Raw genomic sequence first — 108,944 nt, forward strand, 5'->3', positions numbered from 1 at the left:
GCATCACAATAGACCCATAGACATGAGAAAAACTCTGTACCACTGAGTGTATGTGGGCCCATGGCTGTATCAAGGACAAGGCAACAACAGGAAGTGGCTTAAGGCATCAGTGCCAGAAGCTGTCCGATTGAGCCCTGTAAGCAATAGATGTTGGACCATCCTTGAAGAGATTCTGAGGCTGATTTCAATGTTAACTTTACTGCTGATTTAAGGATTGCTGAACCTTCGACCCACGTCTAGTTTGCTCGGATAAGGCCTGGAAATCTTTTACAGCTTGTATTGGGGGGAGATGATGTGAGTTTATCAAGAGCAACGGGATATGAGGCATGTGTGCCACAAAAAGCAGGTCTAGGATTTTTTATAAGAAAGCCGCTTTAAGAAGAGAACTTTGGACAACCCTACTGAGAGCAAAAGTATTACACAAAAGGTAAGGGGGTCAGTGGGTCAACGGATAGCACATTTGACTGTGAGTCCGTCTTTTGTAAGTCCAAATACTACCTGGTTCGACATTTTCCAGGCTTTTTGTTTCATTTCTTAACAGATCCATTCCTATGTACCTCTGTGCTTTCAACAGAGTTTTCATTGTAAGGGAGGGACATACAATATGCCTTAAACATTCCTGGGCAGGGAAGACTCTATGTAAAAGAAAGAGTAGCAGACAGTTTAATAAATCATCAGCAGGACCCTCTAGATCTTCCCCAAAAAACATAACATTATTTCTCTGCATGTATGTGCATTGAGCAGCGCAAGTCGTTTGCTTAATGCCAGTGGTTAAATGTCACTTTCCCACAGCGCAGAATAAAATCACTTGTACAGGTCCCTTCTGCAAAAGCATTACCGCTGTAGAAAGCAGTGAAAAGGTGAGGCAGTGTGCAGTCACCCCGACCCTTCACGGCCCTGATCGGCCACGATCGGCCAAGGACCTCTCTATGAGAGCTGAGGGTGGAATTTTTCTGGACCTCGGTAACTTAGGGATACATGGCTAAAGGGTTCCTCAATCAACGGCCCAGCCTTTGCTTTGTGGCCTGTCCGAATATTTCTGTTCTCCAAATTATGTGCCGCTGCTCGGGTGTCATTTGGTGGGATGGAATGACCTCCCAGGAATGATCCTGGCAGATGATTTGCATAGGCACACCCCTTCTCCCTCTCTCTTAGCCCTGCTTTCTGCACAGTAGCAAGTATCTGGGGAAAATATAGTGGTCGAGGTGGGGTAGCAGTAACTAGCAACTCTGAGAAAGTAAATCTGGGGAGCTTGGCGACTTGTGGGGAACAACTGCAGAGCTCAGGTACTTTGTGGCACACGGAGGAGGTCTGTGGGATTGCAGTAAATTAGAGACATGCAACCTGGTCGGGAGTGCTTCAGGTCACCTTTGTTGCATGTTCCAAGCAACTCAACAAAGCATCAACAGGCTGAGATACCAGCCACAGAGCCTCTTTCCACTTGATTAAAAGCCTAAAATCTTTTCCATGTAAAAACATAGCCCCCCCGAATACCATATTTTCTTTGTTTTTTCTCTCTCTCTCTCTCTCTCTCTCTCTCTCTCTCTCTCTCTCTCTCTCACCCTCCCTCCTTAACCTTCCCCCCTCCCGCCCGCTCTCTTTCTCCCCCCGCCCCCTCCCTCCCCCTCTCCCTCTCACAACCATTTATTTTAAGTTTTCATGCACTGTAGCACATTCTGGCAACGGTATTTCACAATGGGACTCTTTGAAAGTTACAGAAATCAAAAAAGAAACCAACCAACTAAAAGCAGCCAAAGCCAGAGTACACTGCTCAGCCCCAATTAAAGATTAAGGCCTAGAAGCAAGTAAAGCTGTAGTTCAGAACAATGTTTGCAAATAGCACCTTAAAGCAGTTTACGCTGGAGTGCACAACAAGGTGGAAACTGATAAAACGGAGTTTGGTAAAATGGGATAAAAAAACAAAAGAAGCGTGCCACTTCTAAAAGTACAAGTCAAGAAATTGAAGGAGAGGGGGCTGTTCATTCAGTCAATAGGACTCACAAGTAAAAGGCTCCTGAGGCATGAGTGTTGAATTTGGCGCAAAATGTATTGTGTTGTCGTGTAATATGTATGAACATACAATTTCAATCTTCATTAAAAAAACATGTATTAAAAAATAAAGACTTGCAAATTAAGAAAGTTTCTGTCCTGTCATGTGCCAAAAATAGTGAATGCTTTACGAATGTGCGTGTCATCCTTTAGAGCAGGGGACAATTTAATGTTCACATTATCATTCCAATATTAGTACATGTGTTGCTGAAGCAAGTGCAAAGGGAGAGTCAATCAAACCATTGATTAGGACATCTAGTCAAAGGTTTGCCATACCAAATGTCCTTATGTCAGAGGGTAGAAAGTCCAAACACCATTTAAATATCGGGTGGTATGAAATGAAGAGGGAAACAACAATGAATAAGCATTCTTTGCTGCTGTATTGATCTGGTCCTAAAGGGTTTGGTTTAATGCCAATTATATTTGAAGATATACAGATTCATGCTCCAGGGTGCTTGCAAAATGACACCCCTCCCCATCACAATGGCTGGGTGATGCAAGCCTGAGAGCATCACAATAGACCCATAGACATGAGAAAAACTCTGTACCACTGAGTGTATGTGGGCCCATGGCTGTATCAAGGACAAGGCAACAACAGGAAGTGGCTTAAGGCATCAGTGCCAGAAGCTGTCCGATTGAGCCCTGTAAGCAATAGATGTTGGACCATCCTTGACGAGATTCTGAGGCTGATTTCAATGTTAACTTTACTGCTGATTTAAGGATTGCTGAACCTTCGACCCACGTCTAGTTTGCTCGGATAAGGCCTGGAAATCTTTTACAGCTTGTATTGGGGGGAGATGATGTGAGTTTATCAAGAGCAACGGGATATGAGGCATGTGTGCCACAAAAAGCAGGTCTAGGATTTTTTATAAGAAAGCCGCTTTAAGAAGAGAACTTTGGACAACCCTACTGAGAGCAAAAGTATTACACAAAAGGTAAGGGGGTCAGTGGGTCAACGGATAGCACATTTGACTGTGAGTCCGTCTTTTGTAAGTCCAAATACTACCTGGTTCGACATTTTCCAGGCTTTTTGTTTCATTTCTTAACAGATCCATTCCTATGTACCTCTGTGCTTTCAACAGAGTTTTCATTGTAAGGGAGGGACATACAATATGCCTTAAACATTCCTGGGCAGGGAAGACTCTATGTAAAAGAAAGAGTAGCAGACAGTTTAATAAATCATCAGCAGGACCCTCTAGATCTTCCCCAAAAAACATAACATTATTTCTCTGCATGTATGTGTGTTGAACAGCGCAAGTAGTTTGACATTTATCCACTGACATTAACCACTTTCCCACAGCGCAGAACAAAATCACTTGTACTGGCCCCTTCTGCAAAAGCATTACCACTGTAGAAAGCAGTGAAAAGGTGAGGCAGTGTGCAGTCACCCCCGACCCTTTACTCCCCTGATCGGCCACGATCGGCCAAGGACCTCTCTATGAGAGCTGAGGGTGGAATTTTTCTGGACCTCGGTAACTTAGGGAGGCATGGCTAAAGGGATCCTCAATCAACGGCCCAACCTTTGCTTTGTGGCCTGTCCGTATATGTCTGTTCTCCAAATTACCTGCCGCTGCCCAGGTGTCAGCTGGTAAGATGGAATGACCTGCCAGGTAGGATCCTGGCAGATGATTTGCATAGGCAAACCCCCTCTCCCTCTTTATTAGCCCTGCTTACTCCACAGTAGCAAGTATCTGGGGAAAATATAGTGGTCGAGGTGGGGTAGCAGTCACTAGCAACTTTGAGAAAGTAAATCTGGGGTGCTTTGCGACTTGTGGGGAACTACAGAGCTCAGTGCCCAGAACTTTGTGGCACAGGGAGGAGGTCTGTGGGATTTCAGTAACTTGGAGACATGCAACCTGGTTGGGAGTGCTTCAGGTCTCCTTCCTTGCATGTTCCAAGCAACTCAACAAAGCATCAACAGGCTGAGATACCAGCCACAGAGCCATTTCCACTTGATTAAAAGCCTAAAATCTTTTCCATGTAAAAACATAGCCCCCCAACCCCCGAATACCATATTTTCTTTGTTTCCTCTCTCTCTGTCTCTCTCTCTCTCTCCCTTCCTCCTTCCCTCCCTCCTTCCTCCCTCCCGCCCGCTCTCTTTCTCCCCCCGCCCCCTCCCTCCCCCTCTCCCTCTCCCTCTCACAACCATTTATTTTAAGTTTTCATGCACTGTAGCATATTCTGACAATGGTATTTCACAATGGGACTCTTTGAAGGTTACAGAAATCAAAAAAGAAATCAACCAACTAAAAGCAGCCAAATCCAGAGTACACTGCTCAGCCCCAATTAAAGATAAAGGCCTAGAAGCAAATAAAGCTGTAGTTCAGAGTGATGTTTGCAAATAGCACCTTAAAGCAGTTTACGCTGGCGTGCACAACAATGGGGAAAGTGATAATACTGAATTTGGTCGAATGGGAACCGTGCCACTTCTAAAAGTACAAGTCAAGAAATTGAAGGGGACGGGGCTGTTCATTCAGTCACTAGGACTCACAAGTAAAAGGCTCCTGAGGCATTAGTGTTGAATTTGGCGCAAAATGTATTGTGTTGTTGTTTAATATGTATGAATAATATTTCTGTTCTCCAAATTGCCTGCCGCTGCCCAGGCGTCAGCCCCTATGAACATACAATTTCAATCTTCATCAAAAAAGATGAATTAAAAAATAAAGACTTGCAAATTAACAAAGTTTCTGTCCCGTCATGTGCTAAAAATAGTGAATGCTTTACAAATGTACGTGTCATCCTTCAGAGCAGGGGCCAATTCAATGTTCCCATTATCATTCCAATATTAGTACATGTGTTGCTGAGCTACATAGGAATGGATCTGTTAAGAAATTAAACAAAAAGCCTGGAAAAATGTTGAAACGGGTAGGATTTGGACTAACAATAAACTGACTCACAGTCAGATGTGCTATCCCTTGACCCACTGACCCACTTATCTTTTGTGTAATCCTTTTGCTCTCAGCAGGGCTGTCCATCCAAAGTTCCCTACTTAAAGGGGCTTTCTGATTAAAAAAAAATCCCAGAGCTGTTTTTTATGGCCCACATGCCTCATATCCCGTTGCTCTCGATAAACTCACATCATCTCCCACCAATGCAAGCTGTAAAAGATGTCAAGGGCATAGCCAAGGAAACTAGACGTGGGTCGAAGGTTGAGCAATCGTTAAATCAGCAGCAAAAATAACATTGAAATCAGCCTCAGAATCTCTTAAAGGATGGCTCAACATTGGTTGCTTTCAGGGCGCAATCGGGCAGCCTCTGGTGCTGGCGCCTTAAGGCAAGCGCAAAGGGAGAGCCAACCAAACCATTGATTAGGACCTCTGAACTTTCTGCCTGTGACATAAGGACATTTGATATGGCAAATCATTGACCAAACACCATTTATATGTTGGATGGTATGAAATTAAGAGGCAAACAGCAATACATCAGCATTCTTTTTCTGCCGTATTGATCCGGTCCTAAAGGGTTTGGTTTAATGGCAATTATATTTAAAGATAAACAGATTCATGCTGCAGGGTGCTTGCAAATTGACACACCCTCCCCATCACGAAGGCTGGGTGATGCAAGCGTGAGAGCATCACGGCAGACCCATAGACACGAGAAACACTCTATTCCTCTGAGTGCATGTGGGCCCATGGCTGGATCAAGGACAAGGCAAGAACAGGAGCTGGCTTAAGCTGTCAGCACCCAGGCTGCCCCATTGCGTGCTGCAAGCAACAGATGTTGGACCATCCCTTAAGAGATTCTGAGGCTGATTTCAATGTTAACTCTGCTGCTGATTTAAGGATTGCTTAACCTTCGACCCAAGTCTAGTTTGCTTGGCTAAGCCCTGAAAATCTTTTACAGCTTGTATTGGTGGGAGATGATGTGAATTTATAAAGAGCAACGGGATATGAGGCTTGTGTGCCACAAAATGCAGGTCTATGATCTTTTATATGAAAGCCACTTTGGAAAATCCTATTGAGAGCAAAAGGATTACACAAAAGGAAAGGGGGTCAGTGGGTGAAGAGATACAATTAACTGACTCACAGTCAGATGTGCTAAGTCCAAATCCTACCCGTTTCGACATTTTGTCCAGGTTTTTCGTTTCATTTCTTAACAGATCCATTCCTATGTACCTCTGTGCTTTTAACAGAGTTTTCATTGTAAGGGAGGGATATACAGTATGCCTTAAACATTCCTGGGCAGGGAAGACTCTCTGTAAAAGCAAGAGTAGCGTACAGCTTCATAAATAATCAGCAGGACCCTCTAGACCTTCCCCAAAAAACATGAAATGATTTCTCTGCATGTATGTGCGTTGAGCAGCGCAAGTCGTTTGGTTAATGCCAGTGGTTAAATGTCACTTTCCCACAGCGCAGAATAAAATCACTTGTACAGGTCCCTTCTGCAAAAGCATTACCGCTGTAGAAAGCAGTGAAAAGGTGAGGCAGTGTGCAGTCACCCCGACCCTTCACGGCCCTGATCGGCCACGATCGGCCAAGGACCTCTCTATGAGAGCTGAGGGTGGAATTTTTCTGGACCTCGGTAACTTAGGGAGACATGGCTAAAGGGTTCCTCAATCAACGGCCCAGCCTTTGCTTTGTGGCCTGTCCGAATATTTCTGTTCTCCAAATTATGTGCCGCTGCTCGGGTGTCATTTGGTGGGATGGAATGACCTCCCAGGAATGATCCTGGCAGATGATTTGCATAGGCACACCCCTTCTCCCTCTCTCTTAGCCCTGCTTTCTGCACAGTAGCAAGTATCTGGGGAAAATATAGTGGTCGAGGTGGGGTAGCAGTAACTAGCAACTCTGAGAAAGTAAATCTGGGGAGCTTGGCGACTTGTGGGGAACAACTGCAGAGCTCAGGTACTTTGTGGCACACGGAGGAGGTCTGTGGGATTTCAGTAAATTAGAGACATGCAACCTGGTCGGGAGTGCTTCAGGTCACCTTTGTTGCATGTTCCAAGCAACTCAACAAAGCATCAACAGGCTGAGATACCAGCCACAGAGCCTCTTTCCACTTGATTAAAAGCCTAAAATCTTTTCCATGTAAAAACATAGCCCCCCCGAATACCATATTTTCTTTGTTTTTTCTCTCTCTCTCTCTCTCTCTCTCTCTCTCTCTCTCTCTCTCTCCCTCCCTCCTTAACCTTCCCCCTCCCGCCCGCTCTCTTTCTCCCCCCGCCCCCTCCCTCCCCCTCTCCCTCTCACAACCATTTATTTTAAGTTTTCATGCACTGTAGCACATTCTGACAACGGTATTTCACAATGGGACTCTTTGAAAGTTACAGAAATCAAAAAAGAAACCAACCAACTAAAAGCAGCCAAAGCCAGAGTACACTGCTCAGCCCCAATTAAAGATTAAGGCCTAGAAGCAAGTAAAGCTGTAGTTCAGAACAATGTTTGCAAATAGCACCTTAAAGCAGTTTACGCTGGAGTGCACAACAAGGTGGAAACTGATAAAACGGAGTTTGGTAAAATGGGATAAAAAAACAAAAGAAGCTTGCCACTTCTAAAAGTACAAGTCAAGAAATTGAAGGAGAGGGGGCTGTTCATTCAGTCAATAGGACTCACAAGTAAAAGGCTCCTGAGGCATGAGTGTTGAATTTGGCGCAAAATGTAGTGTGTTGTCGTGTAATATGTATGAACATACAATTTCAATCTTCATTAAAAAAACATGTATTAAAAAATAAAGACTTGCAAATTAAGAAAGTTTCTGTCCTGTCATGTGCCAAAAATAGTGAATGCTTTACGAATGTGCGTGTCATCCTTTAGAGCAGGGGACAATTTAATGTTCACATTATCATTCCAATATTAGTACATGTGTTGCTGAAGCAAGTGCAAAGGGAGAGTCAATCAAACCATTGATTAGGACATCTAGTCAAAGGTTTGCCATACCAAATGTCCTTATGTCAGAGGGTAGAAAGTCCAAACACCATTTAAATATCGGGTGGTATGAAATGAAGAGGGAAACAACAATGAATAAGCATTCTTTGCTGCTGTATTGATCTGGTCCTAAAGGGTTTGGTTTAATGCCAATTATATTTGAAGATATACAGATTCATGCTCCAGGGTGCTTGCAAAATGACACCCCTCCCCATCACAATGGCTGGGTGATGCAAGCCTGAGAGCATCACAATAGACCCATAGACATGAGAAAAACTCTGTACCACTGAGTGTATGTGGGCCCATGGCTGTATCAAGGACAAGGCAACAACAGGAAGTGGCTTAAGGCATCAGTGCCAGAAGCTGTCCGATTGAGCCCTGTAAGCAATAGATGTTGGACCATCCTTGAAGAGATTCTGAGGCTGATTTCAATGTTAACTTTACTGCTGATTTAAGGATTGCTGAACCTTCGACCCACGTCTAGTTTGCTCGGATAAGGCCTGGAAATCTTTTACAGCTTGTATTGGGGGGAGATGATGTGAGTTTATCAAGAGCAACGGGATATGAGGCATGTGTGCCACAAAAAGCAGGTCTAGGATTTTTTATAAGAAAGCCGCTTTAAGAAGAGAACTTTGGACAACCCTACTGAGAGCAAAAGTATTACACAAAAGGTAAGGGGGTCAGTGGGTCAACGGATAGCACATTTGACTGTGAGTCCGTCTTTTGTAAGTCCAAATACTACCTGGTTCGACATTTTCCAGGCTTTTTGTTTCATTTCTTAACAGATCCATTCCTATGTACCTCTGTGCTTTCAACAGAGTTTTCATTGTAAGGGAGGGACATACAATATGCCTTAAACATTCCTGGGCAGGGAAGACTCTATGTAAAAGAAAGAGTAGCAGACAGTTTAATAAATCATCAGCAGGACCCTCTAGATCTTCCCCAAAAAACATAACATTATTTCTCTGCATGTATGTGTGTTGAACAGCGCAAGTAGTTTGACATTTATCCACTGACATTAACCACTTTCCCACAGCGCAGAACAAAATCACTTGTACTGGCCCCTTCTGCAAAAGCATTACCACTGTAGAAAGCAGTGAAAAGGTGAGGCAGTGTGCAGTCACCCCCGACCCTTTACTCCCCTGATCGGCCACGATCGGCCAAGGACCTCTCTATGAGAGCTGAGGGTGGAATTTTTCTGGACCTCGGTAACTTAGGGAGGCATGGCTAAAGGGATCCTCAATCAACGGCCCAACCTTTGCTTTGTGGCCTGTCCGTATATGTCTGTTCTCCAAATTACCTGCCGCTGCCCAGGTGTCAGCTGGTAAGATGGAATGACCTGCCAGGTAGGATCCTGGCAGATGATTTGCATAGGCAAACCCCCTCTCCCTCTTTATTAGCCCTGCTTACTCCACAGTAGCAAGTATCTGGGGAAAATATAGTGGTCGAGGTGGGGTAGCAGTCACTAGCAACTTTGAGAAAGTAAATCTGGGGTGCTTTGCGACTTGTGGGGAACTACAGAGCTCAGTGCCCAGAACTTTGTGGCACAGGGAGGAGGTCTGTGGGATTTCAGTAACTTGGAGACATGCAACCTGGTTGGGAGTGCTTCAGGTCTCCTTCCTTGCATGTTCCAAGCAACTCAACAAAGCATCAACAGGCTGAGATACCAGCCACAGAGCCATTTCCACTTGATTAAAAGCCTAAAATCTTTTCCATGTAAAAACATAGCCCCCCAACCCCCGAATACCATATTTTCTTTGTTTCCTCTCTCTCTGTCTCTCTCTCTCTCTCCCTTCCTCCTTCCCTCCCTCCTTCCTCCCTCCCGCCCGCTCTCTTTCTCCCCCCGCCCCCTCCCTCCCCCTCTCCCTCTCCCTCTCACAACCATTTATTTTAAGTTTTCATGCACTGTAGCATATTCTGACAATGGTATTTCACAATGGGACTCTTTGAAGGTTACAGAAATCAAAAAAGAAATCAACCAACTAAAAGCAGCCAAATCCAGAGTACACTGCTCAGCCCCAATTAAAGATAAAGGCCTAGAAGCAAATAAAGCTGTAGTTCAGAGCGATGTTTGCAAATAGCACCTTAAAGCAGTTTACGCTGGCGTGCACAACAATGGGGAAAGTGATAATACTGAATTTGGTCGAATGGGAACCGTGCCACTTCTAAAAGTACAAGTCAAGAAATTGAAGGGGACGGGGCTGTTCATTCAGTCACTAGGACTCACAAGTAAAAGGCTCCTGAGGCATTAGGGTTGAATTTGGCGCAAAATGTATTGTGTTGTTGTTTAATATGTATGAATAATATTTCTGTTCTCCAAATTGCCTGCCGCTGCCCAGGCGTCAGCCCCTATGAACATACAATTTCAATCTTCATCAAAAAAGATGAATTAAAAAATAAAGACTTGCAAATTAACAAAGTTTCTGTCCCGTCATGTGCTAAAAATAGTGAATGCTTTACAAATGTACGTGTCATCCTTCAGAGCAGGGGCCAATTCAATGTTCCCATTATCATTCCAATATTAGTACATGTGTTGCTGAGCTACATAGGAATGGATCTGTTAAGAAATTAAACAAAAAGCCTGGAAAAATGTTGAAACGGGTAGGATTTGGACTAACAATAAACTGACTCACAGTCAGATGTGCTATCCCTTGACCCACTGACCCACTTATCTTTTGTGTAATCCTTTTGCTCTCAGCAGGGCTGTCCATCCAAAGTTCCCTACTTAAAGGGGCTTTCTGATTAAAAAAAAATCCCAGAGCTGTTTTTTATGGCCCACATGCCTCATATCCCGTTGCTCTCGATAAACTCACATCATCTCCCACCAATGCAAGCTGTAAAAGATGTCAAGGGCATAGCCAAGGAAACTAGACGTGGGTCGAAGGTTGAGCAATCGTTAAATCAGCAGCAAAAATAACATTGAAATCAGCCTCAGAATCTCTTAAAGGATGGCTCAACATTGGTTGCTTTCAGGGCGCAATCGGGCAGCCTCTGGTGCTGGCGCCTTAAGGCAAGCGCAAAGGGAGAGCCAACCAAACCATTGATTAGGACCTCTGAACTTTCTGCCTGTGACATAAGGACATTTGATATGGCAAATCATTGACCAAACACCATTTATATGTTGGATGGTATGAAATTAAGAGGCAAACAGCAATACATCAGCATTCTTTTTCTGCCGTATTGATCCGGTCCTAAAGGGTTTGGTTTAATGGCAATTATATTTAAAGATAAACAGATTCATGCTGCAGGGTGCTTGCAAATTGACACACCCTCCCCATCACGAAGGCTGGGTGATGCAAGCGTGAGAGCATCACGGCAGACCCATAGACACGAGAAACACTCTATTCCTCTGAGTGCATGTGGGCCCATGGCTGGATCAAGGACAAGGCAAGAACAGGAGCTGGCTTAAGCTGTCAGCACCCAGGCTGCCCCATTGCGTGCTGCAAGCAACAGATGTTGGACCATCCCTTAAGAGATTCTGAGGCTGATTTCAATGTTAACTCTGCTGCTGATTTAAGGATTGCTTAACCTTCGACCCAAGTCTAGTTTGCTTGGCTAAGCCCTGAAAATCTTTTACAGCTTGTATTGGTGGGAGATGATGTGAATTTATAAAGAGCAACGGGATATGAGGCTTGTGTGCCACAAAATGCAGGTCTATGATCTTTTATATGAAAGCCACTTTGGAAAATCCTATTGAGAGCAAAAGGATTACACAAAAGGAAAGGGGGTCAGTGGGTGAAGAGATACAATTAACTGACTCACAGTCAGATGTGCTAAGTCCAAATCCTACCCGTTTCGACATTTTGTCCAGGTTTTTCGTTTCATTTCTTAACAGATCCATTCCTATGTACCTCTGTGCTTTTAACAGAGTTTTCATTGTAAGGGAGGGATATACAGTATGCCTTAAACATTCCTGGGCAGGGAAGACTCTCTGTAAAAGCAAGAGTAGCGTACAGCTTCATAAATAATCAGCAGGACCCTCTAGACCTTCCCCAAAAAACATGAAATGATTTCTCTGCATGTATGTGCGTTGAGCAGCGCAAGTCGTTTGGTTAATGCCAGTGGTTAAATGTCACTTTCCCACAGCGCAGAATAAAATCACTTGTACAGGTCCCTTCTGCAAAAGCATTACCGCTGTAGAAAGCAGTGAAAAGGTGAGGCAGTGTGCAGTCACCCCGACCCTTCACGGCCCTGATCGGCCACGATCGGCCAAGGACCTCTCTATGAGAGCTGAGGGTGGAATTTTTCTGGACCTCGGTAACTTAGGGAGACATGGCTAAAGGGTTCCTCAATCAACGGCCCAGCCTTTGCTTTGTGGCCTGTCCGAATATTTCTGTTCTCCAAATTATGTGCCGCTGCTCGGGTGTCATTTGGTGGGATGGAATGACCTCCCAGGAATGATCCTGGCAGATGATTTGCATAGGCACACCCCTTCTCCCTCTCTCTTAGCCCTGCTTTCTGCACAGTAGCAAGTATCTGGGGAAAATATAGTGGTCGAGGTGGGGTAGCAGTAACTAGCAACTCTGAGAAAGTAAATCTGGGGAGCTTGGCGACTTGTGGGGAACAACTGCAGAGCTCAGGTACTTTGTGGCACACGGAGGAGGTCTGTGGGATTTCAGTAAATTAGAGACATGCAACCTGGTCGGGAGTGCTTCAGGTCACCTTTGTTGCATGTTCCAAGCAACTCAACAAAGCATCAACAGGCTGAGATACCAGCCACAGAGCCTCTTTCCACTTGATTAAAAGCCTAAAATCTTTTCCATGTAAAAACATAGCCCCCCCGAATACCATATTTTCTTTGTTTTTTCTCTCTCTCTCTCTCTCTCTCTCTCTCTCTCTCTCTCTCCCTCCCTCCTTAACCTTCCCCCTCCCGCCCGCTCTCTTTCTCCCCCCGCCCCCTCCCTCCCCCTCTCCCTCTCACAACCATTTATTTTAAGTTTTCATGCACTGTAGCACATTCTGACAACGGTATTTCACAATGGGACTCTTTGAAAGTTACAGAAATCAAAAAAGAAACCAACCAACTAAAAGCAGCCAAAGCCAGAGTACACTGCTCAGCCCCAATTAAAGATTAAGGCCTAGAAGCAAGTAAAGCTGTAGTTCAGAACAATGTTTGCAAATAGCACCTTAAAGCAGTTTACGCTGGAGTGCACAACAAGGTGGAAACTGATAAAACGGAGTTTGGTAAAATGGGATAAAAAAACAAAAGAAGCTTGCCACTTCTAAAAGTACAAGTCAAGAAATTGAAGGAGAGGGGGCTGTTCATTCAGTCAATAGGACTCACAAGTAAAAGGCTCCTGAGGCATGAGTGTTGAATTTGGCGCAAAATGTAGTGTGTTGTCGTGTAATATGTATGAACATACAATTTCAATCTTCATTAAAAAAACATGTATTAAAAAATAAAGACTTGCAAATTAAGAAAGTTTCTGTCCTGTCATGTGCCAAAAATAGTGAATGCTTTACGAATGTGCGTGTCATCCTTTAGAGCAGGGGACAATTTAATGTTCACATTATCATTCCAATATTAGTACATGTGTTGCTGAAGCAAGTGCAAAGGGAGAGTCAATCAAACCATTGATTAGGACATCTAGTCAAAGGTTTGCCATACCAAATGTCCTTATGTCAGAGGGTAGAAAGTCCAAACACCATTTAAATATCGGGTGGTATGAAATGAAGAGGGAAACAACAATGAATAAGCATTCTTTGCTGCTGTATTGATCTGGTCCTAAAGGGTTTGGTTTAATGCCAATTATATTTGAAGATATACAGATTCATGCTCCAGGGTGCTTGCAAAATGACACCCCTCCCCATCACAATGGCTGGGTGATGCAAGCCTGAGAGCATCACAATAGACCCATAGACATGAGAAAAACTCTGTACCACTGAGTGTATGTGGGCCCATGGCTGTATCAAGGACAAGGCAACAACAGGAAGTGGCTTAAGGCATCAGTGCCAGAAGCTGTCCGATTGAGCCCTGTAAGCAATAGATGTTGGACCATCCTTGAAGAGATTCTGAGGCTGATTTCAATGTTAACTTTACTGCTGATTTAAGGATTGCTGAACCTTCGACCCACGTCTAGTTTGCTCGGATAAGGCCTGGAAATCTTTTACAGCTTGTATTGGGGGGAGATGATGTGAGTTTATCAAGAGCAACGGGATATGAGGCATGTGTGCCACAAAAAGCAGGTCTAGGATTTTTTATAAGAAAGCCGCTTTAAGAAGAGAACTTTGGACAACCCTACTGAGAGCAAAAGTATTACACAAAAGGTAAGGGGGTCAGTGGGTCAACGGATAGCACATTTGACTGTGAGTCCGTCTTTTGTAAGTCCAAATACTACCTGGTTCGACATTTTCCAGGCTTTTTGTTTCATTTCTTAACAGATCCATTCCTATGTACCTCTGTGCTTTCAACAGAGTTTTCATTGTAAGGGAGGGACATACAATATGCCTTAAACATTCCTGGGCAGGGAAGACTCTATGTAAAAGAAAGAGTAGCAGACAGTTTAATAAATCATCAGCAGGACCCTCTAGATCTTCCCCAAAAAACATAACATTATTTCTCTGCATGTATGTGTGTTGAACAGCGCAAGTAGTTTGACATTTATCCACTGACATTAACCACTTTCCCACAGCGCAGAACAAAATCACTTGTACTGGCCCCTTCTGCAAAAGCATTACCACTGTAGAAAGCAGTGAAAAGGTGAGGCAGTGTGCAGTCACCCCCGACCCTTTACTCCCCTGATCGGCCACGATCGGCCAAGGACCTCTCTATGAGAGCTGAGGGTGGAATTTTTCTGGACCTCGGTAACTTAGGGAGGCATGGCTAAAGGGATCCTCAATCAACGGCCCAACCTTTGCTTTGTGGCCTGTCCGTATATGTCTGTTCTCCAAATTACCTGCCGCTGCCCAGGTGTCAGCTGGTAAGATGGAATGACCTGCCAGGTAGGATCCTGGCCGATGATTTGCATAGGCAAACCCCCTCTCCCTCTTTATTAGCCCTGCTTACTCCACAGTAGCAAGTATCTGGGGAAAATATAGTGGTCGAGGTGGGGTAGCAGTCACTAGCAACTTTGAGAAAGTAAATCTGGGGTGCTTTGCGACTTGTGGGGAACTACAGAGCTCAGTGCCCAGAACTTTGTGGCACAGGGAGGAGGTCTGTGGGATTTCAGTAACTTGGAGACATGCAATCTGGTTGGGAGTGCTTCAGGTCTCCTTCCTTGCATGTTCCAAGCAACTCAACAAAGCATCAACAGGCAGAGCCATTTCCACTTGATTAAAAGCCTAAAATCTTTTCCATGTAAAAACATAGCCCCCCAACCCCCGAATACCATATTTTCTTTGTTTCCTCTCTCTCTGTCTCTCTCTCTCCCTTCCTCCTTCCCTCCCTCCTTCCTCCCTCCCGCCCGCTCTCTTTCTCCCCCCGCCCCCTCCCTCCCCCTCTCCCTCTCCCTCTCACAACCATTTATTTTAAGTTTTCATGCACTGTAGCATATTCTGACAATGGTATTTCACAATGGGACTCTTTGAAGGTTACAGAAATCAAAAAAGAAATCAACCAACTAAAAGCAGCCAAATCCAGAGTACACTGCTCAGCCCCAATTAAAGATAAAGGCCTAGAAGCAAATAAAGCTGTAGTTCAGAGCGATGTTTGCAAATAGCACCTTAAAGCAGTTTACGCTGGCGTGCACAACAATGGGGAAAGTGATAATACTGAATTTGGTCGAATGGGAACCGTGCCACTTCTAAAAGTACAAGTCAAGAAATTGAAGGGGACGGGGCTGTTCATTCAGTCACTAGGACTCACAAGTAAAAGGCTCCTGAGGCATTAGTGTTGAATTTGGCGCAAAATGTATTGTGTTGTTGTTTAATATGTATGAATAATATTTCTGTTCTCCAAATTGCCTGCCGCTGCCCAGGCGTCAGCCCCTATGAACATACAATTTCAATCTTCATCAATAAAGATGAATTAAAAAATAAAGACTTGCAAATTAACAAAGTTTCTGTCCCGTCATGTGCTAAAAATAGTGAATGCTTTACAAATGTACGTGTCATCCTTCAGAGCAGGGGCCAATTCAATGTTCCCATTATCATTCCAATATTAGTACATGTGTTGCTGAGCTACATAGGAATGGATCTGTTAAGAAATTAAACAAAAAGCCTGGAAAAATGTTGAAACAGGTAGGATTTGGACTAACAATAAACTGACTCACAGTCAGATGTGCTATCCCTTGACCCACTGACCCCCTTATCTTTTGTGTAATCCTTTTGCTCTCAGCAGGGCTGTCCATCCAAAGTTCCCTACTTAAAGGGGCTTTCTTATTAAAAAAAAATCCCAGAGCTGTTTTTTATGGCCCACATGCCTCATATCCCGTTGCTCTCGATAAACTCACATCATCTCCCACCAATGCAAGCTGTAAAAGATGTCAAGGGCATAGCCAAGGAAACTAGACGTGGGTCGAAGGTTGAGCAATCGTTAAATCAGCAGCAAAAATAACATTGAAATCAGCCTCAGAATCTCTTAAAGGATGGGTCAACATTGGTTGCTTTCAGGGCGCAATCGGGCAGCCTCTGGTGCTGGCGCCTTAAGGCAAGCGCAAAGGGAGAGCCAACCAAACCATTGATTAGGACCTCTGAACTTTCTGCCTGTGACATAAGGACATTTGATATGGCAAATCATTGACCAAACACCATTTATATGTTGGATGGTATGAAATTAAGAGGCAAACAGCAATACATCAGCATTCTTTTTCTGCCGTATTGATCCGGTCCTAAAGGGTTTGGTTTAATGGCAATTATATTTAAAGATAAACAGATTCATGCTGCAGGGTGCTTGCAAATTGACACACCCTCCCCATCACGAAGGCTGGGTGATGCAAGCGTGAGAGCATCACGGCAGACCCATAGACACGAGAAACACTCTATTCCTCTGAGTGCATGTGGGCCCATGGCTGGATCAAGGACAAGGCAAGAACAGGAGCTGGCTTAAGCTGTCAGCACCCAGGCTGCCCCATTGCGTGCTGCAAGCAACAGATGTTGGACCATCCCTTAAGAGATTCTGAGGCTGATTTCAATGTTAACTCTGCTGCTGATTTAAGGATTGCTTAACCTTCGACCCAAGTCTAGTTTGCTTGGCTAAGCCCTGAAAATCTTTTACAGCTTGTATTGGTGGGAGATGATGTGAATTTATAAAGAGCAACGGGATATGAGGCTTGTGTGCCACAAAATGCAGGTCTATGATCTTTTATATGAAAGCCACTTTGGAAAATCCTATTGAGAGCAAAAGGATTACACAAAAGGAAAGGGGGTCAGTGGGTGAAGAGATACAATTAACTGACTCACAGTCAGATGTGCTAAGTCCAAATCCTACCCGTTTCGACATTTTGTCCAGGTTTTTCGTTTCATTTCTTAACAGATCCATTCCTATGTACCTCTGTGCTTTTAACAGAGTTTTCATTGTAAGGGAGGGATATACAGTATGCCTTAAACATTCCTGGGCAGGGAAGACTCTCTGTAAAAGCAAGAGTAGCGTACAGCTTCATAAATAATCAGCAGGACCCTCTAGACCTTCCCCAAAAAACATGAAATGATTTCTCTGCATGTATGTGCGTTGAGCAGCGCAAGTCGTTTGCTTAATGCCAGTGGTTAAATGTCACTTTCCCACAGCGCAGAATAAAATCACTTGTACAGGTCCCTTCTGCAAAAGCATTACCGCTGTAGAAAGCAGTGAAAAGGTGAGGCAGTGTGCAGTCACCCCGACCCTTCACGGCCCTGATCGGCCACGATCGGCCAAGGACCTCTCTATGAGAGCTGAGGGTGGAATTTTTCTGGACCTCGGTAACTTAGGGAGACATGGCTAAAGGGTTCCTCAATCAACGGCCCAGCCTTTGCTTTGTGGCCTGTCCGAATATTTCTGTTCTCCAAATTATGTGCCGCTGCTCGGGTGTCATTTGGTGGGATGGAATGACCTCCCAGGAATGATCCTGGCAGATGATTTGCATAGGCACACCCCTTCTCCCTCTCTCTTAGCCCTGCTTTCTGCACAGTAGCAAGTATCTGGGGAAAATATAGTGGTCGAGGTGGGGTAGCAGTAACTAGCAACTCTGAGAAAGTAAATCTGGGGAGCTTGGCGACTTGTGGGGAACAACTGCAGAGCTCAGGTACTTTGTGGCACACGGAGGAGGTCTGTGGGATTTCAGTAAATTAGAGACATGCAACCTGGTCGGGAGTGCTTCAGGTCACCTTTGTTGCATGTTCCAAGCAACTCAACAAAGCATCAACAGGCTGAGATACCAGCCACAGAGCCTCTTTCCACTTGATTAAAAGCCTAAAATCTTTTCCATGTAAAAACATAGCCCCCCCGAATACCATATTTTCTTTGTTTTTTCTCTCTCTCTCTCTCTCTCTCTCTCTCTCTCTCTCTCTCTCTCTCTCCCTCCCTCCTTAACCTTCCCCCTCCCGCCCGCTCTCTTTCTCCCCCCGCCCCCTCCCTCCCCCTCTCCCTCTCACAACCATTTATTTTAAGTTTTCATGCACTGTAGCACATTCTGACAACGGTATTTCACAATGGGACTCTTTGAAAGTTACAGAAATCAAAAAAGAAACCAACCAACTAAAAGCAGCCAAAGCCAGAGTACACTGCTCAGCCCCAATTAAAGATTAAGGCCTAGAAGCAAGTAAAGCTGTAGTTCAGAACAATGTTTGCAAATAGCACCTTAACGCAGTTTACGCTGGAGTGCACAACAAGGTGGAAACTGATAAAACGGAGTTTGGTAAAATGGGATAAAAAAACAAAAGAAGCTTGCCACTTCTAAAAGTACAAGTCAAGAAATTGAAGGAGAGGGGGCTGTTCATTCAGTCAATAGGACTCACAAGTAAAAGGCTCCTGAGGCATGAGTGTTGAATTTGGCGCAAAATGTATTGTGTTGTCGTGTAATATGTATGAACATACAATTTCAATCTTCATTAAAAAAACATGTATTAAAAAATAAAGACTTGCAAATTAAGAAAGTTTCTGTCCTGTCATGTGCCAAAAATAGTGAATGCTTTACGAATGTGCGTGTCATCCTTTAGAGCAGGGGACAATTTAATGTTCACATTATCATTCCAATATTAGTACATGTGTTGCTGAAGCAAGTGCAAAGGGAGAGTCAATCAAACCATTGATTAGGACATCTAGTCAAAGGTTTGCCATACCAAATGTCCTTATGTCAGAGGGTAGAAAGTCCAAACACCATTTAAATATCGGGTGGTATGAAATGAAGAGGGAAACAACAATGAATAAGCATTCTTTGCTGCTGTATTGATCTGGTCCTAAAGGGTTTGGTTTAATGCCAATTATATTTGAAGATATACAGATTCATGCTCCAGGGTGCTTGCAAAATGACACCCCTCCCCATCACAATGGCTGGGTGATGCAAGCCTGAGAGCATCACAATAGACCCATAGACATGAGAAAAACTCTGTACCACTGAGTGTATGTGGGCCCATGGCTGTATCAAGGACAAGGCAACAACAGGAAGTGGCTTAAGGCATCAGTGCCAGAAGCTGTCCGATTGAGCCCTGTAAGCAATAGATGTTGGACCATCCTTGAAGAGATTCTGAGGCTGATTTCAATGTTAACTTTACTGCTGATTTAAGGATTGCTGAACCTTCGACCCACGTCTAGTTTGCTCGGATAAGGCCTGGAAATCTTTTACAGCTTGTATTGGGGGGAGATGATGTGAGTTTATCAAGAGCAACGGGATATGAGGCATGTGTGCCACAAAAAGCAGGTCTAGGATTTTTTATAAGAAAGCCGCTTTAAGAAGAGAACTTTGGACAACCCTACTGAGAGCAAAAGTATTACACAAAAGGTAAGGGGGTCAGTGGGTCAACGGATAGCACATTTGACTGTGAGTCCGTCTTTTGTAAGTCCAAATACTACCTGGTTCGACATTTTCCAGGCTTTTTGTTTCATTTCTTAACAGATCCATTCCTATGTACCTCTGTGCTTTCAACAGAGTTTTCATTGTAAGGGAGGGACATACAATATGCCTTAAACATTCCTGGGCAGGGAAGACTCTATGTAAAAGAAAGAGTAGCAGACAGTTTAATAAATCATCAGCAGGACCCTCTAGATCTTCCCCAAAAAACATAACATTATTTCTCTGCATGTATGTGTGTTGAACAGCGCAAGTAGTTTGACATTTATCCACTGACATTAACCACTTTCCCACAGCGCAGAACAAAATCACTTGTACTGGCCCCTTCTGCAAAAGCATTACCACTGTAGAAAGCAGTGAAAAGGTGAGGCAGTGTGCAGTCACCCCCGACCCTTTACTCCCCTGATCGGCCACGATCGGCCAAGGACCTCTCTATGAGAGCTGAGGGTGGAATTTTTCTGGACCTCGGTAACTTAGGGAGGCATGGCTAAAGGGATCCTCAATCAACGGCCCAACCTTTGCTTTGTGGCCTGTCCGTATATGTCTGTTCTCCAAATTACCTGCCGCTGCCCAGGTGTCAGCTGGTAAGATGGAATGACCTGCCAGGTAGGATCCTGGCAGATGATTTGCATAGGCAAACCCCCTCTCCCTCTTTATTAGCCCTGCTTACTCCACAGTAGCAAGTATCTGGGGAAAATATAGTGGTCGAGGTGGGGTAGCAGTCACTAGCAACTTTGAGAAAGTAAATCTGGGGTGCTTTGCGACTTGTGGGGAACTACAGAGCTCAGTGCCCAGAACTTTGTGGCACAGGGAGGAGGTCTGTGGGATTTCAGTAACTTGGAGACATGCAACCTGGTTGGGAGTGCTTCAGGTCTCCTTCCTTGCATGTTCCAAGCAACTCAACAAAGCATCAACAGGCAGAGCCATTTCCACTTGATTAAAAGCCTAAAATCTTTTCCATGTAAAAACATAGCCCCCCAACCCCCGAATACCATATTTTCTTTGTTTCCTCTCTCTCTGTCTCTCTCTCTCCCTTCCTCCTTCCCTCCCTCCTTCCTCCCTCCCGCCCGCTCTCTTTCTCCCCCCGCCCCCTCCCTCCCCCTCTCCCTCTCCCTCTCACAACCATTTATTTTAAGTTTTCATGCACTGTAGCATATTCTGACAATGGTATTTCACAATGGGACTCTTTGAAGGTTACAGAAATCAAAAAAGAAATCAACCAACTAAAAGCAGCCAAATCCAGAGTACACTGCTCAGCCCCAATTAAAGATAAAGGCCTAGAAGCAAATAAAGCTGTAGTTCAGAGCGATGTTTGCAAATAGCACCTTAAAGCAGTTTACGCTGGCGTGCACAACAATGGGGAAAGTGATAATACTGAATTTGGTCGAATGGGAACCGTGCCACTTCTAAAAGTACAAGTCAAGAAATTGAAGGGGACGGGGCTGTTCATTCAGTCACTAGGACTCACAAGTAAAAGGCTCCTGAGGCATTAGTGTTGAATTTGGCGCAAAATGTATTGTGTTGTTGTTTAATATGTATGAATAATATTTCTGTTCTCCAAATTGCCTGCCGCTGCCCAGGCGTCAGCCCCTATGAACATACAATTTCAATCTTCATCAATAAAGATGAATTAAAAAATAAAGACTTGCAAATTAACAAAGTTTCTGTCCCGTCATGTGCTAAAAATAGTGAATGCTTTACAAATGTACGTGTCATCCTTCAGAGCAGGGGCCAATTCAATGTTCCCATTATCATTCCAATATTAGTACATGTGTTGCTGAGCTACATAGGAATGGATCTGTTAAGAAATTAAACAAAAAGCCTGGAAAAATGTTGAAACAGGTAGGATTTGGACTAACAATAAACTGACTCACAGTCAGATGTGCTATCCCTTGACCCACTGACCCCCTTATCTTTTGTGTAATCCTTTTGCTCTCAGCAGGGCTGTCCATCCAAAGTTCCCTACTTAAAGGGGCTTTCTTATTAAAAAAAAATCCCAGAGCTGTTTTTTATGGCCCACATGCCTCATATCCCGTTGCTCTCGATAAACTCACATCATCTCCCACCAATGCAAGCTGTAAAAGATGTCAAGGGCATAGCCAAGGAAACTAGACGTGGGTCGAAGGTTGAGCAATCGTTAAATCAGCAGCAAAAATAACATTGAAATCAGCCTCAGAATCTCTTAAAGGATGGGTCAACATTGGTTGCTTTCAGGGCGCAATCGGGCAGCCTCTGGTGCTGGCGCCTTAAGGCAAGCGCAAAGGGAGAGCCAACCAAACCATTGATTAGGACCTCTGAACTTTCTGCCTGTGACATAAGGACATTTGATATGGCAAATCATTGACCAAACACCATTTATATGTTGGATGGTATGAAATTAAGAGGCAAACAGCAATACATCAGCATTCTTTTTCTGCCGTATTGATCCGGTCCTAAAGGGTTTGGTTTAATGGCAATTATATTTAAAGATAAACAGATTCATGCTGCAGGGTGCTTGCAAATTGACACACCCTCCCCATCACGAAGGCTGGGTGATGCAAGCGTGAGAGCATCACGGCAGACCCATAGACACGAGAAACACTCTATTCCTCTGAGTGCATGTGGGCCCATGGCTGGATCAAGGACAAGGCAAGAACAGGAGCTGGCTTAAGCTGTCAGCACCCAGGCTGCCCCATTGCGTGCTGCAAGCAACAGATGTTGGACCATCCCTTAAGAGATTCTGAGGCTGATTTCAATGTTAACTCTGCTGCTGATTTAAGGATTGCTTAACCTTCGACCCAAGTCTAGTTTGCTTGGCTAAGCCCTGAAAATCTTTTACAGCTTGTATTGGTGGGAGATGATGTGAATTTATAAAGAGCAACGGGATATGAGGCTTGTGTGCCACAAAATGCAGGTCTATGATCTTTTATATGAAAGCCACTTTGGAAAATCCTATTGAGAGCAAAAGGATTACACAAAAGGAAAGGGGGTCAGTGGGTGAAGAGATACAATTAACTGACTCACAGTCAGATGTGCTAAGTCCAAATCCTACCCGTTTCGACATTTTGTCCAGGTTTTTCGTTTCATTTCTTAACAGATCCATTCCTATGTACCTCTGTGCTTTTAACAGAGTTTTCATTGTAAGGGAGGGATATACAGTATGCCTTAAACATTCCTGGGCAGGGAAGACTCTCTGTAAAAGCAAGAGTAGCGTACAGCTTCATAAATAATCAGCAGGACCCTCTAGACCTTCCCCAAAAAACATGAAATGATTTCTCTGCATGTATGTGCGTTGAGCAGCGCAAGTCGTTTGCTTAATGCCAGTGGTTAAATGTCACTTTCCCACAGCGCAGAATAAAATCACTTGTACAGGTCCCTTCTGCAAAAGCATTACCGCTGTAGAAAGCAGTGAAAAGGTGAGGCAGTGTGCAGTCACCCCGACCCTTCACGGCCCTGATCGGCCACGATCGGCCAAGGACCTCTCTATGAGAGCTGAGGGTGGAATTTTTCTGGACCTCGGTAACTTAGGGAGACATGGCTAAAGGGTTCCTCAATCAACGGCCCAGCCTTTGCTTTGTGGCCTGTCCGAATATTTCTGTTCTCCAAATTATGTGCCGCTGCTCGGGTGTCATTTGGTGGGATGGAATGACCTCCCAGGAATGATCCTGGCAGATGATTTGCATAGGCACACCCCTTCTCCCTCTCTCTTAGCCCTGCTTTCTGCACAGTAGCAAGTATCTGGGGAAAATATAGTGGTCGAGGTGGGGTAGCAGTAACTAGCAACTCTGAGAAAGTAAATCTGGGGAGCTTGGCGACTTGTGGGGAACAACTGCAGAGCTCAGGTACTTTGTGGCACACGGAGGAGGTCTGTGGGATTTCAGTAAATTAGAGACATGCAACCTGGTCGGGAGTGCTTCAGGTCACCTTTGTTGCATGTTCCAAGCAACTCAACAAAGCATCAACAGGCTGAGATACCAGCCACAGAGCCTCTTTCCACTTGATTAAAAGCCTAAAATCTTTTCCATGTAAAAACATAGCCCCCCCGAATACCATATTTTCTTTGTTTTTTCTCTCTCTCTCTCTCTCTCTCTCTCTCTCTCTCTCTCTCTCTCCCTCCCTCCTTAACCTTCCCCCTCCCGCCCGCTCTCTTTCTCCCCCCGCCCCCTCCCTCCCCCTCTCCCTCTCACAACCATTTATTTTAAGTTTTCATGCACTGTAGCACATTCTGACAACGGTATTTCACAATGGGACTCTTTGAAAGTTACAGAAATCAAAAAAGAAACCAACCAACTAAAAGCAGCCAAAGCCAGAGTACACTGCTCAGCCCCAATTAAAGATTAAGGCCTAGAAGCAAGTAAAGCTGTAGTTCAGAACAATGTTTGCAAATAGCACCTTAACGCAGTTTACGCTGGAGTGCACAACAAGGTGGAAACTGATAAAACGGAGTTTGGTAAAATGGGATAAAAAAACAAAAGAAGCTTGCCACTTCTAAAAGTACAAGTCAAGAAATTGAAGGAGAGGGGGCTGTTCATTCAGTCAATAGGACTCACAAGTAAAAGGCTCCTGAGGCATGAGTGTTGAATTTGGCGCAAAATGTATTGTGTTGTCGTGTAATATGTATGAACATACAATTTCAATCTTCATTAAAAAAACATGTATTAAAAAATAAAGACTTGCAAATTAAGAAAGTTTCTGTCCTGTCATGTGCCAAAAATAGTGAATGCTTTACGAATGTGCGTGTCATCCTTTAGAGCAGGGGACAATTTAATGTTCACATTATCATTCCAATATTAGTACATGTGTTGCTGAAGCAAGTGCAAAGGGAGAGTCAATCAAACCATTGATTAGGACATCTAGTCAAAGGTTTGCCATACCAAATGTCCTTATGTCAGAGGGTAGAAAGTCCAAACACCATTTAAATATCGGGTGGTATGAAATGAAGAGGGAAACAACAATGAATAAGCATTCTTTGCTGCTGTATTGATCTGGTCCTAAAGGGTTTGGTTTAATGCCAATTATATTTGAAGATATACAGATTCATGCTCCAGGGTGCTTGCAAAATGACACCCCTCCCCATCACAATGGCTGGGTGATGCAAGCCTGAGAGCATCACAATAGACCCATAGACATGAGAAAAACTCTGTACCACTGAGTGTATGTGGGCCCATGGCTGTATCAAGGACAAGGCAACAACAGGAAGTGGCTTAAGGCATCAGTGCCAGAAGCTGTCCGATTGAGCCCTGTAAGCAATAGATGTTGGACCATCCTTGAAGAGATTCTGAGGCTGATTTCAATGTTAACTTTACTGCTGATTTAAGGATTGCTGAACCTTCGACCCACGTCTAGTTTGCTCGGATAAGGCCTGGAAATCTTTTACAGCTTGTATTGGGGGGAGATGATGTGAGTTTATCAAGAGCAACGGGATATGAGGCATGTGTGCCACAAAAAGCAGGTCTAGGATTTTTTATAAGAAAGCCGCTTTAAGAAGAGAACTTTGGACAACCCTACTGAGAGCAAAAGTATTACACAAAAGGTAAGGGGGTCAGTGGGTCAACGGATAGCACATTTGACTGTGAGTCCGTCTTTTGTAAGTCCAAATACTACCTGGTTCGACATTTTCCAGGCTTTTTGTTTCATTTCTTAACAGATCCATTCCTATGTACCTCTGTGCTTTCAACAGAGTTTTCATTGTAAGGGAGGGACATACAATATGCCTTAAACATTCCTGGGCAGGGAAGACTCTATGTAAAAGAAAGAGTAGCAGACAGTTTAATAAATCATCAGCAGGACCCTCTAGATCTTCCCCAAAAAACATAACATTATTTCTCTGCATGTATGTGCGTTGAGCAGCGCAAGTCGTTTGCTTAATGCCAGTGGTTAAATGTCACTTTCCCACAGCGCAGAATAAAATCACTTGTACAGGTCCCTTCTGCAAAAGCATTACCGCTGTAGAAAGCAGTGAAAAGGTGAGGCAGTGTGCAGTCACCCCGACCCTTCACGGCCCTGATCGGCCACGATCGGCCAAGGACCTCTCTATGAGAGCTGAGGGTGGAATTTTTCTGGACCTCGGTAACTTAGGGATACATGGCTAAAGGGTTCCTCAATCAACGGCCCAGCCTTTGCTTTGTGGCCTGTCCGAATATTTCTGTTCTCCAAATTATGTGCCGCTGCTCGGGTGTCATTTGGTGGGATGGAATGACCTCCCAGGAATGATCCTGGCAGATGATTTGCATAGGCACACCCCTTCTCCCTCTCTCTTAGCCCTGCTTTCTGCACAGTAGCAAGTATCTGGGGAAAATATAGTGGTCGAGGTGGGGTAGCAGTAACTAGCAACTCTGAGAAAGTAAATCTGGGGAGCTTGGCGACTTGTGGGGAACAACTGCAGAGCTCAGGTACTTTGTGGCACACGGAGGAGGTCTGTGGGATTTCAGTAAATTAGAGACATGCAACCTGGTCGGGAGTGCTTCAGGTCACCTTTGTTGCATGTTCCAAGCAACTCAACAAAGCATCAACAGGCTGAGATACCAGCCACAGAGCCTCTTTCCACTTGATTAAAAGCCTAAAATCTTTTCCATGTAAAAACATAGCCCCCCCGAATACCATATTTTCTTTGTTTTTTCTCTCTCTCTCTCTCTCTCTCTCTCTCTCTCTCTCTCTCTCTCTCCCTCCCTCCTTAACCTTCCCCCTCCCGCCCGCTCTCTTTCTCCCCCCGCCCCCTCCCTCCCCCTCTCCCTCTCACAACCATTTATTTTAAGTTTTCATGCACTGTAGCACATTCTGACAACGGTATTTCACAATGGGACTCTTTGAAAGTTACAGAAATCAAAAAAGAAACCAACCAACTAAAAGCAGCCAAAGCCAGAGTACACTGCTCAGCCCCAATTAAAGATTAAGGCCTAGAAGCAAGTAAAGCTGTAGTTCAGAACAATGTTTGCAAATAGCACCTTAACGCAGTTTACGCTGGAGTGCACAACAAGGTGGAAACTGATAAAACGGAGTTTGGTAAAATGGGATAAAAAAACAAAAGAAGCTTGCCACTTCTAAAAGTACAAGTCAAGAAATTGAAGGAGAGGGGGCTGTTCATTCAGTCAATAGGACTCACAAGTAAAAGGCTCCTGAGGCATGAGTGTTGAATTTGGCGCAAAATGTATTGTGTTGTCGTGTAATATGTATGAACATACAATTTCAATCTTCATTAAAAAAACATGTATTAAAAAATAAAGACTTGCAAATTAAGAAAGTTTCTGTCCTGTCATGTGCCAAAAATAGTGAATGCTTTACGAATGTGCGTGTCATCCTTTAGAGCAGGGGACAATTTAATGTTCACATTATCATTCCAATATTAGTACATGTGTTGCTGAAGCAAGTGCAAAGGGAGAGTCAATCAAACCATTGATTAGGACATCTAGTCAAAGGTTTGCCATACCAAATGTCCTTATGTCAGAGGGTAGAAAGTCCAAACACCATTTAAATATCGGGTGGTATGAAATGAAGAGGGAAACAACAATGAATAAGCATTCTTTGCTGCTGTATTGATCTGGTCCTAAAGGGTTTGGTTTAATGCCAATTATATTTGAAGATATACAGATTCATGCTCCAGGGTGCTTGCAAAATGACACCCCTCCCCATCACAATGGCTGGGTGATGCAAGCCTGAGAGCATCACAATAGACCCATAGACATGAGAAAAACTCTGTACCACTGAGTGTATGTGGGCCCATGGCTGTATCAAGGACAAGGCAACAACAGGAAGTGGCTTAAGGCATCAGTGCCAGAAGCTGTCCGATTGAGCCCTGTAAGCAATAGATGTTGGACCATCCTTGAAGAGATTCTGAGGCTGATTTCAATGTTAACTTTACTGCTGATTTAAGGATTGCTGAACCTTCGACCCACGTCTAGTTTGCTCGGATAAGGCCTGGAAATCTTTTACAGCTTGTATTGGGGGGAGATGATGTGAGTTTATCAAGAGCAACGGGATATGAGGCATGTGTGCCACAAAAAGCAGGTCTAGGATTTTTTATAAGAAAGCCGCTTTAAGAAGAGAACTTTGGACAACCCTACTGAGAGCAAAAGTATTACACAAAAGGTAAGGGGGTCAGTGGGTCAACGGATAGCACATTTGACTGTGAGTCCGTCTTTTGTAAGTCCAAATACTACCTGGTTCGACATTTTCCAGGCTTTTTGTTTCATTTCTTAACAGATCCATTCCTATGTACCTCTGTGCTTTCAACAGAGTTTTCATTGTAAGGGAGGGACATACAATATGCCTTAAACATTCCTGGGCAGGGAAGACTCTATGTAAAAGAAAGAGTAGCAGACAGTTTAATAAATCATCAGCAGGACCCTCTAGATCTTCCCCAAAAAACATAACATTATTTCTCTGCATGTATGTGTGTTGAACAGCGCAAGTAGTTTGACATTTATCCACTGACATTAACCACTTTCCCACAGCGCAGAACAAAATCACTTGTACTGGCCCCTTCTGCAAAAGCATTACCACTGTAGAAAGCAGTGAAAAGGTGAGGCAGTGTGCAGTCACCCCCGACCCTTTACTCCCCTGATCGGCCACGATCGGCCAAGGACCTCTCTATGAGAGCTGAGGGTGGAATTTTTCTGGACCTCGGTAACTTAGGGAGGCATGGCTAAAGGGATCCTCAATCAACGGCCCAACCTTTGCTTTGTGGCCTGTCCGTATATGTCTGTTCTCCAAATTACCTGCCGCTGCCCAGGTGTCAGCTGGTAAGATGGAATGACCTGCCAGGTAGGATCCTGGCAGATGATTTGCATAGGCAAACCCCCTCTCCCTCTTTATTAGCCCTGCTTACTCCACAGTAGCAAGTATCTGGGGAAAATATAGTGGTCGAGGTGGGGTAGCAGTCACTAGCAACTTTGAGAAAGTAAATCTGGGGTGCTTTGCGACTTGTGGGGAACTACAGAGCTCAGTGCCCAGAACTTTGTGGCACAGGGAGGAGGTCTGTGGGATTTCAGTAACTTGGAGACATGCAACCTGGTTGGGAGTGCTTCAGGTCTCCTTCCTTGCATGTTCCAAGCAACTCAACAAAGCATCAACAGGCAGAGCCATTTCCACTTGATTAAAAGCCTAAAATCTTTTCCATGTAAAAACATAGCCCCCCAACCCCCGAATACCATATTTTCTTTGTTTCCTCTCTCTCTGTCTCTCTCTCTCCCTTCCTCCTTCCCTCCCTCCTTCCTCCCTCCCGCCCGCTCTCTTTCTCCCCCCGCCCCCTCCCTCCCCCTCTCCCTCTCCCTCTCACAACCATTTATTTTAAGTTTTCATGCACTGTAGCATATTCTGACAATGGTATTTCACAATGGGACTCTTTGAAGGTTACAGAAATCAAAAAAGAAATCAACCAACTAAAAGCAGCCAAATCCAGAGTACACTGCTCAGCCCCAATTAAAGATAAAGGCCTAGAAGCAAATAAAGCTGTAGTTCAGAGCGATGTTTGCAAATAGCACCTTAAAGCAGTTTACGCTGGCGTGCACAACAATGGGGAAAGTGATAATACTGAATTTGGTCGAATGGGAACCGTGCCACTTCTAAAAGTACAAGTCAAGAAATTGAAGGGGACGGGGCTGTTCATTCAGTCACTAGGACTCACAAGTAAAAGGCTCCTGAGGCATTAGTGTTGAATTTGGCGCAAAATGTATTGTGTTGTTGTTTAATATGTATGAATAATATTTCTGTTCTCCAAATTGCCTGCCGCTGCCCAGGCGTCAGCCCCTATGAACATACAATTTCAATCTTCATCAATAAAGATGAATTAAAAAATAAAGACTTGCAAATTAACAAAGTTTCTGTCCCGTCATGTGCTAAAAATAGTGAATGCTTTACAAATGTACGTGTCATCCTTCAGAGCAGGGGCCAATTCAATGTTCCCATTATCATTCCAATATTAGTACATGTGTTGCTGAGCTACATAGGAATGGATCTGTTAAGAAATTAAACAAAAAGCCTGGAAAAATGTTGAAACAGGTAGGATTTGGACTAACAATAAACTGACTCACAGTCAGATGTGCTATCCCTTGACCCACTGACCCCCTTATCTTTTGTGTAATCCTTTTGCTCTCAGCAGGGCTGTCCATCCAAAGTTCCCTACTTAAAGGGGCTTTCTTATTAAAAAAAAATCCCAGAGCTGTTTTTTATGGCCCACATGCCTCATATCCCGTTGCTCTCGATAAACTCACATCATCTCCCACCAATGCAAGCTGTAAAAGATGTCAAGGGCATAGCCAAGGAAACTAGACGTGGGTCGAAGGTTGAGCAATCGTTAAATCAGCAGCAAAAATAACATTGAAATCAGCCTCAGAATCTCTTAAAGGATGGGTCAACATTGGTTGCTTTCAGGGCGCAATCGGGCAGCCTCTGGTGCTGGCGCCTTAAGGCAAGCGCAAAGGGAGAGCCAACCAAACCATTGATTAGGACCTCTGAACTTTCTGCCTGTGACATAAGGACATTTGATATGGCAAATCATTGACCAAACACCATTTATATGTTGGATGGTATGAAATTAAGAGGCAAACAGCAATACATCAGCATTCTTTTTCTGCCGTATTGATCCGGTCCTAAAGGGTTTGGTTTAATGGCAATTATATTTAAAGATAAACAGATTCATGCTGCAGGGTGCTTGCAAATTGACACACCCTCCCCATCACGAAGGCTGGGTGATGCAAGCGTGAGAGCATCACGGCAGACCCATAGACACGAGAAACACTCTATTCCTCTGAGTGCATGTGGGCCCATGGCTGGATCAAGGACAAGGCAAGAACAGGAGCTGGCTTAAGCTGTCAGCACCCAGGCTGCCCCATTGCGTGCTGCAAGCAACAGATGTTGGACCATCCCTTAAGAGATTCTGAGGCTGATTTCAATGTTAACTCTGCTGCTGATTTAAGGATTGCTTAACCTTCGACCCAAGTCTAGTTTGCTTGGCTAAGCCCTGAAAATCTTTTACAGCTTGTATTGGTGGGAGATGATGTGAATTTATAAAGAGCAACGGGATATGAGGCTTGTGTGCCACAAAATGCAGGTCTATGATCTTTTATATGAAAGCCACTTTGGAAAATCCTATTGAGAGCAAAAGGATTACACAAAAGGAAAGGGGGTCAGTGGGTGAAGAGATACAATTAACTGACTCACAGTCAGATGTGCTAAGTCCAAATCCTACCCGTTTCGACATTTTGTCCAGGTTTTTCGTTTCATTTCTTAACAGATCCATTCCTATGTACCTCTGTGCTTTTAACAGAGTTTTCATTGTAAGGGAGGGATATACAGTATGCCTTAAACATTCCTGGGCAGGGAAGACTCTCTGTAAAAGCAAGAGTAGCGTACAGCTTCATAAATAATCAGCAGGACCCTCTAGACCTTCCCCAAAAAACATGAAATGATTTCTCTGCATGTATGTGCGTTGAGCAGCGCAAGTCGTTTGCTTAATGCCAGTGGTTAAATGTCACTTTCCCACAGCGCAGAATAAAATCACTTGTACAGGTCCCTTCTGCAAAAGCATTACCGCTGTAGAAAGCAGTGAAAAGGTGAGGCAGTGTGCAGTCACCCCGACCCTTCACGGCCCTGATCGGCCACGATCGGCCAAGGACCTCTCTATGAGAGCTGAGGGTGGAATTTTTCTGGACCTCGGTAACTTAGGGAGACATGGCTAAAGGGTTCCTCAATCAACGGCCCAGCCTTTGCTTTGTGGCCTGTCCGAATATTTCTGTTCTCCAAATTATGTGCCGCTGCTCGGGTGTCATTTGGTGGGATGGAATGACCTCCCAGGAATGATCCTGGCAGATGATTTGCATAGGCACACCCCTTCTCCCTCTCTCTTAGCCCTGCTTTCTGCACAGTAGCAAGTATCTGGGGAAAATATAGTGGTCGAGGTGGGGTAGCAGTAACTAGCAACTCTGAGAAAGTAAATCTGGGGAGCTTGGCGACTTGTGGGGAACAACTGCAGAGCTCAGGTACTTTGTGGCACACGGAGGAGGTCTGTGGGATTTCAGTAAATTAGAGACATGCAACCTGGTCGGGAGTGCTTCAGGTCACCTTTGTTGCATGTTCCAAGCAACTCAACAAAGCATCAACAGGCTGAGATACCAGCCACAGAGCCTCTTTCCACTTGATTAAAAGCCTAAAATCTTTTCCATGTAAAAACATAGCCCCCCCGAATACCATATTTTCTTTGTTTTTCTCTCTCTCTCTCTCTCTCTCTCTCTCTCTCTCTCTCTCTCTCTCTCTCTCTCCTCCCTCCTTAACCTTCCCCCTCCCGCCCGCTCTCTTTCTCCCCCCGCCCCCTCCCTCCCCCTCTCCCTCTCACAACCATTTATTTTAAGTTTTCATGCACTGTAGCACATTCTGACAACGGTATTTCACAATGGGACTCTTTGAAAGTTACAGAAATCAAAAAAGAAACCAACCAACTAAAAGCAGCCAAAGCCAGAGTACACTGCTCAGCCCCAATTAAAGATTAAGGCCTAGAAGCAAGTAAAGCTGTAGTTCAGAACAATGTTTGCAAATAGCACCTTAACGCAGTTTACGCTGGAGTGCACAACAAGGTGGAAACTGATAAAACGGAGTTTGGTAAAATGGGATAAAAAAACAAAAGAAGCTTGCCACTTCTAAAAGTACAAGTCAAGAAATTGAAGGAGAGGGGGCTGTTCATTCAGTCAATAGGACTCACAAGTAAAAGGCTCCTGAGGCATGAGTGTTGAATTTGGCGCAAAATGTATTGTGTTGTCGTGTAATATGTATGAACATACAATTTCAATCTTCATTAAAAAAACATGTATTAAAAAATAAAGACTTGCAAATTAAGAAAGTTTCTGTCCTGTCATGTGCCAAAAATAGTGAATGCTTTACGAATGTGCGTGTCATCCTTTAGAGCAGGGGACAATTTAATGTTCACATTATCATTCCAATATTAGTACATGTGTTGCTGAAGCAAGTGCAAAGGGAGAGTCAATCAAACCATTGATTAGGACATCTAGTCAAAGGTTTGCCATACCAAATGTCCTTATGTCAGAGGGTAGAAAGTCCAAACACCATTTAAATATCGGGTGGTATGAAATGAAGAGGGAAACAACAATGAATAAGCATTCTTTGCTGCTGTATTGATCTGGTCCTAAAGGGTTTGGTTTAATGCCAATTATATTTGAAGATATACAGATTCATGCTCCAGGGTGCTTGCAAAATGACACCCCTCCCCATCACAATGGCTGGGTGATGCAAGCCTGAGAGCATCACAATAGACCCATAGACATGAGAAAAACTCTGTACCACTGAGTGTATGTGGGCCCATGGCTGTATCAAGGACAAGGCAACAACAGGAAGTGGCTTAAGGCATCAGTGCCAGAAGCTGTCCGATTGAGCCCTGTAAGCAATAGATGTTGGACCATCCTTGAAGAGATTCTGAGGCTGATTTCAATGTTAACTTTACTGCTGATTTAAGGATTGCTGAACCTTCGACCCACGTCTAGTTTGCTCGGATAAGGCCTGGAAATCTTTTACAGCTTGTATTGGGGGGAGATGATGTGAGTTTATCAAGAGCAACGGGATATGAGGCATGTGTGCCACAAAAAGCAGGTCTAGGATTTTTTATAAGAAAGCCGCTTTAAGAAGAGAACTTTGGACAACCCTACTGAGAGCAAAAGTATTACACAAAAGGTAAGGGGGTCAGTGGGTCAACGGATAGCACATTTGACTGTGAGTCCGTCTTTTGTAAGTCCAAATACTACCTGGTTCGACATTTTCCAGGCTTTTTGTTTCATTTCTTAACAGATCCATTCCTATGTACCTCTGTGCTTTCAACAGAGTTTTCATTGTAAGGGAGGGACATACAATATGCCTTAAACATTCCTGGGCAGGGAAGACTCTATGTAAAAGAAAGAGTAGCAGACAGTTTAATAAATCATCAGCAGGACCCTCTAGATCTTCCCCAAAAAACATAACATTATTTCTCTGCATGTATGTGTGTTGAACAGCGCAAGTAGTTTGACATTTATCCACTGACATTAACCACTTTCCCACAGCGCAGAACAAAATCACTTGTACTGGCCCCTTCTGCAAAAGCATTACCACTGTAGAAAGCAGTGAAAAGGTGAGGCAGTGTGCAGTCACCCCCGACCCTTTACTCCCCTGATCGGCCACGATCGGCCAAGGACCTCTCTATGAGAGCTGAGGGTGGAATTTTTCTGGACCTCGGTAACTTAGGGAGGCATGGCTAAAGGGATCCTCAATCAACGGCCCAACCTTTGCTTTGTGGCCTGTCCGTATATGTCTGTTCTCCAAATTACCTGCCGCTGCCCAGGTGTCAGCTGGTAAGATGGAATGACCTGCCAGGTAGGATCCTGGCAGATGATTTGCATAGGCAAACCCCCTCTCCCTCTTTATTAGCCCTGCTTACTCCACAGTAGCAAGTATCTGGGGAAAATATAGTGGTCGAGGTGGGGTAGCAGTCACTAGCAACTTTGAGAAAGTAAATCTGGGGTGCTTTGCGACTTGTGGGGAACTACAGAGCTCAGTGCCCAGAACTTTGTGGCACAGGGAGGAGGTCTGTGGGATTTCAGTAACTTGGAGACATGCAACCTGGTTGGGAGTGCTTCAGGTCTCCTTCCTTGCATGTTCCAAGCAACTCAACAAAGCATCAACAGGCAGAGCCATTTCCACTTGATTAAAAGCCTAAAATCTTTTCCATGTAAAAACATAGCCCCCCAACCCCCGAATACCATATTTTCTTTGTTTCCTCTCTCTCTGTCTCTCTCTCTCCCTTCCTCCTTCCCTCCCTCCTTCCTCCCTCCCGCCCGCTCTCTTTCTCCCCCCGCCCCCTCCCTCCCCCTCTCCCTCTCCCTCTCACAACCATTTATTTTAAGTTTTCATGCACTGTAGCATATTCTGACAATGGTATTTCACAATGGGACTCTTTGAAGGTTACAGAAATCAAAAAAGAAATCAACCAACTAAAAGCAGCCAAATCCAGAGTACACTGCTCAGCCCCAATTAAAGATAAAGGCCTAGAAGCAAATAAAGCTGTAGTTCAGAGCGATGTTTGCAAATAGCACCTTAAAGCAGTTTACGCTGGCGTGCACAACAATGGGGAAAGTGATAATACTGAATTTGGTCGAATGGGAACCGTGCCACTTCTAAAAGTACAAGTCAAGAAATTGAAGGGGACGGGGCTGTTCATTCAGTCACTAGGACTCACAAGTAAAAGGCTCCTGAGGCATTAGTGTTGAATTTGGCGCAAAATGTATTGTGTTGTTGTTTAATATGTATGAATAATATTTCTGTTCTCCAAATTGCCTGCCGCTGCCCAGGCGTCAGCCCCTATGAACATACAATTTCAATCTTCATCAATAAAGATGAATTAAAAAATAAAGACTTGCAAATTAACAAAGTTTCTGTCCCGTCATGTGCTAAAAATAGTGAATGCTTTACAAATGTACGTGTCATCCTTCAGAGCAGGGGCCAATTCAATGTTCCCATTATCATTCCAATATTAGTACATGTGTTGCTGAGCTACATAGGAATGGATCTGTTAAGAAATTAAACAAAAAGCCTGGAAAAATGTTGAAACAGGTAGGATTTGGACTAACAATAAACTGACTCACAGTCAGATGTGCTATCCCTTGACCCACTGACCCCCTTATCTTTTGTGTAATCCTTTTGCTCTCAGCAGGGCTGTCCATCCAAAGTTCCCTACTTAAAGGGGCTTTCTTATTAAAAAAAAATCCCAGAGCTGTTTTTTATGGCCCACATGCCTCATATCCCGTTGCTCTCGATAAACTCACATCATCTCCCACCAATGCAAGCTGTAAAAGATGTCAAGGGCATAGCCAAGGAAACTAGACGTGGGTCGAAGGTTGAGCAATCGTTAAATCAGCAGCAAAAATAACATTGAAATCAGCCTCAGAATCTCTTAAAGGATGGGTCAACATTGGTTGCTTTCAGGGCGCAATCGGGCAGCCTCTGGTGCTGGCGCCTTAAGGCAAGCGCAAAGGGAGAGCCAACCAAACCATTGATTAGGACCTCTGAACTTTCTGCCTGTGACATAAGGACATTTGATATGGCAAATCATTGACCAAACACCATTTATATGTTGGATGGTATGAAATTAAGAGGCAAACAGCAATACATCAGCATTCTTTTTCTGCCGTATTGATCCGGTCCTAAAGGGTTTGGTTTAATGGCAATTATATTTAAAGATAAACAGATTCATGCTGCAGGGTGCTTGCAAATTGACACACCCTCCCCATCACGAAGGCTGGGTGATGCAAGCGTGAGAGCATCACGGCAGACCCATAGACACGAGAAACACTCTATTCCTCTGAGTGCATGTGGGCCCATGGCTGGATCAAGGACAAGGCAAGAACAGGAGCTGGCTTAAGCTGTCAGCACCCAGGCTGCCCCATTGCGTGCTGCAAGCAACAGATGTTGGACCATCCCTTAAGAGATTCTGAGGCTGATTTCAATGTTAACTCTGCTGCTGATTTAAGGATTGCTTAACCTTCGACCCAAGTCTAGTTTGCTTGGCTAAGCCCTGAAAATCTTTTACAGCTTGTATTGGTGGGAGATGATGTGAATTTATAAAGAGCAACGGGATATGAGGCTTGTGTGCCACAAAATGCAGGTCTATGATCTTTTATATGAAAGCCACTTTGGAAAATCCTATTGAGAGCAAAAGGATTACACAAAAGGAAAGGGGGTCAGTGGGTGAAGAGATACAATTAACTGACTCACAGTCAGATGTGCTAAGTCCAAATCCTACCCGTTTCGACATTTTGTCCAGGTTTTTCGTTTCATTTCTTAACAGATCCATTCCTATGTACCTCTGTGCTTTTAACAGAGTTTTCATTGTAAGGGAGGGATATACAGTATGCCTTAAACATTCCTGGGCAGGGAAGACTCTCTGTAAAAGCAAGAGTAGCGTACAGCTTCATAAATAATCAGCAGGACCCTCTAGACCTTCCCCAAAAAACATGAAATGATTTCTCTGCATGTATGTGCGTTGAGCAGCGCAAGTCGTTTGCTTAATGCCAGTGGTTAAATGTCACTTTCCCACAGCGCAGAATAAAATCACTTGTACAGGTCCCTTCTGCAAAAGCATTACCGCTGTAGAAAGCAGTGAAAAGGTGAGGCAGTGTGCAGTCACCCCGACCCTTCACGGCCCTGATCGGCCACGATCGGCCAAGGACCTCTCTATGAGAGCTGAGGGTGGAATTTTTCTGGACCTCGGTAACTTAGGGAGACATGGCTAAAGGGTTCCTCAATCAACGGCCCAGCCTTTGCTTTGTGGCCTGTCCGAATATTTCTGTTCTCCAAATTATGTGCCGCTGCTCGGGTGTCATTTGGTGGGATGGAATGACCTCCCAGGAATGATCCTGGCAGATGATTTGCATAGGCACACCCCTTCTCCCTCTCTCTTAGCCCTGCTTTCTGCACAGTAGCAAGTATCTGGGGAAAATATAGTGGTCGAGGTGGGGTAGCAGTAACTAGCAACTCTGAGAAAGTAAATCTGGGGAGCTTGGCGACTTGTGGGGAACAACTGCAGAGCTCAGGTACTTTGTGGCACACGGAGGAGGTCTGTGGGATTTCAGTAAATTAGAGACATGCAACCTGGTCGGGAGTGCTTCAGGTCACCTTTGTTGCATGTTCCAAGCAACTCAACAAAGCATCAACAGGCTGAGATACCAGCCACAGAGCCTCTTTCCACTTGATTAAAAGCCTAAAATCTTTTCCATGTAAAAACATAGCCCCCCCGAATACCATATTTTCTTTGTTTTTTCTCTCTCTCTCTCTCTCTCTCTCTCTCTCTCTCTCTCTCTCTCTCTCTCTCTCCCTCCCTCCTTAACCTTCCCCCTCCCGCCCGCTCTCTTTCTCCCCCCGCCCCCTCCCTCCCCCTCTCCCTCTCACAACCATTTATTTTAAGTTTTCATGCACTGTAGCACATTCTGACAACGGTATTTCACAATGGGACTCTTTGAAAGTTACAGAAATCAAAAAAGAAACCAACCAACTAAAAGCAGCCAAAGCCAGAGTACACTGCTCAGCCCCAATTAAAGATTAAGGCCTAGAAGCAAGTAAAGCTGTAGTTCAGAACAATGTTTGCAAATAGCACCTTAACGCAGTTTACGCTGGAGTGCACAACAAGGTGGAAACTGATAAAACGGAGTTTGGTAAAATGGGATAAAAAAACAAAAGAAGCTTGCCACTTCTAAAAGTACAAGTCAAGAAATTGAAGGAGAGGGGGCTGTTCATTCAGTCAATAGGACTCACAAGTAAAAGGCTCCTGAGGCATGAGTGTTGAATTTGGCGCAAAATGTATTGTGTTGTCGTGTAATATGTATGAACATACAATTTCAATCTTCATTAAAAAAACATGTATTAAAAAATAAAGACTTGCAAATTAAGAAAGTTTCTGTCCTGTCATGTGCCAAAAATAGTGAATGCTTTACGAATGTGCGTGTCATCCTTTAGAGCAGGGGACAATTTAATGTTCACATTATCATTCCAATATTAGTACATGTGTTGCTGAAGCAAGTGCAAAGGGAGAGTCAATCAAACCATTGATTAGGACATCTAGTCAAAGGTTTGCCATACCAAATGTCCTTATGTCAGAGGGTAGAAAGTCCAAACACCATTTAAATATCGGGTGGTATGAAATGAAGAGGGAAACAACAATGAATAAGCATTCTTTGCTGCTGTATTGATCTGGTCCTAAAGGGTTTGGTTTAATGCCAATTATATTTGAAGATATACAGATTCATGCTCCAGGGTGCTTGCAAAATGACACCCCTCCCCATCACAATGGCTGGGTGATGCAAGCCTGAGAGCATCACAATAGACCCATAGACATGAGAAAAACTCTGTACCACTGAGTGTATGTGGGCCCATGGCTGTATCAAGGACAAGGCAACAACAGGAAGTGGCTTAAGGCATCAGTGCCAGAAGCTGTCCGATTGAGCCCTGTAAGCAATAGATGTTGGACCATCCTTGAAGAGATTCTGAGGCTGATTTCAATGTTAACTTTACTGCTGATTTAAGGATTGCTGAACCTTCGACCCACGTCTAGTTTGCTCGGATAAGGCCTGGAAATCTTTTACAGCTTGTATTGGGGGGAGATTATGTGAGTTTATCAAGAGCAACGGGATATGAGGCATGTGTGCCACAAAAAGCAGGTCGAGGATTTTTTATAAGAAAGCCGCTTTAAGAAGAGAACTTTGGACAACCCTACTGAGAGCAAAAGTATTACACAAAAGGTAAGGGGGTCAGTGGGTCAACGGATAGCACATTTGACTGTGAGTCCGTCTTTTGTAAGTCCAAATACTACCTGGTTCGACATTTTCCAGGCTTTTTGTTTCATTTCTTAACAGATCCATTCCTATGTACCTCTGTGCTTTCAACAGAGTTTTCATTGTAAGGGAGGGACATACAATATGCCTTAAACATTCCTGGGCAGGGAAGACTCTATGTAAAAGAAAGAGTAGCAGACAGTTTAATAAATCATCAGCAGGACCCTCTAGATCTTCCCCAAAAAACATAACATTATTTCTCTGCATGTATGTGTGTTGAACAGCGCAAGTAGTTTGACATTTATCCACTGACATTAACCACTTTCCCACAGCGCAGAACAAAATCACTTGTACTGGCCCCTTCTGCAAAAGCATTACCACTGTAGAAAGCAGTGAAAAGGTGAGGCAGTGTGCAGTCACCCCCGACCCTTTACTCCCCTGATCGGCCACGATCGGCCAAGGACCTCTCTATGAGAGCTGAGGGTGGAATTTTTCTGGACCTCGGTAACTTAGGGAGGCATGGCTAAAGGGATCCTCAATCAACGGCCCAACCTTTGCTTTGTGGCCTGTCCGTATATGTCTGTTCTCCAAATTACCTGCCGCTGCCCAGGTGTCAGCTGGTAAGATGGAATGACCTGCCAGGTAGGATCCTGGCAGATGATTTGCATAGGCAAACCCCCTCTCCCTCTTTATTAGCCCTGCTTACTCCACAGTAGCAAGTATCTGGGGAAAATATAGTGGTCGAGGTGGGGTAGCAGTCACTAGCAACTTTGAGAAAGTAAATCTGGGGTGCTTTGCGACTTGTGGGGAACTACAGAGCTCAGTGCCCAGAACTTTGTGGCACAGGGAGGAGGTCTGTGGGATTTCAGTAACTTGGAGACATGCAACCTGGTTGGGAGTGCTTCAGGTCTCCTTCCTTGCATGTTCCAAGCAACTCAACAAAGCATCAACAGGCAGAGCCATTTCCACTTGATTAAAAGCCTAAAATCTTTTCCATGTAAAAACATAGCCCCCCAACCCCCGAATACCATATTTTCTTTGTTTCCTCTCTCTCTGTCTCTCTCTCTCCCTTCCTCCTTCCCTCCCTCCTTCCTCCCTCCCGCCCGCTCTCTTTCTCCCCCCGCCCCCTCCCTCCCCCTCTCCCTCTCCCTCTCACAACCATTTATTTTAAGTTTTCATGCACTGTAGCATATTCTGACAATGGTATTTCACAATGGGACTCTTTGAAGGTTACAGAAATCAAAAAAGAAATCAACCAACTAAAAGCAGCCAAATCCAGAGTACACTGCTCAGCCCCAATTAAAGATAAAGGCCTAGAAGCAAATAAAGCTGTAGTTCAGAGCGATGTTTGCAAATAGCACCTTAAAGCAGTTTACGCTGGCGTGCACAACAATGGGGAAAGTGATAATACTGAATTTGGTCGAATGGGAACCGTGCCACTTCTAAAAGTACAAGTCAAGAAATTGAAGGGGACGGGGCTGTTCATTCAGTCACTAGGACTCACAAGTAAAAGGCTCCTGAGGCATTAGTGTTGAATTTGGCGCAAAATGTATTGTGTTGTTGTTTAATATGTATGAATAATATTTCTGTTCTCCAAATTGCCTGCCGCTGCCCAGGCGTCAGCCCCTATGAACATACAATTTCAATCTTCATCAATAAAGATGAATTAAAAAATAAAGACTTGCAAATTAACAAAGTTTCTGTCCCGTCATGTGCTAAAAATAGTGAATGCTTTACAAATGTACGTGTCATCCTTCAGAGCAGGGGCCAATTCAATGTTCCCATTATCATTCCAATATTAGTACATGTGTTGCTGAGCTACATAGGAATGGATCTGTTAAGAAATTAAACAAAAAGCCTGGAAAAATGTTGAAACAGGTAGGATTTGGACTAACAATAAACTGACTCACAGTCAGATGTGCTATCCCTTGACCCACTGACCCCCTTATCTTTTGTGTAATCCTTTTGCTCTCAGCAGGGCTGTCCATCCAAAGTTCCCTACTTAAAGGGGCTTTCTTATTAAAAAAAAATCCCAGAGCTGTTTTTTATGGCCCACATGCCTCATATCCCGTTGCTCTCGATAAACTCACATCATCTCCCACCAATGCAAGCTGTAAAAGATGTCAAGGGCATAGCCAAGGAAACTAGACGTGGGTCGAAGGTTGAGCAATCGTTAAATCAGCAGCAAAAATAACATTGAAATCAGCCTCAGAATCTCTTAAAGGATGGGTCAACATTGGTTGCTTTCAGGGCGCAATCGGGCAGCCTCTGGTGCTGGCGCCTTAAGGCAAGCGCAAAGGGAGAGCCAACCAAACCATTGATTAGGACCTCTGAACTTTCTGCCTGTGACATAAGGACATTTGATATGGCAAATCATTGACCAAACACCATTTATATGTTGGATGGTATGAAATTAAGAGGCAAACAGCAATACATCAGCATTCTTTTTCTGCCGTATTGATCCGGTCCTAAAGGGTTTGGTTTAATGGCAATTATATTTAAAGATAAACAGATTCATGCTGCAGGGTGCTTGCAAATTGACACACCCTCCCCATCACGAAGGCTGGGTGATGCAAGCGTGAGAGCATCACGGCAGACCCATAGACACGAGAAACACTCTATTCCTCTGAGTGCATGTGGGCCCATGGCTGGATCAAGGACAAGGCAAGAACAGGAGCTGGCTTAAGCTGTCAGCACCCAGGCTGCCCCATTGCGTGCTGCAAGCAACAGATGTTGGACCATCCCTTAAGAGATTCTGAGGCTGATTTCAATGTTAACTCTGCTGCTGATTTAAGGATTGCTTAACCTTCGACCCAAGTCTAGTTTGCTTGGCTAAGCCCTGAAAATCTTTTACAGCTTGTATTGGTGGGAGATGATGTGAATTTATAAAGAGCAACGGGATATGAGGCTTGTGTGCCACAAAATGCAGGTCTATGATCTTTTATATGAAAGCCACTTTGGAAAATCCTATTGAGAGCAAAAGGATTACACAAAAGGAAAGGGGGTCAGTGGGTGAAGAGATACAATTAACTGACTCACAGTCAGATGTGCTAAGTCCAAATCCTACCCGTTTCGACATTTTGTCCAGGTTTTTCGTTTCATTTCTTAACAGATCCATTCCTATGTACCTCTGTGCTTTTAACAGAGTTTTCATTGTAAGGGAGGGATATACAGTATGCCTTAAACATTCCTGGGCAGGGAAGACTCTCTGTAAAAGCAAGAGTAGCGTACAGCTTCATAAATAATCAGCAGGACCCTCTAGACCTTCCCCAAAAAACATGAAATGATTTCTCTGCATGTATGTGCGTTGAGCAGCGCAAGTCGTTTGCTTAATGCCAGTGGTTAAATGTCACTTTCCCACAGCGCAGAATAAAATCACTTGTACAGGTCCCTTCTGCAAAAGCATTACCGCTGTAGAAAGCAGTGAAAAGGTGAGGCAGTGTGCAGTCACCCCGACCCTTCACGGCCCTGATCGGCCACGATCGGCCAAGGACCTCTCTATGAGAGCTGAGGGTGGAATTTTTCTGGACCTCGGTAACTTAGGGAGACATGGCTAAAGGGTTCCTCAATCAACGGCCCAGCCTTTGCTTTGTGGCCTGTCCGAATATTTCTGTTCTCCAAATTATGTGCCGCTGCTCGGGTGTCATTTGGTGGGATGGAATGACCTCCCAGGAATGATCCTGGCAGATGATTTGCATAGGCACACCCCTTCTCCCTCTCTCTTAGCCCTGCTTTCTGCACAGTAGCAAGTATCTGGGGAAAATATAGTGGTCGAGGTGGGGTAGCAGTAACTAGCAACTCTGAGAAAGTAAATCTGGGGAGCTTGGCGACTTGTGGGGAACAACTGCAGAGCTCAGGTACTTTGTGGCACACGGAGGAGGTCTGTGGGATTTCAGTAAATTAGAGACATGCAACCTGGTCGGGAGTGCTTCAGGTCACCTTTGTTGCATGTTCCAAGCAACTCAACAAAGCATCAACAGGCTGAGATACCAGCCACAGAGCCTCTTTCCACTTGATTAAAAGCCTAAAATCTTTTCCATGTAAAAACATAGCCCCCCCGAATACCATATTTTCTTTGTTTTTTCTCTCTCTCTCTCTCTCTCTCTCTCTCTCTCTCTCTCTCTCTCCCTCCCTCCTTAACCTTCCCCCTCCCGCCCGCTCTCTTTCTCCCCCCGCCCCCTCCCTCCCCCTCTCCCTCTCACAACCATTTATTTTAAGTTTTCATGCACTGTAGCACATTCTGACAACGGTATTTCACAATGGGACTCTTTGAAAGTTACAGAAATCAAAAAAGAAACCAACCAACTAAAAGCAGCCAAAGCCAGAGTACACTGCTCAGCCCCAATTAAAGATTAAGGCCTAGAAGCAAGTAAAGCTGTAGTTCAGAACAATGTTTGCAAATAGCACCTTAACGCAGTTTACGCTGGAGTGCACAACAAGGTGGAAACTGATAAAACGGAGTTTGGTAAAATGGGATAAAAAAACAAAAGAAGCTTGCCACTTCTAAAAGTACAAGTCAAGAAATTGAAGGAGAGGGGGCTGTTCATTCAGTCAATAGGACTCACAAGTAAAAGGCTCCTGAGGCATGAGTGTTGAATTTGGCGCAAAATGTATTGTGTTGTCGTGTAATATGTATGAACATACAATTTCAATCTTCATTAAAAAAACATGTATTAAAAAATAAAGACTTGCAAATTAAGAAAGTTTCTGTCCTGTCATGTGCCAAAAATAGTGAATGCTTTACGAATGTGCGTGTCATCCTTTAGAGCAGGGGACAATTTAATGTTCACATTATCATTCCAATATTAGTACATGTGTTGCTGAAGCAAGTGCAAAGGGAGAGTCAATCAAACCATTGATTAGGACATCTAGTCAAAGGTTTGCCATACCAAATGTCCTTATGTCAGAGGGTAGAAAGTCCAAACACCATTTAAATATCGGGTGGTATGAAATGAAGAGGGAAACAACAATGAATAAGCATTCTTTGCTGCTGTATTGATCTGGTCCTAAAGGGTTTGGTTTAATGCCAATTATATTTGAAGATATACAGATTCATGCTCCAGGGTGCTTGCAAAATGACACCCCTCCCCATCACAATGGCTGGGTGATGCAAGCCTGAGAGCATCACAATAGACCCATAGACATGAGAAAAACTCTGTACCACTGAGTGTATGTGGGCCCATGGCTGTATCAAGGACAAGGCAACAACAGGAAGTGGCTTAAGGCATCAGTGCCAGAAGCTGTCCGATTGAGCCCTGTAAGCAATAGATGTTGGACCATCCTTGAAGAGATTCTGAGGCTGATTTCAATGTTAACTTTACTGCTGATTTAAGGATTGCTGAACCTTCGACCCACGTCTAGTTTGCTCGGATAAGGCCTGGAAATCTTTTACAGCTTGTATTGGGGGGAGATGATGTGAGTTTATCAAGAGCAACGGGATATGAGGCATGTGTGCCACAAAAAGCAGGTCTAGGATTTTTTATAAGAAAGCCGCTTTAAGAAGAGAACTTTGGACAACCCTACTGAGAGCAAAAGTATTACACAAAAGGTAAGGGGGTCAGTGGGTCAACGGATAGCACATTTGACTGTGAGTCCGTCTTTTGTAAGTCCAAATACTACCTGGTTCGACATTTTCCAGGCTTTTTGTTTCATTTCTTAACAGATCCATTCCTATGTACCTCTGTGCTTTCAACAGAGTTTTCATTGTAAGGGAGGGACATACAATATGCCTTAAACATTCCTGGGCAGGGAAGACTCTATGTAAAAGAAAGAGTAGCAGACAGTTTAATAAATCATCAGCAGGACCCTCTAGATCTTCCCCAAAAAACATAACATTATTTCTCTGCATGTATGTGCGTTGAGCAGCGCAAGTCGTTTGCTTAATGCCAGTGGTTAAATGTCACTTTCCCACAGCGCAGAATAAAATCACTTGTACAGGTCCCTTCTGCAAAAGCATTACCGCTGTAGAAAGCAGTGAAAAGGTGAGGCAGTGTGCAGTCACCCCGACCCTTCACGGCCCTGATCGGCCACGATCGGCCAAGGACCTCTCTATGAGAGCTGAGGGTGGAATTTTTCTGGACCTCGGTAACTTAGGGATACATGGCTAAAGGGTTCCTCAATCAACGGCCCAGCCTTTGCTTTGTGGCCTGTCCGAATATTTCTGTTCTCCAAATTATGTGCCGCTGCTCGGGTGTCATTTGGTGGGATGGAATGACCTCCCAGGAATGATCCTGGCAGATGATTTGCATAGGCACACCCCTTCTCCCTCTCTCTTAGCCCTGCTTTCTGCACAGTAGCAAGTATCTGGGGAAAATATAGTGGTCGAGGTGGGGTAGCAGTAACTAGCAACTCTGAGAAAGTAAATCTGGGGAGCTTGGCGACTTGTGGGGAACAACTGCAGAGCTCAGGTACTTTGTGGCACACGGAGGAGGTCTGTGGGATTTCAGTAAATTAGAGACATGCAACCTGGTCGGGAGTGCTTCAGGTCACCTTTGTTGCATGTTCCAAGCAACTCAACAAAGCATCAACAGGCTGAGATACCAGCCACAGAGCCTCTTTCCACTTGATTAAAAGCCTAAAATCTTTTCCATGTAAAAACATAGCCCCCCCGAATACCATATTTTCTTTGTTTTTTCTCTCTCTCTCTCTCTCTCTCTCTCTCTCTCTCTCTCTCTCTCCCTCCCTCCTTAACCTTCCCCCTCCCGCCCGCTCTCTTTCTCCCCCCGCCCCCTCCCTCCCCCTCTCCCTCTCACAACCATTTATTTTAAGTTTTCATGCACTGTAGCACATTCTGACAACGGTATTTCACAATGGGACTCTTTGAAAGTTACAGAAATCAAAAAAGAAACCAACCAACTAAAAGCAGCCAAAGCCAGAGTACACTGCTCAGCCCCAATTAAAGATTAAGGCCTAGAAGCAAGTAAAGCTGTAGTTCAGAACAATGTTTGCAAATAGCACCTTAACGCAGTTTACGCTGGAGTGCACAACAAGGTGGAAACTGATAAAACGGAGTTTGGTAAAATGGGATAAAAAAACAAAAGAAGCTTGCCACTTCTAAAAGTACAAGTCAAGAAATTGAAGGAGAGGGGGCTGTTCATTCAGTCAATAGGACTCACAAGTAAAAGGCTCCTGAGGCATGAGTGTTGAATTTGGCGCAAAATGTATTGTGTTGTCGTGTAATATGTATGAACATACAATTTCAATCTTCATTAAAAAAACATGTATTAAAAAATAAAGACTTGCAAATTAAGAAAGTTTCTGTCCTGTCATGTGCCAAAAATAGTGAATGCTTTACGAATGTGCGTGTCATCCTTTAGAGCAGGGGACAATTTAATGTTCACATTATCATTCCAATATTAGTACATGTGTTGCTGAAGCAAGTGCAAAGGGAGAGTCAATCAAACCATTGATTAGGACATCTAGTCAAAGGTTTGCCATACCAAATGTCCTTATGTCAGAGGGTAGAAAGTCCAAACACCATTTAAATATCGGGTGGTATGAAATGAAGAGGGAAACAACAATGAATAAGCATTCTTTGCTGCTGTATTGATCTGGTCCTAAAGGGTTTGGTTTAATGCCAATTATATTTGAAGATATACAGATTCATGCTCCAGGGTGCTTGCAAAATGACACCCCTCCCCATCACAATGGCTGGGTGATGCAAGCCTGAGAGCATCACAATAGACCCATAGACATGAGAAAAACTCTGTACCACTGAGTGTATGTGGGCCCATGGCTGTATCAAGGACAAGGCAACAACAGGAAGTGGCTTAAGGCATCAGTGCCAGAAGCTGTCCGATTGAGCCCTGTAAGCAATAGATGTTGGACCATCCTTGAAGAGATTCTGAGGCTGATTTCAATGTTAACTTTACTGCTGATTTAAGGATTGCTGAACCTTCGACCCACGTCTAGTTTGCTCGGATAAGGCCTGGAAATCTTTTACAGCTTGTATTGGGGGGAGATGATGTGAGTTTATCAAGAGCAACGGGATATGAGGCATGTGTGCCACAAAAAGCAGGTCTAGGATTTTTTATAAGAAAGCCGCTTTAAGAAGAGAACTTTGGACAACCCTACTGAGAGCAAAAGTATTACACAAAAGGTAAGGGGGTCAGTGGGTCAACGGATAGCACATTTGACTGTGAGTCCGTCTTTTGTAAGTCCAAATACTACCTGGTTCGACATTTTCCAGGCTTTTTGTTTCATTTCTTAACAGATCCATTCCTATGTACCTCTGTGCTTTCAACAGAGTTTTCATTGTAAGGGAGGGACATACAATATGCCTTAAACATTCCTGGGCAGGGAAGACTCTATGTAAAAGAAAGAGTAGCAGACAGTTTAATAAATCATCAGCAGGACCCTCTAGATCTTCCCCAAAAAACATAACATTATTTCTCTGCATGTATGTGTGTTGAACAGCGCAAGTAGTTTGACATTTATCCACTGACATTAACCACTTTCCCACAGCGCAGAACAAAATCACTTGTACTGGCCCCTTCTGCAAAAGCATTACCACTGTAGAAAGCAGTGAAAAGGTGAGGCAGTGTGCAGTCACCCCCGACCCTTTACTCCCCTGATCGGCCACGATCGGCCAAGGACCTCTCTATGAGAGCTGAGGGTGGAATTTTTCTGGACCTCGGTAACTTAGGGAGGCATGGCTAAAGGGATCCTCAATCAACGGCCCAACCTTTGCTTTGTGGCCTGTCCGTATATGTCTGTTCTCCAAATTACCTGCCGCTGCCCAGGTGTCAGCTGGTAAGATGGAATGACCTGCCAGGTAGGATCCTGGCAGATGATTTGCATAGGCAAACCCCCTCTCCCTCTTTATTAGCCCTGCTTACTCCACAGTAGCAAGTATCTGGGGAAAATATAGTGGTCGAGGTGGGGTAGCAGTCACTAGCAACTTTGAGAAAGTAAATCTGGGGTGCTTTGCGACTTGTGGGGAACTACAGAGCTCAGTGCCCAGAACTTTGTGGCACAGGGAGGAGGTCTGTGGGATTTCAGTAACTTGGAGACATGCAACCTGGTTGGGAGTGCTTCAGGTCTCCTTCCTTGCATGTTCCAAGCAACTCAACAAAGCATCAACAGGCAGAGCCATTTCCACTTGATTAAAAGCCTAAAATCTTTTCCATGTAAAAACATAGCCCCCCAACCCCCGAATACCATATTTTCTTTGTTTCCTCTCTCTCTGTCTCTCTCTCTCCCTTCCTCCTTCCCTCCCTCCTTCCTCCCTCCCGCCCGCTCTCTTTCTCCCCCCGCCCCCTCCCTCCCCCTCTCCCTCTCCCTCTCACAACCATTTATTTTAAGTTTTCATGCACTGTAGCATATTCTGACAATGGTATTTCACAATGGGACTCTTTGAAGGTTACAGAAATCAAAAAAGAAATCAACCAACTAAAAGCAGCCAAATCCAGAGTACACTGCTCAGCCCCAATTAAAGATAAAGGCCTAGAAGCAAATAAAGCTGTAGTTCAGAGCGATGTTTGCAAATAGCACCTTAAAGCAGTTTACGCTGGCGTGCACAACAATGGGGAAAGTGATAATACTGAATTTGGTCGAATGGGAACCGTGCCACTTCTAAAAGTACAAGTCAAGAAATTGAAGGGGACGGGGCTGTTCATTCAGTCACTAGGACTCACAAGTAAAAGGCTCCTGAGGCATTAGTGTTGAATTTGGCGCAAAATGTATTGTGTTGTTGTTTAATATGTATGAATAATATTTCTGTTCTCCAAATTGCCTGCCGCTGCCCAGGCGTCAGCCCCTATGAACATACAATTTCAATCTTCATCAATAAAGATGAATTAAAAAATAAAGACTTGCAAATTAACAAAGTTTCTGTCCCGTCATGTGCTAAAAATAGTGAATGCTTTACAAATGTACGTGTCATCCTTCAGAGCAGGGGCCAATTCAATGTTCCCATTATCATTCCAATATTAGTACATGTGTTGCTGAGCTACATAGGAATGGATCTGTTAAGAAATTAAACAAAAAGCCTGGAAAAATGTTGAAACAGGTAGGATTTGGACTAACAATAAACTGACTCACAGTCAGATGTGCTATCCCTTGACCCACTGACCCCCTTATCTTTTGTGTAATCCTTTTGCTCTCAGCAGGGCTGTCCATCCAAAGTTCCCTACTTAAAGGGGCTTTCTTATTAAAAAAAAATCCCAGAGCTGTTTTTTATGGCCCACATGCCTCATATCCCGTTGCTCTCGATAAACTCACATCATCTCCCACCAATGCAAGCTGTAAAAGATGTCAAGGGCATAGCCAAGGAAACTAGACGTGGGTCGAAGGTTGAGCAATCGTTAAATCAGCAGCAAAAATAACATTGAAATCAGCCTCAGAATCTCTTAAAGGATGGGTCAACATTGGTTGCTTTCAGGGCGCAATCGGGCAGCCTCTGGTGCTGGCGCCTTAAGGCAAGCGCAAAGGGAGAGCCAACCAAACCATTGATTAGGACCTCTGAACTTTCTGCCTGTGACATAAGGACATTTGATATGGCAAATCATTGACCAAACACCATTTATATGTTGGATGGTATGAAATTAAGAGGCAAACAGCAATACATCAGCATTCTTTTTCTGCCGTATTGATCCGGTCCTAAAGGGTTTGGTTTAATGGCAATTATATTTAAAGATAAACAGATTCATGCTGCAGGGTGCTTGCAAATTGACACACCCTCCCCATCACGAAGGCTGGGTGATGCAAGCGTGAGAGCATCACGGCAGACCCATAGACACGAGAAACACTCTATTCCTCTGAGTGCATGTGGGCCCATGGCTGGATCAAGGACAAGGCAAGAACAGGAGCTGGCTTAAGCTGTCAGCACCCAGGCTGCCCCATTGCGTGCTGCAAGCAACAGATGTTGGACCATCCCTTAAGAGATTCTGAGGCTGATTTCAATGTTAACTCTGCTGCTGATTTAAGGATTGCTTAACCTTCGACCCAAGTCTAGTTTGCTTGGCTAAGCCCTGAAAATCTTTTACAGCTTGTATTGGTGGGAGATGATGTGAATTTATAAAGAGCAACGGGATATGAGGCTTGTGTGCCACAAAATGCAGGTCTATGATCTTTTATATGAAAGCCACTTTGGAAAATCCTATTGAGAGCAAAAGGATTACACAAAAGGAAAGGGGGTCAGTGGGTGAAGAGATACAATTAACTGACTCACAGTCAGATGTGCTAAGTCCAAATCCTACCCGTTTCGACATTTTGTCCAGGTTTTTCGTTTCATTTCTTAACAGATCCATTCCTATGTACCTCTGTGCTTTTAACAGAGTTTTCATTGTAAGGGAGGGATATACAGTATGCCTTAAACATTCCTGGGCAGGGAAGACTCTCTGTAAAAGCAAGAGTAGCGTACAGCTTCATAAATAATCAGCAGGACCCTCTAGACCTTCCCCAAAAAACATGAAATGATTTCTCTGCATGTATGTGCGTTGAGCAGCGCAAGTCGTTTGCTTAATGCCAGTGGTTAAATGTCACTTTCCCACAGCGCAGAATAAAATCACTTGTACAGGTCCCTTCTGCAAAAGCATTACCGCTGTAGAAAGCAGTGAAAAGGTGAGGCAGTGTGCAGTCACCCCGACCCTTCACGGCCCTGATCGGCCACGATCGGCCAAGGACCTCTCTATGAGAGCTGAGGGTGGAATTTTTCTGGACCTCGGTAACTTAGGGAGACATGGCTAAAGGGTTCCTCAATCAACGGCCCAGCCTTTGCTTTGTGGCCTGTCCGAATATTTCTGTTCTCCAAATTATGTGCCGCTGCTCGGGTGTCATTTGGTGGGATGGAATGACCTCCCAGGAATGATCCTGGCAGATGATTTGCATAGGCACACCCCTTCTCCCTCTCTCTTAGCCCTGCTTTCTGCACAGTAGCAAGTATCTGGGGAAAATATAGTGGTCGAGGTGGGGTAGCAGTAACTAGCAACTCTGAGAAAGTAAATCTGGGGAGCTTGGCGACTTGTGGGGAACAACTGCAGAGCTCAGGTACTTTGTGGCACACGGAGGAGGTCTGTGGGATTTCAGTAAATTAGAGACATGCAACCTGGTCGGGAGTGCTTCAGGTCACCTTTGTTGCATGTTCCAAGCAACTCAACAAAGCATCAACAGGCTGAGATACCAGCCACAGAGCCTCTTTCCACTTGATTAAAAGCCTAAAATCTTTTCCATGTAAAAACATAGCCCCCCCGAATACCATATTTTCTTTGTTTTTTCTCTCTCTCTCTCTCTCTCTCTCTCTCTCTCTCTCTCTCCCTCCTTAACCTTCCCCCCTCCCGCCCGCTCTCTTTCTCCCCCCGCCCCCTCCCTCCCCCTCTCCCTCTCACAACCATTTATTTTAAGTTTTCATGCACTGTAGCACATTCTGACAACGGTATTTCACAATGGGACTCTTTGAAAGTTACAGAAATCAAAAAAGAAACCAACCAACTAAAAGCAGCCAAAGCCAGAGTACACTGCTCAGCCCCAATTAAAGATTAAGGCCTAGAAGCAAGTAAAGCTGTAGTTCAGAACAATGTTTGCAAATAGCACCTTAAAGCAGTTTACGCTGGAGTGCACAACAAGGTGGAAACTGATAAAACGGAGTTTGGTAAAATGGGATAAAAAAACAAAAGAAGCTTGCCACTTCTAAAAGTACAAGTCAAGAAATTGAAGGAGAGGGGGCTGTTCATTCAGTCAATAGGACTCACAAGTAAAAGGCTCCTGAGGCATGAGTGTTGAATTTGGCGCAAAATGTAGTGTGTTGTCGTGTAATATGTATGAACATACAATTTCAATCTTCATTAAAAAAACATGTATTAAAAAATAAAGACTTGCAAATTAAGAAAGTTTCTGTCCTGTCATGTGCCAAAAATAGTGAATGCTTTACGAATGTGCGTGTCATCCTTTAGAGCAGGGGACAATTTAATGTTCACATTATCATTCCAATATTAGTACATGTGTTGCTGAAGCAAGTGCAAAGGGAGAGTCAATCAAACCATTGATTAGGACATCTAGTCAAAGGTTTGCCATACCAAATGTCCTTATGTCAGAGGGTAGAAAGTCCAAACACCATTTAAATATCGGGTGGTATGAAATGAAGAGGGAAACAACAATGAATAAGCATTCTTTGCTGCTGTATTGATCTGGTCCTAAAGGGTTTGGTTTAATGCCAATTATATTTGAAGATATACAGATTCATGCTCCAGGGTGCTTGCAAAATGACACCCCTCCCCATCACAATGGCTGGGTGATGCAAGCCTGAGAGCATCACAATAGACCCATAGACATGAGAAAAACTCTGTACCACTGAGTGTATGTGGGCCCATGGCTGTATCAAGGACAAGGCAACAACAGGAAGTGGCTTAAGGCATCAGTGCCAGAAGCTGTCCGATTGAGCCCTGTAAGCAATAGATGTTGGACCATCCTTGAAGAGATTCTGAGGCTGATTTCAATGTTAACTTTACTGCTGATTTAAGGATTGCTGAACCTTCGACCCACGTCTAGTTTGCTCGGATAAGGCCTGGAAATCTTTTACAGCTTGTATTGGGGGGAGATGATGTGAGTTTATCAAGAGCAACGGGATATGAGGCATGTGTGCCACAAAAAGCAGGTCTAGGATTTTTTATAAGAAAGCCGCTTTAAGAAGAGAACTTTGGACAACCCTACTGAGAGCAAAAGTATTACACAAAAGGTAAGGGGGTCAGTGGGTCAACGGATAGCACATTTGACTGTGAGTCCGTCTTTTGTAAGTCCAAATACTACCTGGTTCGACATTTTCCAGGCTTTTTGTTTCATTTCTTAACAGATCCATTCCTATGTACCTCTGTGCTTTCAACAGAGTTTTCATTGTAAGGGAGGGACATACAATATGCCTTAAACATTCCTGGGCAGGGAAGACTCTATGTAAAAGAAAGAGTAGCAGACAGTTTAATAAATCATCAGCAGGACCCTCTAGATCTTCCCCAAAAAACATAACATTATTTCTCTGCATGTATGTGCGTTGAGCAGCGCAAGTCGTTTGCTTAATGCCAATGGTTAAATGTCACTTTCCCACAGCGCAGAATAAAATCACTTGTACAGGTCCCTTCTGCAAAAGCATTACCGCTGTAGAAAGCAGTGAAAAGGTGAGGCAGTGTGCAGTCACCCCGACCCTTCACGGCCCTGATCGGCCACGATCGGCCAAGGACCTCTCTATGAGAGCTGAGGGTGGAATTTTTCTGGACCTCGGTAACTTAGGGATACATGGCTAAAGGGTTCCTCAATCAACGGCCCAGCCTTTGCTTTGTGGCCTGTCCGAATATTTCTGTTCTCCAAATTATGTGCCGCTGCTCGGGTGTCATTTGGTGGGATGGAATGACCTCCCAGGAATGATCCTGGCAGATGATTTGCATAGGCACACCCCTTCTCCCTCTCTCTTAGCCCTGCTTTCTGCACAGTAGCAAGTATCTGGGGAAAATATAGTGGTCGAGGTGGGGTAGCAGTAACTAGCAACTCTGAGAAAGTAAATCTGGGGAGCTTGGCGACTTGTGGGGAACAACTGCAGAGCTCAGGTACTTTGTGGCACACGGAGGAGGTCTGTGGGATTTCAGTAAATTAGAGACATGCAACCTGGTCGGGAGTGCTTCAGGTCACCTTTGTTGCATGTTCCAAGCAACTCAACAAAGCATCAACAGGCTGAGATACCAGCCACAGAGCCTCTTTCCACTTGATTAAAAGCCTAAAATCTTTTCCATGTAAAAACATAGCCCCCCCGAATACCATATTTTCTTTGTTTTCTCTCTCTCTCTCTCTCTCTCTCTCTCTCTCTCTCTCTCTCTCTCTCTCTCTCTCTCTCTCTCTCTCTCTCTCTCTCTCTCTCTCCCTCCCTCCTTAACCTTCCCCCTCCCGCCCGCTCTCTTTCTCCCCCCGCCCCCTCCCTCCCCCTCTCCCTCTCACAACCATTTATTTTAAGTTTTCATGCACTGTAGCACATTCTGACAACGGTATTGCACAATGGGACTCTTTGAAAGTTACAGAAATCAAAAAAGAAACCAACCAACTAAAAGCAGCCAAAGCCAGAGTACACTGCTCAGCCCCAATTAAAGATTAAGGCCTAGAAGCAAGTAAAGCTGTAGTTCAGAACAATGTTTGCAAATAGCACCTTAAAGCAGTTTACGCTGGAGTGCACAACAAGGTGGAAACTGATAAAACGGAGTTTGGTAAAATGGGATAAAAAAACAAAAGAAGCGTGCCACTTCTAAAAGTACAAGTCAAGAAATTGAAGGAGAGGGGGCTGTTCATTCAGTCAATAGGACTCACAAGTAAAAGGCTCCTGAGGCATGAGTGTTGAATTTGGCGCAAAATGTATTGTGTTGTCGTGTAATATGTATGAACATACAATTTCAATCTTCATTAAAAAAACATGTATTAAAAAATAAAGACTTGCAAATTAAGAAAGTTTCTGTCCTGTCATGTGCCAAAAATAGTGAATGCTTTACGAATGTGCGTGTCATCCTTTAGAGCAGGGGACAATTTAATGTTCACATTATCATTCCAATATTAGTACATGTGTTGCTGAAGCAAGTGCAAAGGGAGAGTCAATCAAACCATTGATTAGGACATCTAGTCAAAGGTTTGCCATACCAAATGTCCTTATGTCAGAGGGTAGAAAGTCCAAACACCATTTAAATATCGGGTGGTATGAAATGAAGAGGGAAACAACAATGAATAAGCATTCTTTGCTGCTGTATTGATCTGGTCCTAAAGGGTTTGGTTTAATGCCAATTATGTTTGAAGATATACAGATTCATGCTCCAGGGTGCTTGCAAAATGACACCCCTCCCCATCACAATGGCTGGGTGATGCAAGCCTGAGAGCATCACAATAGACCCATAGACATGAGAAAAACTCTGTACCACTGAGTGTATGTGGGCCCATGGCTGTATCAAGGACAAGGCAACAACAGGAAGTGGCTTAAGGCATCAGTGCCAGAAGCTGTCCGATTGAGCCCTGTAAGCAATAGATGTTGGACCATCCTTGAAGAGATTCTGAGGCTGATTTCAATGTTAACTTTACTGCTGATTTAAGGATTGCTGAACCTTCGACCCACGTCTAGTTTGCTCGGATAAGGCCTGCAAATCTTTTACAGCTTGTATTGGGGGGAGATTATGTGAGTTTATCAAGAGCAACGGGATATGAGGCATGTGTGCCACAAAAAGCAGGTCTAGGATTTTTTATAAGAAAGCCGCTTTAAGAAGAGAACTTTGGACAACCCTACTGAGAGCAAAAGTATTACACAAAAGGTAAGGGGGTCAGTGGGTCAACGGATAGCACATTTGACTGTGAGTCCGTCTTTTGTAAGTCCAAATACTACCTGGTTCGACATTTTCCAGGCTTTTTGTTTCATTTCTTAACAGATCCATTCCTATGTACCTCTGTGCTTTCAACAGAGTTTTCATTGTAAGGGAGGGACATACAATATGCCTTAAACATTCCTGGGCAGGGAAGACTCTATGTAAAAGAAAGAGTAGCAGACAGTTTAATAAATCATCAGCAGGACCCTCTAGATCTTCCCCAAAAAACATAACATTATTTCTCTGCATGTATGTGTGTTGAACAGCGCAAGTAGTTTGACATTTATCCACTGACATTAACCACTTTCCCACAGCGCAGAACAAAATCACTTGTACTGGCCCCTTCTGCAAAAGCATTACCACTGTAGAAAGCAGTGAAAAGGTGAGGCAGTGTGCAGTCACCCCCGACCCTTTACTCCCCTGATCGGCCACGATCGGCCAAGGACCTCTCTATGAGAGCTGAGGGTGGAATTTTTCTGGACCTCGGTAACTTAGGGAGGCATGGCTAAAGGGATCCTCAATCAACGGCCCAACCTTTGCTTTGTGGCCTGTCCGTATATGTCTGTTCTCCAAATTACCTGCCGCTGCCCAGGTGTCAGCTGGTAAGATGGAATGACCTGCCAGGTAGGATCCTGGCAGATGATTTGCATAGGCAAACCCCCTCTCCCTCTTTATTAGCCCTGCTTACTCCACAGTAGCAAGTATCTGGGGAAAATATAGTGGTCGAGGTGGGGTAGCAGTCACTAGCAACTTTGAGAAAGTAAATCTGGGGTGCTTTGCGACTTGTGGGGAACTACAGAGCTCAGTGCCCAGAACTTTGTGGCACAGGGAGGAGGTCTGTGGGATTTCAGTAACTTGGAGACATGCAATCTGGTTGGGAGTGCTTCAGGTCTCCTTCCTTGCATGTTCCAAGCAACTCAACAAAGCATCAACAGGCAGAGCCATTTCCACTTGATTAAAAGCCTAAAATCTTTTCCATGTAAAAACATAGCCCCCCAACCCCCGAATACCATATTTTCTTTGTTTCCTCTCTCTCTGTCTCTCTCTCTCCCTTCCTCCTTCCCTCCCTCCTTCCTCCCTCCCGCCCGCTCTCTTTCTCCCCCCGCCCCCTCCCTCCCCCTCTCCCTCTCCCTCTCACAACCATTTATTTTAAGTTTTCATGCACTGTAGCATATTCTGACAATGGTATTTCACAATGGGACTCTTTGAAGGTTACAGAAATCAAAAAAGAAATCAACCAACTAAAAGCAGCCAAATCCAGAGTACACTGCTCAGCCCCAATTAAAGATAAAGGCCTAGAAACAAATAAAGCTGTAGTTCAGAGCGATGTTTGCAAATAGCACCTTAAAGCAGTTTACGCTGGCGTGCACAACAATGGGGAAAGTGATAATACTGAATTTGGTCGAATGGGAACCGTGCCACTTCTAAAAGTACAAGTCAAGAAATTGAAGGGGACGGGGCTGTTCATTCAGTCACTAGGACTCACAAGTAAAAGGCTCCTGAGGCATTAGTGTTGAATTTGGCGCAAAATGTATTGTGTTGTTGTTTAATATGTATGAATAATATTTCTGTTCTCCAAATTGCCTGCCGCTGCCCAGGCGTCAGCCCCTATGAACATACAATTTCAATCTTCATCAATAAAGATGAATTAAAAAATAAAGACTTGCAAATTAACAAAGTTTCTGTCCCGTCATGTGCTAAAAATAGTGAATGCTTTACAAATGTACGTGTCATCCTTCAGAGCAGGGGCCAATTCAATGTTCCCATTATCATTCCAATATTAGTACATGTGTTGCTGAGCTACATAGGAATGGATCTGTTAAGAAATTAAACAAAAAGCCTGGAAAAATGTTGAAACAGGTAGGATTTGGACTAACAATAAACTGACTCACAGTCAGATGTGCTATCCCTTGACCCACTGACCCCCTTATCTTTTGTGTAATCCTTTTGCTCTCAGCAGGGCTGTCCATCCAAAGTTCCCTACTTAAAGGGGCTTTCTTATTAAAAAAAAATCCCAGAGCTGTTTTTTATGGCCCACATGCCTCATATCCCGTTGCTCTCGATAAACTCACATCATCTCCCACCAATGCAAGCTGTAAAAGATGTCAAGGGCATAGCCAAGGAAACTAGACGTGGGTCGAAGGTTGAGCAATCGTTAAATCAGCAGCAAAAATAACATTGAAATCAGCCTCAGAATCTCTTAAAGGATGGGTCAACATTGGTTGCTTTCAGGGCGCAATCGGGCAGCCTCTGGTGCTGGCGCCTTAAGGCAAGCGCAAAGGGAGAGCCAACCAAACCATTGATTAGGACCTCTGAACTTTCTGCCTGTGACATAAGGACATTTGATATGGCAAATCATTGACCAAACACCATTTATATGTTGGATGGTATGAAATTAAGAGGCAAACAGCAATACATCAGCATTCTTTTTCTGCCGTATTGATCCGGTCCTAAAGGGTTTGGTTTAATGGCAATTATATTTAAAGATAAACAGATTCATGCTGCAGGGTGCTTGCAAATTGACACACCCTCCCCATCACGAAGGCTGGGTGATGCAAGCGTGAGAGCATCACGGCAGACCCATAGACACGAGAAACACTCTATTCCTCTGAGTGCATGTGGGCCCATGGCTGGATCAAGGACAAGGCAAGAACAGGAGCTGGCTTAAGCTGTCAGCACCCAGGCTGCCCCATTGCGTGCTGCAAGCAACAGATGTTGGACCATCCCTTAAGAGATTCTGAGGCTGATTTCAATGTTAACTCTGCTGCTGATTTAAGGATTGCTTAACCTTCGACCCAAGTCTAGTTTGCTTGGCTAAGCCCTGAAAATCTTTTACAGCTTGTATTGGTGGGAGATGATGTGAATTTATAAAGAGCAACGGGATATGAGGCTTGTGTGCCACAAAATGCAGGTCTATGATCTTTTATATGAAAGCCACTTTGGAAAATCCTATTGAGAGCAAAAGGATTACACAAAAGGAAAGGGGGTCAGTGGGTGAAGAGATACAATTAACTGACTCACAGTCAGATGTGCTAAGTCCAAATCCTACCCGTTTCGACATTTTGTCCAGGTTTTTCGTTTCATTTCTTAACAGATCCATTCCTATGTACCTCTGTGCTTTTAACAGAGTTTTCATTGTAAGGGAGGGATATACAGTATGCCTTAAACATTCCTGGGCAGGGAAGACTCTCTGTAAAAGCAAGAGTAGCGTACAGCTTCATAAATAATCAGCAGGACCCTCTAGACCTTCCCCAAAAAACATGAAATGATTTCTCTGCATGTATGTGCGTTGAGCAGCGCAAGTCGTTTGCTTAATGCCAGTGGTTAAATGTCACTTTCCCACAGCGCAGAATAAAATCACTTGTACAGGTCCCTTCTGCAAAAGCATTACCGCTGTAGAAAGCAGTGAAAAGGTGAGGCAGTGTGCAGTCACCCCGACCCTTCACGGCCCTGATCGGCCACGATCGGCCAAGGACCTCTCTATGAGAGCTGAGGGTGGAATTTTTCTGGACCTCGGTAACTTAGGGAGACATGGCTAAAGGGTTCCTCAATCAACGGCCCAGCCTTTGCTTTGTGGCCTGTCCGAATATTTCTGTTCTCCAAATTATGTGCCGCTGCTCGGGTGTCATTTGGTGGGATGGAATGACCTCCCAGGAATGATCCTGGCAGATGATTTGCATAGGCACACCCCTTCTCCCTCTCTCTTAGCCCTGCTTTCTGCACAGTAGCAAGTATCTGGGGAAAATATAGTGGTCGAGGTGGGGTAGCAGTAACTAGCAACTCTGAGAAAGTAAATCTGGGGAGCTTGGCGACTTGTGGGGAACAACTGCAGAGCTCAGGTACTTTGTGGCACACGGAGGAGGTCTGTGGGATTTCAGTAAATTAGAGACATGCAACCTGGTCGGGAGTGCTTCAGGTCACCTTTGTTGCATGTTCCAAGCAACTCAACAAAGCATCAACAGGCTGAGATACCAGCCACAGAGCCTCTTTCCACTTGATTAAAAGCCTAAAATCTTTTCCATGTAAAAACATAGCCCCCCCGAATACCATATTTTCTTTGTTTTCTCTCTCTCTCTCTCTCTCTCTCTCTCTCTCTCTCTCTCTCTCTCTCTCTCTCTCTCTCTCTCTCTCTCTCTCTCTCTCTCTCTCTCTCTCTCTCTCTCTCTCCCTCCCTCCTTAACCTTCCCCCTCCCGCCCGCTCTCTTTCTCCCCCCGCCCCCTCCCTCCCCCTCTCCCTCTCACAACCATTTATTTTAAGTTTTCATGCACTGTAGCACATTCTGACAACGGTATTTCACAATGGGACTCTTTGAAAGTTACAGAAATCAAAAAAGAAACCAACCAACTAAAAGCAGCCAAAGCCAGAGTACACTGCTCAGCCCCAATTAAAGATTAAGGCCTAGAAGCAAGTAAAGCTGTAGTTCAGAACAATGTTTGCAAATAGCACCTTAAAGCAGTTTACGCTGGAGTGCACAACAAGGTGGAAACTGATAAAACTGAGTTTGGTAAAATGGGATAAAAAAACAAAAGAAGCGTGCCACTTCTAAAAGTACAAGTCAAGAAATTGAAGGAGAGGGGGCTGTTCATTCAGTCAATAGGACTCACAAGTAAAAGGCTCCTGAGGCATGAGTGTTGAATTTGGCGCAAAATGTATTGTGTTGTCGTGTAATATGTATGAACATACAATTTCAATCTTCATTAAAAAAACATGTATTAAAAAATAAAGACTTGCAAATTAAGAAAGTTTCTGTCCTGTCATGTGCCAAAAATAGTGAATGCTTTACGAATGTGCGTGTCATCCTTTAGAGCAGGGGACAATTTAATGTTCACATTATCATTCCAATATTAGTACATGTGTTGCTGAAGCAAGTGCAAAGGGAGAGTCAATCAAACCATTGATTAGGACATCTAGTCAAAGGTTTGCCATACCAAATGTCCTTATGTCAGAGGGTAGAAAGTCCAAACACCATTTAAATATCGGGTGGTATGAAATGAAGAGGGAAACAACAATGAATAAGCATTCTTTGCTGCTGTATTGATCTGGTCCTAAAGGGTTTGGTTTAATGCCAATTATATTTGAAGATATACAGATTCATGCTCCAGGGTGCTTGCAAAATGACACCCCTCCCCATCACAATGGCTGGGTGATGCAAGCCTGAGAGCATCACAATAGACCCATAGACATGAGAAAAACTCTGTACCACTGAGTGTATGTGGGCCCATGGCTGTATCAAGGACAAGGCAACAACAGGAAGTGGCTTAAGGCATCAGTGCCAGAAGCTGTCCGATTGAGCCCTGTAAGCAATAGATGTTGGACCATCCTTGAAGAGATTCTGAGGCTGATTTCAATGTTAACTTTACTGCTGATTTAAGGATTGCTGAACCTTCGACCCACGTCTAGTTTGCTCGGATAAGGCCTGGAAATCTTTTACAGCTTGTATTGGGGGGAGATGATGTGAGTTTATCAAGAGCAACGGGATATGAGGCATGTGTGCCACAAAAAGCAGGTCTAGGATTTTTTATAAGAAAGCCGCTTTAAGAAGAGAACTTTGGACAACCCTACTGAGAGCAAAAGTATTACACAAAAGGTAAGGGGGTCAGTGGGTCAACGGATAGCACATTTGACTGTGAGTCCGTCTTTTGTAAGTCCAAATACTACCTGGTTCGACATTTTCCAGGCTTTTTGTTTCATTTCTTAACAGATCCATTCCTATGTACCTCTGTGCTTTCAACAGAGTTTTCATTGTAAGGGAGGGACATACAATATGCCTTAAACATTCCTGGGCAGGGAAGACTCTATGTAAAAGAAAGAGTAGCAGACAGTTTAATAAATCATCAGCAGGACCCTCTAGATCTTCCCCAAAAAACATAACATTATTTCTCTGCATGTATGTGTGTTGAACAGCGCAAGTAGTTTGACATTTATCCACTGACATTAACCACTTTCCCACAGCGCAGAACAAAATCACTTGTACTGGCCCCTTCTGCAAAAGCATTACCACTGTAGAAAGCAGTGAAAAGGTGAGGCAGTGTGCAGTCACCCCCGACCCTTTACTCCCCTGATCGGCCACGATCGGCCAAGGACCTCTCTATGAGAGCTGAGGGTGGAATTTTTCTGGACCTCGGTAACTTAGGGAGGCATGGCTAAAGGGATCCTCAATCAACGGCCCAACCTTTGCTTTGTGGCCTGTCCGTATATGTCTGTTCTCCAAATTACCTGCCGCTGCCCAGGTGTCAGCTGGTAAGATGGAATGACCTGCCAGGTAGGATCCTGGCAGATGATTTGCATAGGCAAACCCCCTCTCCCTCTTTATTAGCCCTGCTTACTCCACAGTAGCAAGTATCTGGGGAAAATATAGTGGTCGAGGTGGGGTAGCAGTCACTAGCAACTTTGAGAAAGTAAATCTGGGGTGCTTTGCGACTTGTGGGGAACTACAGAGCTCAGTGCCCAGAACTTTGTGGCACAGGGAGGAGGTCTGTGGGATTTCAGTAACTTGGAGACATGCAACCTGGTTGGGAGTGCTTCAGGTCTCCTTCCTTGCATGTTCCAAGCAACTCAACAAAGCATCAACAGGCAGAGCCATTTCCACTTGATTAAAAGCCTAAAATCTTTTCCATGTAAAAACATAGCCCCCCAACCCCCGAATACCATATTTTCTTTGTTTCCTCTCTCTCTGTCTCTCTCTTTCTCTCCCTTCCTCCTTCCCTCCCTCCTTCCTCCCTCCCGCCCGCTCTCTTTCTCCCCCCGCCCCCTCCCTCCCCCTCTCCCTCTCCCTCTCACAACCATTTATTTTAAGTTTTCATGCACTGTAGCATATTCTGACAATGGTATTTCACAATGGGACTCTTTGAAGGTTACAGAAATCAAAAAAGAAATCAACCAACTAAAAGCAGCCAAATCCAGAGTACACTGCTCAGCCCCAATTAAAGATAAAGGCCTAGAAGCAAATAAAGCTGTAGTTCAGAGCGATGTTTGCAAATAGCACCTTAAAGCAGTTTACGCTGGCGTGCACAACAATGGGGAAAGTGATAATACTGAATTTGGTCGAATGGGAACCGTGCCACTTCTAAAAGTACAAGTCAAGAAATTGAAGGGGACGGGGCTGTTCATTCAGTCACTAGGACTCACAAGTAAAAGGCTCCTGAGGCATTAGTGTTGAATTTGGCGCAAAATGTATTGTGTTGTTGTTTAATATGTATGAATAATATTTCTGTTCTCCAAATTGCCTGCCGCTGCCCAGGCGTCAGCCCCTATGAACATACAATTTCAATCTTCATCAATAAAGATGAATTAAAAAATAAAGACTTGCAAATTAACAAAGTTTCTGTCCCGTCATGTGCTAAAAATAGTGAATGCTTTACAAATGTACGTGTCATCCTTCAGAGCAGGGGCCAATTCAATGTTCCCATTATCATTCCAATATTAGTACATGTGTTGCTGAGCTGCATAGGAATGGATCTGTTAAGAAATTAAACAAAAAGCCTGGAAAAATGTTGAAACAGGTAGGATTTGGACTAACAATAAACTGACTCACAGTCAGATGTGCTATCCCTTGACCCACTGACCCCCTTATCTTTTGTGTAATCCTTTTGCTCTCAGCAGGGCTGTCCATCCAAAGTTCCCTACTTAAAGGGGCTTTCTTATTAAAAAAAAATCCCAGAGCTGTTTTTTATGGCCCACATGCCTCATATCCCGTTGCTCTCGATAAACTCACATCATCTCCCACCAATGCAAGCTGTAAAAGATGTCAAGGGCATAGCCAAGGAAACTAGACGTGGGTCGAAGGTTGAGCAATCGTTAAATCAGCAGCAAAAATAACATTGAAATCAGCCTCAGAATCTCTTAAAGGATGGGTCAACATTGGTTGCTTTCAGGGCGCAATCGGGCAGCCTCTGGTGCTGGCGCCTTAAGGCAAGCGCAAAGGGAGAGCCAACCAAACCATTGATTAGGACCTCTGAACTTTCTGCCTGTGACATAAGGACATTTGATATGGCAAATCATTGACCAAACACCATTTATATGTTGGATGGTATGAAATTAAGAGGCAAACAGCAATACATCAGCATTCTTTTTCTGCCGTATTGATCCGGTCCTAAAGGGTTTGGTTTAATGGCAATTATATTTAAAGATAAACAGATTCATGCTGCAGGGTGCTTGCAAATTGACACACCCTCCCCATCACGAAGGCTGGGTGATGCAAGCGTGAGAGCATCACGGCAGACCCATAGACACGAGAAACACTCTATTCCTCTGAGTGCATGTGGGCCCATGGCTGGATCAAGGACAAGGCAAGAACAGGAGCTGGCTTAAGCTGTCAGCACCCAGGCTGCCCCATTGCGTGCTGCAAGCAACAGATGTTGGACCATCCCTTAAGAGATTCTGAGGCTGATTTCAATGTTAACTCTGCTGCTGATTTAAGGATTGCTTAACCTTCGACCCAAGTCTAGTTTGCTTGGCTAAGCCCTGAAAATCTTTTACAGCTTGTATTGGTGGGAGATGATGTGAATTTATAAAGAGCAACGGGATATGAGGCTTGTGTGCCACAAAATGCAGGTCTATGATCTTTTATATGAAAGCCACTTTGGAAAATCCTATTGAGAGCAAAAGGATTACACAAAAGGAAAGGGGGTCAGTGGGTGAAGAGATACAATTAACTGACTCACAGTCAGATGTGCTAAGTCCAAATCCTACCCGTTTCGACATTTTGTCCAGGTTTTTCGTTTCATTTCTTAACAGATCCATTCCTATGTACCTCTGTGCTTTTAACAGAGTTTTCATTGTAAGGGAGGGATATACAGTATGCCTTAAACATTCCTGGGCAGGGAAGACTCTCTGTAAAAGCAAGAGTAGCGTACAGCTTCATAAATAATCAGCAGGACCCTCTAGACCTTCCCCAAAAAACATGAAATGATTTCTCTGCATGTATGTGCGTTGAGCAGCGCAAGTCGTTTGCTTAATGCCAGTGGTTAAATGTCACTTTCCCACAGCGCAGAATAAAATCACTTGTACAGGTCCCTTCTGCAAAAGCATTACCGCTGTAGAAAGCAGTGAAAAGGTGAGGCAGTGTGCAGTCACCCCGACCCTTCACGGCCCTGATCGGCCACGATCGGCCAAGGACCTCTCTATGAGAGCTGAGGGTGGAATTTTTCTGGACCTCGGTAACTTAGGGAGACATGGCTAAAGGGTTCCTCAATCAACGGCCCAGCCTTTGCTTTGTGGCCTGTCCGAATATTTCTGTTCTCCAAATTATGTGCCGCTGCTCGGGTGTCATTTGGTGGGATGGAATGACCTCCCAGGAATGATCCTGGCAGATGATTTGCATAGGCACACCCCTTCTCCCTCTCTCTTAGCCCTGCTTTCTGCACAGTAGCAAGTATCTGGGGAAAATATAGTGGTCGAGGTGGGGTAGCAGTAACTAGCAACTCTGAGAAAGTAAATCTGGGGAGCTTGGCGACTTGTGGGGAACAACTGCAGAGCTCAGGTACTTTGTGGCACACGGAGGAGGTCTGTGGGATTTCAGTAAATTAGAGACATGCAACCTGGTCGGGAGTGCTTCAGGTCACCTTTGTTGCATGTTCCAAGCAACTCAACAAAGCATCAACAGGCTGAGATACCAGCCACAGAGCCTCTTTCCACTTGATTAAAAGCCTAAAATCTTTTCCATGTAAAAACATAGCCCCCCCGAATACCATATTTTCTTTGTTTTTTCTCTCTCTCTCTCTCTCTCTCTCTCTCTCTCTCTCTCTCTCTCTCTCTCTCCCTCCCTCCTTAACCTTCCCCCTCCCGCCCGCTCTCTTTCTCCCCCCGCCCCCTCCCTCCCCCTCTCCCTCTCACAACCATTTATTTTAAGTTTTCATGCACTGTAGCACATTCTGACAACGGTATTTCACAATGGGACTCTTTGAAAGTTACAGAAATCAAAAAAGAAACCAACCAACTAAAAGCAGCCAAAGCCAGAGTACACTGCTCAGCCCCAATTAAAGATTAAGGCCTAGAAGCAAGTAAAGCTGTAGTTCAGAACAATGTTTGCAAATAGCACCTTAACGCAGTTTACGCTGGAGTGCACAACAAGGTGGAAACTGATAAAACGGAGTTTGGTAAAATGGGATAAAAAAACAAAAGAAGCTTGCCACTTCTAAAAGTACAAGTCAAGAAATTGAAGGAGAGGGGGCTGTTCATTCAGTCAATAGGACTCACAAGTAAAAGGCTCCTGAGGCATGAGTGTTGAATTTGGCGCAAAATGTATTGTGTTGTCGTGTAATATGTATGAACATACAATTTCAATCTTCATTAAAAAAACATGTATTAAAAAATAAAGACTTGCAAATTAAGAAAGTTTCTGTCCTGTCATGTGCCAAAAATAGTGAATGCTTTACGAATGTGCGTGTCATCCTTTAGAGCAGGGGACAATTTAATGTTCACATTATCATTCCAATATTAGTACATGTGTTGCTGAAGCAAGTGCAAAGGGAGAGTCAATCAAACCATTGATTAGGACATCTAGTCAAAGGTTTGCCATACCAAATGTCCTTATGTCAGAGGGTAGAAAGTCCAAACACCATTTAAATATCGGGTGGTATGAAATGAAGAGGGAAACAACAATGAATAAGCATTCTTTGCTGCTGTATTGATCTGGTCCTAAAGGGTTTGGTTTAATGCCAATTATATTTGAAGATATACAGATTCATGCTCCAGGGTGCTTGCAAAATGACACCCCTCCCCATCACAATGGCTGGGTGATGCAAGCCTGAGAGCATCACAATAGACCCATAGACATGAGAAAAACTCTGTACCACTGAGTGTATGTGGGCCCATGGCTGTATCAAGGACAAGGCAACAACAGGAAGTGGCTTAAGGCATCAGTGCCAGAAGCTGTCCGATTGAGCCCTGTAAGCAATAGATGTTGGACCATCCTTGAAGAGATTCTGAGGCTGATTTCAATGTTAACTTTACTGCTGATTTAAGGATTGCTGAACCTTCGACCCACGTCTAGTTTGCTCGGATAAGGCCTGGAAATCTTTTACAGCTTGTATTGGGGGGAGATGATGTGAGTTTATCAAGAGCAACGGGATATGAGGCATGTGTGCCACAAAAAGCAGGTCTAGGATTTTTTATAAGAAAGCCGCTTTAAGAAGAGAACTTTGGACAACCCTACTGAGAGCAAAAGTATTACACAAAAGGTAAGGGGGTCAGTGGGTCAACGGATAGCACATTTGACTGTGAGTCCGTCTTTTGTAAGTCCAAATACTACCTGGTTCGACATTTTCCAGGCTTTTTGTTTCATTTCTTAACAGATCCATTCCTATGTACCTCTGTGCTTTCAACAGAGTTTTCATTGTAAGGGAGGGACATACAATATGCCTTAAACATTCCTGGGCAGGGAAGACTCTATGTAAAAGAAAGAGTAGCAGACAGTTTAATAAATCATCAGCAGGACCCTCTAGATCTTCCCCAAAAAACATAACATTATTTCTCTGCATGTATGTGTGTTGAACAGCGCAAGTAGTTTGACATTTATCCACTGACATTAACCACTTTCCCACAGCGCAGAACAAAATCACTTGTACTGGCCCCTTCTGCAAAAGCATTACCACTGTAGAAAGCAGTGAAAAGGTGAGGCAGTGTGCAGTCACCCCCGACCCTTTACTCCCCTGATCGGCCACGATCGGCCAAGGACCTCTCTATGAGAGCTGAGGGTGGAATTTTTCTGGACCTCGGTAACTTAGGGAGGCATGGCTAAAGGGATCCTCAATCAACGGCCCAACCTTTGCTTTGTGGCCTGTCCGTATATGTCTGTTCTCCAAATTACCTGCCGCTGCCCAGGTGTCAGCTGGTAAGATGGAATGACCTGCCAGGTAGGATCCTGGCAGATGATTTGCATAGGCAAACCCCCTCTCCCTCTTTATTAGCCCTGCTTACTCCACAGTAGCAAGTATCTGGGGAAAATATAGTGGTCGAGGTGGGGTAGCAGTCACTAGCAACTTTGAGAAAGTAAATCTGGGGTGCTTTGCGACTTGTGGGGAACTACAGAGCTCAGTGCCCAGAACTTTGTGGCACAGGGAGGAGGTCTGTGGGATTTCAGTAACTTGGAGACATGCAACCTGGTTGGGAGTGCTTCAGGTCTCCTTCCTTGCATGTTCCAAGCAACTCAACAAAGCATCAACAGGCAGAGCCATTTCCACTTGATTAAAAGCCTAAAATCTTTTCCATGTAAAAACATAGCCCCCCAACCCCCGAATACCATATTTTCTTTGTTTCCTCTCTCTCTGTCTCTCTCTCTCCCTTCCTCCTTCCCTCCCTCCTTCCTCCCTCCCGCCCGCTCTCTTTCTCCCCCCGCCCCCTCCCTCCCCCTCTCCCTCTCCCTCTCACAACCATTTATTTTAAGTTTTCATGCACTGTAGCATATTCTGACAATGGTATTTCACAATGGGACTCTTTGAAGGTTACAGAAATCAAAAAAGAAATCAACCAACTAAAAGCAGCCAAATCCAGAGTACACTGCTCAGCCCCAATTAAAGATAAAGGCCTAGAAGCAAATAAAGCTGTAGTTCAGAGCGATGTTTGCAAATAGCACCTTAAAGCAGTTTACGCTGGCGTGCACAACAATGGGGAAAGTGATAATACTGAATTTGGTCGAATGGGAACCGTGCCACTTCTAAAAGTACAAGTCAAGAAATTGAAGGGGACGGGGCTGTTCATTCAGTCACTAGGACTCACAAGTAAAAGGCTCCTGAGGCATTAGTGTTGAATTTGGCGCAAAATGTATTGTGTTGTTGTTTAATATGTATGAATAATATTTCTGTTCTCCAAATTGCCTGCCGCTGCCCAGGCGTCAGCCCCTATGAACATACAATTTCAATCTTCATCAATAAAGATGAATTAAAAAATAAAGACTTGCAAATTAACAAAGTTTCTGTCCCGTCATGTGCTAAAAATAGTGAATGCTTTACAAATGTACGTGTCATCCTTCAGAGCAGGGGCCAATTCAATGTTCCCATTATCATTCCAATATTAGTACATGTGTTGCTGAGCTACATAGGAATGGATCTGTTAAGAAATTAAACAAAAAGCCTGGAAAAATGTTGAAACAGGTAGGATTTGGACTAACAATAAACTGACTCACAGTCAGATGTGCTATCCCTTGACCCACTGACCCCCTTATCTTTTGTGTAATCCTTTTGCTCTCAGCAGGGCTGTCCATCCAAAGTTCCCTACTTAAAGGGGCTTTCTTATTAAAAAAAAATCCCAGAGCTGTTTTTTATGGCCCACATGCCTCATATCCCGTTGCTCTCGATAAACTCACATCATCTCCCACCAATGCAAGCTGTAAAAGATGTCAAGGGCATAGCCAAGGAAACTAGACGTGGGTCGAAGGTTGAGCAATCGTTAAATCAGCAGCAAAAATAACATTGAAATCAGCCTCAGAATCTCTTAAAGGATGGGTCAACATTGGTTGCTTTCAGGGCGCAATCGGGCAGCCTCTGGTGCTGGCGCCTTAAGGCAAGCGCAAAGGGAGAGCCAACCAAACCATTGATTAGGACCTCTGAACTTTCTGCCTGTGACATAAGGACATTTGATATGGCAAATCATTGACCAAACACCATTTATATGTTGGATGGTATGAAATTAAGAGGCAAACAGCAATACATCAGCATTCTTTTTCTGCCGTATTGATCCGGTCCTAAAGGGTTTGGTTTAATGGCAATTATATTTAAAGATAAACAGATTCATGCTGCAGGGTGCTTGCAAATTGACACACCCTCCCCATCACGAAGGCTGGGTGATGCAAGCGTGAGAGCATCACGGCAGACCCATAGACACGAGAAACACTCTATTCCTCTGAGTGCATGTGGGCCCATGGCTGGATCAAGGACAAGGCAAGAACAGGAGCTGGCTTAAGCTGTCAGCACCCAGGCTGCCCCATTGCGTGCTGCAAGCAACAGATGTTGGACCATCCCTTAAGAGATTCTGAGGCTGATTTCAATGTTAACTCTGCTGCTGATTTAAGGATTGCTTAACCTTCGACCCAAGTCTAGTTTGCTTGGCTAAGCCCTGAAAATCTTTTACAGCTTGTATTGGTGGGAGATGATGTGAATTTATAAAGAGCAACGGGATATGAGGCTTGTGTGCCACAAAATGCAGGTCTATGATCTTTTATATGAAAGCCACTTTGGAAAATCCTATTGAGAGCAAAAGGATTACACAAAAGGAAAGGGGGTCAGTGGGTGAAGAGATACAATTAACTGACTCACAGTCAGATGTGCTAAGTCCAAATCCTACCCGTTTCGACATTTTGTCCAGGTTTTTCGTTTCATTTCTTAACAGATCCATTCCTATGTACCTCTGTGCTTTTAACAGAGTTTTCATTGTAAGGGAGGGATATACAGTATGCCTTAAACATTCCTGGGCAGGGAAGACTCTCTGTAAAAGCAAGAGTAGCGTACAGCTTCATAAATAATCAGCAGGACCCTCTAGACCTTCCCCAAAAAACATGAAATGATTTCTCTGCATGTATGTGCGTTGAGCAGCGCAAGTCGTTTGCTTAATGCCAGTGGTTAAATGTCACTTTCCCACAGCGCAGAATAAAATCACTTGTACAGGTCCCTTCTGCAAAAGCATTACCGCTGTAGAAAGCAGTGAAAAGGTGAGGCAGTGTGCAGTCACCCCGACCCTTCACGGCCCTGATCGGCCACGATCGGCCAAGGACCTCTCTATGAGAGCTGAGGGTGGAATTTTTCTGGACCTCGGTAACTTAGGGAGACATGGCTAAAGGGTTCCTCAATCAACGGCCCAGCCTTTGCTTTGTGGCCTGTCCGAATATTTCTGTTCTCCAAATTATGTGCCGCTGCTCGGGTGTCATTTGGTGGGATGGAATGACCTCCCAGGAATGATCCTGGCAGATGATTTGCATAGGCACACCCCTTCTCCCTCTCTCTTAGCCCTGCTTTCTGCACAGTAGCAAGTATCTGGGGAAAATATAGTGGTCGAGGTGGGGTAGCAGTAACTAGCAACTCTGAGAAAGTAAATCTGGGGAGCTTGGCGACTTGTGGGGAACAACTGCAGAGCTCAGGTACTTTGTGGCACACGGAGGAGGTCTGTGGGATTTCAGTAAATTAGAGACATGCAACCTGGTCGGGAGTGCTTCAGGTCACCTTTGTTGCATGTTCCAAGCAACTCAACAAAGCATCAACAGGCTGAGATACCAGCCACAGAGCCTCTTTCCACTTGATTAAAAGCCTAAAATCTTTTCCATGTAAAAACATAGCCCCCCCGAATACCATATTTTCTTTGTTTTTTCTCTCTCTCTCTCTCTCTCTCTCTCTCTCTCTCTCTCTCTCTCTCTCTCTCTCTCCCTCCCTCCTTAACCTTCCCCCTCCCGCCCGCTCTCTTTCTCCCCCCGCCCCCTCCCTCCCCCTCTCCCTCTCACAACCATTTATTTTAAGTTTTCATGCACTGTAGCACATTCTGACAACGGTATTTCACAATGGGACTCTTTGAAAGTTACAGAAATCAAAAAAGAAACCAACCAACTAAAAGCAGCCAAAGCCAGAGTACACTGCTCAGCCCCAATTAAAGATTAAGGCCTAGAAGCAAGTAAAGCTGTAGTTCAGAACAATGTTTGCAAATAGCACCTTAACGCAGTTTACGCTGGAGTGCACAACAAGGTGGAAACTGATAAAACGGAGTTTGGTAAAATGGGATAAAAAAACAAAAGAAGCTTGCCACTTCTAAAAGTACAAGTCAAGAAATTGAAGGAGAGGGGGCTGTTCATTCAGTCAATAGGACTCACAAGTAAAAGGCTCCTGAGGCATGAGTGTTGAATTTGGCGCAAAATGTATTGTGTTGTCGTGTAATATGTATGAACATACAATTTCAATCTTCATTAAAAAAACATGTATTAAAAAATAAAGACTTGCAAATTAAGAAAGTTTCTGTCCTGTCATGTGCCAAAAATAGTGAATGCTTTACGAATGTGCGTGTCATCCTTTAGAGCAGGGGACAATTTAATGTTCACATTATCATTCCAATATTAGTACATGTGTTGCTGAAGCAAGTGCAAAGGGAGAGTCAATCAAACCATTGATTAGGACATCTAGTCAAAGGTTTGCCATACCAAATGTCCTTATGTCAGAGGGTAGAAAGTCCAAACACCATTTAAATATCGGGTGGTATGAAATGAAGAGGGAAACAACAATGAATAAGCATTCTTTGCTGCTGTATTGATCTGGTCCTAAAGGGTTTGGTTTAATGCCAATTATATTTGAAGATATACAGATTCATGCTCCAGGGTGCTTGCAAAATGACACCCCTCCCCATCACAATGGCTGGGTGATGCAAGCCTGAGAGCATCACAATAGACCCATAGACATGAGAAAAACTCTGTACCACTGAGTGTATGTGGGCCCATGGCTGTATCAAGGACAAGGCAACAACAGGAAGTGGCTTAAGGCATCAGTGCCAGAAGCTGTCCGATTGAGCCCTGTAAGCAATAGATGTTGGACCATCCTTGAAGAGATTCTGAGGCTGATTTCAATGTTAACTTTACTGCTGATTTAAGGATTGCTGAACCTTCGACCCACGTCTAGTTTGCTCGGATAAGGCCTGGAAATCTTTTACAGCTTGTATTGGGGGGAGATGATGTGAGTTTATCAAGAGCAACGGGATATGAGGCATGTGTGCCACAAAAAGCAGGTCTAGGATTTTTTATAAGAAAGCCGCTTTAAGAAGAGAACTTTGGACAACCCTACTGAGAGCAAAAGTATTACACAAAAGGTAAGGGGGTCAGTGGGTCAACGGATAGCACATTTGACTGTGAGTCCGTCTTTTGTAAGTCCAAATACTACCTGGTTCGACATTTTCCAGGCTTTTTGTTTCATTTCTTAACAGATCCATTCCTATGTACCTCTGTGCTTTCAACAGAGTTTTCATTGTAAGGGAGGGACATACAATATGCCTTAAACATTCCTGGGCAGGGAAGACTCTATGTAAAAGAAAGAGTAGCAGACAGTTTAATAAATCATCAGCAGGACCCTCTAGATCTTCCCCAAAAAACATAACATTATTTCTCTGCATGTATGTGTGTTGAACAGCGCAAGTAGTTTGACATTTATCCACTGACATTAACCACTTTCCCACAGCGCAGAACAAAATCACTTGTACTGGCCCCTTCTGCAAAAGCATTACCACTGTAGAAAGCAGTGAAAAGGTGAGGCAGTGTGCAGTCACCCCCGACCCTTTACTCCCCTGATCGGCCACGATCGGCCAAGGACCTCTCTATGAGAGCTGAGGGTGGAATTTTTCTGGACCTCGGTAACTTAGGGAGGCATGGCTAAAGGGATCCTCAATCAACGGCCCAACCTTTGCTTTGTGGCCTGTCCGTATATGTCTGTTCTCCAAATTACCTGCCGCTGCCCAGGTGTCAGCTGGTAAGATGGAATGACCTGCCAGGTAGGATCCTGGCAGATGATTTGCATAGGCAAACCCCCTCTCCCTCTTTATTAGCCCTGCTTACTCCACAGTAGCAAGTATCTGGGGAAAATATAGTGGTCGAGGTGGGGTAGCAGTCACTAGCAACTTTGAGAAAGTAAATCTGGGGTGCTTTGCGACTTGTGGGGAACTACAGAGCTCAGTGCCCAGAACTTTGTGGCACAGGGAGGAGGTCTGTGGGATTTCAGTAACTTGGAGACATGCAACCTGGTTGGGAGTGCTTCAGGTCTCCTTCCTTGCATGTTCCAAGCAACTCAACAAAGCATCAACAGGCAGAGCCATTTCCACTTGATTAAAAGCCTAAAATCTTTTCCATGTAAAAACATAGCCCCCCAACCCCCGAATACCATATTTTCTTTGTTTCCTCTCTCTCTGTCTCTCTCTCTCCCTTCCTCCTTCCCTCCCTCCTTCCTCCCTCCCGCCCGCTCTCTTTCTCCCCCCGCCCCCTCCCTCCCCCTCTCCCTCTCCCTCTCACAACCATTTATTTTAAGTTTTCATGCACTGTAGCATATTCTGACAATGGTATTTCACAATGGGACTCTTTGAAGGTTACAGAAATCAAAAAAGAAATCAACCAACTAAAAGCAGCCAAATCCAGAGTACACTGCTCAGCCCCAATTAAAGATAAAGGCCTAGAAGCAAATAAAGCTGTAGTTCAGAGCGATGTTTGCAAATAGCACCTTAAAGCAGTTTACGCTGGCGTGCACAACAATGGGGAAAGTGATAATACTGAATTTGGTCGAATGGGAACCGTGCCACTTCTAAAAGTACAAGTCAAGAAATTGAAGGGGACGGGGCTGTTCATTCAGTCACTAGGACTCACAAGTAAAAGGCTCCTGAGGCATTAGTGTTGAATTTGGCGCAAAATGTATTGTGTTGTTGTTTAATATGTATGAATAATATTTCTGTTCTCCAAATTGCCTGCCGCTGCCCAGGCGTCAGCCCCTATGAACATACAATTTCAATCTTCATCAATAAAGATGAATTAAAAAATAAAGACTTGCAAATTAACAAAGTTTCTGTCCCGTCATGTGCTAAAAATAGTGAATGCTTTACAAATGTACGTGTCATCCTTCAGAGCAGGGGCCAATTCAATGTTCCCATTATCATTCCAATATTAGTACATGTGTTGCTGAGCTACATAGGAATGGATCTGTTAAGAAATTAAACAAAAAGCCTGGAAAAATGTTGAAACAGGTAGGATTTGGACTAACAATAAACTGACTCACAGTCAGATGTGCTATCCCTTGACCCACTGACCCCCTTATCTTTTGTGTAATCCTTTTGCTCTCAGCAGGGCTGTCCATCCAAAGTTCCCTACTTAAAGGGGCTTTCTTATTAAAAAAAAATCCCAGAGCTGTTTTTTATGGCCCACATGCCTCATATCCCGTTGCTCTCGATAAACTCACATCATCTCCCACCAATGCAAGCTGTAAAAGATGTCAAGGGCATAGCCAAGGAAACTAGACGTGGGTCGAAGGTTGAGCAATCGTTAAATCAGCAGCAAAAATAACATTGAAATCAGCCTCAGAATCTCTTAAAGGATGGGTCAACATTGGTTGCTTTCAGGGCGCAATCGGGCAGCCTCTGGTGCTGGCGCCTTAAGGCAAGCGCAAAGGGAGAGCCAACCAAACCATTGATTAGGACCTCTGAACTTTCTGCCTGTGACATAAGGACATTTGATATGGCAAATCATTGACCAAACACCATTTATATGTTGGATGGTATGAAATTAAGAGGCAAACAGCAATACATCAGCATTCTTTTTCTGCCGTATTGATCCGGTCCTAAAGGGTTTGGTTTAATGGCAATTATATTTAAAGATAAACAGATTCATGCTGCAGGGTGCTTGCAAATTGACACACCCTCCCCATCACGAAGGCTGGGTGATGCAAGCGTGAGAGCATCACGGCAGACCCATAGACACGAGAAACACTCTATTCCTCTGAGTGCATGTGGGCCCATGGCTGGATCAAGGACAAGGCAAGAACAGGAGCTGGCTTAAGCTGTCAGCACCCAGGCTGCCCCATTGCGTGCTGCAAGCAACAGATGTTGGACCATCCCTTAAGAGATTCTGAGGCTGATTTCAATGTTAACTCTGCTGCTGATTTAAGGATTGCTTAACCTTCGACCCAAGTCTAGTTTGCTTGGCTAAGCCCTGAAAATCTTTTACAGCTTGTATTGGTGGGAGATGATGTGAATTTATAAAGAGCAACGGGATATGAGGCTTGTGTGCCACAAAATGCAGGTCTATGATCTTTTATATGAAAGCCACTTTGGAAAATCCTATTGAGAGCAAAAGGATTACACAAAAGGAAAGGGGGTCAGTGGGTGAAGAGATACAATTAACTGACTCACAGTCAGATGTGCTAAGTCCAAATCCTACCCGTTTCGACATTTTGTCCAGGTTTTTCGTTTCATTTCTTAACAGATCCATTCCTATGTACCTCTGTGCTTTTAACAGAGTTTTCATTGTAAGGGAGGGATATACAGTATGCCTTAAACATTCCTGGGCAGGGAAGACTCTCTGTAAAAGCAAGAGTAGCGTACAGCTTCATAAATAATCAGCAGGACCCTCTAGACCTTCCCCAAAAAACATGAAATGATTTCTCTGCATGTATGTGCGTTGAGCAGCGCAAGTCGTTTGCTTAATGCCAGTGGTTAAATGTCACTTTCCCACAGCGCAGAATAAAATCACTTGTACAGGTCCCTTCTGCAAAAGCATTACCGCTGTAGAAAGCAGTGAAAAGGTGAGGCAGTGTGCAGTCACCCCGACCCTTCACGGCCCTGATCGGCCACGATCGGCCAAGGACCTCTCTATGAGAGCTGAGGGTGGAATTTTTCTGGACCTCGGTAACTTAGGGAGACATGGCTAAAGGGTTCCTCAATCAACGGCCCAGCCTTTGCTTTGTGGCCTGTCCGAATATTTCTGTTCTCCAAATTATGTGCCGCTGCTCGGGTGTCATTTGGTGGGATGGAATGACCTCCCAGGAATGATCCTGGCAGATGATTTGCATAGGCACACCCCTTCTCCCTCTCTCTTAGCCCTGCTTTCTGCACAGTAGCAAGTATCTGGGGAAAATATAGTGGTCGAGGTGGGGTAGCAGTAACTAGCAACTCTGAGAAAGTAAATCTGGGGAGCTTGGCGACTTGTGGGGAACAACTGCAGAGCTCAGGTACTTTGTGGCACACGGAGGAGGTCTGTGGGATTTCAGTAAATTAGAGACATGCAACCTGGTCGGGAGTGCTTCAGGTCACCTTTGTTGCATGTTCCAAGCAACTCAACAAAGCATCAACAGGCTGAGATACCAGCCACAGAGCCTCTTTCCACTTGATTAAAAGCCTAAAATCTTTTCCATGTAAAAACATAGCCCCCCCGAATACCATATTTTCTTTGTTTTTTCTCTCTCTCTCTCTCTCTCTCTCTCTCTCTCTCTCTCTCTCTCTCTCTCTCCCTCCCTCCTTAACCTTCCCCCTCCCGCCCGCTCTCTTTCTCCCCCCGCCCCCTCCCTCCCCCTCTCCCTCTCACAACCATTTATTTTAAGTTTTCATGCACTGTAGCACATTCTGACAACGGTATTTCACAATGGGACTCTTTGAAAGTTACAGAAATCAAAAAAGAAACCAACCAACTAAAAGCAGCCAAAGCCAGAGTACACTGCTCAGCCCCAATTAAAGATTAAGGCCTAGAAGCAAGTAAAGCTGTAGTTCAGAACAATGTTTGCAAATAGCACCTTAACGCAGTTTACGCTGGAGTGCACAACAAGGTGGAAACTGATAAAACGGAGTTTGGTAAAATGGGATAAAAAAACAAAAGAAGCTTGCCACTTCTAAAAGTACAAGTCAAGAAATTGAAGGAGAGGGGGCTGTTCATTCAGTCAATAGGACTCACAAGTAAAAGGCTCCTGAGGCATGAGTGTTGAATTTGGCGCAAAATGTATTGTGTTGTCGTGTAATATGTATGAACATACAATTTCAATCTTCATTAAAAAAACATGTATTAAAAAATAAAGACTTGCAAATTAAGAAAGTTTCTGTCCTGTCATGTGCCAAAAATAGTGAATGCTTTACGAATGTGCGTGTCATCCTTTAGAGCAGGGGACAATTTAATGTTCACATTATCATTCCAATATTAGTACATGTGTTGCTGAAGCAAGTGCAAAGGGAGAGTCAATCAAACCATTGATTAGGACATCTAGTCAAAGGTTTGCCATACCAAATGTCCTTATGTCAGAGGGTAGAAAGTCCAAACACCATTTAAATATCGGGTGGTATGAAATGAAGAGGGAAACAACAATGAATAAGCATTCTTTGCTGCTGTATTGATCTGGTCCTAAAGGGTTTGGTTTAATGCCAATTATATTTGAAGATATACAGATTCATGCTCCAGGGTGCTTGCAAAATGACACCCCTCCCCATCACAATGGCTGGGTGATGCAAGCCTGAGAGCATCACAATAGACCCATAGACATGAGAAAAACTCTGTACCACTGAGTGTATGTGGGCCCATGGCTGTATCAAGGACAAGGCAACAACAGGAAGTGGCTTAAGGCATCAGTGCCAGAAGCTGTCCGATTGAGCCCTGTAAGCAATAGATGTTGGACCATCCTTGAAGAGATTCTGAGGCTGATTTCAATGTTAACTTTACTGCTGATTTAAGGATTGCTGAACCTTCGACCCACGTCTAGTTTGCTCGGATAAGGCCTGGAAATCTTTTACAGCTTGTATTGGGGGGAGATGATGTGAGTTTATCAAGAGCAATGGGATATGAGGCATGTGTGCCACAAAAAGCAGGTCTAGGATTTTTTATAAGAAAGCCGCTTTAAGAAGAGAACTTTGGACAACCCTACTGAGAGCAAAAGTATTACACAAAAGGTAAGGGGGTCAGTGGGTCAACGGATAGCACATTTGACTGTGAGTCCGTCTTTTGTAAGTCCAAATACTACCTGGTTCGACATTTTCCAGGCTTTTTGTTTCATTTCTTAACAGATCCATTCCTATGTACCTCTGTGCTTTCAACAGAGTTTTCATTGTAAGGGAGGGACATACAATATGCCTTAAACATTCCTGGGCAGGGAAGACTCTATGTAAAAGAAAGAGTAGCAGACAGTTTAATAAATCATCAGCAGGACCCTCTAGATCTTCCCCAAAAAACATAACATTATTTCTCTGCATGTATGTGTGTTGAACAGCGCAAGTAGTTTGACATTTATCCACTGACATTAACCACTTTCCCACAGCGCAGAACAAAATCACTTGTACTGGCCCCTTCTGCAAAAGCATTACCACTGTAGAAAGCAGTGAAAAGGTGAGGCAGTGTGCAGTCACCCCCGACCCTTTACTCCCCTGATCGGCCACGATCGGCCAAGGACCTCTCTATGAGAGCTGAGGGTGGAATTTTTCTGGACCTCGGTAACTTAGGGAGGCATGGCTAAAGGGATCCTCAATCAACGGCCCAACCTTTGCTTTGTGGCCTGTCCGTATATGTCTGTTCTCCAAATTACCTGCCGCTGCCCAGGTGTCAGCTGGTAAGATGGAATGACCTGCCAGGTAGGATCCTGGCAGATGATTTGCATAGGCAAACCCCCTCTCCCTCTTTATTAGCCCTGCTTACTCCACAGTAGCAAGTATCTGGGGAAAATATAGTGGTCGAGGTGGGGTAGCAGTCACTAGCAACTTTGAGAAAGTAAATCTGGGGTGCTTTGCGACTTGTGGGGAACTACAGAGCTCAGTGCCCAGAACTTTGTGGCACAGGGAGGAGGTCTGTGGGATTTCAGTAACTTGGAGACATGCAACCTGGTTGGGAGTGCTTCAGGTCTCCTTCCTTGCATGTTCCAAGCAACTCAACAAAGCATCAACAGGCAGAGCCATTTCCACTTGATTAAAAGCCTAAAATCTTTTCCATGTAAAAACATAGCCCCCCAACCCCCGAATACCATATTTTCTTTGTTTCCTCTCTCTCTGTCTCTCTCTCTCCCTTCCTCCTTCCCTCCCTCCTTCCTCCCTCCCGCCCGCTCTCTTTCTCCCCCCGCCCCCTCCCTCCCCCTCTCCCTCTCCCTCTCACAACCATTTATTTTAAGTTTTCATGCACTGTAGCATATTCTGACAATGGTATTTCACAATGGGACTCTTTGAAGGTTACAGAAATCAAAAAAGAAATCAACCAACTAAAAGCAGCCAAATCCAGAGTACACTGCTCAGCCCCAATTAAAGATAAAGGCCTAGAAGCAAATAAAGCTGTAGTTCAGAGCGATGTTTGCAAATAGCACCTTAAAGCAGTTTACGCTGGCGTGCACAACAATGGGGAAAGTGATAATACTGAATTTGGTCGAATGGGAACCGTGCCACTTCTAAAAGTACAAGTCAAGAAATTGAAGGGGACGGGGCTGTTCATTCAGTCACTAGGACTCACAAGTAAAAGGCTCCTGAGGCATTAGTGTTGAATTTGGCGCAAAATGTATTGTGTTGTTGTTTAATATGTATGAATAATATTTCTGTTCTCCAAATTGCCTGCCGCTGCCCAGGCGTCAGCCCCTATGAACATACAATTTCAATCTTCATCAATAAAGATGAATTAAAAAATAAAGACTTGCAAATTAACAAAGTTTCTGTCCCGTCATGTGCTAAAAATAGTGAATGCTTTACAAATGTACGTGTCATCCTTCAGAGCAGGGGCCAATTCAATGTTCCCATTATCATTCCAATATTAGTACATGTGTTGCTGAGCTACATAGGAATGGATCTGTTAAGAAATTAAACAAAAAGCCTGGAAAAATGTTGAAACAGGTAGGATTTGGACTAACAATAAACTGACTCACAGTCAGATGTGCTATCCCTTGACCCACTGACCCCCTTATCTTTTGTGTAATCCTTTTGCTCTCAGCAGGGCTGTCCATCCAAAGTTCCCTACTTAAAGGGGCTTTCTTATTAAAAAAAAATCCCAGAGCTGTTTTTTATGGCCCACATGCCTCATATCCCGTTGCTCTCGATAAACTCACATCATCTCCCACCAATGCAAGCTGTAAAAGATGTCAAGGGCATAGCCAAGGAAACTAGACGTGGGTCGAAGGTTGAGCAATCGTTAAATCAGCAGCAAAAATAACATTGAAATCAGCCTCAGAATCTCTTAAAGGATGGGTCAACATTGGTTGCTTTCAGGGCGCAATCGGGCAGCCTCTGGTGCTGGCGCCTTAAGGCAAGCGCAAAGGGAGAGCCAACCAAACCATTGATTAGGACCTCTGAACTTTCTGCCTGTGACATAAGGACATTTGATATGGCAAATCATTGACCAAACACCATTTATATGTTGGATGGTATGAAATTAAGAGGCAAACAGCAATACATCAGCATTCTTTTTCTGCCGTATTGATCCGGTCCTAAAGGGTTTGGTTTAATGGCAATTATATTTAAAGATAAACAGATTCATGCTGCAGGGTGCTTGCAAATTGACACACCCTCCCCATCACGAAGGCTGGGTGATGCAAGCGTGAGAGCATCACGGCAGACCCATAGACACGAGAAACACTCTATTCCTCTGAGTGCATGTGGGCCCATGGCTGGATCAAGGACAAGGCAAGAACAGGAGCTGGCTTAAGCTGTCAGCACCCAGGCTGCCCCATTGCGTGCTGCAAGCAACAGATGTTGGACCATCCCTTAAGAGATTCTGAGGCTGATTTCAATGTTAACTCTGCTGCTGATTTAAGGATTGCTTAACCTTCGACCCAAGTCTAGTTTGCTTGGCTAAGCCCTGAAAATCTTTTACAGCTTGTATTGGTGGGAGATGATGTGAATTTATAAAGAGCAACGGGATATGAGGCTTGTGTGCCACAAAATGCAGGTCTATGATCTTTTATATGAAAGCCACTTTGGAAAATCCTATTGAGAGCAAAAGGATTACACAAAAGGAAAGGGGGTCAGTGGGTGAAGAGATACAATTAACTGACTCACAGTCAGATGTGCTAAGTCCAAATCCTACCCGTTTCGACATTTTGTCCAGGTTTTTCGTTTCATTTCTTAACAGATCCATTCCTATGTACCTCTGTGCTTTTAACAGAGTTTTCATTGTAAGGGAGGGATATACAGTATGCCTTAAACATTCCTGGGCAGGGAAGACTCTCTGTAAAAGCAAGAGTAGCGTACAGCTTCATAAATAATCAGCAGGACCCTCTAGACCTTCCCCAAAAAACATGAAATGATTTCTCTGCATGTATGTGCGTTGAGCAGCGCAAGTCGTTTGCTTAATGCCAGTGGTTAAATGTCACTTTCCCACAGCGCAGAATAAAATCACTTGTACAGGTCCCTTCTGCAAAAGCATTACCGCTGTAGAAAGCAGTGAAAAGGTGAGGCAGTGTGCAGTCACCCCGACCCTTCACGGCCCTGATCGGCCACGATCGGCCAAGGACCTCTCTATGAGAGCTGAGGGTGGAATTTTTCTGGACCTCGGTAACTTAGGGAGACATGGCTAAAGGGTTCCTCAATCAACGGCCCAGCCTTTGCTTTGTGGCCTGTCCGAATATTTCTGTTCTCCAAATTATGTGCCGCTGCTCGGGTGTCATTTGGTGGGATGGAATGACCTCCCAGGAATGATCCTGGCAGATGATTTGCATAGGCACACCCCTTCTCCCTCTCTCTTAGCCCTGCTTTCTGCACAGTAGCAAGTATCTGGGGAAAATATAGTGGTCGAGGTGGGGTAGCAGTAACTAGCAACTCTGAGAAAGTAAATCTGGGGAGCTTGGCGACTTGTGGGGAACAACTGCAGAGCTCAGGTACTTTGTGGCACACGGAGGAGGTCTGTGGGATTTCAGTAAATTAGAGACATGCAACCTGGTCGGGAGTGCTTCAGGTCACCTTTGTTGCATGTTCCAAGCAACTCAACAAAGCATCAACAGGCTGAGATACCAGCCACAGAGCCTCTTTCCACTTGATTAAAAGCCTAAAATCTTTTCCATGTAAAAACATAGCCCCCCCGAATACCATATTTTCTTTGTTTTTTCTCTCTCTCTCTCTCTCTCTCTCTCTCTCTCTCTCTCTCTCTCCCTCCCTCCTTAACCTTCCCCCTCCCGCCCGCTCTCTTTCTCCCCCCGCCCCCTCCCTCCCCCTCTCCCTCTCACAACCATTTATTTTAAGTTTTCATGCACTGTAGCACATTCTGACAACGGTATTTCACAATGGGACTCTTTGAAAGTTACAGAAATCAAAAAAGAAACCAACCAACTAAAAGCAGCCAAAGCCAGAGTACACTGCTCAGCCCCAATTAAAGATTAAGGCCTAGAAGCAAGTAAAGCTGTAGTTCAGAACAATGTTTGCAAATAGCACCTTAACGCAGTTTACGCTGGAGTGCACAACAAGGTGGAAACTGATAAAACGGAGTTTGGTAAAATGGGATAAAAAAACAAAAGAAGCTTGCCACTTCTAAAAGTACAAGTCAAGAAATTGAAGGAGAGGGGGCTGTTCATTCAGTCAATAGGACTCACAAGTAAAAGGCTCCTGAGGCATGAGTGTTGAATTTGGCGCAAAATGTATTGTGTTGTCGTGTAATATGTATGAACATACAATTTCAATCTTCATTAAAAAAACATGTATTAAAAAATAAAGACTTGCAAATTAAGAAAGTTTCTGTCCTGTCATGTGCCAAAAATAGTGAATGCTTTACGAATGTGCGTGTCATCCTTTAGAGCAGGGGACAATTTAATGTTCACATTATCATTCCAATATTAGTACATGTGTTGCTGAAGCAAGTGCAAAGGGAGAGTCAATCAAACCATTGATTAGGACATCTAGTCAAAGGTTTGCCATACCAAATGTCCTTATGTCAGAGGGTAGAAAGTCCAAACACCATTTAAATATCGGGTGGTATGAAATGAAGAGGGAAACAACAATGAATAAGCATTCTTTGCTGCTGTATTGATCTGGTCCTAAAGGGTTTGGTTTAATGCCAATTATATTTGAAGATATACAGATTCATGCTCCAGGGTGCTTGCAAAATGACACCCCTCCCCATCACAATGGCTGGGTGATGCAAGCCTGAGAGCATCACAATAGACCCATAGACATGAGAAAAACTCTGTACCACTGAGTGTATGTGGGCCCATGGCTGTATCAAGGACAAGGCAACAACAGGAAGTGGCTTAAGGCATCAGTGCCAGAAGCTGTCCGATTGAGCCCTGTAAGCAATAGATGTTGGACCATCCTTGAAGAGATTCTGAGGCTGATTTCAATGTTAACTTTACTGCTGATTTAAGGATTGCTGAACCTTCGACCCACGTCTAGTTTGCTCGGATAAGGCCTGGAAATCTTTTACAGCTTGTATTGGGGGGAGATGATGTGAGTTTATCAAGAGCAACGGGATATGAGGCATGTGTGCCACAAAAAGCAGGTCTAGGATTTTTTATAAGAAAGCCGCTTTAAGAAGAGAACTTTGGACAACCCTACTGAGAGCAAAAGTATTACACAAAAGGTAAGGGGGTCAGTGGGTCAACGGATAGCACATTTGACTGTGAGTCCGTCTTTTGTAAGTCCAAATACTACCTGGTTCGACATTTTCCAGGCTTTTTGTTTCATTTCTTAACAGATCCATTCCTATGTACCTCTGTGCTTTCAACAGAGTTTTCATTGTAAGGGAGGGACATACAATATGCCTTAAACATTCCTGGGCAGGGAAGACTCTATGTAAAAGAAAGAGTAGCAGACAGTTTAATAAATCATCAGCAGGACCCTCTAGATCTTCCCCAAAAAACATAACATTATTTCTCTGCATGTATGTGCGTTGAGCAGCGCAAGTCGTTTGCTTAATGCCAGTGGTTAAATGTCACTTTCCCACAGCGCAGAATAAAATCACTTGTACAGGTCCCTTCTGCAAAAGCATTACCGCTGTAGAAAGCAGTGAAAAGGTGAGGCAGTGTGCAGTCACCCCGACCCTTCACGGCCCTGATCGGCCACGATCGGCCAAGGACCTCTCTATGAGAGCTGAGGGTGGAATTTTTCTGGACCTCGGTAACTTAGGGATACATGGCTAAAGGGTTCCTCAATCAACGGCCCAGCCTTTGCTTTGTGGCCTGTCCGAATATTTCTGTTCTCCAAATTATGTGCCGCTGCTCGGGTGTCATTTGGTGGGATGGAATGACCTCCCAGGAATGATCCTGGCAGATGATTTGCATAGGCACACCCCTTCTCCCTCTCTCTTAGCCCTGCTTTCTGCACAGTAGCAAGTATCTGGGGAAAATATAGTGGTCGAGGTGGGGTAGCAGTAACTAGCAACTCTGAGAAAGTAAATCTGGGGAGCTTGGCGACTTGTGGGGAACAACTGCAGAGCTCAGGTACTTTGTGGCACACGGAGGAGGTCTGTGGGATTTCAGTAAATTAGAGACATGCAACCTGGTCGGGAGTGCTTCAGGTCACCTTTGTTGCATGTTCCAAGCAACTCAACAAAGCATCAACAGGCTGAGATACCAGCCACAGAGCCTCTTTCCACTTGATTAAAAGCCTAAAATCTTTTCCATGTAAAAACATAGCCCCCCCGAATACCATATTTTCTTTGTTTTTTCTCTCTCTCTCTCTCTCTCTCTCTCTCTCTCTCTCTCTCTCTCTCCCTCCCTCCTTAACCTTCCCCCTCCCGCCCGCTCTCTTTCTCCCCCCGCCCCCTCCCTCCCCCTCTCCCTCTCACAACCATTTATTTTAAGTTTTCATGCACTGTAGCACATTCTGACAACGGTATTTCACAATGGGACTCTTTGAAAGTTACAGAAATCAAAAAAGAAACCAACCAACTAAAAGCAGCCAAAGCCAGAGTACACTGCTCAGCCCCAATTAAAGATTAAGGCCTAGAAGCAAGTAAAGCTGTAGTTCAGAACAATGTTTGCAAATAGCACCTTAACGCAGTTTACGCTGGAGTGCACAACAAGGTGGAAACTGATAAAACGGAGTTTGGTAAAATGGGATAAAAAAACAAAAGAAGCTTGCCACTTCTAAAAGTACAAGTCAAGAAATTGAAGGAGAGGGGGCTGTTCATTCAGTCAATAGGACTCACAAGTAAAAGGCTCCTGAGGCATGAGTGTTGAATTTGGCGCAAAATGTATTGTGTTGTCGTGTAATATGTATGAACATACAATTTCAATCTTCATTAAAAAAACATGTATTAAAAAATAAAGACTTGCAAATTAAGAAAGTTTCTGTCCTGTCATGTGCCAAAAATAGTGAATGCTTTACGAATGTGCGTGTCATCCTTTAGAGCAGGGGACAATTTAATGTTCACATTATCATTCCAATATTAGTACATGTGTTGCTGAAGCAAGTGCAAAGGGAGAGTCAATCAAACCATTGATTAGGACATCTAGTCAAAGGTTTGCCATACCAAATGTCCTTATGTCAGAGGGTAGAAAGTCCAAACACCATTTAAATATCGGGTGGTATGAAATGAAGAGGGAAACAACAATGAATAAGCATTCTTTGCTGCTGTATTGATCTGGTCCTAAAGGGTTTGGTTTAATGCCAATTATATTTGAAGATATACAGATTCATGCTCCAGGGTGCTTGCAAAATGACACCCCTCCCCATCACAATGGCTGGGTGATGCAAGCCTGAGAGCATCACAATAGACCCATAGACATGAGAAAAACTCTGTACCACTGAGTGTATGTGGGCCCATGGCTGTATCAAGGACAAGGCAACAACAGGAAGTGGCTTAAGGCATCAGTGCCAGAAGCTGTCCGATTGAGCCCTGTAAGCAATAGATGTTGGACCATCCTTGAAGAGATTCTGAGGCTGATTTCAATGTTAACTTTACTGCTGATTTAAGGATTGCTGAACCTTCGACCCACGTCTAGTTTGCTCGGATAAGGCCTGGAAATCTTTTACAGCTTGTATTGGGGGGAGATGATGTGAGTTTATCAAGAGCAACGGGATATGAGGCATGTGTGCCACAAAAAGCAGGTCTAGGATTTTTTATAAGAAAGCCGCTTTAAGAAGAGAACTTTGGACAACCCTACTGAGAGCAAAAGTATTACACAAAAGGTAAGGGGGTCAGTGGGTCAACGGATAGCACATTTGACTGTGAGTCCGTCTTTTGTAAGTCCAAATACTACCTGGTTCGACATTTTCCAGGCTTTTTGTTTCATTTCTTAACAGATCCATTCCTATGTACCTCTGTGCTTTCAACAGAGTTTTCATTGTAAGGGAGGGACATACAATATGCCTTAAACATTCCTGGGCAGGGAAGACTCTATGTAAAAGAAAGAGTAGCAGACAGTTTAATAAATCATCAGCAGGACCCTCTAGATCTTCCCCAAAAAACATAACATTATTTCTCTGCATGTATGTGTGTTGAACAGCGCAAGTAGTTTGACATTTATCCACTGACATTAACCACTTTCCCACAGCGCAGAACAAAATCACTTGTACTGGCCCCTTCTGCAAAAGCATTACCACTGTAGAAAGCAGTGAAAAGGTGAGGCAGTGTGCAGTCACCCCCGACCCTTTACTCCCCTGATCGGCCACGATCGGCCAAGGACCTCTCTATGAGAGCTGAGGGTGGAATTTTTCTGGACCTCGGTAACTTAGGGAGGCATGGCTAAAGGGATCCTCAATCAACGGCCCAACCTTTGCTTTGTGGCCTGTCCGTATATGTCTGTTCTCCAAATTACCTGCCGCTGCCCAGGTGTCAGCTGGTAAGATGGAATGACCTGCCAGGTAGGATCCTGGCAGATGATTTGCATAGGCAAACCCCCTCTCCCTCTTTATTAGCCCTGCTTACTCCACAGTAGCAAGTATCTGGGGAAAATATAGTGGTCGAGGTGGGGTAGCAGTCACTAGCAACTTTGAGAAAGTAAATCTGGGGTGCTTTGCGACTTGTGGGGAACTACAGAGCTCAGTGCCCAGAACTTTGTGGCACAGGGAGGAGGTCTGTGGGATTTCAGTAACTTGGAGACATGCAACCTGGTTGGGAGTGCTTCAGGTCTCCTTCCTTGCATGTTCCAAGCAACTCAACAAAGCATCAACAGGCAGAGCCATTTCCACTTGATTAAAAGCCTAAAATCTTTTCCATGTAAAAACATAGCCCCCCAACCCCCGAATACCATATTTTCTTTGTTTCCTCTCTCTCTGTCTCTCTCTCTCCCTTCCTCCTTCCCTCCCTCCTTCCTCCCTCCCGCCCGCTCTCTTTCTCCCCCCGCCCCCTCCCTCCCCCTCTCCCTCTCCCTCTCACAACCATTTATTTTAAGTTTTCATGCACTGTAGCATATTCTGACAATGGTATTTCACAATGGGACTCTTTGAAGGTTACAGAAATCAAAAAAGAAATCAACCAACTAAAAGCAGCCAAATCCAGAGTACACTGCTCAGCCCCAATTAAAGATAAAGGCCTAGAAGCAAATAAAGCTGTAGTTCAGAGCGATGTTTGCAAATAGCACCTTAAAGCAGTTTACGCTGGCGTGCACAACAATGGGGAAAGTGATAATACTGAATTTGGTCGAATGGGAACCGTGCCACTTCTAAAAGTACAAGTCAAGAAATTGAAGGGGACGGGGCTGTTCATTCAGTCACTAGGACTCACAAGTAAAAGGCTCCTGAGGCATTAGTGTTGAATTTGGCGCAAAATGTATTGTGTTGTTGTTTAATATGTATGAATAATATTTCTGTTCTCCAAATTGCCTGCCGCTGCCCAGGCGTCAGCCCCTATGAACATACAATTTCAATCTTCATCAATAAAGATGAATTAAAAAATAAAGACTTGCAAATTAACAAAGTTTCTGTCCCGTCATGTGCTAAAAATAGTGAATGCTTTACAAATGTACGTGTCATCCTTCAGAGCAGGGGCCAATTCAATGTTCCCATTATCATTCCAATATTAGTACATGTGTTGCTGAGCTACATAGGAATGGATCTGTTAAGAAATTAAACAAAAAGCCTGGAAAAATGTTGAAACAGGTAGGATTTGGACTAACAATAAACTGACTCACAGTCAGATGTGCTATCCCTTGACCCACTGACCCCCTTATCTTTTGTGTAATCCTTTTGCTCTCAGCAGGGCTGTCCATCCAAAGTTCCCTACTTAAAGGGGCTTTCTTATTAAAAAAAAATCCCAGAGCTGTTTTTTATGGCCCACATGCCTCATATCCCGTTGCTCTCGATAAACTCACATCATCTCCCACCAATGCAAGCTGTAAAAGATGTCAAGGGCATAGCCAAGGAAACTAGACGTGGGTCGAAGGTTGAGCAATCGTTAAATCAGCAGCAAAAATAACATTGAAATCAGCCTCAGAATCTCTTAAAGGATGGGTCAACATTGGTTGCTTTCAGGGCGCAATCGGGCAGCCTCTGGTGCTGGCGCCTTAAGGCAAGCGCAAAGGGAGAGCCAACCAAACCATTGATTAGGACCTCTGAACTTTCTGCCTGTGACATAAGGACATTTGATATGGCAAATCATTGACCAAACACCATTTATATGTTGGATGGTATGAAATTAAGAGGCAAACAGCAATACATCAGCATTCTTTTTCTGCCGTATTGATCCGGTCCTAAAGGGTTTGGTTTAATGGCAATTATATTTAAAGATAAACAGATTCATGCTGCAGGGTGCTTGCAAATTGACACACCCTCCCCATCACGAAGGCTGGGTGATGCAAGCGTGAGAGCATCACGGCAGACCCATAGACACGAGAAACACTCTATTCCTCTGAGTGCATGTGGGCCCATGGCTGGATCAAGGACAAGGCAAGAACAGGAGCTGGCTTAAGCTGTCAGCACCCAGGCTGCCCCATTGCGTGCTGCAAGCAACAGATGTTGGACCATCCCTTAAGAGATTCTGAGGCTGATTTCAATGTTAACTCTGCTGCTGATTTAAGGATTGCTTAACCTTCGACCCAAGTCTAGTTTGCTTGGCTAAGCCCTGAAAATCTTTTACAGCTTGTATTGGTGGGAGATGATGTGAATTTATAAAGAGCAACGGGATATGAGGCTTGTGTGCCACAAAATGCAGGTCTATGATCTTTTATATGAAAGCCACTTTGGAAAATCCTATTGAGAGCAAAAGGATTACACAAAAGGAAAGGGGGTCAGTGGGTGAAGAGATACAATTAACTGACTCACAGTCAGATGTGCTAAGTCCAAATCCTACCCGTTTCGACATTTTGTCCAGGTTTTTCGTTTCATTTCTTAACAGATCCATTCCTATGTACCTCTGTGCTTTTAACAGAGTTTTCATTGTAAGGGAGGGATATACAGTATGCCTTAAACATTCCTGGGCAGGGAAGACTCTCTGTAAAAGCAAGAGTAGCGTACAGCTTCATAAATAATCAGCAGGACCCTCTAGACCTTCCCCAAAAAACATGAAATGATTTCTCTGCATGTATGTGCGTTGAGCAGCGCAAGTCGTTTGCTTAATGCCAGTGGTTAAATGTCACTTTCCCACAGCGCAGAATAAAATCACTTGTACAGGTCCCTTCTGCAAAAGCATTACCGCTGTAGAAAGCAGTGAAAAGGTGAGGCAGTGTGCAGTCACCCCGACCCTTCACGGCCCTGATCGGCCACGATCGGCCAAGGACCTCTCTATGAGAGCTGAGGGTGGAATTTTTCTGGACCTCGGTAACTTAGGGAGACATGGCTAAAGGGTTCCTCAATCAACGGCCCAGCCTTTGCTTTGTGGCCTGTCCGAATATTTCTGTTCTCCAAATTATGTGCCGCTGCTCGGGTGTCATTTGGTGGGATGGAATGACCTCCCAGGAATGATCCTGGCAGATGATTTGCATAGGCACACCCCTTCTCCCTCTCTCTTAGCCCTGCTTTCTGCACAGTAGCAAGTATCTGGGGAAAATATAGTGGTCGAGGTGGGGTAGCAGTAACTAGCAACTCTGAGAAAGTAAATCTGGGGAGCTTGGCGACTTGTGGGGAACAACTGCAGAGCTCAGGTACTTTGTGGCACACGGAGGAGGTCTGTGGGATTTCAGTAAATTAGAGACATGCAACCTGGTCGGGAGTGCTTCAGGTCACCTTTGTTGCATGTTCCAAGCAACTCAACAAAGCATCAACAGGCTGAGATACCAGCCACAGAGCCTCTTTCCACTTGATTAAAAGCCTAAAATCTTTTCCATGTAAAAACATAGCCCCCCCGAATACCATATTTTCTTTGTTTTTTCTCTCTCTCTCTCTCTCTCTCTCTCTCTCTCTCTCTCTCTCTCTCTCTCTCCCTCCCTCCTTAACCTTCCCCCTCCCGCCCGCTCTCTTTCTCCCCCCGCCCCCTCCCTCCCCCTCTCCCTCTCACAACCATTTATTTTAAGTTTTCATGCACTGTAGCACATTCTGACAACGGTATTTCACAATGGGACTCTTTGAAAGTTACAGAAATCAAAAAAGAAACCAACCAACTAAAAGCAGCCAAAGCCAGAGTACACTGCTCAGCCCCAATTAAAGATTAAGGCCTAGAAGCAAGTAAAGCTGTAGTTCAGAACAATGTTTGCAAATAGCACCTTAACGCAGTTTACGCTGGAGTGCACAACAAGGTGGAAACTGATAAAACGGAGTTTGGTAAAATGGGATAAAAAAACAAAAGAAGCTTGCCACTTCTAAAAGTACAAGTCAAGAAATTGAAGGAGAGGGGGCTGTTCATTCAGTCAATAGGACTCACAAGTAAAAGGCTCCTGAGGCATGAGTGTTGAATTTGGCGCAAAATGTATTGTGTTGTCGTGTAATATGTATGAACATACAATTTCAATCTTCATTAAAAAAACATGTATTAAAAAATAAAGACTTGCAAATTAAGAAAGTTTCTGTCCTGTCATGTGCCAAAAATAGTGAATGCTTTACGAATGTGCGTGTCATCCTTTAGAGCAGGGGACAATTTAATGTTCACATTATCATTCCAATATTAGTACATGTGTTGCTGAAGCAAGTGCAAAGGGAGAGTCAATCAAACCATTGATTAGGACATCTAGTCAAAGGTTTGCCATACCAAATGTCCTTATGTCAGAGGGTAGAAAGTCCAAACACCATTTAAATATCGGGTGGTATGAAATGAAGAGGGAAACAACAATGAATAAGCATTCTTTGCTGCTGTATTGATCTGGTCCTAAAGGGTTTGGTTTAATGCCAATTATATTTGAAGATATACAGATTCATGCTCCAGGGTGCTTGCAAAATGACACCCCTCCCCATCACAATGGCTGGGTGATGCAAGCCTGAGAGCATCACAATAGACCCATAGACATGAGAAAAACTCTGTACCACTGAGTGTATGTGGGCCCATGGCTGTATCAAGGACAAGGCAACAACAGGAAGTGGCTTAAGGCATCAGTGCCAGAAGCTGTCCGATTGAGCCCTGTAAGCAATAGATGTTGGACCATCCTTGAAGAGATTCTGAGGCTGATTTCAATGTTAACTTTACTGCTGATTTAAGGATTGCTGAACCTTCGACCCACGTCTAGTTTGCTCGGATAAGGCCTGGAAATCTTTTACAGCTTGTATTGGGGGGAGATGATGTGAGTTTATCAAGAGCAACGGGATATGAGGCATGTGTGCCACAAAAAGCAGGTCTAGGATTTTTTATAAGAAAGCCGCTTTAAGAAGAGAACTTTGGACAACCCTACTGAGAGCAAAAGTATTACACAAAAGGTAAGGGGGTCAGTGGGTCAACGGATAGCACATTTGACTGTGAGTCCGTCTTTTGTAAGTCCAAATACTACCTGGTTCGACATTTTCCAGGCTTTTTGTTTCATTTCTTAACAGATCCATTCCTATGTACCTCTGTGCTTTCAACAGAGTTTTCATTGTAAGGGAGGGACATACAATATGCCTTAAACATTCCTGGGCAGGGAAGACTCTATGTAAAAGAAAGAGTAGCAGACAGTTTAATAAATCATCAGCAGGACCCTCTAGATCTTCCCCAAAAAACATAACATTATTTCTCTGCATGTATGTGTGTTGAACAGCGCAAGTAGTTTGACATTTATCCACTGACATTAACCACTTTCCCACAGCGCAGAACAAAATCACTTGTACTGGCCCCTTCTGCAAAAGCATTACCACTGTAGAAAGCAGTGAAAAGGTGAGGCAGTGTGCAGTCACCCCCGACCCTTTACTCCCCTGATCGGCCACGATCGGCCAAGGACCTCTCTATGAGAGCTGAGGGTGGAATTTTTCTGGACCTCGGTAACTTAGGGAGGCATGGCTAAAGGGATCCTCAATCAACGGCCCAACCTTTGCTTTGTGGCCTGTCCGTATATGTCTGTTCTCCAAATTACCTGCCGCTGCCCAGGTGTCAGCTGGTAAGATGGAATGACCTGCCAGGTAGGATCCTGGCAGATGATTTGCATAGGCAAACCCCCTCTCCCTCTTTATTAGCCCTGCTTACTCCACAGTAGCAAGTATCTGGGGAAAATATAGTGGTCGAGGTGGGGTAGCAGTCACTAGCAACTTTGAGAAAGTAAATCTGGGGTGCTTTGCGACTTGTGGGGAACTACAGAGCTCAGTGCCCAGAACTTTGTGGCACAGGGAGGAGGTCTGTGGGATTTCAGTAACTTGGAGACATGCAACCTGGTTGGGAGTGCTTCAGGTCTCCTTCCTTGCATGTTCCAAGCAACTCAACAAAGCATCAACAGGCAGAGCCATTTCCACTTGATTAAAAGCCTAAAATCTTTTCCATGTAAAAACATAGCCCCCCAACCCCCGAATACCATATTTTCTTTGTTTCCTCTCTCTCTGTCTCTCTCTCTCCCTTCCTCCTTCCCTCCCTCCTTCCTCCCTCCCGCCCGCTCTCTTTCTCCCCCCGCCCCCTCCCTCCCCCTCTCCCTCTCCCTCTCACAACCATTTATTTTAAGTTTTCATGCACTGTAGCATATTCTGACAATGGTATTTCACAATGGGACTCTTTGAAGGTTACAGAAATCAAAAAAGAAATCAACCAACTAAAAGCAGCCAAATCCAGAGTACACTGCTCAGCCCCAATTAAAGATAAAGGCCTAGAAGCAAATAAAGCTGTAGTTCAGAGCGATGTTTGCAAATAGCACCTTAAAGCAGTTTACGCTGGCGTGCACAACAATGGGGAAAGTGATAATACTGAATTTGGTCGAATGGGAACCGTGCCACTTCTAAAAGTACAAGTCAAGAAATTGAAGGGGACGGGGCTGTTCATTCAGTCACTAGGACTCACAAGTAAAAGGCTCCTGAGGCATTAGTGTTGAATTTGGCGCAAAATGTATTGTGTTGTTGTTTAATATGTATGAATAATATTTCTGTTCTCCAAATTGCCTGCCGCTGCCCAGGCGTCAGCCCCTATGAACATACAATTTCAATCTTCATCAATAAAGATGAATTAAAAAATAAAGACTTGCAAATTAACAAAGTTTCTGTCCCGTCATGTGCTAAAAATAGTGAATGCTTTACAAATGTACGTGTCATCCTTCAGAGCAGGGGCCAATTCAATGTTCCCATTATCATTCCAATATTAGTACATGTGTTGCTGAGCTACATAGGAATGGATCTGTTAAGAAATTAAACAAAAAGCCTGGAAAAATGTTGAAACAGGTAGGATTTGGACTAACAATAAACTGACTCACAGTCAGATGTGCTATCCCTTGACCCACTGACCCCCTTATCTTTTGTGTAATCCTTTTGCTCTCAGCAGGGCTGTCCATCCAAAGTTCCCTACTTAAAGGGGCTTTCTTATTAAAAAAAAATCCCAGAGCTGTTTTTTATGGCCCACATGCCTCATATCCCGTTGCTCTCGATAAACTCACATCATCTCCCACCAATGCAAGCTGTAAAAGATGTCAAGGGCATAGCCAAGGAAACTAGACGTGGGTCGAAGGTTGAGCAATCGTTAAATCAGCAGCAAAAATAACATTGAAATCAGCCTCAGAATCTCTTAAAGGATGGGTCAACATTGGTTGCTTTCAGGGCGCAATCGGGCAGCCTCTGGTGCTGGCGCCTTAAGGCAAGCGCAAAGGGAGAGCCAACCAAACCATTGATTAGGACCTCTGAACTTTCTGCCTGTGACATAAGGACATTTGATATGGCAAATCATTGACCAAACACCATTTATATGTTGGATGGTATGAAATTAAGAGGCAAACAGCAATACATCAGCATTCTTTTTCTGCCGTATTGATCCGGTCCTAAAGGGTTTGGTTTAATGGCAATTATATTTAAAGATAAACAGATTCATGCTGCAGGGTGCTTGCAAATTGACACACCCTCCCCATCACGAAGGCTGGGTGATGCAAGCGTGAGAGCATCACGGCAGACCCATAGACACGAGAAACACTCTATTCCTCTGAGTGCATGTGGGCCCATGGCTGGATCAAGGACAAGGCAAGAACAGGAGCTGGCTTAAGCTGTCAGCACCCAGGCTGCCCCATTGCGTGCTGCAAGCAACAGATGTTGGACCATCCCTTAAGAGATTCTGAGGCTGATTTCAATGTTAACTCTGCTGCTGATTTAAGGATTGCTTAACCTTCGACCCAAGTCTAGTTTGCTTGGCTAAGCCCTGAAAATCTTTTACAGCTTGTATTGGTGGGAGATGATGTGAATTTATAAAGAGCAACGGGATATGAGGCTTGTGTGCCACAAAATGCAGGTCTATGATCTTTTATATGAAAGCCACTTTGGAAAATCCTATTGAGAGCAAAAGGATTACACAAAAGGAAAGGGGGTCAGTGGGTGAAGAGATACAATTAACTGACTCACAGTCAGATGTGCTAAGTCCAAATCCTACCCGTTTCGACATTTTGTCCAGGTTTTTCGTTTCATTTCTTAACAGATCCATTCCTATGTACCTCTGTGCTTTTAACAGAGTTTTCATTGTAAGGGAGGGATATACAGTATGCCTTAAACATTCCTGGGCAGGGAAGACTCTCTGTAAAAGCAAGAGTAGCGTACAGCTTCATAAATAATCAGCAGGACCCTCTAGACCTTCCCCAAAAAACATGAAATGATTTCTCTGCATGTATGTGCGTTGAGCAGCGCAAGTCGTTTGCTTAATGCCAGTGGTTAAATGTCACTTTCCCACAGCGCAGAATAAAATCACTTGTACAGGTCCCTTCTGCAAAAGCATTACCGCTGTAGAAAGCAGTGAAAAGGTGAGGCAGTGTGCAGTCACCCCGACCCTTCACGGCCCTGATCGGCCACGATCGGCCAAGGACCTCTCTATGAGAGCTGAGGGTGGAATTTTTCTGGACCTCGGTAACTTAGGGAGACATGGCTAAAGGGTTCCTCAATCAACGGCCCAGCCTTTGCTTTGTGGCCTGTCCGAATATTTCTGTTCTCCAAATTATGTGCCGCTGCTCGGGTGTCATTTGGTGGGATGGAATGACCTCCCAGGAATGATCCTGGCAGATGATTTGCATAGGCACACCCCTTCTCCCTCTCTCTTAGCCCTGCTTTCTGCACAGTAGCAAGTATCTGGGGAAAATATAGTGGTCGAGGTGGGGTAGCAGTAACTAGCAACTCTGAGAAAGTAAATCTGGGGAGCTTGGCGACTTGTGGGGAACAACTGCAGAGCTCAGGTACTTTGTGGCACACGGAGGAGGTCTGTGGGATTTCAGTAAATTAGAGACATGCAACCTGGTCGGGAGTGCTTCAGGTCACCTTTGTTGCATGTTCCAAGCAACTCAACAAAGCATCAACAGGCTGAGATACCAGCCACAGAGCCTCTTTCCACTTGATTAAAAGCCTAAAATCTTTTCCATGTAAAAACATAGCCCCCCCGAATACCATATTTTCTTTGTTTTTTCTCTCTCTCTCTCTCTCTCTCTCTCTCTCTCTCTCTCTCTCTCTCTCTCTCTCCCTCCCTCCTTAACCTTCCCCCTCCCGCCCGCTCTCTTTCTCCCCCCGCCCCCTCCCTCCCCCTCTCCCTCTCACAACCATTTATTTTAAGTTTTCATGCACTGTAGCACATTCTGACAACGGTATTTCACAATGGGACTCTTTGAAAGTTACAGAAATCAAAAAAGAAACCAACCAACTAAAAGCAGCCAAAGCCAGAGTACACTGCTCAGCCCCAATTAAAGATTAAGGCCTAGAAGCAAGTAAAGCTGTAGTTCAGAACAATGTTTGCAAATAGCACCTTAACGCAGTTTACGCTGGAGTGCACAACAAGGTGGAAACTGATAAAACGGAGTTTGGTAAAATGGGATAAAAAAACAAAAGAAGCTTGCCACTTCTAAAAGTACAAGTCAAGAAATTGAAGGAGAGGGGGCTGTTCATTCAGTCAATAGGACTCACAAGTAAAAGGCTCCTGAGGCATGAGTGTTGAATTTGGCGCAAAATGTATTGTGTTGTCGTGTAATATGTATGAACATACAATTTCAATCTTCATTAAAAAAACATGTATTAAAAAATAAAGACTTGCAAATTAAGAAAGTTTCTGTCCTGTCATGTGCCAAAAATAGTGAATGCTTTACGAATGTGCGTGTCATCCTTTAGAGCAGGGGACAATTTAATGTTCACATTATCATTCCAATATTAGTACATGTGTTGCTGAAGCAAGTGCAAAGGGAGAGTCAATCAAACCATTGATTAGGACATCTAGTCAAAGGTTTGCCATACCAAATGTCCTTATGTCAGAGGGTAGAAAGTCCAAACACCATTTAAATATCGGGTGGTATGAAATGAAGAGGGAAACAACAATGAATAAGCATTCTTTGCTGCTGTATTGATCTGGTCCTAAAGGGTTTGGTTTAATGCCAATTATATTTGAAGATATACAGATTCATGCTCCAGGGTGCTTGCAAAATGACACCCCTCCCCATCACAATGGCTGGGTGATGCAAGCCTGAGAGCATCACAATAGACCCATAGACATGAGAAAAACTCTGTACCACTGAGTGTATGTGGGCCCATGGCTGTATCAAGGACAAGGCAACAACAGGAAGTGGCTTAAGGCATCAGTGCCAGAAGCTGTCCGATTGAGCCCTGTAAGCAATAGATGTTGGACCATCCTTGAAGAGATTCTGAGGCTGATTTCAATGTTAACTTTACTGCTGATTTAAGGATTGCTGAACCTTCGACCCACGTCTAGTTTGCTCGGATAAGGCCTGGAAATCTTTTACAGCTTGTATTGGGGGGAGATTATGTGAGTTTATCAAGAGCAACGGGATATGAGGCATGTGTGCCACAAAAAGCAGGTCGAGGATTTTTTATAAGAAAGCCGCTTTAAGAAGAGAACTTTGGACAACCCTACTGAGAGCAAAAGTATTACACAAAAGGTAAGGGGGTCAGTGGGTCAACGGATAGCACATTTGACTGTGAGTCCGTCTTTTGTAAGTCCAAATACTACCTGGTTCGACATTTTCCAGGCTTTTTGTTTCATTTCTTAACAGATCCATTCCTATGTACCTCTGTGCTTTCAACAGAGTTTTCATTGTAAGGGAGGGACATACAATATGCCTTAAACATTCCTGGGCAGGGAAGACTCTATGTAAAAGAAAGAGTAGCAGACAGTTTAATAAATCATCAGCAGGACCCTCTAGATCTTCCCCAAAAAACATAACATTATTTCTCTGCATGTATGTGTGTTGAACAGCGCAAGTAGTTTGACATTTATCCACTGACATTAACCACTTTCCCACAGCGCAGAACAAAATCACTTGTACTGGCCCCTTCTGCAAAAGCATTACCACTGTAGAAAGCAGTGAAAAGGTGAGGCAGTGTGCAGTCACCCCCGACCCTTTACTCCCCTGATCGGCCACGATCGGCCAAGGACCTCTCTATGAGAGCTGAGGGTGGAATTTTTCTGGACCTCGGTAACTTAGGGAGGCATGGCTAAAGGGATCCTCAATCAACGGCCCAACCTTTGCTTTGTGGCCTGTCCGTATATGTCTGTTCTCCAAATTACCTGCCGCTGCCCAGGTGTCAGCTGGTAAGATGGAATGACCTGCCAGGTAGGATCCTGGCAGATGATTTGCATAGGCAAACCCCCTCTCCCTCTTTATTAGCCCTGCTTACTCCACAGTAGCAAGTATCTGGGGAAAATATAGTGGTCGAGGTGGGGTAGCAGTCACTAGCAACTTTGAGAAAGTAAATCTGGGGTGCTTTGCGACTTGTGGGGAACTACAGAGCTCAGTGCCCAGAACTTTGTGGCACAGGGAGGAGGTCTGTGGGATTTCAGTAACTTGGAGACATGCAACCTGGTTGGGAGTGCTTCAGGTCTCCTTCCTTGCATGTTCCAAGCAACTCAACAAAGCATCAACAGGCAGAGCCATTTCCACTTGATTAAAAGCCTAAAATCTTTTCCATGTAAAAACATAGCCCCCCAACCCCCGAATACCATATTTTCTTTGTTTCCTCTCTCTCTGTCTCTCTCTCTCCCTTCCTCCTTCCCTCCCTCCTTCCTCCCTCCCGCCCGCTCTCTTTCTCCCCCCGCCCCCTCCCTCCCCCTCTCCCTCTCCCTCTCACAACCATTTATTTTAAGTTTTCATGCACTGTAGCATATTCTGACAATGGTATTTCACAATGGGACTCTTTGAAGGTTACAGAAATCAAAAAAGAAATCAACCAACTAAAAGCAGCCAAATCCAGAGTACACTGCTCAGCCCCAATTAAAGATAAAGGCCTAGAAGCAAATAAAGCTGTAGTTCAGAGCGATGTTTGCAAATAGCACCTTAAAGCAGTTTACGCTGGCGTGCACAACAATGGGGAAAGTGATAATACTGAATTTGGTCGAATGGGAACCGTGCCACTTCTAAAAGTACAAGTCAAGAAATTGAAGGGGACGGGGCTGTTCATTCAGTCACTAGGACTCACAAGTAAAAGGCTCCTGAGGCATTAGTGTTGAATTTGGCGCAAAATGTATTGTGTTGTTGTTTAATATGTATGAATAATATTTCTGTTCTCCAAATTGCCTGCCGCTGCCCAGGCGTCAGCCCCTATGAACATACAATTTCAATCTTCATCAATAAAGATGAATTAAAAAATAAAGACTTGCAAATTAACAAAGTTTCTGTCCCGTCATGTGCTAAAAATAGTGAATGCTTTACAAATGTACGTGTCATCCTTCAGAGCAGGGGCCAATTCAATGTTCCCATTATCATTCCAATATTAGTACATGTGTTGCTGAGCTACATAGGAATGGATCTGTTAAGAAATTAAACAAAAAGCCTGGAAAAATGTTGAAACAGGTAGGATTTGGACTAACAATAAACTGACTCACAGTCAGATGTGCTATCCCTTGACCCACTGACCCCCTTATCTTTTGTGTAATCCTTTTGCTCTCAGCAGGGCTGTCCATCCAAAGTTCCCTACTTAAAGGGGCTTTCTTATTAAAAAAAAATCCCAGAGCTGTTTTTTATGGCCCACATGCCTCATATCCCGTTGCTCTCGATAAACTCACATCATCTCCCACCAATGCAAGCTGTAAAAGATGTCAAGGGCATAGCCAAGGAAACTAGACGTGGGTCGAAGGTTGAGCAATCGTTAAATCAGCAGCAAAAATAACATTGAAATCAGCCTCAGAATCTCTTAAAGGATGGGTCAACATTGGTTGCTTTCAGGGCGCAATCGGGCAGCCTCTGGTGCTGGCGCCTTAAGGCAAGCGCAAAGGGAGAGCCAACCAAACCATTGATTAGGACCTCTGAACTTTCTGCCTGTGACATAAGGACATTTGATATGGCAAATCATTGACCAAACACCATTTATATGTTGGATGGTATGAAATTAAGAGGCAAACAGCAATACATCAGCATTCTTTTTCTGCCGTATTGATCCGGTCCTAAAGGGTTTGGTTTAATGGCAATTATATTTAAAGATAAACAGATTCATGCTGCAGGGTGCTTGCAAATTGACACACCCTCCCCATCACGAAGGCTGGGTGATGCAAGCGTGAGAGCATCACGGCAGACCCATAGACACGAGAAACACTCTATTCCTCTGAGTGCATGTGGGCCCATGGCTGGATCAAGGACAAGGCAAGAACAGGAGCTGGCTTAAGCTGTCAGCACCCAGGCTGCCCCATTGCGTGCTGCAAGCAACAGATGTTGGACCATCCCTTAAGAGATTCTGAGGCTGATTTCAATGTTAACTCTGCTGCTGATTTAAGGATTGCTTAACCTTCGACCCAAGTCTAGTTTGCTTGGCTAAGCCCTGAAAATCTTTTACAGCTTGTATTGGTGGGAGATGATGTGAATTTATAAAGAGCAACGGGATATGAGGCTTGTGTGCCACAAAATGCAGGTCTATGATCTTTTATATGAAAGCCACTTTGGAAAATCCTATTGAGAGCAAAAGGATTACACAAAAGGAAAGGGGGTCAGTGGGTGAAGAGATACAATTAACTGACTCACAGTCAGATGTGCTAAGTCCAAATCCTACCCGTTTCGACATTTTGTCCAGGTTTTTCGTTTCATTTCTTAACAGATCCATTCCTATGTACCTCTGTGCTTTTAACAGAGTTTTCATTGTAAGGGAGGGATATACAGTATGCCTTAAACATTCCTGGGCAGGGAAGACTCTCTGTAAAAGCAAGAGTAGCGTACAGCTTCATAAATAATCAGCAGGACCCTCTAGACCTTCCCCAAAAAACATGAAATGATTTCTCTGCATGTATGTGCGTTGAGCAGCGCAAGTCGTTTGCTTAATGCCAGTGGTTAAATGTCACTTTCCCACAGCGCAGAATAAAATCACTTGTACAGGTCCCTTCTGCAAAAGCATTACCGCTGTAGAAAGCAGTGAAAAGGTGAGGCAGTGTGCAGTCACCCCGACCCTTCACGGCCCTGATCGGCCACGATCGGCCAAGGACCTCTCTATGAGAGCTGAGGGTGGAATTTTTCTGGACCTCGGTAACTTAGGGAGACATGGCTAAAGGGTTCCTCAATCAACGGCCCAGCCTTTGCTTTGTGGCCTGTCCGAATATTTCTGTTCTCCAAATTATGTGCCGCTGCTCGGGTGTCATTTGGTGGGATGGAATGACCTCCCAGGAATGATCCTGGCAGATGATTTGCATAGGCACACCCCTTCTCCCTCTCTCTTAGCCCTGCTTTCTGCACAGTAGCAAGTATCTGGGGAAAATATAGTGGTCGAGGTGGGGTAGCAGTAACTAGCAACTCTGAGAAAGTAAATCTGGGGAGCTTGGCGACTTGTGGGGAACAACTGCAGAGCTCAGGTACTTTGTGGCACACGGAGGAGGTCTGTGGGATTTCAGTAAATTAGAGACATGCAACCTGGTCGGGAGTGCTTCAGGTCACCTTTGTTGCATGTTCCAAGCAACTCAACAAAGCATCAACAGGCTGAGATACCAGCCACAGAGCCTCTTTCCACTTGATTAAAAGCCTAAAATCTTTTCCATGTAAAAACATAGCCCCCCCGAATACCATATTTTCTTTGTTTTTTCTCTCTCTCTCTCTCTCTCTCTCTCTCTCTCTCTCTCTCTCTCCCTCCCTCCTTAACCTTCCCCCTCCCGCCCGCTCTCTTTCTCCCCCCGCCCCCTCCCTCCCCCTCTCCCTCTCACAACCATTTATTTTAAGTTTTCATGCACTGTAGCACATTCTGACAACGGTATTTCACAATGGGACTCTTTGAAAGTTACAGAAATCAAAAAAGAAACCAACCAACTAAAAGCAGCCAAAGCCAGAGTACACTGCTCAGCCCCAATTAAAGATTAAGGCCTAGAAGCAAGTAAAGCTGTAGTTCAGAACAATGTTTGCAAATAGCACCTTAACGCAGTTTACGCTGGAGTGCACAACAAGGTGGAAACTGATAAAACGGAGTTTGGTAAAATGGGATAAAAAAACAAAAGAAGCTTGCCACTTCTAAAAGTACAAGTCAAGAAATTGAAGGAGAGGGGGCTGTTCATTCAGTCAATAGGACTCACAAGTAAAAGGCTCCTGAGGCATGAGTGTTGAATTTGGCGCAAAATGTATTGTGTTGTCGTGTAATATGTATGAACATACAATTTCAATCTTCATTAAAAAAACATGTATTAAAAAATAAAGACTTGCAAATTAAGAAAGTTTCTGTCCTGTCATGTGCCAAAAATAGTGAATGCTTTACGAATGTGCGTGTCATCCTTTAGAGCAGGGGACAATTTAATGTTCACATTATCATTCCAATATTAGTACATGTGTTGCTGAAGCAAGTGCAAAGGGAGAGTCAATCAAACCATTGATTAGGACATCTAGTCAAAGGTTTGCCATACCAAATGTCCTTATGTCAGAGGGTAGAAAGTCCAAACACCATTTAAATATCGGGTGGTATGAAATGAAGAGGGAAACAACAATGAATAAGCATTCTTTGCTGCTGTATTGATCTGGTCCTAAAGGGTTTGGTTTAATGCCAATTATATTTGAAGATATACAGATTCATGCTCCAGGGTGCTTGCAAAATGACACCCCTCCCCATCACAATGGCTGGGTGATGCAAGCCTGAGAGCATCACAATAGACCCATAGACATGAGAAAAACTCTGTACCACTGAGTGTATGTGGGCCCATGGCTGTATCAAGGACAAGGCAACAACAGGAAGTGGCTTAAGGCATCAGTGCCAGAAGCTGTCCGATTGAGCCCTGTAAGCAATAGATGTTGGACCATCCTTGAAGAGATTCTGAGGCTGATTTCAATGTTAACTTTACTGCTGATTTAAGGATTGCTGAACCTTCGACCCACGTCTAGTTTGCTCGGATAAGGCCTGGAAATCTTTTACAGCTTGTATTGGGGGGAGATGATGTGAGTTTATCAAGAGCAACGGGATATGAGGCATGTGTGCCACAAAAAGCAGGTCTAGGATTTTTTATAAGAAAGCCGCTTTAAGAAGAGAACTTTGGACAACCCTACTGAGAGCAAAAGTATTACACAAAAGGTAAGGGGGTCAGTGGGTCAACGGATAGCACATTTGACTGTGAGTCCGTCTTTTGTAAGTCCAAATACTACCTGGTTCGACATTTTCCAGGCTTTTTGTTTCATTTCTTAACAGATCCATTCCTATGTACCTCTGTGCTTTCAACAGAGTTTTCATTGTAAGGGAGGGACATACAATATGCCTTAAACATTCCTGGGCAGGGAAGACTCTATGTAAAAGAAAGAGTAGCAGACAGTTTAATAAATCATCAGCAGGACCCTCTAGATCTTCCCCAAAAAACATAACATTATTTCTCTGCATGTATGTGCGTTGAGCAGCGCAAGTCGTTTGCTTAATGCCAGTGGTTAAATGTCACTTTCCCACAGCGCAGAATAAAATCACTTGTACAGGTCCCTTCTGCAAAAGCATTACCGCTGTAGAAAGCAGTGAAAAGGTGAGGCAGTGTGCAGTCACCCCGACCCTTCACGGCCCTGATCGGCCACGATCGGCCAAGGACCTCTCTATGAGAGCTGAGGGTGGAATTTTTCTGGACCTCGGTAACTTAGGGATACATGGCTAAAGGGTTCCTCAATCAACGGCCCAGCCTTTGCTTTGTGGCCTGTCCGAATATTTCTGTTCTCCAAATTATGTGCCGCTGCTCGGGTGTCATTTGGTGGGATGGAATGACCTCCCAGGAATGATCCTGGCAGATGATTTGCATAGGCACACCCCTTCTCCCTCTCTCTTAGCCCTGCTTTCTGCACAGTAGCAAGTATCTGGGGAAAATATAGTGGTCGAGGTGGGGTAGCAGTAACTAGCAACTCTGAGAAAGTAAATCTGGGGAGCTTGGCGACTTGTGGGGAACAACTGCAGAGCTCAGGTACTTTGTGGCACACGGAGGAGGTCTGTGGGATTTCAGTAAATTAGAGACATGCAACCTGGTCGGGAGTGCTTCAGGTCACCTTTGTTGCATGTTCCAAGCAACTCAACAAAGCATCAACAGGCTGAGATACCAGCCACAGAGCCTCTTTCCACTTGATTAAAAGCCTAAAATCTTTTCCATGTAAAAACATAGCCCCCCCGAATACCATATTTTCTTTGTTTTTTCTCTCTCTCTCTCTCTCTCTCTCTCTCTCTCTCTCTCTCTCTCCCTCCCTCCTTAACCTTCCCCCTCCCGCCCGCTCTCTTTCTCCCCCCGCCCCCTCCCTCCCCCTCTCCCTCTCACAACCATTTATTTTAAGTTTTCATGCACTGTAGCACATTCTGACAACGGTATTTCACAATGGGACTCTTTGAAAGTTACAGAAATCAAAAAAGAAACCAACCAACTAAAAGCAGCCAAAGCCAGAGTACACTGCTCAGCCCCAATTAAAGATTAAGGCCTAGAAGCAAGTAAAGCTGTAGTTCAGAACAATGTTTGCAAATAGCACCTTAACGCAGTTTACGCTGGAGTGCACAACAAGGTGGAAACTGATAAAACGGAGTTTGGTAAAATGGGATAAAAAAACAAAAGAAGCTTGCCACTTCTAAAAGTACAAGTCAAGAAATTGAAGGAGAGGGGGCTGTTCATTCAGTCAATAGGACTCACAAGTAAAAGGCTCCTGAGGCATGAGTGTTGAATTTGGCGCAAAATGTATTGTGTTGTCGTGTAATATGTATGAACATACAATTTCAATCTTCATTAAAAAAACATGTATTAAAAAATAAAGACTTGCAAATTAAGAAAGTTTCTGTCCTGTCATGTGCCAAAAATAGTGAATGCTTTACGAATGTGCGTGTCATCCTTTAGAGCAGGGGACAATTTAATGTTCACATTATCATTCCAATATTAGTACATGTGTTGCTGAAGCAAGTGCAAAGGGAGAGTCAATCAAACCATTGATTAGGACATCTAGTCAAAGGTTTGCCATACCAAATGTCCTTATGTCAGAGGGTAGAAAGTCCAAACACCATTTAAATATCGGGTGGTATGAAATGAAGAGGGAAACAACAATGAATAAGCATTCTTTGCTGCTGTATTGATCTGGTCCTAAAGGGTTTGGTTTAATGCCAATTATATTTGAAGATATACAGATTCATGCTCCAGGGTGCTTGCAAAATGACACCCCTCCCCATCACAATGGCTGGGTGATGCAAGCCTGAGAGCATCACAATAGACCCATAGACATGAGAAAAACTCTGTACCACTGAGTGTATGTGGGCCCATGGCTGTATCAAGGACAAGGCAACAACAGGAAGTGGCTTAAGGCATCAGTGCCAGAAGCTGTCCGATTGAGCCCTGTAAGCAATAGATGTTGGACCATCCTTGAAGAGATTCTGAGGCTGATTTCAATGTTAACTTTACTGCTGATTTAAGGATTGCTGAACCTTCGACCCACGTCTAGTTTGCTCGGATAAGGCCTGGAAATCTTTTACAGCTTGTATTGGGGGGAGATGATGTGAGTTTATCAAGAGCAACGGGATATGAGGCATGTGTGCCACAAAAAGCAGGTCTAGGATTTTTTATAAGAAAGCCGCTTTAAGAAGAGAACTTTGGACAACCCTACTGAGAGCAAAAGTATTACACAAAAGGTAAGGGGGTCAGTGGGTCAACGGATAGCACATTTGACTGTGAGTCCGTCTTTTGTAAGTCCAAATACTACCTGGTTCGACATTTTCCAGGCTTTTTGTTTCATTTCTTAACAGATCCATTCCTATGTACCTCTGTGCTTTCAACAGAGTTTTCATTGTAAGGGAGGGACATACAATATGCCTTAAACATTCCTGGGCAGGGAAGACTCTATGTAAAAGAAAGAGTAGCAGACAGTTTAATAAATCATCAGCAGGACCCTCTAGATCTTCCCCAAAAAACATAACATTATTTCTCTGCATGTATGTGTGTTGAACAGCGCAAGTAGTTTGACATTTATCCACTGACATTAACCACTTTCCCACAGCGCAGAACAAAATCACTTGTACTGGCCCCTTCTGCAAAAGCATTACCACTGTAGAAAGCAGTGAAAAGGTGAGGCAGTGTGCAGTCACCCCCGACCCTTTACTCCCCTGATCGGCCACGATCGGCCAAGGACCTCTCTATGAGAGCTGAGGGTGGAATTTTTCTGGACCTCGGTAACTTAGGGAGGCATGGCTAAAGGGATCCTCAATCAACGGCCCAACCTTTGCTTTGTGGCCTGTCCGTATATGTCTGTTCTCCAAATTACCTGCCGCTGCCCAGGTGTCAGCTGGTAAGATGGAATGACCTGCCAGGTAGGATCCTGGCAGATGATTTGCATAGGCAAACCCCCTCTCCCTCTTTATTAGCCCTGCTTACTCCACAGTAGCAAGTATCTGGGGAAAATATAGTGGTCGAGGTGGGGTAGCAGTCACTAGCAACTTTGAGAAAGTAAATCTGGGGTGCTTTGCGACTTGTGGGGAACTACAGAGCTCAGTGCCCAGAACTTTGTGGCACAGGGAGGAGGTCTGTGGGATTTCAGTAACTTGGAGACATGCAACCTGGTTGGGAGTGCTTCAGGTCTCCTTCCTTGCATGTTCCAAGCAACTCAACAAAGCATCAACAGGCAGAGCCATTTCCACTTGATTAAAAGCCTAAAATCTTTTCCATGTAAAAACATAGCCCCCCAACCCCCGAATACCATATTTTCTTTGTTTCCTCTCTCTCTGTCTCTCTCTCTCCCTTCCTCCTTCCCTCCCTCCTTCCTCCCTCCCGCCCGCTCTCTTTCTCCCCCCGCCCCCTCCCTCCCCCTCTCCCTCTCCCTCTCACAACCATTTATTTTAAGTTTTCATGCACTGTAGCATATTCTGACAATGGTATTTCACAATGGGACTCTTTGAAGGTTACAGAAATCAAAAAAGAAATCAACCAACTAAAAGCAGCCAAATCCAGAGTACACTGCTCAGCCCCAATTAAAGATAAAGGCCTAGAAGCAAATAAAGCTGTAGTTCAGAGCGATGTTTGCAAATAGCACCTTAAAGCAGTTTACGCTGGCGTGCACAACAATGGGGAAAGTGATAATACTGAATTTGGTCGAATGGGAACCGTGCCACTTCTAAAAGTACAAGTCAAGAAATTGAAGGGGACGGGGCTGTTCATTCAGTCACTAGGACTCACAAGTAAAAGGCTCCTGAGGCATTAGTGTTGAATTTGGCGCAAAATGTATTGTGTTGTTGTTTAATATGTATGAATAATATTTCTGTTCTCCAAATTGCCTGCCGCTGCCCAGGCGTCAGCCCCTATGAACATACAATTTCAATCTTCATCAATAAAGATGAATTAAAAAATAAAGACTTGCAAATTAACAAAGTTTCTGTCCCGTCATGTGCTAAAAATAGTGAATGCTTTACAAATGTACGTGTCATCCTTCAGAGCAGGGGCCAATTCAATGTTCCCATTATCATTCCAATATTAGTACATGTGTTGCTGAGCTACATAGGAATGGATCTGTTAAGAAATTAAACAAAAAGCCTGGAAAAATGTTGAAACAGGTAGGATTTGGACTAACAATAAACTGACTCACAGTCAGATGTGCTATCCCTTGACCCACTGACCCCCTTATCTTTTGTGTAATCCTTTTGCTCTCAGCAGGGCTGTCCATCCAAAGTTCCCTACTTAAAGGGGCTTTCTTATTAAAAAAAAATCCCAGAGCTGTTTTTTATGGCCCACATGCCTCATATCCCGTTGCTCTCGATAAACTCACATCATCTCCCACCAATGCAAGCTGTAAAAGATGTCAAGGGCATAGCCAAGGAAACTAGACGTGGGTCGAAGGTTGAGCAATCGTTAAATCAGCAGCAAAAATAACATTGAAATCAGCCTCAGAATCTCTTAAAGGATGGGTCAACATTGGTTGCTTTCAGGGCGCAATCGGGCAGCCTCTGGTGCTGGCGCCTTAAGGCAAGCGCAAAGGGAGAGCCAACCAAACCATTGATTAGGACCTCTGAACTTTCTGCCTGTGACATAAGGACATTTGATATGGCAAATCATTGACCAAACACCATTTATATGTTGGATGGTATGAAATTAAGAGGCAAACAGCAATACATCAGCATTCTTTTTCTGCCGTATTGATCCGGTCCTAAAGGGTTTGGTTTAATGGCAATTATATTTAAAGATAAACAGATTCATGCTGCAGGGTGCTTGCAAATTGACACACCCTCCCCATCACGAAGGCTGGGTGATGCAAGCGTGAGAGCATCACGGCAGACCCATAGACACGAGAAACACTCTATTCCTCTGAGTGCATGTGGGCCCATGGCTGGATCAAGGACAAGGCAAGAACAGGAGCTGGCTTAAGCTGTCAGCACCCAGGCTGCCCCATTGCGTGCTGCAAGCAACAGATGTTGGACCATCCCTTAAGAGATTCTGAGGCTGATTTCAATGTTAACTCTGCTGCTGATTTAAGGATTGCTTAACCTTCGACCCAAGTCTAGTTTGCTTGGCTAAGCCCTGAAAATCTTTTACAGCTTGTATTGGTGGGAGATGATGTGAATTTATAAAGAGCAACGGGATATGAGGCTTGTGTGCCACAAAATGCAGGTCTATGATCTTTTATATGAAAGCCACTTTGGAAAATCCTATTGAGAGCAAAAGGATTACACAAAAGGAAAGGGGGTCAGTGGGTGAAGAGATACAATTAACTGACTCACAGTCAGATGTGCTAAGTCCAAATCCTACCCGTTTCGACATTTTGTCCAGGTTTTTCGTTTCATTTCTTAACAGATCCATTCCTATGTACCTCTGTGCTTTTAACAGAGTTTTCATTGTAAGGGAGGGATATACAGTATGCCTTAAACATTCCTGGGCAGGGAAGACTCTCTGTAAAAGCAAGAGTAGCGTACAGCTTCATAAATAATCAGCAGGACCCTCTAGACCTTCCCCAAAAAACATGAAATGATTTCTCTGCATGTATGTGCGTTGAGCAGCGCAAGTCGTTTGCTTAATGCCAGTGGTTAAATGTCACTTTCCCACAGCGCAGAATAAAATCACTTGTACAGGTCCCTTCTGCAAAAGCATTACCGCTGTAGAAAGCAGTGAAAAGGTGAGGCAGTGTGCAGTCACCCCGACCCTTCACGGCCCTGATCGGCCACGATCGGCCAAGGACCTCTCTATGAGAGCTGAGGGTGGAATTTTTCTGGACCTCGGTAACTTAGGGAGACATGGCTAAAGGGTTCCTCAATCAACGGCCCAGCCTTTGCTTTGTGGCCTGTCCGAATATTTCTGTTCTCCAAATTATGTGCCGCTGCTCGGGTGTCATTTGGTGGGATGGAATGACCTCCCAGGAATGATC

The 108,944-nt window shown here is 44.2% G+C and overlaps 22 non-coding genes across 22 annotated transcripts; all 22 read right to left on the reverse strand.

The window, feature by feature from the left end:
* Window positions 1-2,160: 2,160 nt before the first annotated feature.
* On the reverse strand, window positions 2,161-2,265 carry LOC138570725 (U6 spliceosomal RNA). Its single transcript, XR_011303759.1, has one exon. It is a non-coding gene; the product is annotated as a U6 spliceosomal RNA (small nuclear RNA).
* A 5,495-nt stretch (window positions 2,266-7,760) lies between these two features.
* On the reverse strand, window positions 7,761-7,865 carry LOC138570726 (U6 spliceosomal RNA). The gene has a single exon (XR_011303760.1). It is a non-coding gene; the product is annotated as a U6 spliceosomal RNA (small nuclear RNA).
* A 5,491-nt stretch (window positions 7,866-13,356) lies between these two features.
* Window positions 13,357-13,461, reverse strand: LOC138570727 (U6 spliceosomal RNA). Its single transcript, XR_011303761.1, has one exon. It is a non-coding gene; the product is annotated as a U6 spliceosomal RNA (small nuclear RNA).
* A 5,480-nt stretch (window positions 13,462-18,941) lies between these two features.
* Window positions 18,942-19,046, reverse strand: LOC138570728 (U6 spliceosomal RNA). Its single transcript, XR_011303762.1, has one exon. It is a non-coding gene; the product is annotated as a U6 spliceosomal RNA (small nuclear RNA).
* A 5,476-nt stretch (window positions 19,047-24,522) lies between these two features.
* Window positions 24,523-24,627, reverse strand: LOC138570730 (U6 spliceosomal RNA). Its single transcript, XR_011303763.1, has one exon. It is a non-coding gene; the product is annotated as a U6 spliceosomal RNA (small nuclear RNA).
* A 2,447-nt stretch (window positions 24,628-27,074) lies between these two features.
* Window positions 27,075-27,179, reverse strand: LOC138570731 (U6 spliceosomal RNA). The gene has a single exon (XR_011303764.1). It is a non-coding gene; the product is annotated as a U6 spliceosomal RNA (small nuclear RNA).
* A 5,484-nt stretch (window positions 27,180-32,663) lies between these two features.
* LOC138570733 (U6 spliceosomal RNA) lies at window positions 32,664-32,768 on the reverse strand. Its single transcript, XR_011303766.1, has one exon. It is a non-coding gene; the product is annotated as a U6 spliceosomal RNA (small nuclear RNA).
* A 5,486-nt stretch (window positions 32,769-38,254) lies between these two features.
* Window positions 38,255-38,359, reverse strand: LOC138570734 (U6 spliceosomal RNA). The gene has a single exon (XR_011303767.1). It is a non-coding gene; the product is annotated as a U6 spliceosomal RNA (small nuclear RNA).
* A 5,476-nt stretch (window positions 38,360-43,835) lies between these two features.
* LOC138570735 (U6 spliceosomal RNA) lies at window positions 43,836-43,940 on the reverse strand. Its single transcript, XR_011303768.1, has one exon. It is a non-coding gene; the product is annotated as a U6 spliceosomal RNA (small nuclear RNA).
* A 2,445-nt stretch (window positions 43,941-46,385) lies between these two features.
* On the reverse strand, window positions 46,386-46,490 carry LOC138570736 (U6 spliceosomal RNA). Its single transcript, XR_011303769.1, has one exon. It is a non-coding gene; the product is annotated as a U6 spliceosomal RNA (small nuclear RNA).
* Window positions 46,491-51,959: 5,469 nt separating this feature from the next.
* LOC138570737 (U6 spliceosomal RNA) lies at window positions 51,960-52,064 on the reverse strand. Its single transcript, XR_011303770.1, has one exon. It is a non-coding gene; the product is annotated as a U6 spliceosomal RNA (small nuclear RNA).
* A 2,485-nt stretch (window positions 52,065-54,549) lies between these two features.
* Window positions 54,550-54,654, reverse strand: LOC138570738 (U6 spliceosomal RNA). The gene has a single exon (XR_011303771.1). It is a non-coding gene; the product is annotated as a U6 spliceosomal RNA (small nuclear RNA).
* A 5,534-nt stretch (window positions 54,655-60,188) lies between these two features.
* On the reverse strand, window positions 60,189-60,293 carry LOC138570739 (U6 spliceosomal RNA). The gene has a single exon (XR_011303772.1). It is a non-coding gene; the product is annotated as a U6 spliceosomal RNA (small nuclear RNA).
* A 5,488-nt stretch (window positions 60,294-65,781) lies between these two features.
* LOC138570740 (U6 spliceosomal RNA) lies at window positions 65,782-65,886 on the reverse strand. Its single transcript, XR_011303773.1, has one exon. It is a non-coding gene; the product is annotated as a U6 spliceosomal RNA (small nuclear RNA).
* Window positions 65,887-71,374: 5,488 nt separating this feature from the next.
* On the reverse strand, window positions 71,375-71,479 carry LOC138570741 (U6 spliceosomal RNA). The gene has a single exon (XR_011303774.1). It is a non-coding gene; the product is annotated as a U6 spliceosomal RNA (small nuclear RNA).
* Window positions 71,480-76,963: 5,484 nt separating this feature from the next.
* Window positions 76,964-77,068, reverse strand: LOC138570742 (U6 spliceosomal RNA). Its single transcript, XR_011303775.1, has one exon. It is a non-coding gene; the product is annotated as a U6 spliceosomal RNA (small nuclear RNA).
* A 5,476-nt stretch (window positions 77,069-82,544) lies between these two features.
* Window positions 82,545-82,649, reverse strand: LOC138570744 (U6 spliceosomal RNA). Its single transcript, XR_011303777.1, has one exon. It is a non-coding gene; the product is annotated as a U6 spliceosomal RNA (small nuclear RNA).
* A 2,447-nt stretch (window positions 82,650-85,096) lies between these two features.
* Window positions 85,097-85,201, reverse strand: LOC138570745 (U6 spliceosomal RNA). The gene has a single exon (XR_011303778.1). It is a non-coding gene; the product is annotated as a U6 spliceosomal RNA (small nuclear RNA).
* A 5,484-nt stretch (window positions 85,202-90,685) lies between these two features.
* Window positions 90,686-90,790, reverse strand: LOC138570746 (U6 spliceosomal RNA). The gene has a single exon (XR_011303779.1). It is a non-coding gene; the product is annotated as a U6 spliceosomal RNA (small nuclear RNA).
* Window positions 90,791-96,276: 5,486 nt separating this feature from the next.
* Window positions 96,277-96,381, reverse strand: LOC138570747 (U6 spliceosomal RNA). Its single transcript, XR_011303780.1, has one exon. It is a non-coding gene; the product is annotated as a U6 spliceosomal RNA (small nuclear RNA).
* A 5,476-nt stretch (window positions 96,382-101,857) lies between these two features.
* On the reverse strand, window positions 101,858-101,962 carry LOC138570748 (U6 spliceosomal RNA). The gene has a single exon (XR_011303781.1). It is a non-coding gene; the product is annotated as a U6 spliceosomal RNA (small nuclear RNA).
* A 2,445-nt stretch (window positions 101,963-104,407) lies between these two features.
* On the reverse strand, window positions 104,408-104,512 carry LOC138570749 (U6 spliceosomal RNA). Its single transcript, XR_011303782.1, has one exon. It is a non-coding gene; the product is annotated as a U6 spliceosomal RNA (small nuclear RNA).
* Window positions 104,513-108,944: the final 4,432 nt, after the last annotated feature.

The sequence above is a fragment of the Ambystoma mexicanum genome, chromosome 2q (genome assembly GCF_040938575.1).
Source record: "Ambystoma mexicanum isolate Mex_15411 chromosome 2q, UKY_AmexF1_1, whole genome shotgun sequence".
In the NCBI taxonomy this organism is placed as follows: domain Eukaryota; kingdom Metazoa; phylum Chordata; class Amphibia; order Caudata; family Ambystomatidae; genus Ambystoma; species Ambystoma mexicanum.